This window comes from Acinonyx jubatus, chromosome A3 (genome assembly GCF_027475565.1).
Source record: "Acinonyx jubatus isolate Ajub_Pintada_27869175 chromosome A3, VMU_Ajub_asm_v1.0, whole genome shotgun sequence".
Taxonomy (NCBI): Eukaryota; Metazoa; Chordata; class Mammalia; order Carnivora; family Felidae; genus Acinonyx; species Acinonyx jubatus.
Window position 1 is genome coordinate 12,171,034 of NC_069388.1, and position 128,112 is coordinate 12,299,145.

The window sequence follows — 128,112 nt, forward strand, 5'->3', positions numbered from 1 at the left end:
AATCTCTTAAAAATTCACTGGAGGTTCTCTCTCCTTCACCATAATCTATGCACTTGTCTTAATATAATAAAGAAGAGGGGAAATGAATTAGATCTGGGAAAGATAAAAAAGAGAAGATTGGTTTTTTTCCCTCTCAAATCTTTGAGTAAACAATAATTTCTGGAGGCAAATGTCCCTCACATCGGGTTCCTCATCCTCGAGGGGGAATGGAGGCAGGCTCGGTGGGATTGAACTTGGCTCCGATAGACCTCTCAAGTAAGACAGCAACACTTTGCACATAAAATGTTTACATTCAACACAGACGTTTCTCTCCCTTGCACGCAGATATGGGACCCCAGCGGTGGAGGCGCAGCTACGCCATCACCAGGCCCTTCTGGTCACTCCGTCATCTGCGTGTGTGGGGAAGAGGGTGCCAAGTGGGGGGAGGAGGTGGGGGGCTATCCGCTTGCCCTGGGACCTCCCCGAGGACCCCAGTGTGGCCTGCGTGGCCTGGGAAAGACAAGGCAGGTGTTCCTACATTAGGCAAACCTGAGAAGGGAGCCCTTGGGGCATCTGGATCCTTGTGCAGAATGGGCTGTCTGTATGACTTTATTTCAGGGGTTCTGCGGGCTGACCACTGGTGGAGAAATACTGATGGGTTGGCCAAGGGGCAAACCCCAAATATCCCTGTGAAAGAACCCTGGTTTCCTTCACATATCAGGGAGCCATGTGCTCAGAGAAGATAGGTCCAACCTCCAAATCAAGACCTGGAGCTGCGCCAAATACAGGTATCAGGCCCCTCTAGTCAGTGATTGGGCTAGCAGTTGTCATGTGACCCAGTACAGGCCAATGAGATGATCAGGAAAGTCTGTGGAGAGCTTCAGAAGTGTGGGAGGAGTTCCTCCTTCCTCCTTCTCTCGGGGTGGTCATGCCATGGCCATGGCAGCCATTGTGTGATCACGAAGATAAGAGAATCTCGGAGAAAACCAAGAATCCTGAGGTCTCTGAGCTGCGGCTGTGACAGACCCCACATCACCTACTCCTGGACTTCGTGTTCAGTGGAATAACCAAGGTCACCATTGTTCAGGTTCTACTTAGGGACCACACACCATAGTGGTTAAGAGCACAGGCTCTGCCTGGGTGGGAATCTCTGCTGAGCCACCTCATATCAGGGTGATTTGGGTCATGTCTCTGTGGTCCAGGTTCTTCACCTGTCAAATAGGGATGAAGGACAATGACATAGGGTTTTGTGAGCATTAGATGAGGTAATATCGTCATTCACAGCCCGTGGAAGAGACAGGAGAGATGAGTATCCTAAGTTAGCCTCACAATAGAGTTTCCCAGAGGAAAGAAACTAATCCGGATCATGAGGAGGCAGGGAACGGGACACTGGATCTGGACTTTGGAAGGTGACTAGGAGCCCGCCATGTGGGAAAAACCATGGTTGGAGTTGGAGAACCATTCCAAGCAACAGAAACAGTGTAACAAAGGCCCTGTGTATATCAGTTTTCTGTTGCTGTTTAACAACCCCGAAATGTAGCGATTTAAAATGAAACTGTTGTAGGGCCACCTGGCTGGCTCAGTGGGAAGAACATGTGACTCTTGATCTCAGGGTTATGAGTTCGAGCCCCACATCTGGTGTAGAGATTACCAAAGAAATTAAATAAAACATACAAAATAAATAAACAAACTTTAAAAAAATGAAATTGTTTTATTATTTCTCATGGTTTTATGGCTGAGTGGGGCTTAGCTGGATGGTTCTTCTGCTGGTCTCACTTGGGATCTCACAGGTAACTGTAGTCAGATGCAGGTAACATCTGTAACATCTCAGATGGTGACTTGGCAGGGACACTTGACAGGCTGTGCTCAGCTGAGATGTTGAGGTAGCTGAGTCACTGTCTCTTCGCATGTAGTTTCAGGGCTTCTCGCTCTCCACGTGGCCTCTCCAGCAGGGAATCGGGGCATATGTATCAGAGCTCTCAAAGGCACAGAAGTACGTGCTGTCAGACCTTCTTTAGGGCTTAAGTTTGGAAATGGCATCACTTCTGTCATGTTCTGCTGGTAAATATGAGTCACAAGGCCAAGCCCATAGTCAACGTGGATTGGAACTGGGCAAGGTGTGCCTACCAAGAGGCAGGCTCATGGGGGGCCATCTTTGGGAAGCAGCTACTACTGGGCCAGAAGTTGGAAAGTCTTTGCCTGCAACGTGGGGATGTAGTGGTGGCTGATGAAGTTGGAAAAGCAGACAGGGCAAGGGTCAAATGCAAGTTTCCATGCCCTGCAATCCCAAGTTGGTGGGGGGGGGGGGAGAAGCACCCCATCTTTGTGAGAAAGAAATACCACAATTCTGGCAACTGTCTCCCCAAACCCAAAATGCCATCAGTTGTCTCCCCATCTCCATGGAGGGGGATGATGGTTAGGGGCCATCTAGGACCCACCGTGTGTCAGAGGGGCCAGCACTCTCCCTCCCTCTGCCACAGCAGAAATTGAGATCTCAATTTCTTTAAAAAGTCTTTAAAAAAACAGTCTTTTACATCCTAAAGGTAAAAATCAAATCAGCTACTCCCTGCTTAAAACTTTTTAACACTCGTGACATAAAATCCAAATACCTCCCCACAGCCCTCGCCTACATGATTTTTCTCATTCTGTTTTTCTCTCCTACTTCATCTTGGACCACTCTTGCCCTCACCAACTCTGCTCTGACCACATCCACCATCTCACATCTCCTTCAACCCTCCCTCCTGCCCCAGGGCCTTTGTATCTGCTCTCCCTTCTACCTTTAGCTTAGAATGCCCTTCCCCCTGCTTTTTTATGGCTTACTGATTACTCTGATTTACCACCCATCTGCAACATCACCACCCCCTCCTTCCCATTTTCATACTTTTTGCATTTCCTGCTCAGCAATTATCAGTGTTAGATTATTTTTAAATGTCTCTGTTTGTGTCTCCCATTTGAATGTGAGCTCCAGGAGGGTGGGTTGGCTTCACTGCTCCTGCATTTCCAGCATGCAACATAAGCTTAACACATAGTAGGTGCTCGGAAAATATGCACTTAGTGAACAAATGGCCTTTTCCTCATTGTGGGAGAGTTTGTCCTTTACCTTGGACGTTGAAGAGTCATGAAGGTTTATAAACAGGGGAGTGACATGGTCAGAATTCTGCCTTTAAAGGTCCACCCTGGTAGCTGGGGACAGGTTGGGTTAGAGGAAGGATGCGCCTAGGAGAGGAAAATCGGAGAGGAGGCAGACAAGACTGGGAAGGGGGGGCAAGGGCAGTGGAAAGCAGGTAAGAGACCTCAGTCCCCAAGGGCAGGGGATCTGGATGTCAAAGAAACATTATCTTACAAGAATCAGTTCATTAGCTCTTGATCTCTGTAGCTTTGATTTCCTCCTTTTGCTGACTTGCTCCTTTTCTATCACATCTTGGAATTTCCAGGCTATCTGCGGGAAAGAGATATTAGTTTACCTTTAATTGCTTTGCTGGAAGCCCGTGCCTCAGTCCATCCATGCCCTGTATTTCATCATTGTTTGGCCACAGACCCTGGGAGACTGGCTTTGGCAAAGTCCAGGCCACAAAGGGGTTCAATGGACTATGTGCAGCTTTGCCTATCTCCCTCTGTGTGGTCCTCTGGGGGTGCCCATACTTCCTCCCAGAGAGGGAGCCAGGGCTTAGCAGAGAGCATTACATGTAATAAACACTTTAAAATGTTAGGTAGTAGATGAGTGGGGATGGCCGAGTGAGTGGGTGGGTGGGTGGATGGAGGACGGATGGATATTTGGACTGGATGATCATGTTGGGGGGATGAATGAGTGAATGAGTAGGTAGATAGGTGCATGAGTGGGTGTATGGATAGGTGGATGTGTGAGTAGGTGGGTAAGTAATTGGGTATATGGGTAGATGGGTGGGTGGGTGGGTGGATGGGTAAGTAAATGAACAGTTAGATGGTTGGATAAATGGTCGGTGGGTGAATGAATGGGTGGAAAGATGGGTAGTGAATGGAACATGTGAATGAATAGAAACAAAGATGGATGTGTGAGAGTATGAGTACATGGATTGATAGATGAGTGGGTAGATAAATGGTTCAGTGTGTAGTTGGATAGTCTGGTGGCTGTATGGTTGGATAGTATATGGATGGTTGAATGAATGGTTGAGTTGATGGGTAGGTGGTAGGCAAAAGATGGAAGGAGAATGGGTAAATGTTTGGGTTGGTAAGAAATCCAGACTCGCCCATTTACCAGGAACCTGGGCCAGGAACCCCAGGGCTTGATAAAGGCTATCAGGCTAGCATAGAATGGGCACTAGAATCAGACATCTGGTCGCTCAAGGGTCATCCAACAGCTAATAGGTATTTATATTAGAATATTCAGCCAAAGGGTGAGAGAGCCAGAAAGACTCTTAAGTGAGGTTAGATACATGCAAAGCATTTAGTACAATGCCTGGTACATAGTAACAGCTCAATGTTAGCTGCTATTTTACAGTTGTTGGTACTACTGTTACATTAATGTGTACTTCTTAGTGTTAATCGTGGTGCTAAGCACTTCATATGCATTATCTCATTTGTCCCCCCAGCAACTCCGAGAGGTAGATGCTATCATTAGCCCCATTTTCCTCATGATTATGATTATTATTATTATTATTGGGTGTGACAAAAGAGAAACAGGCAAGAAGACTGGAGTTCAAGCTGGTGGAAAACTCCCTGGGGTTGCTGGGAGTTTGGGCAAGCCACAGCAAAGAGCAGTTGTCTTGAGTGACATCTACTCAGAGATGTCAATGATTTCCCTTGAGCCTTTGGGTGCCCCCATAACTACCCTCATAGAGCAATTATTCCTTCCCAGGGGTCTGTGGGGGAGAGGGGAAAGGGGATTAATTAGTCATGCTCAGTGCCCAGAAGTGCCAAGAAAATGGAGGACACTCCGTGGGGTTATAAATAAGTGATGGCTGTTATTATGGAGTTTAAGAAGGAAAAACTGGCTTCGAGTGGATAGATCACTTGCTACCACAGTTTAGAGGGGGTTCACCTGTATTTACAGTGACGAATTGGGCTGATTTGATGTCGTTCAGCCTCGGGTAAAAATCTCAACACATTTTAGCAGGAAGTCTGCCAAGAGGCCATGAGCAGAGAGGGTTTGTGCCTTGCTGCTGGTACTCAGCTGTCCACTCTCTGGTTTGACCTTTGGGATGCTGTTCCCCTTGTGGGCTTTGTCTCTTTCCCATCTGTAAAATGACATGTATCTTTCCCATCTGTAAAATGACCTGAACTCTTACAGGGGGACCCCTTCTCTATAAAACATTTTGAATTTTATTGTTCTTTTTGCCCTGGGTCCTGTGAGTTCATTTTCTTTTATCCTGTTTCTTATAAGTACATTCTAAGGAGATGGTAAACTTTGGGTTTGTGGAGAAAGAATTGTATCAGTTGGCTCTTTGGGACGTAAAGGAAAATATCATAACTTAATCTGGCTTAGGAAAAAAAGGGAGTATTTACTAGCTCACACAGCTGGAAAAATCCAGGGTATTACCTTCAGGCACATCTGGATCCAGAAGTTCTAATGCTATTGTCAGGACTAGTATCTCAATCTCTGGGTCTACTTTCCCCTGAATTGGCTTTATTTCTAGGTAGTCTCTCTTCTTATGATGGCAGAAAATTCTAGGAAATGAAGGCCAGATGTTTCCAAATAGTTACAGTCTTCATTCAGAAAATAAAAATTCTAAACTGGGTACAATGCAGAGCCTGGGGAAACAGAGAGAGACTAGACCTATTCCACTGTCTGCACTTCCAAGATCCAGGCGTGGGTCTAGATGTTCTTTATCTAAATCCGGAACCAAACTTTGCAGGAATTGGGCCACCCAGAGGGAAGAATCTGAATGACAAGGAACATCTAGAAGTAGCCTTGGGCTTGGGGAAGAATCTCCCCCGGCAGAACCCTGTGGCTGTGAAATTACTTAGCCACCTTCACCACCATCATCCCAGCCCAAGCCCATCACCTCTGGCCTGGACAATTGCAGATGTCTCACAAGGAGTCTTCCTGCTACCTTTGTCCCCCAACCCTTCATAATGCAGCTGGAAGAATCAGTTCAAAACATATATCAGCACATGGGACTTCCCTGCTTAAAACTCTTATCATGGCTTCCCATCGGGATTAGGAAAAACTCAAACTCATTCCTTGAACTTGAGAGTAAAATCCCAACAAGGCTCTGCATGACCTAGTCCTGTCCACCTCTCTAACCTCCCTTCCCAAGGTCATTTCCTCCTTAGGGCCTTTGCTCTCTTTGGCTCTCCTGCCTGTCCCCCCTTCCTCGGAACTTCACATGGTTGTCTTGTCCCTGACCTCAGGTTCTCACCTTAGGTATATCACCTCCTCTGGGAAGTCTTCCTTGACTGTCCAACCACTCTATCTAAAGTTGCTGGCACCTCTCTCAGACATGCTCTATCACTTCCACTTGTATACTTTTCTTCATGGTATTTATTACAATCCAAGTGATCTGGTTGCTTTATTTAGCTTGTTTATTAACTGTATTCCCCACCAGAATATAAGTCCATGAACACAGGGTCTGCCCATTTTATTCTTCTCACTGTATCTCCAGTGTCTCGAGTAGCGTTTGGCATATAGTAGATGCTCACTAATTATTGGTTGAGAGAATAGCGTTTCCAGACCAGCGAATACCTTTGCCTTCTGCTAAATTAATCTAGGGTTTCTCAGCCTTGCCACTATTGACATTTAGAGCTAGAAAATTATCTGTTGTGGCTGTCCGTCCATCCTATGCACCTGGAGGATGTTTCTCAGCATCCCTGGCCTCTACCCACAAAATGATGACACCTTGGACAAGGCTCATGATGATGGAGGTGATGAGAAGTAAACAAATTTTAAAAATATAGTAATATTATGCACAACACCATGGAAACGAATCCCTTCGTTTAAGAAATGAAGGGAAGAGCCAGAGAGGGGAAGTGGCCCTATGGCTTTAGTCAGTTTTTGTCTTTTAGGGAAGCTTTGCTCATCTCTTCAGGTAAATCCTTCGGTCCTACATTCATTTCTGGAGATTATTTGATGGATTCTGTCTCCTCCACTGGACGGGAGATCCAAGGGAGGATGCTTCCTTTGCTGAGCCTGGCACAGGGCCAGGCACACAGGACGTTCTCAAAAACCAGATGCCCAAGGTAACATGAATAAATGAATGAATCACCAGGCTATATAAATCAGCTGACCCCTCACTCTCTCTTCCTCTCACCCTACTTTATTTTTCACCTTAGTGATTATCACCAGCTGCCACATTGCATATTTATTTGTTGATGTATTTCATTGTCCGTCTTCCTCCACTAGAACCCAGAATTCCATTCTGGAATTAGATTTTAGCAACTAGCATGGAAGCTCATGAAAGCAAGGGCTATTTAAAATTGCAATCTGCCCCCACCCCACCCCTGCCTCTATCCCTCTCCTCTGCTTCCTTACCCTCTCAGCGCTTATCACTGCCTGACATATTACTACTTGACTTTCTTGTTTTTCATCTGTCTCCAGCCAGTTCTACCAGGGCCGAACGTTTGTGTTTGGTTCACAGCTGTTTCTCAGACGTTGATCCTAGTGCCTAGCACATAGAAGGCACGCACCCCCACGTTGTTGACCTGACAAAGGATGGAGGGATTGCGATTCAGCCAGGGAAGGCAGCCCAGGTGGGAAGGGCCGGACCGCCAGGTGCATCTCCTTCGCCCAAAGCCCCAGCCCGCCCCCAGCTTCACCTGGAGGCTGGGCCGGGCAGGCAGGAGTTAAGCGGTGCTCACGCTTCCGACCCGCAGGTGGCGCCGTCCCGCCTCTGTGCCAGACTCCGGGCGCTCCGAAGTGCGGGACAGAATCGCAGCCAGCGCGGAGCCGAAGCTCAGCCCCGACTTGTTGATTTCTCTCAAGCAGCAGCCGCCGCCGCCGCCGCGGGAGCAGAAGCAGGAGCAGGAGGAGGTGGAGCAGGAGGCGCCGCCCGACCGCGGACCTGCCACCCGCGCACCCAGCGTTCGCCCGCGCCCCCAACCTCGGAGAGGGCGCCCGGCCCCGCGGCGCCTGCAGCCCTAGCGCGTTGCCTGCCCGGCCGGCGTAGGCCGGGCCCGGCCCGGCCCCGGGTCCGCCGCTGCCCGCGGGCGGGGGCGCCCGGGCGGCCGGGGCGATGCGCGGTCCCTGGCCCCGGGAAGCGGCCGCCCTGGGGGTGAGTGTTGAGGCTCGAGGCCAGCGGCGGGGACACAGGGTGGGGGGGACACCGAAAGGGGGCTCGCCTGCCGCGGCTCGGCCTGTTGGTCTACCCGGGCTCCGCGGCTTCAGACCGGGGAGGGGGGTGGTGTGTGTGTGTGTGTGTGTGTGTGTGTGTGTGTGTGTGTGTGTCGGGGAGGGGGGGGGTCCTCGGGCAAGGGTTGGGGCCTGGGGAGACGCAAGGGGAGAGGGCGTCAGGCTCATATGCTGGGGGGCTCAGGACTGCCCCTGAAATCACTAGCGCGCGGCGGGAGGAGGGCACGTTTTGAAAAGGCCAGAAAATTCAGCTCCTTTCCCCGCCTCCCACCTCCCCCACCCCTTCCCTTCCAAGCCCCGGGAAAGGCGCAGAACCCGGAGTTATAAAAAGCCATCGCTGGAGAGGAGCGAGGAGGAGGAGGGGTGGGGGGAAGGAGGAAAGGAAGAATGGAGCAGGTGGATCCGCAGGACTCGGCGTGCCCCTCCTGCGGTGGGGTAGGGGGCACAGAGGGAGGGGCGGGACTCCTTTGCAGATCTCGGTTTGGCATCTTCAGAGCTCACTTAGTCCCCAGAGCGACCTCAAGAGACGCTCCCGCGGTTTAGGGAGCGGGGTCGCTCCGGAACAGCGACGCGGTCTTGACCACCCCATCTGTTGTGACCCCCGACAGGTGGGCACCTGGACCCCCACCAAAAAATTCCCCCAAAGCTTTCAAGGTTTAGAAAAAGCAAACCCGCTGCCCCCCCCCACCCCCATCCCAGAGCTCAAATTCTAATTATTTCGGAGCGGGGGGAAGGAATAGATGAGAAATCTAAAAAAAAAAAAAAAAAAAAAAAAAAGTTTTTCATGCAGCGCCCCTCTCTGCCCATTGCGGGGCCTGGTTCGGGACTCGACGGGGAGACCCAGAAAGAAGAGAGTTTCAGCACTCGAAGGGGAGGACAGCGCCCCGGGCGGCTGGGTCGGGCCTGGGCCGCAGAACCCCGGGGTGGGGCCTCCCGGGTCCCCTGAGCGTCTCTTGGGGGCCCTCTCCCCGCCCCGAAGAGCGGCCCCTCCCTCCACCCATGGGGGGGGGGGGCGGACTTCAGCACCGGCGGGAGGGACAGCGCCAAGCATTTCTGCACCCCCCCCCCCCCACCCCCTGAGCCGCTTAAGCACCGGGAAGGTCAAGGCCGCTTGGGGTCCCGGTGGAGGGGTGGGGAGGGGCCGCGCCCAGCTCTCTGTTTGCTGACCCGCGTCCGCTTCCTGCCTTGCAGCGGTCGGGATGGAGGTGAGAAGACGGCCGTGACGCGCGCCCGCGCGGCCCCCTGCACCCCCAGCAGCCCACAGCGCTCCCTGCCCCCCTCCCCCGCGGCGGCCGGCCTTGCCGTCCAGTGACAGCGGCCTGGGGGGGCAGGGGGGGCGGGGGCAGCCGGACCAGCGATGCCGGCGGGCATGACGAAGCATGGCTCCCGCTCCACCAGCTCGCTGCCGCCCGAGCCCATGGAGATCGTGCGCAGCAAGGCGTGCTCACGGCGCGTCCGCCTCAACGTCGGGGGTCTGGCGCACGAGGTGCTCTGGCGCACCCTGGACCGCCTGCCCCGCACGCGGCTGGGCAAGCTGCGGGACTGCAACACGCACGACTCGCTGCTCGAGGTATGCGACGACTACAGCCTCGACGACAACGAATACTTCTTCGACCGCCATCCAGGCGCCTTCACCTCCATCCTCAACTTCTACCGCACCGGGCGGCTGCACATGATGGAGGAGATGTGCGCGCTGAGCTTCAGCCAAGAACTCGACTACTGGGGCATCGATGAAATCTACCTGGAGTCCTGCTGCCAGGCCCGCTACCACCAGAAAAAGGAGCAGATGAACGAGGAGCTCAAGCGGGAGGCAGAGACCCTGAGGGAGCGAGAGGGGGAGGAGTTCGATAACACGTGCTGTGCAGAGAAGAGGAAAAAGCTCTGGGACCTCCTGGAGAAGCCCAATTCTTCCGTGGCTGCCAAGGTGAGTCTGGGATCTGCGGGAGATTGCATCGGTGGTTCTGCTTGTGTCTCCAGATCGAGGACCACGGTCTGGTGTGTGTGTTGGGGGGGGGGGGGTCCTCTGGTTTAGTTCCCAAATGAGACCAGAAAGGGGAGGGGCTATGGCCCAGGCCTCAGAGATGAGGACCAACCCCTTTGGACTGTTCCTATTTGCATTGGTGACCTCATCCCTTCATTATTCAATACCTCGACTTTGTGGGAGACAAGGATTTGTGGAGGCATAAAAAATCCACAGCAAAGGGATGGGCGCTGTAAATAAGAAAGCACAGAGCGACGCGAAAGCCTTGCTGGGATGGAGTAGAGTGTGGTCTGTATACACAGTGCTCCGTTGTGGAGTCCTAGACCCAGACTGGAGGGGGGGTGGTCACCTGCGATTCTAATACTTATCCCTGTATTCATAACCCCACTTTGCCCCAAGGAAGGAATGAAAGCAGCTTACAGACATGCGTGGAAGACACTGAAATACTGTCAGGCAGTTTTAACATAAGTAAGGAAAATGAGGCAAAGAGTCTCGGGTGGGTGTGTGCATGCATGACGAATGCAGCTGGCTGTGGATGCTTGTGGGCGAAGGGTCACCCCTGGTTTGTTCTTTCTTTATTTGTTTGGTGAGTTTATTCCAAGAATGATTTGGTGCAGCTTGTAAAGATGCTTGGGCTGTCGGAAGAGGATGTAAATTTTGAAATGAGAGAGAAAAATGAGGCAACGTGGAAAATGAAGCAGAAGGAGACAGAAAGGCTTCAGTCACACTGAGTGGACCAGTGTGCTGTTGGGTAAAGGCAGAGGCTGTAACAGACCGAGGAAGACTTGGGGTGGGGGGACAGGCCAGGGAAGGGGGTCGCTGGTTGATGAGCGGCTTCTTTGTGTTGAGCTGGCTTCTGGGAATGCCTTGGAGAGATGGGGCCTGTCTTCAGGTGGCCAACAGGCAGGGTGTCGGGAATAAATGACAACACAGTGTGCTCAGCACTCTAAAAGAGGTTGTGGGAGGCCCAGAGGGAGCCAGAAAAGAGAAGTGTTGATGTTGAAATCCAGGAAGACCACTTTGGGAAAGACATGTTGGACATAACTCACTTTCGAAGAGTGGGGCCAAGAGGAGGGTGGGGCTGGAGTGAGCAGGTAGGTAAATGTATTCGTGGCAAAAAGAAAAAGGCAGGAGGAAGCATATATATCAGCATCATGTATTTGCTCAGGTTGCCTCCTGCCCGGCCTGGCCTCTCCTTGTGGGATTCCCCTGGCTTAGGTAGCCCATTACTGAAGATCCACCTGCCAGGCTGGGTCCTTTTACTAGATCTGGCTGCCCAGGAAGAGGCCTCTGAGAAGGAATGCAAGAGGAGGTGGCTGGTAGGACGGTGGAGGGAGGCCTGAAGGTTTTCTCTCTTCCCTGGCAACCCTAAGTAGAGATTTCTAGGCCTGGTTTCTTCTTCTGTGGGCTGCCTCTGACCATAATCCTGCCCTAGGTTTCATGTCCAAAAAACCTCCCTCTTAAGACAGTCACTCACCCTTAACCGGCTTAGGATCAGCAGACTTACTTTGCTATTTCCAGGCCTGACATGGGTTCTTCCTACACACACCCTATTTAGGTCCAAACATGACTCTTCCCCCTCCCTGTCCTGTCCCTAAGACATGAGACTGAGGGGCCACAGGGGTCGAGCCGCCCTCCCACAGAAGAAGCAGGCAAAGGACCGTGTTTGGGTTGGAGTCTGGCAGCAAGATAGGGGAGCTCAGGCTTGCAAAAGACGCCGTCTGGCAATAAACAGCCTCATCTTGCCCTCGGGTTAATCCGCTCGCAGGGACGAGCTTCATGACCTCTCCGTGATCCCAGGCTCAGGCTGTCAGCTCACATTCCTGGCAGATGGACAGTCTAGGATATTCTTCAGGCAGAACTGAGATGGGGAGGCAGGCAGGCTCATTGATCCTCAGCAGAAATCCTGACCATCATTGATCAAATATTTTACCGTGTACGAAATGTAACAACACAATTAATCCTTACACCAGCTCTCTGTTGTTATCCCACCTTTCACAAATAGGTTCAGAGAGGTTGAATAACTTGCCTGAGGTCACACAGCAAGCAAACAGGAGTAGCCAGAAGTTCAAACCCAAGTGTGATTTTGAAGACCTTGTTCTTTCCATAATGATTTAATGCCACAGACTCCTCCCTAGTCTCCCCGCTTCCACTTTTGCCCCCTGCGATCCGTTGCCCACACAGCAGCCAGAGTGAGCTTTTCAACATATAAATTGGATCACATTATTCATCTGCTTAAAATCCTCCAGAGATTTCCCACAACACTCTGAATAAAATCCACTCCCTCCACCATGGCGTACCAGACGCTACTGAATCGGTCCCCACGTCCTCTCTGAATTCACCTGTTCAATCTCCTGTCATTCACTGGGCTCCAGACCCACTGGCTTCCTTGCTATTCCTGAAACAGGGCAGGCTTTAGCCTTCCTCAGGACTTTTGCATTTGCTATTCCTGCTGCCTACAGTGCTCTTCCCCAACTTGTCCCGTGGCCAGCTGCTTCTCCTCATTCCTCATTTGAGCAGGTCCCTGTCCAAATAACCCCTCCGCAGAGAGACTTTTCCTAACTCCAGTCCAAAACAGCCTCCTTCTCCTTACTCTCTGCGACCTCACTCAGGGTCTTTCCTGCATAGGCTTTAAGCACCATCTGAAATTGCATTTGCTTCCTTTCCTTTCTCCCCCTCAAGAGTGTGAGTGCCACGAGTTGTATTTGCTGCTCTGTTCCCAGCACCCATCAAGGTACCTGGTGCAGAGGAGCTCCAAATAACTACATGTGGAGTGAGTGAATGAATGGATCAAGCAATCCGTCAGTCAGGGTGTCTCAGGTGTGGGGGCTCTGTCTCTCCTTCCTCACTGCCTGCCTGCGGCCCAGCTTCCCGGGCCTCTGGCCTCCTTCAGTTGTCTGCACTTTGCCCATCCCACCCCGTCCATCCCCCCACTTGGTTGTCTTGCTTGTCAGAACAGTAGAGCCTATGGAAATTTCTTGGAGACCACAGAAGGAGATGGTCAAATGCAGGATCATTCCCAGGTGGTTGTGAGATACAGAAACAACCTTACCTCATGTGTTTAGAGCAAGGACAGACCAGGGGTCTGGGCCCAGCCGCATCACCTCCCCAGTTTCAGGCCTCACGTAGGTTCTTCGCCTCCGTAAACCCTAGCCTTCCACCTATAAATTGGAGCTAAAAGGCCCACCTTGCAGGGTCATCAAGAAATCATGTTTGTCAAGATTTAGCACAGTGCGCGTAGGAGTAGGTGGGGCTTTTTTTGCTATAAATAATGAGCGCAGTCCCTTCTCTATGACCAGGTGGGCTGAGTTGCGACAAACTATTTCCTTCTGATAGCAGTACTGGAAGACAGAGCTGACGCTGTTAATAATTGATGGGATGTTCGGCAACGGGAGGCAAGCCAAAGCACAGGCCCTAGCCTTCACCGTCAGGGGCGTGGAAATCAAAATCCATTAGCCAAAAGGCAACGTGATTGATTCTTGTTGGGAAGCTGGGGTCAGCCCCGTTGGAGCGACAGGGCTGTGGTCCTGGGCCACCACTGGGTTTCTGCTTTCTCGGAAAACTCTACAGGTTTTTCTTAGCAGGAGAGCAAGAGGGAAATAATTTCCGAGGCCAGGAGTGTCTGCCCTCCCTGGAATAGTCTCACGGCATATATCTCAGTCTGAGATAATTTCCTGATTTCCGGATTGGCTACTGTTTATGGTGCTAGGCACTGATTAGAGGTACTTTATATGTCCTATCTCATTGAAATCCCTTCAACAATCCTATCAGATAATCTGCCAATTTGGACTGCAAGTAATAAAATAGAAGACTCAAAGTGGCCTCTACAAGAGGGAAGATTCTCACATAACAGAAAGCCCCAAGGTAGCTGGTTAGTCCTCCAGCTGGCTTGGTCCTCAGGCTGGATGCCTCATGTCACAAGAGGGCTAATGTAGGCCCATGAGATCCACCCAGTGAAGAGGGACATTTCCTCCTGTGTACCACCTTTTCTCTGAGAGGCAAACCTTTCCCAGGAGGCTCTATGAGACTTCTTTTCACATCCTATTGGCCACGATCTGGTCACATGCTCATGTTCTCACTGCAAGGAAGCCTGGGGGAAGCAAGTGTGGCATTTTCAGATGCGGGGAAAGAATGGCTTTGATGAGAGGTATTAAGACTCAGGGGCACCTGGGTGGCTCAGTCAGTTGGGTGTCTGACTTCAGCTCAGATCACGTTCTTGCGGTCTGTGAGTTCGAGCCCCGTGTTGGGCTCTGTGCTGACAGCTCACAGCCTGGAGCCTGCTTCAAATTCTGTGTCTCTGGCTCTCTCTGCCCTTCTCCCACTCACGCTCTCTCTCTCTCAAAAATAAATACTAAAAAAATTTTTTTTCAACAGATTCTTTCACAGAGAGTAAATGGAGGCTCTGAGAGGTGAAGTCACTTGCTAGAACTCACATAAGCAAATGCTCAGCAAATATTTGTTGAAGGAATGAAAATGGGGTTTGGACCAGGGTTTGAACCCAGCTTGGTCTGGCTCCCAGCCTGCGTTTCTTAATCCTGGAATCTTGGGTAGACCTTTCAAGCTGTCAGAGCTTCAGTAAGCTCATCGGCCAAATGGTAGTTATTAGCCATGCCCACCTCTTGGGCTGTTTTGATGACTCAGTGAGATTTCAGATGTGAATATAATTTGCAAGTGGAAAGTACTTTATATGTGTGAATAATCATCATTATATATTATTATATTGAAAAGCAGGAATGGTCTTTATGTAATGGCAGTGATCAGTATTTTGCCCACCACAGATTTGCTTAAGAATCATCTCAGGTGAAAGGGTGGGGGCGGGACCTGGCTGGCTCTGTCCGGGGAGTGTGCAGCTCTTGATCTCAGGGTTGTAGGTTCGAGCCCCACTTTGGGTGTAGAGATTACATAAAAATAAAATCTAAAAAAAAAAAAAGAAGAAAAAGAATCATCTCTGGGGTCCAGCAGATGTGATTCTGTCTCAACTCCATGGCTTGCCAGTAATATGACCTTGGAAGTTCCTTTCCTTCTGTGACTCAGTTTCCTCATCTAGGAAATGGGAATTATAAGGGAGCCCACCTCAGAGGGCCATGAGGAGACAAGCTGCATAAAGTGCCTGGCACGTGGTCAGCATTCGATAAATGACAACAGTGATTATTAACGTTATCACGGAATTCCTCTATACCTGCTACACCCCTGGTTGGCAACCTCTCCTATTACAGTGTTGTTAATTGCCGGGTCACTGCCTGCCCCTTTGGGACTTCATGCCTCTAATGTGATGATGCTTCTGCTTCCTTGACCTGAGCCAGGGGGCTTCATGTATTATCATTAAGTCGTCCGGCTGAGGTTCTTGCCAGCCCCAGGTCAGTCATCCTAGATGTCTGTATTTATTCCTTGGAGACGAAATTGCAGAGATGCGGAATCCTGGCTGTGGGGTCACACAGTCCTGGGTTGGAATCCCAGCAACCGTAGCTTCCGTTTTCTAGCCTGTAGATGAGGATGATAATAAAACCCACCTCATGGGGTTGCCCAAGGGATTAAGTAAGATAGTGGATGTAAGGCATTGAAGTCGGGCTTCAGAAATGCCGTACCCCCTTTTGGTACAAGGAAACACGGAGGATGCTTCAACTAGCCTGGGTCCTGCATCGAGCTGGTGAAAGGTCAGGGACCGTTTCCAGGCCTTTCTGACCTCACTGGTACCCTCATCAAGGCTCAAAGATCTTTCCATTCCTTTGGAATCGATCAGGATCGCACCTTGGCAGTGGGTCTCCCGGGGGTTTTGAAAGGCTACAAGATGTGAAAATGTGAAAATGCTTAGGAAGGAAAGTGTTGGCCAAATGAACGTTTGGCCAAAGCTTCATTAACTGAAAGAGAATAATAAACACCAACTCCATATCCAGCACTTTGTGTACTTCCTAGACTTAATAGTATCATGGATGGGAGCCCTGATTTTAGAGCTGGATTGCCCAGGTTCGAAGTTTGGTTCCTTTACTCACTAACCGTGTGACTTGGGACGAAACGCTGTGCTTCTCTGTGCCCTGGGTCCTTCGCTCATAAAATGAGGGCAGTAACAGTGCCTGTCTCCTTGAATTGCTACCGAATTAAATGGGTTAATGCACGCAAAGCACTTCGAATAGGGTCTGGCACAGAGAAAGCATTCGGTAACTGTCGGGGGGTTTTGTTTTGTTTTGCTTTTAATTGTCATTGTCTCATTTCATCCTCCTGATGATCCTGCCAGATCAATAAGCTCCTTTTCAAAGAGTTGTTCTTCCTTTAAAATGGTACATGCTCATGGTAAGGTGAAGTTCTATAACTTGCTCAACAGCAAGAGGGGCCGTCGGGACTCAGCCCTGATAGAGGCCATGCAGGTCTTACCCAGATCCTTTTAGCTCTTACCATTTCGGGGCCACTAGCCCAACTCCCAGCCACCAGCACCTACTGTTCTTTGCCTTAGAGGCTCCCTCTGGCCAGTGGAGTCCAGTAAAGACAGGGACCTGATGCCCCACCCAGAGCAGCCCTCAACTGCTGCCTGACGGGGGAAGGTTGCAAACACTCCAGTTCCCTCACCCTGGAGGGGGGTATAACTCAGCACCGGATGGTCTACACTGGGCCCCAGAGTTCCTGAGAAGAATTAAGCTCCAGGTGCCTACAGTAAGTAGTTCCTTGCTTGACAATACACCCAGTTTGCTTCTTTCCCTTCCCCGTCTCACGTCCCCTCTCCCCTACCAGGGTTTTCTGGGATCCCTTCCCACATAAGCTGCTTGTGTTTGGATCCCTGACTTCGGATCTGGTCCTGGGGGAGCGAGCCAAAGATCTGTGGGAAATGTTTCTTCATCAGTGTCCTAGTATTGTCTTGCGGGCCAGGAAGGCCTCTTACGACAACACCCCCACCGGAGATGGTCTTAAAAGAAGAAAACCCAGGGCCAGCGGGCTGTGTCGGCCCCTTCCCCATCCCTCCCCGATGAAATGAGAAACAATGGCAGCCATAGCTACCACTCACGGCTTCCAGTGAGGAGAGCCAAGCACAGTGCAAGGAACATTACATGCCCACCAGATCCGATTCCCACATCACCCAGTGAGGGAGGGAAAATTACCCTCGTCTTGCCGCCATGGAAACTGAGACCCCGGGAGGCAAAGTGGCTGGCCCACGGTCACACAGGGAATAGGAGGACTCCCTGACCGGGAGCCCGTGGTCTGGCCTCTGTGCTGTGTGGCTAGCCTTCCGGAAGTAAGAAGCGAGCCCAGGGATGCCACCCCCAGCTTTGCCTTCTCACCGTAGGGAGAATGCTGTGAGGGGAGAGGTGTATTTGGTGTCTCCCACCTGACTTGGGGGTGTTCCTGGCTCCAGATCCATAAGGACCTTGCCCCCAAAGGCTTCTGGATGGGACCACTGGAGACACAGGGTTAGCATTAAGCATTATTTTCATAGGTAATTTCACCGATAAAGTCCACATCCCTTGAGCTTTGAGAAACACTTCTGCCTGGGCCCCACAGTAGGACTATAACCCCCAGATGATTTCTTGCTTTATTTATGGCAAAATACATATAACATAAAATTCACCCTCTTAACCATTTTTAGGTGTGTAGTTGAATAGGGTTGAGTGTATTCACATTGCTGTGCAGCCAGTCTCCAGAACGTTTTCATCTTGCAAACCTGAAACTCTGTATCTGTTAAATTCATTCCCTACCTCTCAGCCCCTGGCAATCATCATCCCGTCTCTATGAAGGTGATTGCTCTAAGTACTTCATATAAATGGAATCATACTATATTTGTCTTTTTATGACTGGTTTATTTCACTTAGGTCAGCGTCTTCACAGTTCATCCATGTTATAGCCTGTGTCAGGATTTCCTTCCTCTTTAGGGCCGAATAATACTCCATTGTATGTGCGGGCCATACTTTGTTTAGCCCTTCATCCATCAATGGATGGTTGGCTTGCTTCCACCTTTCAGCTACCATGAACAATGCCGCCATGAACATGGGGGTACAAATACCTCCTCAAGACCCTGCTTTTAATTCTTTTGGGTACGTAGCCGGTAGTGAAATTGCTGGATCGTGTGGTAATTCGATCACCACCATGGAACCACCATATTGTCACATCATGGTGCATTTCCACCAACAGTGCACAAGGGTTCCAATTTCTCCAGTCCTCACCAACACTTGGTATTTTCTGTTCTTTTGATAACAGCCACTCTTTTGGGTGTGACGTGGTATCTCGTTGTGGTTTTGATTTGCATTTCACTAATGATGAGTGATGTGGAGCATCTTTTCGTGTGCTTGCTGGCCATTGTACACGTTCTTTGGAGAATTGTCTATTCAAGTAATTTCCTTATTTTCTAATCAAGTGGTTTGTGTTTGGTGGTTGAGTTGTAGAGTTCTTCATATATTCTGGGTATTATAATATCCCTTATCAGATGTGTGATCTGCAAATATTTTTTTTAATTTTTTTTTAACGTTTTATTTATTTTTGAGACAGAGAGAGACAGAGCATGAACAGGGGAGGGGCAGAGAGAGGGAGACACAGAATCTGAAACAGGCTCCAGGTTCTGAGCTGTCAGCACAGAGCCCGATGCGGGGCTTGAACTCACAGACCGTGAGATCATGACCTGAGCTGAAGTCGGACGCTTAACCGACCAAGCCACCCAGGCGCCCCTACCTGCAAATATTTTTTACCATTCTGTAGGTTGCCTTTTCCCTTGAGTGATTGTGTCCTTTAATGCACCTAAGTTTTTAATTTTGATGAAGTCCTATGTGTCTATTTTTTTCTCTGGTTGTCTGTGCTTTTGGTGTCGAAGTGAAGAAGTCCTTGCCTAATCCAATGTCCTCCACCTATCTTTTCTTCTAAGAGTTTTATACTTTTAGGTCTTACGTTTAGGTCTTTGAAACACTTTGAGGTAGTTTTTGTGTGTGGTGTAAGGTAAGGGACCAACTTTATCCTTTTGCACATGAGCATCCAGTTTTCCCAGCACCATTTGTGGCTCCAGATGACTTTGACTCCTGGGAAGAGCCCTGGGGTAAGGAGAGTGAGAGGTCCTGACAGATGTAGAGTTCTGCACACCGTGCTGGGGATGTAGAGAGGTGCCGTCTGGGTAATTGTTGACAGAGATAAGGGACAGTCCCTGACACATCCAGCATAGCCCCCCCCCCATTCTCCTTTTCCACTGAAGAAAGCTTTGTGGAATGCCAGTCACACACACACACACACACACACACACACACACACACACACACACACACACGTCAGTGACACCTGTCCAGAATGTGGCCACTTCTCACTGCCCCACTGCTGTGTTCCTGACTCAGGTCCCCCTCCTCTCTTATCTGAACCACTGCAGGAGCCTCTTCCTGTCTGTGCTCCCACCTCCCCACACCCCCGCAGTCTGTCCTCCACATGGAGCCAGAGGAACTTCTGAGTCAGATCTGCTCACCCCCCTGCTCAGAATCCTCCCATGGCTCCCATCTCCCTCGGAGAAAAAGCTCAAGTCCTATCATCCAGGGCCCTTGTCTGGCATCTTTCCTCTCTCTTCCAACGTCCTTCCGGCCTCCTTCTCTACCACCTCCCTCTCTCTGTCACTGCAGTCTACCCACAGTGGCCTCTTTGCTATTCCTCAGGCATACCACTCTCCCACCTGAGGGCCTTTGCATTTGCTGTTTCTTCTGCCTGGTAGTCTTCCTGCAGATAGACTCACTGCCCACACTCTTCAGATCTCAGTTCGAATGTCGTCTTAGCGAGGCATTCCCAACCACCCTATAAAACAGTATCCCCAACACTCTCCATTCCCCTCTCCTGCTTTATGTTTCTCCACCTGACATAGCATATAATTACTTAATTATGCAATTACTTTTTCTGTTCCCCCACTTGGATACCAGCTTCAAAGGGCAGAGCTTTTGTCCGTTTTGTTCACTGTTGTGTCCCCAGTGCCTAGAACAGTGCCTGCCATAGAGCAGGCAATCAGTAAATGTTTGTCAAAGGAATGAAAGGTGTTATCCTGAAGATAACTGAGAATACACACTAATTGATGAAAAAAGCAATTTGGCGTACCAACTTTGGGACTTTCATTGCTATCACTAACACATTTTTGGAAGTCTGACTCGCATGGACTTCAGCTAAGCTCTGGATGCAGGATACTTCTGGTTTCTCAACCAGAGCGTGGTTTCTCAACCTCAGCACTTTGGACCTTTGAAGATGGGTAATTCTTTGTTGTGAGGGGCTGTCCTGTGCATCGTGGACGTCCACCCCCTGGATGTTGCCTGGAAAGTGGGCATTTTACAGAAATAAAGGGTGACCAGCTGCCAGGAGGATGTTGCAATGTTCCAAGCAAGAGAAGATGGCGGCCTGGGTGGGGGAGGGTGGGGGCAGAGGAATCTGTGAAGACTGTGTGGGATGTGGGGGCAGTTTCTGGGCAGCCATAAACCCTCAGCCTCCATCCGCATCCACGGACGCCCAGTCTGTGTCTCAGGTCTTATGCCCTGGCCATTTTCTAGCTGTGAGTCCTTGAGCCACATGGCTCAGTTTCCCCTTCTGTAAGATGGGTCCAATCATAGCCCCTGCTGCACAGAGACGTTATGAGGATTAGATAAGGTAATATGGTAAATAACGGTAAGAAACATGTAATGCCCACAGGATCAGTATCAGCTGTATGATTATGATTGGCTGTGTTCATTCAGCAAGATTTGTTGAACACCTACTGTGTGCCGGGCCCTGTGCCGGGTACTGGGGACACAGCAGAGAACAAAATAAAGATCCCGGCTCTAGTGGCACTAATATTCTAGTAGGGGAGAGAGTGAAACCATTCAAAGCATTAACAAATACGGAAACTGACCAGAGCAAAGCAACTGTGAAAAAAGAGTCATGAAATGACTGGGAAAGATGAACACTGGCTGGATATTTGGTGCTATTGAGGACTTAATGCCATTTTTTAGGTATGATCATGTTATTGTGGTTGTGTTTTAAAATACTCATCTTTTAGGGGCGCCTGGGTGGCTCAGTCAGTTAAGCGTCTGACGTCAGTTCAGGTCATGACCTCACAGTCAGTGGGTTCGAGCCCCGCATCATGCTCTGTGCTGACAGCTCAGAGCCTGGAGCCTGCTTCAGATTCTGTGCCTCCCTCTCTCCCTGCACCTCCCCTGCTTGTGCTCTGAATCTTTCTCTCTCTCTCAAAAATAAATAAACGTTAAAAAATTTTTTTAAATATTCATCTTTTAGAGATACAAACTGGAGTATTTTGCATGAGAGTACAAGATCAAATAATGTAGTATTTTGGTTGATAACAAATGCCATGAAGAAAGGTCAGCAGGAAGGAGAGAGTGTATTTGACCGGGGTGGGGGGGGGGCATAGGAAAGGGCTTACCAAGAAGATGTCAACTAAATAAAGACCATCAGAAGAGGAGAGGAGGAGGTATGTGGACTTTTGGGGAAAGAGTGTTCCTGATGGAGAAAATAGCATGTGCTAAGGCCCTGGGGCAGGAGCATGTCTGGGTCAGTCAAGGAACAGCCAGGTGGCCAGTGTGGCTGAAGCAGAGTGAGCCAGCCCGCGAGGTGGGGAGATAAGATCAGAGGGTGACCTGTCACTGTTGGAACTTGACCTTTCCACTGAACTTCCACACTGGCCTCCCTGTCTCCAGCCTTCCTCCTCCAGTTCATCCTCTGCAGAGAACCAAGAGGCATCTTTCTCAGATAGAATCTGCTCACATCCCCCCTTCCAAAAACCCCTCCATGGTTCTCACTACACCCAGGATAAAGCCCAAATTCCTTAGCCTGGCTTTCAAGGCTCCAGCCAACCGCTCCATATTCACTCTGCCCATACCCTGTCCACGACCCCTCTACTCATACCGCACTCAGCTTTTTGCATTCCCAGAATGCAAAAGTCCTGCTCCATACTTTGGGCCAGACTGATTCTTCTGCCTTGTCCCCTTTCTTCCTCTCATCTACCCACAGCTTCTCTTCCTTCACCACCCACATCCTCTTCAGGCAGCACTGGCTGCTCCCTCCTCTGTGCTCCAAAAACCTGATGTTCATACCTTCCTCGCACAAAACACTGTCAAGTGTAGCTTCTGGGTTGTTATGTGATGCCAGGCCTGGCCCACAGAGAGACAGGAATGCTTAAAAAAGCAGGCTCTGCAGCCTGACTGGCCGGACTCAAATCCCAGCTCATTGACGATTCAAGCTGTGTGTCCTTGGGAGGATGACTTAACTTTTCTGGGCTTTGACTTCCTGATCCATAATTTGAGGAGTCTCACAACAGCCAGGGTGACAGTTCTATCTAAAAAAAAAAAAAAAAAAAAAAAAAAAAAAAAATTAATGTTTATTTATTTTTGAGAGACTGAGCATGAGTGGGAGAGGGACAGAGAGAGAGAGGGAGACACAGAATCTGAAGCAGGCTCTAGGCTCTGAGCTGTCAGCACAGAGTCCGAGGCGGGGCTCGAACCCATGAACCCTAAGATCATGATCTGAGCCTAAGTCGGATGCTTAACCAACTGAGCCCCCCAGGCACCCTGACAGTTCTATCTGAAGCACTCAGAGCAGTCGTGGGCACTCAGCAGGTGTTCAGTACAAGTTAACTATTGTTGTTGTTATTATTTTTGCTTAAGTGTTGGTAAATGTTTGTTGCGTGAATGAGTGTGGAAACTTGCATGATCATGTGATGATTGGTCAGAGGGATCTCCCCTACAAACAAGGGTCTGTCAGGTGTACCTCCTCCGTATCCTCCCACCTTCCTGGTGCCTCCCACCTGCCCACTCTCAGGCCCATGTTTCCTGGGCCAGGAAGAAGTGGCCTCTGGCCTTCATTCACAACAAGGAGACACAATTAAATTAGACACTTGAGGTGTTTTCCTCATGCCCTGACTGTTCCATTTTTGCTCTGCAACAAGGCTGGTCTCCACCATAATTGCCCACTGTGGCCTGGCAGGCGGACGCCGTCTACGAGAATAATGTTACGTTTGCCAGTTCCACACCATCACTCACATCCACCAGGTAATGGACCTGGAATCAAACAGCTTCTAAAAATAGGTCATCATATTTCACTTATTGCTACCCAGGGCCCATCCTGGAGTCGTTCAAGGCCTGTGTGATCCACGGGGCCCTTCACCTTGGCCAGCTCTGCCTCGTAGAGTCCTCGTGGACCCAAGGGCCCCAGTGAGGCAGCCCACGACCTCCCTGCCAGGGGCACGTGAGGAGCAAAAAGAAGGTAGAGATGGGATGATGATATTGGCCCTGTCTTCCGTCTTCTCTTCATGCCTGGAATTCCCAGCGTCTCTTTGAAGGGATCGACTTCCCTCCATCTCCTGTGCCGTGCATATGGGTACACATCATTTATTATTGTTTCAAATGGTGACCACAATTTCAGTCATCCTCTCCCATTCCTGGATTCAAAGTTAGCTTCCATTCTGGTCTCCTCTGGTTCTTGTAACTTTATATGGATACGTGTGCTTGTTTTGAGGTCCTGCTTCAATGCCACAATGTTGTTTGTGTGACAAACATCCAAGGGCTTGTTACTATATGCTAGGCACCATGCTGGGTGCTTGGGAAGCACTTGTGTATCCGTTGGTTAGGATTCTCTTGGTTGCAAGTAACAAGTATACAGTTCAAACGGACCTAAGCAAAAAATGTAACTGAAAAGTCCTGGGTTAGGGATGGCCTCAGGCAGGGCTGGATCCAGGGGCTTAAATATGACATCAATACTTAGTCTCCGATATCTCTAAGCTCTGGCTTCTCAGCAGGCTGTAACATGGCCGGAAAGATAATCTCCAGCAACTGCAGGCTTCCATGGTGGGTGGGGAGGGGGTGGGAAGCAAGTTTCTTTCCAAGTAGATCCAGCAAAACCCCAGGGCTGTTTTCATTGGCCTGTCCCTAAGCCAATCACTTCGCCAAGTGTGGATCACATCTTAGAGCTGGGAGGGGACCCCGAGATGGAAGTAAAGGAGATGGCACCCCAAGGAGAGATTAAGTGCTGCTACCAAGACGGGAAATAAACGTAAGCTGGCAAACCTACAGCCGCCATGGACTTTACAGCCTACTGGAGAGAGAGATGCATTAAAAAAAAAGTAAATGAAAATAATCACAGAGCATAATGTGTACAACTGTGAAGGACAGAAGCAAGGTGGGTTTTTTTTTTTTTAATTTTTTTAACGTTTATTTATTTTGAGAGAGAGAGAGCGTGCGCGCTAGCAGGGGAAGGGCAGAGAGAGAGGGAGGCACAGAATCCAAAGCAGGCTCCAGGCTCTGAGCTGTCAGCACAGAGCCCAACATGAGGCTCGAACTCACAAACCGCGAGATCATGACCTGAGCCGAAACCAAGAGTCAGAGACTTAATCGACTGAGCCTCCCAGGTGCCCCTGAAGCAAGGTATTTTGACAGAGAACAAGAGGGTGTGGTCAGAGAGGGCCTCACGGGGCAGATGGTCCTTTGTGAGAACCTGTACCTGACCTCCTTCCTTCCCGAATTGCAGAAGCAATCTTTCTTTCTTCAAGTTCTTTCTCTGTTGCGCCATTTAGCATCCTTCCTCTTGGATTCTATTCTGTTTTCTTCTGACCTTGTCTTACTTATCTCCATGAGTAAGGCAGGAAGTTCTCAAAATCTAGGACTGTTTTGTATTCATTTCTGTGTTCTAAAGCCAGGTAGGTGGGTTGCTTGTTTTATTAATAAAATTCTACTGGAACGCCTGCCACATTCACTTACCTATTATCTGAACCTGCTTTTAGTTACAATAGCATTTACAGGAAAACTTGGCCGGCCTGTATTCTAAAGTCGCCTCGGGGCCTGATGCAGAGTAGGGGCTTTGTCAGGAGGGCTTTGGAGGATGGCCAGAGGGAATGAAGGTACAAACTACCTGTGTGACCTTGAGCAAATTACTTAACCTCTCTGGTCCTCTGACTCTGGATCTTGCAACACCAGCTGCCTTTTCTCATCCTTCAGATCTCGGCTCCTATGTCACCTGTTCAGAAAGGCCCTCCCTGACCTTGAATGACCAGTTTGGATCTGATGGCCCTTACACTCTTCCCGCGATAGGATGTCTCTCTGCTTTATTTTGAAGTTAGGGCCACCTGGGTGCGGACACCCTTCTCCTCACTGGTGTTTTCCCTCATCACCTGTGCCACCTCCCTGGTACCTAAGTGGAAAGAACTCTGGACGCTTGGGTTCATAATCCCAACACTGCCCCATATGAGCTACGAAAACCTGGGCAGACAGACCCTTCATCTCTGGCCTCAGCTTTCTCAGCTGGGAAATGGGTATGGCATCGTCAAGCAGGAAAGATGTGCGCGCCGGAGCGGCCAGCACTGAGCCGGGCCAAGCGCACGTGCTGTGTTCATGATGTTGTTTTTCATCTTCGCCTCCTTCTCTCAAGAGGGAGAGAAGAAAGATAGTCGACCCCAAACCTTGCCCTAACGAAGCCTCCGATGACACCTTGCCTGCCCGAATTCTTCGCACGACGCCTGTGCCAGGGGGTGGCTGGAGGGTAGGCAGCTCTATCTTACATAAAGCTCTGCGTAAATGCAACCCGAGGCAAGTCCCCTAGTCCCCCTCCCTCTCGGTCCAGGTTGCTGCCCCCACACCCCCCACCCCTACATGAAAGTCTGAGACCCTTGCCGGCCTCGTGATTAAGAGAACAGACCAATCCAAAGAGGTGGTTTTCCAGACAGATTAGAGAAGTGTGCGTGCATGCGTGCGTGCGCGCGCGCGCGTACCGGATGCCCCTAATGACTGAGTGATACGCTGACCCGGCTGGTTGCAGAATCTGAGGCTGGCGGGAGGGGTGCGCTGCAAGATGAAATGCGCCCCCCATGTGCAAAAACCCCTAAGCATTTCGAGACGGCGGCAGCGGAGCACGTAGCCGAACTCTGGAGCCCTTCTGGTCACAGGGCCCCGTGGGACCAGGCAGGCTGAACCCGCCCCCCCGCCCCGCTGTGAAGCCGGCCCTGCCTGCTAGGAAGAAAGACTCACAAGTCCTGGGTGCGAGGAGTGTGGAAAGTCCTTCAGTCCCTGTGACTCTATCAAGGAAGAAGTACCTCTCCAAGCTCCCTGCCTTGGGACACAGAGGCCAGAGCTGGGACCTCGGACTCAGATGGCCACAGGGGCCAGGTGGGTAGTGATAACAAGTGAAGCAGGTGGATGGAAGAACTGTAATAGGGCAAGTTCAATGAGCAAGACAGTTAACACTCAGCCTCGGTGTCAAGGAGGCAGCAGGGAGTGGTGGGGACTGGGGCATATGTGCCCATCAAGAGAGGCAGCTGCTGTTCAGCTCCGGGCTGGGTTCTGGGCCCACCCCGCGATTTTATTTTTCATATGAGACATCCCAAGTTACTAATGTTGGCAAGTAGTTTTTTAAAAATTAAAAGATTTGAGTGGGCCAGACAGAATGGTCTTGTGGACCACTTTCAGCCATTAGGGCTCCACGTTTGATCCTTGAAGCATTGAGCCTTCTGATGGCTAGAAGGAGAAGGAGGAATCATTTCTCGCCTCTGAGGCCCTCCCGCCTGGAAGGGAGAGGTGAGGGTGGGGCTTGGGGGACAGAAGCAACGGGTCCCCCTCCCTTTTTCTTGCTCTCTGCTGTCAAGCACAAGACAGGGTGGCAAGTGTTTGTTGAATCAAGCAAGTGTTTGGCTTCAAAACCCAAGTCACCCCCGGTGGATGTTAACCCAAGTCAGGGAAATTCACAGGTGAACCCTTAACTAATTAGCTCATAGGATCCAACAGCCCCCTACCCAACCTCCAACCAGAGCAGGAAGAAAAAGCTACTGCAGCTGCTGTAAAACGCACTGGATATTAAGTCAGCAAACTGGGTTGGATCTGAGCCTCAGTTTCCTCATCGGTAAAATGGGGTTGTCTAGAGAAGTGAATGAGAAAAATCATGGAAAGTGCTCAGCAAAGTGCCTGACGTGCAACCAACATGAGCTGGTGCTGTTTTTACTGTTATTTTCATCTTTCTTCCTTATGCAAGCATTTGGCTTATTTCTAGGGACTGTGGGCCCATGGAAGAGTTTATTGTGCAGAATTGAACTTTATATCCTTGCAAAGTGATGTCAGCTTTACAAATTCAGGCTGGGAAGCTTGAACATTCGGGAATTCTTGGTAGAGACGGGGTGCCCAGGGTTGGAATTCTGATGTTCAAGATCACAGCAGTGATGTTCGTTGTTGGAACACCGCTATTCAGGGTCGCAGTTCTGGGATTCAAGGTGGGAAGGCTGCCATCCATTGTCAGAATCCTCAATCTGTATTTGGACCCAAGGGGTACACGGCCAGGGTATCGCCACTCGTGATCGAAACTCTAGCGGGCAAGGTCGGAACGCTGATGTTCCAAGTTGGAACTGATGTTCAGAGCCTGAATTTTGAAGGTCGAGGTCAGGTCACCTCAGTGGCGCTCATGATTGGCGTTCTGGCAGGCGCACTGAGAACACTGATGTTTGGAGTCAGAACTCTTGTTCCTGACCCGTTATTTTGTGGGTTTCATCCCTTACGTGTGTCATTAATGCTTCATCATCCACCCTCCAGGGAGCAGTTCCTGAGGAAACGCAAACCACAAAAAGTCCCCAAACCTCCATCTCGCCAGTGAGATTTTGTTACTCATGCCTCTTTCTCTTCCTGTTTCTGATGCCCGTCCCCTCAGGCGGCACTGTGAGAGGTGACACGATCCCCAGGAAAGCGGCTGCACAGTGACTCCCCAGCCAGAGACCCTTGACCTGTTGTCAACTCCATTTAATCTTCTTTTTCTTGCCGGTTGACCTGGAGCGGGCCCAGGGAAGCAGCCCTACCGACCCCAAGGGAGTGGGGGATGGGGGGCAGCGGGCAACCCGGATGATCTCACTGTCCCATTATCCAGAGAAAGGCAAACGGTGTCAGGCAAGGGTCCGAAAGGATGCCAGGGGCGTGTGGCTTCCTGGCTCTTGAGAGGCGTGGCTGGCGGCAGCCTGTGGAGAAGTGGAATAGTGTGCTGGTCACTGTGGTCCCCACAAATGCACTGTGAGTGCCAGCTGGGCAGGGAGCTTCACTGACGGTGGAGTGGACAGGTGCTAGGGAATTGTCTTTACATCCTACTCACGTGCGCATGTGCACACGATGGGCACTCAGTGGCGCTTGGCAGGGACAGGTCGCTCGCTAGTCTCATCCCGTAGCAAATGCTAGACAACCCCTCCCCGACCTTCACGCGCCCTGCGCTCTGACCTTCACCTCCTCCCTCCCCGACCTTCACACTCCATTCCTTTATCATCCCTTAGTTTTTTCCAAGCCCCTCTCACCACCTGGTATATTCTAGGTTTATCTGACTCATCTCGCTACATTATAAGCTCCATCAGAGAGAGAGTCGGTCAGGTTTTGCTTGTGTCTTCTCGTCTTCTCGTCTTCTCGGTGTTAAAACTGTGCCTATAAAAGGCAACCAACGGAATGGGAAAAGATATTTGCAAATGACATATCGGACAAAGGGCTAGTATCCAAAATCTATAAAGAGCTCACCCAACTCCACACCCGAAAAACAAATAACTCAGTGAAGAAATGGGCAGAAAACATGAATAGACACTTCTCTAAAGAAGACATCCGGATGGCCAACAGGCACATGAAAAGATGCTCAACGTCGCTCCTCATCAGGGAAATGCAAATCAAAACCACACTCAGATATCACCTCACGCCAGTCAGAGTGGCCAAAATGAACAAATCAGGAGACTATAGATGCTGGAGAGGAGGTGGAGAAACGGGAACCCTCTTGCACTGTTGGTGGGAATGCAAACTGGTGCAGCCGCTCTGGAAAGCAGTGTGGAGGTTCCTCAGAAAATTAAAAATAGACCTACCCCATGACCCAGCAATAGCACTGCTAGGAATGTACCCAAGGGATACAGGAGTACTGATGCAGAGGGGCACTTGTACCCCAATGTTTATAGCAGCACTCTCAACATAGCCAAATTATGGAAAGAGCCTAATGTCCATCAACTGATGAATGGATAAAGAAATTGTGGTTTATATACACAATGGAATACTACGTGGCAACGAGAAAAAATGAAATATGGCCTTTTGTAGCAACGTGGATGGAACTGGAGAGTGTGACGCTAAGTGAAATAAGCCATACAGAGAAAGACAGATACCATATGGTTTCACTCTTATGTGAATCCTGAGAAACTTAACAGAAGTCCATGGGGGAGGGGAAGGGAAAAAAAAAAAAAGAGGTTAGAGTGGGAGAGAGCCAAAGCATAAGAGACTCTTAAAAACTGAGAACAAACTGAGGGTTGATGGGGGGTGGGAGGGAGGGGAGGGTGGGTGATGGGTATTGAGGAGGGCACCTTTTGGGATGAGCGCTGGGTGTTGTATGGAAACCAATTTGACAATAAATTTCATATATTAAAAAAAAAAAACTGCCTAGCATATAGTAGCCACTAAATAAATATTTGTTGACTGACCGAATGAACGTTGGCACTTCAGATACTTAAGAGAGTTTTTCAAGCGTCATATTATTTCATGCAGAGTCTGCCTCCTGTCTCATCCACTCTATCTGTACAGAGGTTTTGGATGGGGATGGGGGGCAGTGGCAAGAGGGAGGGGCATTCACCCCTCCATGATTTCTCATTGCTCTCAGGATAATTTCCAAAGCCCTTATTTGGCCACTAAGAGCTTATAAGAACTACCCCTACCTTCATATTATACACTTTAAATGACTCCCTATCTCTTTTCTCAGATCCTCAGGACTCCATTCTGGGTCTTACCTCAGGACCTTTGCACATGCTGTGCTAACTAGAACAATCTTGCAGCCCCCCCACCCTGGCCCCCTTGGTCTCCTTAACTCATCTTTTATGACTCCACTTAAATATCTTCCTCCTGACTTCCCAAACTGAATGTCATTTCCCTCATGATGGGCCCTGGCATTTTTTTCTAAGAATTTGCCATTAGCCCCCTCGGTCAGTGCTTTTGGATTCCAAAGTTCAACAGTGGGGGATAATCTTCCCTGAACTGGAGGTTTCTTATGAGGGAGGTGGCAAGAGCCCCTTCCTTTTTACTCAGAAAACTGTAGAACCTGGCCCTTCCCCCAGATATGAGATGCTCTCACTCAAGGGAGGAGTTCTGGTCTCCCCGGGAGATTTCTTAGCTGCCTTCCAAAGCTTGTCCCATACAGCTCATCACCATGGGCCCTCTGTCCCCTCAGCTACTTCTCCCCCTCCAGCTGTCCTGGGGACTCTGAGGAGTTTAGAGACAGACTGGGTTCTGACAAGGCCCGCATAACACCCACGTGTCACTCCTACGTCCCTCTTTACGGACAGACTGGTAAACTCGTTAATTCATCCAGCCCTCACTGCACCCTATGAGGAAAGTACTGTTATTATCTCCCATTTTACAGACGAGGAAACTGAGCCCAGGGAGGTCGAGTGACACATGCGAGAATGCAGCTAAAAGGTGCAGATTTGAGCCCGGGCACTGAGCCACTGCACGCCCTCCGCTCCCCCTGGAGCTTCCCTTCTTCATTTTACTCCTAGACTGCTTGTCTTTCTCTTTCTTCTCTTCTCCCTTTTCTCCGCAAGCAGCCCAAACTCCCTCTCGTTGTGCGTATGCTTTGCTGTACTGCTCAAGCCCAGAAATCATAAGGGCAGCGTTGTGTTTCGTTTCTTCACATCTTTATCATGTAAGGGAGGGAGGAGGGGAAAGGTGGGAGTTTTCCACTTGACTGGAAGGAAAATGGGGCGAGGAAAGGGGGCACATCTTCTCCCAGGGGTCCAAAAGGCTCCATGTGACCAGCCACTCACCCCCGACTTCATCTCCTGGCTTCCTGTGTGCAGCCACACTGATCACATACTTACTAAAGGCCTTTGTACGTTCTGTTCCCTCTGCCTGAAATGCTTTTCCTCTCTACTTCACCCAGTTATTGCCTGCTCATCCTGAAGCTTTCAGATCGAATGTGCCTTCTTCCTCCAGGAAGCCCTCTCTGATCTCTGAATAGGCCAAATCCCCAGTTATGGTTTTCAAGGTTCTACCTGTCTCCCTTGGTTTGGCCTTGTTCCCACTGTTAATGTCACATTCATGCATGCAATTATCTGATTACTGCCTTCCCTCTCCCACTTGGAGTGGACTGTGGGCTCCCTGATGGCTTGACCTGTTTATGTATTCACCTGTCTCTCCTGCACCTGGCACGGTGCCTCCCTCCTTAGGAGTATTCTGTAAAATTGTGTTGGATAGATGGATGGACAGACAGAAAAACGGAGGGAGGGATGGATGGATGGATGGATGGATGGATTCAGAGGTTATCACAGTAGGCAGAAAGCAGACATCACACTCCTTTCGGGGGGGTGTGGGTGAGATAGTCTGAAATGTCTAGCTGAGACTCCAACCAGAAGTTTCTTACCATCCAACCCTGAAAGGAACAAGGGTGCCACAATCTTTACACATAGCCACATCTTCTCTGGTGCTCAGAATGTGCTGAAGATAATGACAGTGTTTTTTATCAGCTTTTAAAGGTACCTGCTTGGGTGCTATTGAATTTTTCTTAAATGCTGCATATAAAGACTCTAAACCCAGGTAACAGAAGTTCTGAGGGATCCCAGTGAATTCCCCCAGAAATGTGGTTTATTTGGAAGTTGTACTACCTTTGGGCACATGGTTCAAATCTCAGTTCCAGCCCTAGTGCCTGTGGCCTTAGAAGGTCACTCCCCCCTCTGAAGTGGCTTTTTCTCCAGACTCCATCCTACAATCACCAAGGCCAGCAGAAAGAGAGGCCTTTTTTCCTGGCTATTCCGGCAAAAGTTCCAGAATTGGCTCTGACTGGGTACATTTTAGTCATGTGCTCACCTCTGAAACAATTCTTGTGGCCAGAGGAGAACATAAGTGAGACCAGTTTGAGTCATAGACTACTGGGTCCAAGGGAAATACCCGAAATAGAATTTGCTTAATATTCTTCTTTAAATTAATTCACTGATTTTACTGAAATCAAGTTGTTTTGCGGGGAAATTTGGTATCATGAAGAGTTGGTACCATTAGTTATAAATCATGTTGTGAAATTCTAGCCCGATGCTGGAGGCTGACACCTGCTTTCTTCGGGTTAAAAGGGGAGATGTACATGTGTTAGACAGGTGTTAAAATCCCATTAGCTTTAAAAGTGGACTTTCCCCTTAAGGGAGTCCAAAAGTTTGAAGGAGAATCGGAAAAGCTAGCACTGCTCACACTGGATCAGTGTGAGTTGATGTCTTGTCCCTGTGTGGCTAAACCAGTCTCGGCTGCACATGAGAACCATCTGAGGACCTTTGAAAGTCCCAATGCCAAGTCACCACAGAGCAATTGAATCAGAATCTCTAGGGTGGGCCCCACGGTCTGGTATTTTTCAAAGCTCCCAAGGTGATTCCACTAACAGTGAGGCTGAGAAATCCAGATCTCAGTGCCTGTAGCGCTGCTGGTATGTGTCCCACTTTGGAATGGGCAGGGTCCACCGGGCTGCAGGAAGGGGCTCACTGGGAGACTGGGCTGCCCTGGGCCAGTCAGAGTGCGACGGAGAGTAGGATCCTGTTTCTTGTCCGGTGAGGGCCATTTAACACTCTCAGATGGGAAGGAAGTGCAGGTTCCTGGGGTGAAGTTCAGCTCTCACACTGATCCCACCCCCACTATCTGGGACCCACTGCTCGGTACCTGAACCAGCTGGTAACTCTCTCCATCCGTCAACCGCCTTAGACCCAGCTCTGCTGCTCGTTAGCTGTGTGGCCTTGAACAAGTCACCCAGCTTCTCTGGTCTTCCTTCAGGTTCCCCATCTGCATCATTGGAGCACACGGCTGAGCCCTGTGATCCTTAAGTGCCTTTCCCCTTTGGGCACCTGTGAGTTTCCATCAGGGAGGCAGCCATGGGCCAACCCCACACCCAAGCCTGAGAGGTCAGGGGTTCCCAAACCCGAGCAGAATTCAGACTCCCAGGTCTCTCCCCCCAGATCACAGAATGGAGGTCTCTAGTGGAAATACATTCTCACAAGGATCTCCGTTGCTGCTGACCGAAGCGGCCCTCAAAGTGTGCTTTAAAAGCGTATTGCCTGTGCCTTAGGGTTCATCATGAGAGCCCCTTATCCAGAGGTGTAGCCCATACGAGCCCCGTCCTCCTCACAACAGCCTCCTTTTTGCAGGTGAGGAAACGGAGGCTCAGAGAGACCCAGTCATTTGCCCAAGACTCTGCCAGGGCTGGGATCTCAACACTGAACCTGCCAAACTCGAGAGCTGGTGTTCTCCCGTTTCTCACCGTCCATTGTTAAACGGCCACCTCTACCGCGGCACTCTTTCTCCCTTCCCCACTTTATTGTTACTTTTCCAGAGCAACTGTTACCGTCTTGCTCTCCACACCCCTGAACCCCTTGCATATATGCTCCACGCGAACGGGGTTTCTGTTCACTACAGTCTCCCCAGCAGTAGGTGCTTAATCAACATTTGTTAACCAAGGGGGTCACTGTGCACCTCTCTAAGCCTCAGTTTCCCCATGTGTAGCATTGAGCCCTTGACTCACCCACCTCAACATGCTAAGCTGCAGGTGTTTTGCTCACTGTAGAGCGCTGTGCCCAGGGGAGGGAGGGTTCAACTTGGCAGAGGTAAAGGTGAGGAGTGGCCCTGCCCTAGGCCCTGCTCAGGGCTGCTCAGGGCTCACAGCTGGGATGGGGGCTGCAGGCCAGGCTGTCACCTTCCCAGGGACCCTCTGCCCCCTGGCTCCTACTCCATCATGCCACCTCCCCCCAGGGTCGGGTCTGCCACCCTACCCCCACCCCCCTCCCCGCCTTGGATGGTCCCAGAGCCTCCCCTGAGGCCCAGCCAGGCCGCTTTGTCTTTCTTGACCTTGTAACTTCATCTGCCCTGCCTGGTCCTGGAGCCGGGCCCCATCCTGTCCTGGGTCAGGCCTCTGCAGCGGGCATATCAGCTCAGAGAGCCTGGAGGCCACGCTTCCAATGTGCTACCCTCGGTGCCTTGCAGACTCTGGAATCCTGTTAGCCTGGACATGTGAAGTGCTTTTATTTCTTTATTTTGGTTTGATTTTTTTTGTTGTTGTTCTTCAAACACCGGATGCAATAGCCTGCCATGGAGGGGGGCAGAAAAAAACATCATGTCTTTTCAATTTTTTCCTCCTTTCTCGTGAGGGTTGGCCCTAAGGTGGGGAGGTGTAGGTACCGATGAATTAATGCAATGAGGGGGTTAGTCATTGCAATGAGTGGTGGACGCAATGGGGCCTCACCCACATCCCCTTTCCAGGCTGGTGCGGCCCACCGACTGTTAATAGCTCATAGTACCCTCGGCCAGTGGGAGTGGCCTGCCTGGGGGTCTGCAACCCACAATAGCTCCCACCCCGCTGCGGGCGGCCTGCAGCCAGTGACTCACCGAATCAAGGGTGCGGAGGCCTTCTTACTTTAAGGTGAGACCAACTCCAGGTGCTGTCCACACTCCTGAGCTCCCCGTGGGCTCAAGGTGAGCGAGCTGCCTGTGAGACCACTTTCCAATGCAGGTCCTGCCCTGGTAGGTCCGGCTTCCCTCACTCTCCCTTCTCCCAAAGGTACTTCCTCAGTGCATCTGCTACCTAACAATCCTCGCCTCAGGCTCTGCGTCTGGAAGTACCCACCTGAATCCTGAGAGGAAGTGATCAGTGTGTTTAAAACTTCCATCCATGTGCAAGTGCTGGGGATTGACAATTAAGACTGACCCTCCGCCTAGGGCAGTCTGTCCCCTCCCCCAGCATCGCCGTCTCCCCTCGATCTTCAGGATGGGCTCTTATTGGCTCAGTCCTCACGAACACAGACCCCCCCCAGGCCGCACCCCGTGCAGTGTCCTGCAGGGCCCAAGAGTTTTGCTTCTTCTGCTGACTTGGTGGGGACCATGGCCAGAGTGGGCTGCAGTCCAAGCATGTGTTTGCAGAGTGCTTTTAAAGGCTGGCCTGGCCCTCCCTCCCCACCCTCTCTGCCAGGAACGCTCCCCCTCTCCAATGGAGAAGCTCTGGCAAGCCAGGGCCTTGTTTCCCTTTGACCGGCATTTCCTGAGTGTTAGCCTGGCAGGCTTCTGCACCGACCTTGGACAGTGTAATGAAGTTGGGGAGGCTCCATGCCAGCTTCCCATTAATGTGGGCCTTTGCGAGTGCGTCGGGGGCTCCCAAATCTTTTGGCCTGCTCAGGTCAGGAAGCAGAGAGGGTGAGCCAGGCAGGGAGAAAATGATAGATTCAGTGGCGCTAAGGCACGGTGTGACCTTGGACAAGTCACACCCCTCCCCAGGTCTTAGGTCCTCCTGCTGTAAAGAAGGGCACTGGGCTCCCTGCTGTACGCATCCATTGGAAGAACATTTATTGAGTACTGAGTATATGCCAGGCACTCTTACAGGTGCCAGGAACATAGCAGTAAACAAAACAGGCAAAATCCCTCCCTGGTGGGGAGAACATCACCACCAGTGGGGAAAATAGCAAGAATGTGGGATTCAGAATTAGAAGATCTGGAATTTTTGCAATTGACTTCTTTGAACCTCAGTTTCCTCCTCTGCAAAATGGGGTTGTTCTGAGGCATTACCGAGATGGCAGATACCGAGATGTTCTTGGTAGTAGCCACATCAGACATTGATTAAGCGCCTGCCATGTGCCGGGGCCCACGGACAAAGACGATAATACCCTGATAGTCGCCCCGTGAGCCGTGATACTGAAGTGGTGGCAAGGGGAGAATCCAGAGCCAGACTGAGTTCATGTGCAACTCTGCCACTTCCTCTGCCGTGTGGCCTCGGACAAGCTGCTGGACCTCTTTGTGCCGCGGGTCCCTTACCTATAAGAGAGGGGTCATACATAACTATATCTAGACCCTAAGGTTGCTGGAAGGATGGACTTGGGTTAGGACTGGTGCATCCCTTAAAACAATGCCTGGCAGGATAGCAAGTGGTCAGTCCGGGGAAGTTGTTTATTATGAAGTGGGTGTTAATCATCTCATTTTACAAAGGAGAAAACAGATTTTAAGTGTTTGCTTGAGGTCATCCAGTAAGAAGTTGCTGAAGGAGATGTTGGAGGAGCCTTCCCAGGGTCTGGACCCAGGGATGGGAGCCCCATTACCTCCCTGAGCCACCAGAAAGCCTGGGGGCGCCAAGCCGAGCTGCAGACTGAAGCCGAGAGATTTACAGCTTGGAAATACTGTGTGCGTGGGTGCGTCCGTGAGTTCCCGGGCACACATGTGCAGGTGTATGTGTCTGTGTGCACTGGCGTGCCCACATTTGAGCTCGCGTAATAGTTATCGTCAAGAAGAACATACAGTATGATTCCATTTATGTGGACTCCAAGAGTAGGCAAGACTAAGCTATGGTGCGAGAAATCAGACCCGTGGTTGCCTTTGGGGATATTGACTGGAAGGGGGCCCGAGGGAACTTTCTGGGTGGTGGAAATGTTCTACACTTAGTCGGGGTGGTGGTTACACAGGTGTAACCACTTATCAATGGTTAAGCGCTGAATGCTTAAAACTTGGACATTTTATGATGTGTAAATCATACCTTAACAAGAGAGTATTGGGGGAAAAATGATCCCTATGAGATCTCATTCATTGAGAGCTGACTAACCACATGCCAGGCACTGTTTCAGGCAGACATGGCTCCATCAGGCAAGCACAGTAGGGAGGTGACAGGCCTCCCAAGGATTTGTGAGCTGCTGTTGGCTACAGGTCTTGCCCTGAGAAGAGCCTATATGCTTAGCGAGTTAACAGAGTCTTCCTGCCCACACCCTTCCTGCCTCTGGGGAGGACCCGAAGGCTCAGAGGGGATGAGCAAGTTATCCAGGGTCAAACAGCCAGTAGGCCACTGACCCAGGGACTGAGCATGGGTTTCCAACCTTGCAGGCATTGAGTATCTCCCAATGACAATTCACACCCACGAGCACCTTTTGTGATTTTTCTGCCATTTCCTTTCACTAAAGGTATACTATTTTGTTAGTGTTTTTTCCCTTAGCCAGCTCTGTTTTTAAATTTAAGTAAGTTTATTGTAAAAGGAACCTGCCATTAATGGGAGCTGGGATCTGTTACCCATACATTGAAGTAGAGTGACCACCTGTCTCGGCCCCCATTTGCCTGGAAACTGAGGCGGTTCTCGGGACATGGAACTTTTCCATTTAAAAATCAGGGTTTTAAAATCCTGGCAAACCAGGTTGAGTAGGTCAACCTAAATGGAAGACGTTTAAAAATAAATACTACGATGGGTGCCTGGGTGGCTCAGTCGGTAAGTGTCAGATTTCGGCTCAGGTCATGATCTCATAGTTTATGAGCTTGAGGCCCGAGTAGGGCTCTGTCCTGACAGCTCAGAGCCTGGAGCCTGCTATGGATTGTGTGTCTCCCTTTCTCTCTCTCTCTCTGTCCCTCCCTGGCTTGTGCTTGCGCGCGCGCGCGCTCTCTCTCTCTCTCTCTCTCTCTCTCTCAAAAATAAATAAATACACATTTTTAAAAAATGAATACCGTGAAAATGAACTAGATCATCAAGCTGTAACTGGCCCCCGTGGCCTGCCACAGGTTCTGAACCTAGAGCCCATTTTCTGTGCTAAGAACAGAGCTTGGTTAGGCTGGCAGGCAGACTCACTCTGATTGGCTTGAGTCAGTGCCCAGACCCAGCCAATTGGCATCACTGGGGGAATGTGCAGTTCTGATTGGCCAGGCCTGGAGCTAGAGCCCAGGGTTAGCCTCAGGAGGGGCATGTCGCTCCAGAGTGGAGGGATGGTTTCCCAAAAGCTTGAGAGGAATTTTTTTACCACAAGGAAGCCCCCCGACAGGTGTGACACAGCCGAGGACCCCTCTGCCCTCACAGGCCCTGGCTTCCAGTCTGCCTCCTGCTCCCTGTAACACTTCCTCTCTATGGGTCTCAGTCTCCTCATCTCTGAAATGGGAATGTTGAGGATCTCTAAGCTTCTTCCAGGCTTCAACATTATGGGATTTGTCTTCCTTGGGACACTTATCACTGAAGTTTGGTAGTGTCTGTGAGTGTGTTTCTCTCTCTCTCTTGCTCAGAGGTAGATGAGAAATGGGAGGTCTTGAAAGGAGCATAAGACATTTCCAGGTTCAAATTTGGGGCAAGTCACTTCACTTCTCTGAGCCTCAGCTTCCTCATCTCTCAGCTGAGAAGAACAATAACATCTTTTCAGAAGGGTGATGATGAGGGTTAACACTGCGGGGGAAAAAAAACTTTGGTAAAGGAAATATGTCTGCAAGGGCGAATTTGGATGCAAGAAACAGAAAGTCAAATCAAGCGGACATAAACAATAAAGGGCATTTATTGGATGGAATAACTGAAAAGGCCCGGTGAGGTTTGATCCAGGTGGGGGAGGGATGTCTTCACCATGTCTCCTCTTGTCCTTCACGGGCATTTAGTGCAAGGAGGAAACTGAGGCTCAGAGAGAAGAGGCTGGTTCCAGGTGGGTGTCACCGTTAAAATGTAGATGGAGATCTGCCTTGGGCTGAGTTGCTGTAAGACCCCACTGAAATAATAACAACGCTGTGAGAAGGAGGAGGAAGAAGGAAAGACTAGAATGCATTGCACACCTTACCCCCGTGCTAGGTTTCCCCCATCTTCATGTGACTTAAACCTGTAGCCACCCTGGAGAGCAGCTTCTGTCTTCGCTCCGGGTTTACAGACTTAAGACAGGAGACCAAGCAGGCGAAAGTGGCTTACGCAGGGTCACAGACCGGGAGGCAACGCAGCAGGGGCGCGAAGCTGGCTGTGTTCGATTTCTTATCAGGACACTTGCGTTAAGTGTGCATCTACTCTGTGCTCCGTGCTCCCCGCTCCCCGACCATCTTTTTCCTTGAGTAGTCAGTGGGTCTGCCCCATTTTGCAGATGCCCCCGTGTTCTCAGGAGATAATCAGAGATCCCTTCTTGGTTCCCAGAAATGGTCTATTTTTCAAGTTGTCTTAGCCCCTCCTGGGGCTTGTGACTCCTTTTCTGCTCTTTCTTTCTGTCTCCAGCTCCCCACCCCCCCAACCTTTTTCAGCCCTGGCTGCTTGAGCTCCCCACTGGGAGCTGCTGAGCTTTCCAGGTTCCTGGTATCCAGCCCTGGGGCTGGGTGAGGAAGTTTTTCTGCAGACACCGGGCCTTTGTCTCCTGGGGCCCCTGGGGCTGAGCCCCTCCCCCTCCTGGACAGCACCCCCTACCCCCCCCCACCCCCGCCCGCACTGGTTTTGTGCCAGTGTTTGGGCTGCTATGGCCCTGGCCAGGCTCGAAAAAGGAATTATTTCTGTCTCCTTGCATAGTTCTCAGCCCAATTCCCAAAATGGGAAGAGGCCTGGGAGGGCCTCCCCACCCCCAGCTCCAGTGGAGGAGGGAGGAAGCGAGAACTTGGCAGAGCTGGGAGAAAGGAGGGGGCCCAATAAGACTCTACACACACCCCCCAACGGACACAGACACACACACACACACACACACACACACACTCACTCACTCACTCACTGCAGCCCCTTCTCCAGTCCTGTGGCCTGTAAAAATAGTAAGCCTTTGGGGTGTTCCCAGGCCCTGGCAATGTGTTCCTGTGGTTCAGAGGGAGAAGTGGTGGCTGCTGGGGGGGGGGGCATGCTGTGGATAAAGAGGTGGGGGAATGTGTGTGGACCCCATCCCCTTGGCTAAAAAAACACTGGGGTTAAGGAAAGGAGGGTACAAACGGGAAAAATGCCTCAAATCCTGGCCAGGGAACAGGCAGCTAGGCTACCCAGAATGCTTTGTTCTTGCCGGCTGATCCTGGTCCTCCTACCTCCTCTTCCAGGAAGCCTTCCTTGACTGCTTCCAGGGCTGTGTCAGAGTCTTGAGAGGCGTGTTCTGACCCCAGTCATTCTGTGAGCTCCGGACCACCTGTCGTATTTCCCAACATCCCTCACAGGGTCCAGCTACAATTCTGCTCAGCCTGAATGTCCTCGTAATAACCAGCTGGGTGACTGGCCAGGGGGCAGGCTGGGTCTGTCTGACAGTGTCTGACATCTGATTTGTCCACCACACCACTGGCTGACAGACAGAGTGTCTCAATGACTGGCTGTCCGCCTGCCTGATGATCTGTCCAACTAACAAACTGATTACATGCCTAGATCACTGTCAGTCTGTCTGGCCCCCTTCCTGGGTGTTTGGTTGGCCGGATGGTTTACTGGATGGGTGGCTGTCTGACTGTCTTTCTGTCCACATAGGTGTCTGGCTGACTGCCATGTGTCCACCTGAATGGGTGATTGGCTGTTTGTCTCCCTGTCTGACTGCGTTGTCAGAGCTCTGACCAAACGGATGGCTGGTGGACCGTCCGTCTGCCTGTCTGACTGGCTGTTGTATCTAATTAGATGCATAACAAATCTCCTCTCTGCCCATTTCCTCGTTTAAATGCCTTTCTTAATGTCTAATAGGCCACGTATCTGTCTGTCTGCCTCTGAGTGTCTGACCCAGTGACTGAGCGGCTGACAGATGATCTGCCTGTCTCCATGTCTGTCCAACTTGCTGATGGTCTGTTTGGCTGTCTGTACTTAGGTGAATGACCTGAGCCTATCTCTCCATCTCCTGGCCTGCCTGCTAGCTGTCTCCATGTCTGACTGACAGGATGCCTGCAGACAGCCTGATTGTCTGTCTGTCGGTCTGTCTGCTAGGTGTCTGTTGTATCTAACAGCTGAGGACAGAAAGTCTGTCCATCTCCTTGTCTGGCTGACTCACTGACCATTTGTCTGATCAAATGGATGAGTGATTGACCGTCACCTCTCTCCGTATCTGACTGGCTCACTGGCTATGACTCCTGACTCCCCCAGGAGGACACTACCGAGGGGGCTGCCCTAGGTAGTGGTAGGGCTTGGATGATGCACATCTGGAACACCCCCACGCTTCTCTCCTTCCTTCCGTGGCTCTCCCCACTCTCAACCCAGAGGAGCTAAAGTCTTTTCCCTTCCAGAGACGAGAGGGGAACGGGGCAGAAAGTTGAGCACCTGCTCAGTTTCCTCGATTTCAAATGCCTGCACTCTGTGTGGGTAAGGAAGGCACGATGCATGTGTGTTCCCCACCCCATTCCCCAGCCCCATTTTAAGGACACCCGGGGCCTGGAGGCAACTTCACTCCCCCAAGATGCCACAAGGACATTTTCCCGACGTCATCCTTGGAAGCACAAATCTCGACACACTTGTTGAGACACTGGGGCTGATTCCCAGCACGGGGGTGGGGGGCAGACAGCCATGCTGGGAGGACAGGCTCCCTGGGTCAGCACACCTCCAGCACCAGGAACTCCACAGTCCCTCAGAATGAACCAGGGCAGAGTGAGTAATGCTTTGCTGGGAGGGAGAAGGCACAGTCTTTTCCTGCTGGTGACACTGCCTCCTGATGATAGGATCCTGCCCAGCTGCTGGGCGGGTTGCCGTCTGACCCCCCACTTCCTTAAAGACAGAACTCCGCTGATGAATTTTATTTTGGGATAAACACAAGCATGAACGTGGCAGGAGATGGGAAGGGAGAAATTGGAGTGTGAGAGCCTCTGGACAGAATAAGGGACCTCCCAAAAACTTAGCTCTGTCTAAATCATGCCTTCCTTTAGGGCTGGCTCCCCAGGCCCCCCAGATTGGCCCTTGGAGACAGCAGGCTGGACAGTCCTTGCCCAGGTAGAGGGGATGACTGGTCCAAGTTCTGGGGGAGGTGGGAAGGGGGCATTCTGGGAGTTCTGCAGACCCCTGGACAGTGGACAGCAGCATTTGGAGACGGCTGTGTATCTGAGGTCAAAGTAAACTCAATATGTGACCAGAGTCAGGTCTCAACTAATGAGAAGGGTCAGGATTAATGTGTGACCTGGGTCATGACTCAGCCTAGGATCAGGTCTGTGACCAAAGTCAGGGCTCTGTTTTGGCCAGGGTCGGGGTTTAGGCTAGGACCAGAGTCATGAAGGAATCTGTGGCTAGAGTCCAGATTCAGTATGACCAGAGTGAAGTCTCCGGTCAGGACTCATTCAGGGGCTGGAGTTACATTCAGTCTGGATCCTTGGCTTTAAGAGTCAACCGAGATACCTTAACCCTAAAGGACAGGTGGGAAGAGGGGCCAATATGCTCCTGTGGTTCCTGTTCATCCTTACTCCCTCCGCCACCTGGGCTCTGATGACATCACTAAGATGCCTCGTGAGCCCCTGGGGCAGGTGAGAGTGTGGACGGTTGTTCAATCCTTGCATGTTCTGCCGAGGTGAGACCAGAAGGCCAGCCTCATGTCTGGGGGAAGGTGTGGAGGCAGGGGACTGCTCCTGATGAGCAGGGAAGAGAAGGAAAAGTCGAAGAGAGTCAGGAAAGAAGTGGTTACAGTGTGAATCACACAACCCAGTTTCAGTTCTGGTCTGCCACTCACTAGCTGTGTGACCCTGAGCAAGTTACTCATCCCTTCTGTGCCTTAGCTTTCTTATCTGCAGAATGGGGACAAAAATAGTGTTTACTTCATGGGGTTCTAGTAAAGATTAAATAAGCTGATACGTGCAAGGTGCCTACAGAGTGCCTGGTTGGTTGCCATTTCTCCATCAGTTTTAGCTGTCTTATTAGCTGCACAAACATACGGGCCACACCCTGTGAACAGTGCAGGGTAGAAGTCACATCGGCGAGAGAGGGCCCAAGCTCCTCCTCCCCAGATCGGTAGGCCACCCCTCTGTGAGGTTCTGACTCCTCCCTAATCGCCTCCATTGTGAGAGTACTGGTTCTTGTAAGTTGCTTCCCTAATGGCCGTGTTCCCCCACCAACTAGACTGTCCACTCCCTGAGGGCGGTGGCTTATCTTTCTTGCTTCCTGCTGTGTCCTCAGCACGGTACCTGCACATAGAAGGTGCTCAAGGAACAGTTACGGAATATGTGATCGTACTAAAAGCAACCATTTCCAATGGACCAGGGGCTGCACTAGGCCCTCCCTCTAATTGTGTTCTGATGCAGTCTTTTAAAAACTGATAATTAACGTGGGTGCATACAAGTAGTGAAGACTGGCTTAAACAATACCCAGGGGTCTGCCAGGGAGAGAGAGAAATCTCACCCCCGCTTCAACAGTTTCAAAGAGGAGCCTCGCTTGTGCGCCCTTATAACATCTTCACGTGTTGCATTTTTATAGCCACAGTCTACCACCTCCGTGGAAATAGGGGTTTGTGTGTGTTCTGTCCATGCTGTGTTCCCACTGCTTAGAACAGTGTGTGGCCAGGAGTAGTTTCCGATCAGGGTATGTTGAAAGTTCAGGGTTTTTTTTCCCTAATACCAACGGGATTGTCTCAGAGACACTGCTCCGTACCTTGCTTTGTAACTACACATAAGCTAATAAATCTTAGAGATCTTTCCACATCAGCAAAAACGCATTAGTCTCATTTGTTTTGATGGCTCCATAATCTTCCGTGTTATAGATGTACCATAATTTATGTAACTAGACCCTGCATGGAGGCAGTTTCTGGCTTTCGTTTTTCCTCGCCCGTAATGATGACACGTTACTTCAGCTTTTCACGTTTCAACTCTGCGAGCAGTTATCTCTGATTTCGGCTGAGAAGACTGTATCTCAGAGAGGTTAAGATGCTCATGTGGGTCACACAGCTGACCTCCAAAACCCACCCTACCACCTGCACGCCGGTGCCCCTCACTGAGTTTTCCCGTCATTCGTCTCAGAGAAGGCTGCCCTGTGACACTTGCATGGCCTGGCAGGGCGTGGTCCTCGGGCAAGGTCCTCGCAGCCTTTGGCCGTGCCTCCCAAGAGCCAAAGCTGGGCTCAGGAGGCTAGGAGTCCCCAAAAGGACACAGAATCCGTTCCTCCAGAGCTGTGGTTACGATAGAGGTTCTCTGCCAAGGGCGATGTGGACCTCCCCCCCCCCCCCCCCGGGGGAGACTTCGCAGTGTCGGGGACATTTTTGGTCGTGCTGCTAGACATCCTGCTCCCCACAACGAAGAAGGATCCAGCCCCAAACGTCACCAGTGCCACGGTGAAGAAATCCTGTGTTAAGGGCACCGGACTTTCTGGGGTCCAAACCCCGGCCTGCCACTTGCTGACTGAGCGAGCTTAGGCAACTTGTTTAACCTCTCTGTGCCTCTCTGGCCTTATCTGTAAAATGGGGATAAGAATGGTCCCCCTCCTCCAGGTTTGTATAGATTATATCTGTGAAGAATTTTGGCAAGGGCCTGACCAACGCGAACTCTCGGTATATGAAACATAATTGGAATCGTTGCCCTGAGAGTCTGGGAGTCAGAGAGCTGGAGGAAGATGCGATCCATGGAGAAAGCAGGGCGGCCAGGCTGTTCCCTGCTCCCGCAGCGTGGCCTCCCCCAGGGATTGTGGCCACAGTCCACAGATAGAAATAGAACCCCCTGGATGCGCCTGACCTCTGATCGGTCAGGAATGGAGGAAAAATTGCTCAGAAGACTGTTTCCATTTTCGGGGCTGAAAAGCAGCTCCCGGGAGACCCTCAGACGTGGGGATTTTCCAGAAGCTGAGCACTAAAGGGTCTTAGAGATCAACAGCTCCCAGGGGTCCGTTTCACAGATGGGGAGACTGTGGCCTAGTGAGGAGGCAGGACTTGCTCACATGGCAAGGCAGTGGCACACCTGAGCTGGAAGCCAGCCTAGGACACACGCGGATCTTGCCAATGGTCCTTCCCAGGTGAGGACCAGGACCCGGTCGTATTCACTCTTCCCGCTTTGCTGAGAAGCCCTGAAATCCACCCTACGTGGAAAGCAATGCCGTGCAAGTGTTTCTAAGCACAAATCCCACCTGTTGCCTGCAATGCCCTTGGGAAGGCCGCGGACAATTCCCCAAGCGTTACTCTATTTTGTTGCTGAAGGGGTTAGACACCGTGTGTAGGTAGGCTAACACGTAGCCGGTGGAATGCAAATCGGCCAAACCTCTTTCATTCAATAGTTCTACTCCTTTAGATAAACCCTTGCACGTGGGGAATGAAATATGTACCTGGATAATCTTTGCGAATTTGAGAACAATCCAAATGTGGCCCAAGAGCGGACTTGGTTGAAGGCTCTCTGGGGCATCTGTACAAAGCCTTTGACACGTTCGTTAAAAAGCTTGGGCAGCTCAACAGACGTCGTTAAGTGAGGAAATAAGATCCCGAAGGGGGAGCATAGGGTATGCTACCATTTTTGTGGGGAAGAAAGAATGTAGATAAATACAAATGGTTATGCATGCACAGCACACGGGGAAGGCATGCACACAGGCAAGCACACGTTAGGAAAGCATGCAGCCGCGAGGAACGGAAAATTCCACAAGTGATGGCCTGAACAAACACAACAAGAAGTCTAGAGCTGGGTGGACCGGTGCTGGCACAGCTGCTCAAGGACTGGGGCGTCCTCCTCTTTCCCACTCCACCATTCTGAGCATGAGACTTTGATCTTCATGTCCTCAAATGGCTGCTCTGGCTCCAGGCATCACGTCCACATTCCAGGCAGGAAGAAAAAGGAAGGGCAAAAGGAAAAAGAAAAAGACAAAAGTCTTCTCTTTCAGTTGCCTTGTCTTATGGGGAGGGGAGAGGGGGGTAGAAAGGAATGCCCTGCCTAGGGACTGTCACCTACATTTTATGGCACAGAGCTGGGTCACATGGCTGCTCCTAGTGGCAAGGGAGTCTAGGAACCTGAGTATTTTTAATTTTGACACATTGTCGCCTGAACAAAATCGGGGTTCTCTTAGGCGGAGGATGGATATTGGGTAGGACATCGGGTAGTCCATCACTGGGAGGATCCACAAGAAAATGGGAAGAGTCGTTGCCTGCGGTGGGGGGGAGGGAAGCTGAATGACAAAGGTTGGGGACAGAAGAGAGACACCCTTTTAACTGTATATTCCTTTCTACCTTTTTGATTTTTCCAACCGTATGCGCCTTTTCAAAAAAAAAATAACTTGTGTAAAATTAGTCTTTAAAGAGGCAGCTGGAACATAATAAGCTTTCAATAAAAGCAGCTTTCCGTCTTTGGCCACTTCGCATCAGCTGCGGATCACATTCCCAGCGCTGTCCAAGTTTTGTGGCTTCGGGCCTGTTCCCCCCTCTTTCTGTGCTTCCGTCTCCGTGAACAAGATACAGATCGATCTATCCTTTTCGCGGCTGGCAGGAGCATTTCTCCCAGGGGCCCAGTGCTGCTCTGGATGGCTTCTCAAGACCTCCTGAGATGAGTGAGCCCCTCTGGGGTGTGGATGGGTGGGGCCGGTGCTGCCCAGAAAGGGGGTGAGGTCGTGCCACAGGTGACAAAGAGAGGAATCTGTTGGTGGAACTAGGGTAATTTGCTCCGGGCGGGCGTCCTTGACAACATGACCCCCCTCGCCTGGCCACCTACCAAATACCCCTCGCCACTGATGGGAATACAGCCGCGCAATGATAATAACAGCCAACGTTTTTTGAGGGCCAGGCACTGTTCTAAGTGCTTTGATGTCCATTCATTCATTTAACCCTGGCAACAGTCACCGGAGGCATCTACTGTTATTCTCCCCATTTTATGGATCTAGAAGCTGAGTCTTTCGTTGCCAGAATGATCAAGAGTCGGGTGGGGTTAAGTGTCTCATGGAAATTGAGAGTGGGGGGCTGAACCGGGGCCCGGATGGGGTCAGGACACCTGGAGGCAGGGGCTGAAGCAGCAAGGATCTGGAGTCTACGGATCTGCGGGAGCTTTCAGAGTTCTGGGCGGGGGCGGTGCCTGTGGGATGGGCCTTGGAGAGTGGGAGGAGTTCGGACTGTTAAAGGAAGCCCTGCTCCCAGCTGACCGCTGGTTTCATGTTGAATGGCAGCCAGGGTCGCCTGCAGACATCGGGGCTGCGGGGCGGTTGGGCGAGGCCACGGGTGGGATTGTCTGCCGACCACCCCGGGCCGAGCCCCGTCGTCTCTCACCTGGTCTGTTGTGGCCTCCTCGCTGGTCTCCCGCCTCGCACCCTGCCCACCTCCTCCCCCCTGTCCGTTCTGCATTTGCAGCCAGAGGGATTCCGTGAACACTTCAGTGAGAACACACCCCTCTTCTGCTTAAAACCTCCTGTGGCTCCTACAGAATAAAACAAGGGTTCCATGATCCAGCCCCTGACAATTCTCTCATGTCATCTCCTATCACCTTCCCGCTGGCCTATTGCTCCCACCTCAGGGCCTTTGCACTTGCTGCGTCTACTGGTGCTCTTTCACCGGGTATCTGTGGCTCCCTCCATCTCTTCACTCAGATCTCTGTCCACATGTCCCCTCCACAGAGTGGCCTTCCTAGACCTTGTTTCCTCTCCTCCACCATCTAAAGTAGCTCCAAAAATTACACTTTTAGAGGTACTCTTGTCTCCTCCTTGTTAACTTCCTGACAAGGCAGGGATTTTCTTCCGTTTGGCTCCCTTGACTCAGTAGACACTTCATAAACATACTATCGCTCTGCATATATACAACAGCTTTGTTGAGATGTTACTGGGCGGGGATATATAATTCAACCATCTGAAGTATACAATTCAATGCTCTTTAGTACATAGAGACTTGTGTGCCCATCACCATAATCGACTTTAGATTTTGACCACCCCCAAGAGGAACCCCATACCTATCAGTAATTACTCCCCATTTCCCCACCACCATCCCAGGACTAGGCAACCACTAATCTGTTGTCTGTCTCTTCGATTTGCCTCTTCTGGACATTTCATATAAATGGGTCATGTAATATGCAGCCTTTGATGTCTGGCTCCTTTCACTTTGCATGATGTTTTCAAGGTTCATCCATGTAGCATAGATTGGTACTTTGCTATTTTTTATAGCTGAATAATAGTCCATTGTATGGATATCACACTTTTGGATTATCCTTCATCATTGACAGCTATTTGGATTGTTTCCACTTTTGGTTATTATAAATAATGTTTCTGCAAACATTTGTATACAAGTTTTTGTGTAGACATAGCCTTTTTTCAAACATTTTTTAATATTTATTTTTGAAAGAGAGAGAGCACGAGTAGGGGAGGGGCAGAGAGAGAGAGAGAGTGAGGGCGGGAGACACACACACACACACACACACACACACACACAGAATCCGAAGCAGGCTCCAGGCAGCACAGAGCCCGATTCAGGGCTCAAACTTACAAACTGTGAGATCATGGCCTGAGCCGAAGTTGGACACTTAACTGACTGAGCCACCCAGGTGCCCCTGTTCCTAGTGTTTTTGACTTGTGTTTCCCTGTGCATCAAATGACGTGCTGTGAGGTGAGGGTCCATACCGGGGTCTGCGTGGCCCAGCCCCCTCAGCTGCCCTCTGGGCCACGGCAGGGCTGAAGCCTGGAGCCCGGGTGACCCCCAGGATGTTGTTCGAGGCTGGACAGCCTCCCGGGTCAGGCCAGGCCGGCCCTCCGTGATGACTCAGGCAGCCGATGGCCAGCTGGGTGGGAAGAGGCTTGGTGGGCAGCAAGTCCTGACATCCTGGGCGAGTCTTGGCCGCTGACCGGCACTTATGGCCAGCTTTTCAGAGCTAAGCTCTAGGAACTGGGACATCGCTGTGGCTCCCTCACCGGCATCACAGGACCCTGCCAGGGCCTTCCCCCCTTCCTTCTGCTCCTCAGCTTTTGTGGGGGCTGCCGTACCTCCTTTGTACAGGTGAAGAACGCAAGGCTCAGGGAGCTGATTTCCTGGCCCCAGCACACCAGAGCCCTGTGCCGACTCTGGGGGTCCAAAGTGACTGCGACAAAGTGCCAGCCCAATGGAGCCCACCCTCTAGTGGGAGAGACAGGTGGCACAAAGTAGACAAGCATGTAAGATAATTTCAGGAAGGGGTGAGTGCAATGAAGAAAAACAGAGAAGGAAAGGGGAACTGAGTGACAGGTGGAGGGGCTGCAAATTTAGATGATAGAAACAGTTCTGGTCACTTCTGTGGTGTTTACTGAGTGTTGGGTGCTGTGGAAGCACTTTATGTATATAACCAGGTGAGGCAGTCAGAGAAGACCTATCACGCTCCCCCAACACACACATGCTTTGTGGCCCTTGAATTTAAACCAGAAAAGCAAGTGGCCTTGCAAATAGGTGCATGACAGTGCTCTGGAAGTGGAAGCAGCAAGTGCAAAGGTCCTGAGGTGGGAATGCCTTTGGTAGATTCTGGGAACACTAGGGAGGCCAGTGTGTTGGCATGGAGTGAGGGAAGGGAGGGTGCAGGAGGTGAAGTCAGCAAAGTCGGGAGGAGGCACAGATCAGGGTGCATGACCTTCCAGGTCGATGTACTGGTAGAACCCAGGTTTTAACATAGGGCTTACAATAGGCCTCAGGACTCAGCCTTAGCACTCAATCAGGGGCCATACTCTTCACTTCTGTCACCCACGCTCTCTACTCCATTCCCAGGACGAAGCATCCCTACGGGTCTGTGGGTCCCTGCCTCAAAGGAAGAAACAGGACCCCCCTTTCCCTTCCCTGCTCTGGTCCAACATCAGCCTTCATTAAAGCCCCGCTCTGCTGCCTCCTGACTGTGTGGCCTTAAGCAAGCGACTTCACCTCTCTAGGCCTCAGTCTCTTCCTCTGTCCAAGGGAGATAATCCTGGGCCCCACCTCAGAAGGTTGGTGTAAGCATTCAAATAGGCCAGGATATACCGAGAGCTTGAGAAATTTGGGGTTCTATTGTTTTGACTGTTCTGCTTCCATTTTATTTTTGCTCCTGGTCTGTGATGTTTGCGGTCAGCAGTGGTTCATTTTGTATGGGGCGCTGCCAATTGTGTATCCACAATACAGTCCTGGCTGACAGAAGCTGGGCAGCCCCCCTCCCTTGCCTGAGCCAGCCATAATGGGTGCTCTCTTTCTGATGGAATTTAGGGGCATTATTTGATGTATCTAGCCTAACCAAGTGCCTTGTGAGTTTTCTCAGAAGGTCAAGAAAAGCATTTACCCTTTAGAGGAAAGGAGGGTAGGGAGAGAGAGGGGAGAGGCCCCTGATGGTGCACTTGGCAGGGGGAGGTGAGGGACCACGTTACTGGAGACTCTGTCTCCCCTGAGATTTTCAAATAAATCATGCTTCTGACTCCCAGGATCCCAGAACCGTCTGGAAAGGAAGGGAAGTAATTCCTCTGAATACCACTTTGTGTCAAAAGCTTCCACTGATGTTATTTCACTCAATCGTCACTGTTATTAATTATTATTATTAGCCTGTTTTGCACAGGATGAAACGGAGACTCCATAAAGCAAGGCTGATTGCCTAAGATCCCATGGTTCGGGGAGGAGGGGGAGGAGATAGAGAAGGAGAGAAGGAATGGAGGCATGGGAGAGGAGGGGACAGCAGAAAGCAGGAGCATGTGATGAGTTTCCTGGGCCCTGGGGCCCTTGTGCCTTTTCTCCATAAAAGCTTATATTTTATAGCTGCATTGGTATAAAGGTAAATGTATTAATACTACAAATCAAAATATTTTCTGCAGTCTAAAAGTTCATTTTTCCCCTTCTAATTATAAAAGAAATGAAAACATTGGGGAGGGGCCCCAGGTGTCTGTGAGTTCTCGGCTCTGTATCTCCTGTGCCTAATGGAGACTTGGGCCCTGGCAGGGGAGAGGCGGGGAGGGACGATGAGGAGGAGGAGGGAAGAAGGGAGAGGAGCAAGGAGCTGCAAAATGAAGAATTACGGGCAGCGACTTGAACTCCCTCCCTCTGTCCTTAGCCCAAGCCTTTGCTTCCTTGGGGCTGGCTCCCTTGAGAACCCCTCTCGCTGCCCACCAGGCCTCACCCCTCCCGCTGCCCACCAGGCCTCACCCCTCCCTGGAAGCTCCTCCTCTCGAATCTCCAGACATCATTCGCCTGAAGCTTCAGCCTCGCAGATCAGATCTGCCCCCAGGGCCCCGCTTGGAGGCAGCAGACACAGAGAGGGTCCACCACGCCTCCTGCCCCCTCACCCCGCCTGCCCTAGATGCCTTGTCCCACTTCTGATTTATGCCATTGCCTCGGAGGGCCACACCTGGCTAGCGGCCAGCCGCACCGTTCCCTTGTGCTGCCATTAATGCGGCTATTGACCCCCAGTACGATGACCTTAATTTACACGGCATTATGACGAATACTAGATGATTATGGCCATTAATATTTATGGTTGACACTCTCAGAAGGGGACCTGGGTGCTAACTGGCACTCCTCTCTGTGCGCCTTTCCTCAACGAGGCTTCCAGTTTCTGCTGCCGTGCTGGGTCTCAGCCTCTCCGTTTCACAGGGAACTATTGCGTGGGGCATTTCCTTATTTCGGACGGATTCTCATGGCATTCCCTTATTTCCTCCTGATTGTGTAAGCAGCCTAGAAACATAGCGATGCGCTGGGGACGCCAGGATGCCACAAAGGCCCGGGTCACGGCTGAGGGGAAGCTGGCTGCCGTGAGCTGCAAGGAGTGTCTGCTTTTGCCCAGAGGAAGCGAAGGGGAGGGCGTGGACGGGGAATGTGTACGTTTGCCCAGAATCAGAGCCCCGGCTCAGACACCCACGCCTTCCTCTGTCTCTAATCAAACATTTTCTGGTTGTTTTACATAAGATGGAATCTCAAACAACCCCCTTCCCCCAACGCCCCGTCTCTCGTTTGGTTGAACACGTGGGGGTGTTTGGGGCATCTGCATTTGGGGGCCAGATTGGAGAAGGCAGATCACACTCCTCCCCCTTCTTGCCTTAGATTTTTGGGGTGCCAGGAGCTGCCGTTGCCTGAGCTGAGAAGGGAGATGTACTCGTCATCTGTGCATTCAGGTGGAAGGTGTGTTTACCAGTGGCAACGTGTTGCCATGGCCACCGAGGGCTTCCTTCTGAGACGGGGGGGGAGAGTGTCCTGCCTGGGGTCCCTTCGTGGCCTTGGCCCCTCACGCTGGACCCATCAGCTGAGGCTGGGTTGCCATCTCAGGATACCCCTGGGACTAGGCAGGCCTGTACATGGGCGAGGGCTAGGGGGGCCCTGGGGTGGAACGGAGCGTTGGTATCCCTACTGAAGGGGCGCCCACCATCCACCTCCAAGAAATGGCTGCCATGCAGAAAAATGGGTACAGTGCTGCCAAACCTTCTGATTGCCCAAGAGAAGTGGGAAATTTGGATTATAGGCACACTGTCCCAGTTATTTATGTTGTTGGCAAAGAAGGCAAACAATAAAATTTTTTGAACTGAGTGGGTTCATGGGCCAGTCATTTTCGCTGCCATTTTGCAACTGAGCAGAGCATCTCACTGACAAAATCGCCACCCACTCAGCGTGCTTTTGGGGTCATGAGGGAAGGGAATCTAGAAAGACAGCCTTGTAAGGAGATGGGACCCCAAAGAGACTTAGATTTATCAACCAGAAACTGATCGGCCAGATCATGTATCTCTGAGCAGTCATTCCGGATCTACGAATTAGTGTCGATCCAGGTTTAGGAAAGGGCACATAGATCCTGGCCTGCCTCTGTCCCCAACTTGCTGAGTAATCTCAGACTACGGTCTCCTCTCCTCCGGCTTGTCGCCCCACCTGTACAATGATGGAGTCTTGCTGGTGCCGACGGACCGCCCCTCCTCTGCTTGTTCCGGAATGTGTCCACAGCATCCACTCTGTGTGACACCCAGGAGCTTCCTGAGCTGAGGTTTCTCGGTCAAGAGCGGGTCTCCACCATCTGATTTGCTTATTCTTTAACAACAGTATGTTGAACAACTACTATGGCGGGTCCTGAACTGGGAATGGGGATAAACAAGCGGGCGGGACAGGAGACTCCCTGCCCATGTGGACTCACCTCCCACTGGAAGAGGCAGCAAAGACAGAGGAGGTCATCTGCGTTTCTGCTCATCCACATGGCCAGGTGGGAGGCTTGACTCATTACCTGGATCGCTTTAGCCAAAGCTCATCTTTCTAGACTCTGCTGAGCTATTGTACCCTCTAGGAAACCTTTCCCAACCAATTCTCCCACCTTCTTCCACTCGGTGCCACCGTGACTCAGGATTTGATTCTGATTGGCCCAAGGCAGGGTTTCTCAACCTTGGCGCCGTTGACATCTGGAACATTCTGTGTTGTGGGAGCTGTCTTGGGTACTGTAAGATATTTAGCAGCATCCCTGGCCTCTACCTATTAGATACCAATAGCAACCACCCCACACACATACACACATGCATGATAACTATTACAACCCAAAATGTCTCCTAATGTTCCCCGGAGGGAAAAATTACCACTGGATAAGAACTGCTTGTTTGAGACAATCGTGGTGACCCCATTCCTTTTACCAGTGATGGTTTACACCTGGATATGTGATGGGTGGCCACCCACCAAGTCTGCCGGGAAGTTTCTGAGAAGGTTGTCCTCTATCTTGGGAAATAATAGGAGAATGAGAGGATCTTTTTCCCCCGCTCTTGGGTGTGGTCGTGTCTTCATGTGATGGTTAGAGCAATGGCAGCCACATTGGGTCCATGAGGTGAGCCAGCCTGGGAATGGAACCAGTCCTTAGAGGACAGTAGAGCAGGTGGTAGAGAACTTGGATCCTTGTTTTAGGACTTTTTGAATATGTGGGATGATAAATCTCCTGGTTCCTTCAACCCCTTTTAGCCAACATTTTCTACTTCTTTAAACCAAGCACACTCCTCACTGATAAGTCATAAATCCTACTTCTCCCACATTATCAACTTCCTCAGAGAGTCCTCTCCTATTCCGCAAATGAAATTAGATCCCCCTTATTTTCTGAACTTTTCTTCAGTGACATTCATCCCAATGTATGTTAACATTTTGTGTGTCTACTGAGGCTTGTTTTCCTCCACTAGACTGTGAGCTCCATGAGGACAAAGCTTGTATTATCTTTTCTTTTACTGTACCCAGAGACTAACCCAGTGCCGGGCACATAGTAGGCCCTCAATAAATGTTGAATTAATGAAGGAATGAAGTAAATGGGGAAATGGATGGGTGGATGGATAGACGGATGGACAGACGGATGGATGGATGGATGGATGGATGGATGGATGGATGGAGACGTGAAAGGGTGTGTGTTTCCAGCTCTGCGTGTGCACTTTGGTGGCCAGCTCTCAGACCTCTAAACTCCAGAGCTGCACCTAAAGCATCAGAAGAAGGGAGAGCCTTTCATTTCATTTAGTGCTGAGAGGAGAGAACACATAAAAATTGCATCATGCAAATGCTTCACAAGGCAGCAACTTTGTCTCCTTCCTTGGACCCCACATCAGGGTTATTTGAGACGTGTTGACAGAGTCCACGGCCCACAGCAGCATGCCAGACATTAGCAGGATAGAGTCGAGAAAAACAGCACGATCAAGCCTAGAATCCGTGGCAGGTGGGGCCCTGGGAAAGATGTTTGGCTTTGTTTAAATGAAATCTGATGAAATGTGGAGCACCATTATATCAGTGGCAGATGGGGATGCTCCGACCGAATGAAGCCTCTACCCGGACGGTGAAGGTCACAGCACGTGTGACCTTGGGCAAGTCATTTCCTCTTTCTGAGCCTCTGTTTCTTTGCCTGGATAATGGGGTGATGATGCTGCCTTGCACACAGCAGGGCTGTCTGTCGCATGGCTTCCGTGACCTATCACCAACAGAGCCCCTGGACCCCGGGCAATGCCCAGTCATCATACTGGGTTCCTTTTCTTGACCCTGAGTGGGATATCTGGGAGGGCTGCCTGGAAGAGGTGCACTGCACATGCTCAATTCTCTAGGAACAAGCCCTCAGGCGAGTCCTCGGGGCCTGGGGTCGAAATCCTTCCTGAGACACCCAGGAAGACAGGACGGGACTGCCCATGCCGGGAACATTGTCTCATTTGTGTGTTCCCCCTTCTAAAACTCCCTTGTCATGGAAATGCATCTCTGGGTCTCCTTAAAAAATGGTTTGGTCGGAACATAACTCACATGGCAATTTAAAATGTATAATTCAGTAGTTTTTAGTGCAGTCACAGGGTTGTGCAGCCATCACCACGACCTAATTTGAGGACATCTTGACCACCCCAAAAAGAAGCCCTGTGCCCGTTAACAGTCGCTCCCCAATCCCACGTTCCCTCAACCCCTGGCAACCACCAGCCCACTTCCCGTCTCCGGAGATTTGCCTTTTCTGGACAATTCATATCAATGGAATCATACACTCTGTGGCCTTTTGTGTCTGGCTTCTCTGACTCAGCTTCGTGTTTTCACATCTCGTCCATGTTGTAGCAGGTGTCAGTACTCCCTCCCTCTTCGTGGCGCAATCCTGTCCCATCGTACGGATAGACCACATTGTGTTTGCTCTTCGTCGGCTGACGGGCATTTGGATTGTTTCCACTTTCCGGCTATTATGAGCGATGCTGTCGTGAACATTCATGTACAAGGTTTTGTGTGGGTAGACAATTTTGTGTGGCTATCTTGGGTAGCTACCCAGGAGTGGGTCAGAGGGCGACTCTGTTTAGCATTTTGGGAAACTGCTCTCTTAGTCTCCCTCTTCCCCTCGGAGATTGTCTAGTGGAATTCAGACCAGAGCTGTCCTCAGGGATCAGGCTTTTCACCTCATAGCTGGGGGCTCCAGGGTCTCTTTCTCTACTTGGAGATTCAAGGGATGACCAGCTTTACGGGAAGATGCTGTGGATGCAGATCCTGCCCCTGCCACTTCCAGGCTGTGTGATCTCAGGTAGGCGGCCAAACCTCTCTGAACCTGCAAAGTGAGGAGAAATGTCATTCCTGGCTGGAAAGATAATCATGGGAATGTGTGAGAGACTTATTCGTAAAGGCTGAGAGCAGCTGCAGAGATGTGATTTATTCTTCCAACATGTGTTTATCAAGCACCTGCCATTTGCCAGGTGTTATGGGGATGGAGTTGTGACCAAGGCAGACAAGGTCCAGGCCCTGTGAGACTGTATAGTCTGATCTCTTCAGTCGCAAGTTGTGGCCAACTGCTCTACAGTCTTGAGCAGCCCGTGCTTCTTTCTCAGGCCTCAGTTTACCATCTGTAAAATGAGTCAGCTGGATCCATCCAGGTACAGGTGGATCTCTGCTTCTCCTCTCAGTAAGACGGGCACGAGTGTACGACACGATACGGACTTTCCAAGCTCCAGGCAGCATCTTCGGGGCACGAGGAGAGTGGACTCGTGCTAGTTGCTCAGAACAGTCAAAGGGCGTCTGTCTAGGAGGGGCACGTGCACCGGAACGAGCTGCCTTCCCCCTCACCTCCACGTCTCGGGGACTTCATGACCACCATCGCCCCCGTGCCGCTCCCGGCCTGATTGGCATGATTCCATTACATCTGCTGGTTCTTTCCCATAACGGAACCCAGCCTGGTGGTCCAGACTTGGCTGCCGGGCCACAGCTGAGAACGGGGCCCCCCAGGAGTGCGTGTTCCTCACGAAGAACAAAGATGTGGGCAGCAGCCTAAAATAGACACGGAAAAACAGTGTTTTTTGTTTTCTCTCTAGAAGGATGTCTGAGAGATCCGCCGCAGGGGACCCAGAATGTCCAGATTGAAAACACTGTTATTATAAGACAGCCAGGAGGGAGCCGGGGGGCCGCACGCGGAGGTGGGAGACACAGCCCTCTCACCCCTGTATACGCTCCACACTGGGGTTTGGCCCCAAGAGAACCCTGAGCCAGACTCGATATCAAGGGTGATTCTCATTCCCCCTCCCCATCTTACTGCTAACTCTGATCGTGTCTCTCTTCGTGCTCCAGAATCTTCTGTGGCTCCCCATTATCCTCAGAAATTGAAGTGATTTATCAAGATACTCAAGGCCCTTCAAGGTTCTGGTCCCAAATGACTTTGCTGGCTTCTTCCCACGCCAGACTACTTATTGGCCATCCTTCTGGTTGCCCTACATTCTCACACCTCTGAGCTTTGGTTTACCCAGTGCCTTCACCTGGGATGCCTGGATGAGTCCAGAAACTCAGTTCTTCTGATGGAAGCAAAACGATTGCCATGCTGTCTACTCCTTCCATCCCAAACCAAAGACCCTTAGAGAGCTCCGACTGGAGGCCCAGATTGTAAGCACAGAGTGACAGAGGTGTCTGCGGCCACATAAATGAATGATGAGGGCCAAGTGGGGCCCCTGGCAGACCAGAGTGCTCACGCCTTGTCCAAAGGGGTGACCTCCACTCAGCCCCAGCCAGTTGCCGTTACAAACGCACGAATGTGCACCTTGATCCTCCGGGTTTTCAAGAGAAGTTGAAAAGTGGGATTTAAAAATGAAATCTCCCACATTCTATAAATGTCAGCGACTAATTCAACTTTTTTAAAACACCATTCAGACAAAACGAAACCTATCTGTGGACCATATTCCATCTGTAAGTCACTAACTTTCCACTTCCCTCTCCTTACCGTAAACAGAGGAAACCAAGTCATAATTTGTGTTATATTGTGTGTATATTTGGCCTTCTCCCTGGGGCCAGATTGGGTGCTTTCTCCTAGGGTGGACTTAATGGTATCTCTCTGAGATTTGTGCAGAGACTTAAAGGGGGTAAGGCAGTCAGGCTGTGGCTATCTGAGGGCAGAATGGTTCAGGCAGGTAGGACACGTGCAAAAGCCCTGAGGCAGGAAGTGCCTGGTATGTTCAAGGAACAGCAGCAAAGGTAGTGAGCTAGAGAGGAGTAAGGGGGTGGGGAGAGTGGAAGGAGATAGAGAGAGAGAACCAAACCCAGCTCTATGTAGGGCCCTTAGGACCCTGAATGTAATTCAGAAGGAACAATTAAGAGGATGGATGGATGGATGGATGGATGGATGGATGGATGGATGGATGGATTCCAAACTGCTTTCACTGGAATATTCATACCAGTGTGGGGGTGGCCGACGGGTCATACGTTCTCAAGTCTTCAGAAGGACCCTGGAAGACGGATCTGTGGTCAACACTCCAAGTTGCCGTCAGTCTTTAGCTGTTGTAATTGTGTTTGGTTAGAAGGCTCAGATGGAGAGGGGTCTTTGTCAGGGTGGGTGTGTATGAGAGAGACAAACCGAGAGAAACCGAGGCAAAAAGAGGTGGCACTCAGCAAAATAACCCTCAGTCAAGTACCCTCATCCCAGCCAGCCAGGGACGCTGGGCCTCCGTGGGCTGGCTCTGAGCTCACACACATGCCTACAAGACCTCCTTCGCACCGGTCCCCACGACCCCCACGGCAGCCCCTGGTGACCCCACTGCTGATGGCGTATGGCGGGCCTGCCTGCTACTGTCCTTGGCCACACTCGGCCGTGAGACTGTTTTCTGCTTCGATTCAGGCGCTGGCATCCCAGCTGCTGGCAAGCGGGGCGGGTGGGTTGCCATGGCAACCCTCAAGCATGGATTCCCAGAGATGCTCCCTGCATCCTCCAAGCCTGCCACTGCTGACTGCTGGGGGAGAGCGTGACTCACCGTTAAATATATCGCGGCCGTCCCGAATTGGCTGCTCAGCCCCAGCAGCCGGATGTGGGGACAGGCAGCATCTGGGGGTGTGTGGGGTGAGAAGGCTGAGAGGTACGACCTTCTGTGTATCTTTGGAGCTTTCAGCTCTCATCAGTATCAGCTGGCGCCTTCGCCAACCCCCCCCCCCTCCTCAGGTCTCCTGCCTTTCCCAGTCAGTCTGGGTTTCAGTCCCAGCTCCGTCACTTGCTAACTGTGTGACCTTGAGCAAGAACATTCAGTTCTCTGGGCCTCAGAGTCCTCATCTGTAGAATGGGGTGATGTGAGTGCTGACTGTCAACAAACGCAGAGGGCCTCAGGGGCATCTGGGTAGCTCAGTCGGTTAAGCATCCGACTCTGGATCTCGGTTCAGGGTCTGAGCTCAGAGTCGTGAGTTCCAGTGCGTTGGGCTCTGCACTGGATGTGAAGCCTACTTTAAAAAAAGAAAGAAAAAGAAATGCAGAGGGTCTGAGGTTTTACTTTGTTTATAAGCTAACAGGTGAGCCTGCCAGTTTCATAAGTGCTGGCAGAAAACACGAGACTCTTGGGTCAGAGACAAAGGGCTTTATTACTCACAGTCCAGCAGGTGGAATGAGTTCATGTTCACATCAGTTCTCTTTGCCCCTAAGTTCCACGGGAGCATTGCAAAGCACCCCACGTAGATCCCACACCACCTGCGTTTGCCACAACTGGGGATCCTAAAGCTTAGGAAATCCCCAGTCTTATAAGGGGGGCTCCTCCCAGCCTTTGCCCTGGAGAGAGATGTTCTTTATTATACTGGTTAGGAAATGACTCTGCCCTCTGCCCTCTACCCCAGAGGGAGATACAGTTTTTCTCTTCCAAGGCTGTTTGCTATACGGCAGTCTTGAGAAGATAGTCCAGGGCAAAGCTCTCTGTGTCTCTTGCTCAGAAAACATGCAGACTTTGAGAGGCCCGTGGAGAATTGTCTCCCAGCATCTCTGTGTAGGGCTGGTGGGGGGGAACAAAAGAGTCCATACGTATAAAATGCTTTACACAGCCTGGCATGGAATCAGAACTTAGTAAGTGTTAGCCGTTATCATCATGATTCTCAGCATTTATCCTGCTCGTGGTATAACCTCTTCCTGACTAGTAGGAAGTCAGAGGTCTTCTGCTCTGTGATTTCCCCAGCTAGTGACGAGACAATCACAGTTTCTGTCCCTTCCGAGCAGTACGTAACCACTTATCTCCTAGGTTCCGCGATGCCTTAAAAACCCCCAGCGTTCACCTCCGTCTCCTCCCTCTGACTTCCCTGGCTTCTCGTTTTTAAACCGCTTTATTGAGGACTGATTTATATACCATGAAATTCATTCATTTTAAGGGTAGAATTCAGTATATTCTTTAGCAAACCTACAGAATTGTGCAGCCATCGCTATAATCCAATCTCAGAACATTTCCAAACGACACCGTATGCTTACGTGCATTCCCTCCCCGTTCCCACGCCCCAGGCCACCACCAGTCTGTGTTCTGTCTCTGTGGATTTGCCGCTTCTGGGCATTTCGTGGAAATGGAATCCTACGACATGTGGCACTTTGGGTCTGGCTTCTCTCACTCTGCGTCGTGTTTTGGAGACTTGTCCATTACGTAGCACTTGGCAGTGTTTCCTTCCTTTTTAGTGCTGAGTAGTCTTACATTCGGATGGACCACAGTTTGTATCCAGTCACCTTCGCTTCGCTGTCTTTTCCAGCATACTGTTGATGGGAGCTTTTTGGGGCTCTGTCCGTTAGGGAGCAGGCACTGACTGCTAGCCCTCAGATCCCTGCCTTGGTGCTTCCTGGGCATTGTCCCGTAGTCATGGTCCTTTTAGGAGTTCTAGCTAACTTAAGAGAGAGGGACAGTTTGGCAGACAGAGTTTTGGAGCCTTTTTGAATCACATGACAAACCCACTTCCATGGAGCCAGGCCAAGCCCCAGAAAAAGAGGCATGCACAGTGATTTTATAGGCTGCCTTCCTCCACCTCTTCCCAGTTTTATCTCCATGGCAGCCCCACACAATCATTAAAAGAGCAGAAGGAAAGGTTTCTGGTGCTTTCCTATACAGTGGCCTTATTTCCTTTGATATTCCAAATAGGATGGTAACTACCAGGTAATTCCGTGAAAAATATCTAAAATCCTGAATTAAGGGAAATCTGCCTCTGTCACCCTAACCCCCGACCACAGAGCATCTAGGGGTGTGTTTGGTTGACCGAGGATTCTATCTGCAATAGGGAAGAGCCCAAGACTATTCTTAGCTATTCCACCCGATGAGATGAAGTTTTCCGACCTGATTTGCTAGCCTTCCTTCAAACGACCAGACCTCTCTGTTATTATTAAAGTCCTCCATCTGGATTTGGGGGTGCTGCGAGACCCAGGAATTCCTTCTAATTTGGGAAGGTGTTCTGGTTACCTATCGGGGTGTAACATGCAGCCACCCCCAAAATTTAGTGGCTTGGAACAGAATCAGTCACTTATTACGGGTCTGCAGCAGGTGCAGGGCTGTGTGGGGCCGGTTCATTTCTGCCCCACACATGGTGTCCGCGGGGGTGGCTTACCTGGGCTCGCCCACATGACATGGGGTTGTTCCTGGCTGGCATCTTCTCTCCATCGAGTGGCTTGAGCTTCCCCACAGCAGGGCGACTGGGCTCCAAGAGTGATCAGACCAAAAAACAGGAAGGGAAAGATGCCAGTTTCTCGAGGTTTGGGTTCCATGTCATTTCTGCCACAGTCTGCTGAACAAGCAATTGCAGAGCCCAAATTCAAGAGGAAGGGGCATAACCCTTGCCTTTTGATAGAGGAGTGGCGGGCAAAGTGGGGGTGATGTTTGAAGACCCACGTGGCTGGAGAGTGGTGTCAGCAGGTCGAGAGGCTTGGGAGGAAAATGCTCCACCGGACTGGTAAACCATATGGGCCCGGCTCAGAATAAGACATTCCTTACCACTTCATGTTGGCCAAAGTTGGTTTGGGCCAAATTCCATTTTGCCTTATGGGGCAAGCCTGAAGCAAGTCCCCGCCCTGTCTGTTCTATGCCCCCAGGGCAGTGCCCCACCCCCACCCCCACCCCCACCCCCACCCCCACCCCCAAGGGACTGTGTCCTTGAAAATCCAGGCTTTCTTGCCCAGCCTGAGAACTAGAAAGACCCACAGGTGATTTGGTGGGGACAAAGCACCTGTTGCTGCTCTAGGCCCCTAGCACCTGCTTTAATGGAATCCAAAGAAGGCTTCCCAAACACAATTTCCCTCACCTTTCACCAAAGCTTTTAGGAGAAAATGGCCAGAGCTCTCTGGATACCTTCTAGGAACACACAGTGAGTCATAACCCCAGCCCAAACCCAGTGCTGCATGACTGACTGGCTTTGTTGTTTGGACGACCTCGAATTTTTTTTTTTTTCAGGCCCTGGTCAGCAGGCCTGTGCTCATCTGCATGGGCTGTCTTAGCAGCAGATTGCCAGGGCCAGGGTCCTTTATGGACCTTTCCTAGGATTCAGGGTGAGAAGACCAGGGTTTGAGTGCTGACTTCTCTTCGTGGCTGTAGGACAGCCCGCAAAGCATTTCACTTCCCTGGGCCTTGGTTTCCTTTTTCTCTCAGGCAGGGATACTATTCAAAGATATCTTGAGGATTGAGTAGACAGTATACCCAAAGCAGTCCACAGTGCCTCACCCCATAATAGCTGCTCAGTTAATGGTAACAATGATTATTTTCTGCATAATAATGAGGTTTTTGGAAATGGGAGCCACCCCAAGAGAAGCCAACTTTACATAAGATCTCATTTGCTATTTTCAAAGAAATAATCCCTGGGTCCTCTTTGGTCCCTTGTAAACCACACATTTGGAACTAGATGTCACTGTACACATTTTACCTTGAGCTCCAGAAAGTTCTCATTGCATTTGTTTGACTACCTTGAGAAAACAGAGTGTGTTTTGTCTCCAATCAGAAAAACGTACTCACTGGGTGCTGTCACTGTGGTCTCAGACATGTGGCCAGCAGGTAAACTGCCCAGCCTCAGTGGGAAGGCTCAGTCAGAGCCCAGTGAAGTTCATCTGGAGACCTAGAATTCTCACGTTTGTCCTTCCAACAAATCCTTGTTATCTACTGTATACCAGCCCCTTGCCAGGCCCTGAGGTTCCAGCAGTCAAGAAAAGGACCAAGACCCCACAGTTTATTCCAGAAGGGAGAGAAGAACAATAAACAATAAGATATGATTAAATGTATCTATCCAAAGATGTAATATGTCAGAAGTAAGGGTGCAAGTATTAACTGGGGTGGGTGCCATTTGAAATACAGAGGTCAGGGAAAGCCTTTCTGGGGATGTGACACTTGGGCAGAAACATAAAAGAGGTAAAGAAAGGAGACCAACGTCCACGTGGGTGAGAGATAGCAAGTGCAAAGGCCCTGAGACAGGAGAGTGCTGGGTACGTTTCAGGAGCAGCCAGAAGGCCGGGGTGGCTAGGATGCAGTGAGAGAAAGGAGTGGCAAGGGGTGGGGCAGAGGTAAGGAGTGGCCAGGCCATACAGGGCCTTGCGGGCCATTGTTAGGACTTCGGCTTTTGCTCTGAGTGCATTGGAAGACATGGGGGTGTTTTGAACAAAGAAGAATTATGAGATGTGGGTTAGGTTCTCGCAGGACCCCAATACAGGAAAGTGCAAAACGGAGTGTGTTTTTACTGTGGGGGACAGAAGGAAGACAGGAGGTGACTGCATTCCTCCAGGAAGAAAAGGATGGTGACCTGGCCCAGGGGCCGTCCGAGGTGAGAGGTGGGCACGTATCTGTCAGATACCTTCTGGAGGCGGATCTGGCAGAGCTTGCTGAGCCTGTAGATATTCTATGATGCCCTGTTGGTGGCTCCACAGGAGTCCCTCATTACCAGGCTCAGCAGGACAGGTAGGTGGACCCATCTGGCCTCTGCGCACCTGGCGAGAAGGGGCCTCGCACATCCATGCCCTGGGACCCAGGCACCGAGCTAGACCTCCCCTGGTGTCCTCCAGGTAGTGTTTCAGAGAGAGCTCTGGACTGGAAAACCTAACCATGTGTGACATTCCCCAGCTGTGTGACCTTAGACGAGTCCCTTCCCCCTCTGAATCTCAGCTTTCCTGTCTGTACAATGGGAGCTATGAAGCCAGCCCGGCTACCTCCTAGAGGAGTCGTGACAATCCAGTGAGATGCAGGTTGGACATGAGCTTCGGAGGCAGCAAAGGATGACACTCACGAACGGGTCAAAGTCTTAGGTGTCCTTAGCAGGGCTGTTTGAGCATTTCGGGAAACTTTGACCTTGGCTCAGGTCAGGCCACAGCCATGGCTAAATCAGCATCCTTCACTTTGATGTAGTGGCTAAAAGGCCCTGGATTTGGACAGAACTGAGGAAAGCTTCTAGCTCCATACTGTGAGGGGCTGTTTCCAGAAGAGGCAGCTAAGAAACAACAGGTAGTCCCCCCAGTTTATAGCAGGACCAGCCTTCGAAGCTGGGGATTCGCTTGTGCCCACATTTATCGGGAGCCACATTCCCAGTGGCAGGGCTGGCCCTGCTTCTGGTCATTGTCCCCCAGGGGCAGCTAAATGTGGAACTGTGGATTTACTGTTCCTGTCCTCCGAGCCTCCCCGGTCTCTCCCTGAAGAGAACTGGGACAGGGTCCCCTCGGGCCAACAGAAGCCTGGGAGACTTCTAAGACTTCTATTTTTTGAGACTCCCAGAATATTAATTTATCTAAAAACAAAAAAAAAAAAAAAAAGAAGAAGAAGAAGACGACGACGACGACATCCCTAAAGTTACAGTTCACTTAAAATATTCAATTGACCAAACTCGTGCTTTTGACCCAGGTGCATGAAATTACCATGCAACATAGAAGTGTGAGGCTCACAAGATAACCGCGGGATTTGTTTTCTTTATCTATACATTTATATCTGAAATTCACGGTGTTTTCTCCGAGTGAGCCGGTGACAGAATGTAAGGGTGACGTGGCTCAATGAACCTAGCCTTTGCTCATCCCCTCTCTGTCTCTGTTTGTGTGCGTAACCCATTTAGAGATAAGGTCAAAATCCTAAAAATGTTGGAATGCCAGTTCTGTGGATAGGTAATATATTTTCTCAGTATAAAAGTCAAAGTGTTCAAAAGGGCACACGGTGAAAAGTCCTTCCCTCTGCCCCTGTCCCCAATCCCGCTGCCCACCCCCCCACCAGAGGCAGCCACTGTTACCAATTTCTTCTGATCCGTTCCAGAAATAGTGTATCCATATATAAGTAAATCCAAATCCATATGTGTACCTTCTTTTTTCTTTGCTTTTTTGAAATGGGAGCTGGTTGTACATGATGTTCTCATCTTGCTTTGTTTGTTGCTAATAGGAATTGTTTCCTATGTATACATATTGGGCCACCTCATTCTTTTATAGCTACATCGTATTTCATTGTGTGGATGGCCCACTGTTGATTAACTTTTCCCCTGTTGATGGACACTGAGGTTGTTTCCAAACTTTCTGATCTAATAAGCTATGGTGCAGTGAGTAATCTTAAGTCTCTATCATGAAAATTCTTGTTTAAGCCCTTTAGGGGTTGTGAGGTCTGGGAGGAATGGCCTCTCCTTTGCACACTCCCAACCCTTTCCTGGAAGCTGAGGTTTGAGGATAACGTCAAAAAATGGGGGAAGAATGTTCCTGACAGAGGGGACTTCAGTGCAAAGGCCCTGGGGCAGAAATGAGCTCAACACTGTAGGAGAACACTGAGAAAGCCATTGTGGCTGGAGCATGTGAGGGGGTGAGTAGCACAAGATGAGGTTAAAGAGGCCATGGGGGGCGGAGGGGCACGAGTGGGCCATGGTGAGGTGGGATTAAGTGAGTAAATGAAGCCACATCTATGACAACTGAAAAGACATTATGTTGCAAGAGACAGACATGGCCCTCTCCTGACCTCTGATTCCTGGAGAGACTGGTGGTCCCTCCCCTCTTAGAGCATTCCCCAAGGTCACCCCCAGAAAGGAAAGAGCCCAGTGCCTTGCCACAGCTCTGCAGATTTGCCTCTGGCCCATCCCAGTGCCCACACTGGCCTGGGCCAAGCACATTTTAGGAAGGATGGAAACCTGGGGGGGACTGCAGTAGGGCTGGGCATATAGCCACCCTACAACACTCTTTGTTCCATCATTTGGTGGTCAGCCCCTGTCTGTCTTAGCTCAAAGATCCCCTTCTCAGGCCCCTCTTCACCCTTACCCACCCGCCAAGAAGCCTGGTCTGAGGCCAAAGCTGGTCTGCCCCAAGGGAACTCAGTTCTGCCCCTGGTAAGCTGTGGGCAGCCCGCTTCACTGCTCGTAGGGGTGAAGGTGGTGAAGGGGCTCATGGGGTGAACAGCACCTGCCTTTTGGGGCTGGAGCAAAACGTAACAGGTAAAGCACACAACGCGTCCTGAACAAGGCCTGGCACAGAGAGCTCAGGAGGGTTAGCCACCTGCTTTTCCACGGGTGCCAATCCCTGCTCTGTCCTTTTAGTCAGTAGCTCAGGAAGAGGGTGTTGCAGCCGGGTCCAGCCCTGTGCCCCCAAGTGGTTTCTTTTTTAATGTTTATTTTTGGGAGAGTGCAAGTGGGGGAGGGGCGGGGGGGGGGGCGGACAGAGGCTCTGAAGCGGGCTCTGTGCTGACCCTGTGGAGTCTGCCTGGGAGTCTCTCTCTCCCTCCCTCTCCGCCCCTCCCCTGTTCTCGCTTGTGTTCTCTCTCGCTCGCTCTCAAAATGAACTGTAGCGAATGGATGGTATGGGTGGGGGAGGACGCAGGAACACCAGTGAGGAGGCAGGTGGAATAGTCCTCGTGGGACATGTCAGTGGCCTGGACCAGGTGACGGTGAGGTGAGAAGTGGTCAGACTCTGGGTCTGTTTTGAGGGTGGAGCCCACACAGCTTTTGCTGGCAGACAGAGAACAGTCGAGGAGGCCTCTTGGGTTTGCGGCCTAAGGATCCGGGAGGAGGGAGCTGCCGTTTGCCAAAGCAGGAAGAACCCAGCAAGGAGCAATTGGTAGGTTATCAAGAACTTCACTGACCCTGTTTTCAGTTTTCGTTTTTTTGAGTAGGCTCACACCCAATGTGGGGCTCGAACTCATGACCCCAGAATCAAGAGTCGCATGCTCTACCGACGGAGCCAGCCCAGGCACCCCCTCCACTCGACCTCGTTAAGTTTGACAAGCCCATGGGACATCCAGGTGTCCAAACACATCTCCTCCTCCCCAGCCAGGCCCCACCAGCCCAGACGGTGGGTGGAGGGGAGCCCGCCTGTGGCAGTGATTAATTCCATGACCCATTTTCGTCTGCCTCCGGATATCTGGGTCACCCGGACTGCAAGACCTCACCCCTCGGAGCCCATCCTACCCCAGCCGTCTTTTTCAGTTCTGGGAACCCCGCTGCCCTGAGAACACTGAAAGAGGGAAACCAGAACACTCCTCTTCCTCTGGCCCCTCTCTGAACCCTGAATTTCTCTGCCTCTTCGCCTTTGCTCTTACTGTGCCCTCTGCCTGGGATTCCCCTTCCCCTCTGCCACTCTCGCATGTCCAGATTCTTTCCATCCTTTTATGCGAGCCTGGAAGCCTCCAAGAAACCTTCCGGGGTATCCGCTAGCATAACAGGAACCATATTTTGAATGCCTACTATGTGCCAAGCTCTGTAGAAAGTAATTTAACTTTCTGATCTCATCTAATCTTTGTGGGTAGGGATTGTCACCTCTGGTTTACTGGTAAGAAGTTAGAGATGACAGGCGAAATCACTGCTTCGAGGCCATTTGGGAGAAGTGGCAAACCCAACACTCTGTCATGTTCTATAAGGCAACTTAGGTACTTATCCTGCATAAGGGCCTTTGGGCTCCTCGAGAGCATAGATTGAATTTATTTCGTTTCTCCATAAATGCTTCCTGGATGGATGGATGGATGGATGGATGGATGGATGGATGGAGTAGAAAAAGAAATAAGAGAGGTGTGATAGAGAATTTCCATCTGAGAAAGCTGTTCTTGCACATTAAGTCATCAGGCTCCCCTCTCACCTTGGGAAGCATGTAGTTAGGACACCATCTCTTTTCAGAGAAGACAGGGAAGGGAACCCATCGTTTACTGAGCACGTATTATGCACCAGACACTTTCCTAAGAACTTTATGTGCATTAATTCAATCAATCCTCACAAAAGCCCTATGAAAAGAGTACCGTTTATCCCATTTCTTAGCTGAGAACACTAAGGCTCAACGAAATCAAGCCACCTGCCACAGAAGTTAGAACCCCATGGATGATCATAACACAGCCTGTTGGTGGGAGGTGCCCTGGCAGCTACAGAAGCCCTGGGGAAGGGGGTCCTCCCACCCTAGGGCATTTGCACTTACCGGTCTCTGCCTGGGGTTCTCTGCCTCAGGTGCTTCTCATAAGCAGCCCCTTCACGCAGTTAGCTCTTAGCTCAAGCATCTCATCTCAGAAAGGCCATTATTGGCCACCCCACTTAGTATGACTCCCGGGCATTTTCAGAATCACTTAGGATACAGATTGGCTGTTGCGATAGAGACTCGAGTAGCAGTGGCTTGAACAATATCAGAGTTCTTTCTCAGTAAAGAGACGTCACTGGTTCTGGAAATGCGGCGTCTGCATCTGAGGCTGGTGTGGCCCCAGCAAGGTAGGAGAGCACAGTGGTGAACAGCATGGGCCCTGAATCTGTCTCCTACGACTTCAGACCCTACCACTGCTGCTCTCAACAGAGACCGAATGGACCTAGCACGCGGATCTCAGTCTCTCCGAGCCTCTGTTTCCCCCGTCTGAAACCAAGGTTGTGACCACACGCTTATCTCGTAAGGGTCCCAGGCACGAATCCCTGCAAAGCGTGTGGAACAGGGTCAGCAAACCTGGGCCCACAAGCCAAATCGAGCCCACGCCCTGTTTTTGTGTCAAGCTAACCGTGGCTTTTACATTCCCAAGGCACTGAGAAGTATCAAAAGAAGAGTTCCATTCACGACAAGTGAAAATGATACGAAATTGAAATTTCAGCGTCCGTCCCTAAAGGTGCCTCGGAATGCAGCCATGCCAGTTTGTTTCGGGTTGTCTCTGGCTGCCTTTGTGCTGCCGTGCAAAGTGCAGTCGTCGTGACAGGCACATGGCCCGCGGCCTGAGATACTCATCACCTGACCCTTTACAGGAAAAGTGTGCTGACCCCTGGGCTAGAGAGCATTGCCCGTACACAGCAAGCCTCAGTGTGCTATAGCTCTTTGTTTGTTTTTTAATTTTTTTTTAACGTTTATTTATTTTTGAGACAGAGAGAGACAGAGCATGAACGGGGGAGGGGCAGACAGAGAGGGGGACACAGAATCGGAAGCAGGCTCCGAGCCATCAGCCCAGAGCCCAACGCGGGGCTCGAACTCACGGACCGCGAGATCATGACCTGAGCTGAAGTCGGCCGCTTAACTGACTGAGCCACCCAGGCGCCCCGTGCTATAGCTCTTTGTATTCAGGTCCTTGGGAAGCAGCTGTGGGGTGGGGACCACACTGTGTTTATTAAGCCAGCCGGCCACCCCCTGGGGGAGCCGCGTCTATTTGTCATCTCCACAACACTTCGAGTTAGGTGTGACTGTCCCCATTTTATAGATGAAGAAACTGAGGCTCAGAGAGGTGACGGCACTTGCCAAAGGGCACCCAGCTGGTTATAAGGCGCAAAGCTGAGGTTTGAGCCTGCAGTCTTTTGGTTCCACTGACTACCCCGCTCCCCTCCCCTCCCCTCCCCTCTGTCTCCATACACCCCCCTCACACCCTACTGCCTGAGCTGGCTCTGGGAAAACGTCAGCACCTGGGTCTCTCCAAGGCCGTGTCATGGAGTCCCCTTGAAGAGTTTGTCTAAAATGCAGATTTCTGGGCCCTACCGCAGTCTCCTGAATCAGTCTCTCTGGGGAGAACCAGGAATCTACATTGCCAGCAAAATGATTTCAATATCAGAGAGGTGCTCAGGGGAGGAAGAAGTCGCCATGGGCCGTAGCTGTCAGAGAGGGCCTCCTCAGGAAGGGTGGGCTGAGGAGAAGTTGGACCAGTTAGGGGAAAGGAAAGGGCATTCCAGACAGAGGAACCTGCCTGAGAAAAGGTGGGAAGGCAGGAATGAGGCCAGCATGTGCAGTGAGGTATCGTACCCAGGGGCCGGCTATACACAAACCAGCCAGATTTCCAGGGGAGGGGTGACAGGTTCTCCTGTGAGCCCTGGTGCTCCCAAGAGATAAGGCAGCTCTTCCATTCAGGGCCCAGAGCCTTCTCTTCCTCTGGGTTCTTAGAATAAACTGGAAGCTCCCCCTTCCCCCCACTCTGGCCTTCAAAGCCCTGCATGATCTGGCTCCTGCCTGCCTCTCTGTCATCATCTCTGAGCCCCCTTTCTCTTGCTTCTTCCACACTGGCCTTCTTTCTGGCCCTTAAACACACCTTGTTCCTGCCTCAGGGCCTTTGCACTTGCTGTTCCGGCTATCTTACTCTATGCTCATCCTCAGACCTCAGCTTAGCAGGTGTCCTCAGGGGGCCCTTTCCTGACCAGCTGCCTACCTCCCACAGACACTTGTCCCCATCACCCATGAACTCCCTCTCTGCTGTTTGTCCATGTGTGTGTTTGTTGACTCCTTCTCTTGCTTAGGACAGTGACTGCTGCCTCATTCCCATTCTGCTCCCGGAGTCTAGCAGAGTGCCTGGCACACAGAAAGTACTCAGTATACGGTGACTGAATGAACATAAAATATAAAACATACCCGAGCCAGAGAAGGGCCGAGCCAAGCTTCTGGGGTCCCCTCTTGGTTAAACACTCAGTGCCCGGCGGGGGGGCTGCTGGTTAAGGGTTCAGCATGATGACTTTGTGGCATGAACATAGGCAAAGAGGGGTGCTGGAGAGAATTCTTAAAAGAGAAAACAAGACCATTGTTTTCCTTTTCCTTCCTCGACTCTCTGGAGGTGAGGACGCACTGCCACCTTCTAGAATTCTCCAGAGCATCCCCCTGCCTCCACAGACCCTGGAGCTAACAGCCACCCCAGCTCCCCTCATTGAACAAGCCCTGGGCCAGCCTTCCACATGAATAGTCTCATCAAATCCTCACAACTCAATGACTGACGAAGTATCACTGCTCCATTTCCCAGATGGGGAGACTAAGATTCAGGAAGCTGAAGGAATTTCTCCAGGGTCTGGGCTGGAAACCAGACACTAGACCCCAGTTTGGAGCCAGAGTCTGTTTCCTCAGCCCCCGTGTTGTGCTGCTCACGGCACACTCCTCCATTTCACTGTACGTAACGTGCCGTCATTAGGAAGACCTTCCAAGATCGGCCTCAGAGCCTCAGCCTATCACGGAGGGGGAGGGTTCAAAACCAGCTTCTGTTTGTGTTTCCACTGTAACTTAAGGGCTCATTTCTAACCAGAAGGGCATGGAAAGTGGCGAGCAGAGAGGTCACAAGAAACCTGAACCCCCGAGGAGGTCACTTCTCAAAACGCGACTTCAGAGAATGTGCTGGGGGTCACAGTGCCTGAGTTCAAATCCCAGCCCCCCGCACTTCTCTGTGTGACTTTGGTCAAGCTGGTGACTCTCTCTCTGGTTCTCTCTGCCTGTGTGCAAAAGAGGGGTCTTAACATCCAGGCACCTATGTCCAGGGCGCTTTGACGTTTGAACCAGAGAAATCAAAGTGTGAGCTGGAGAGCTGGGGGCTAGCGGGGATCCCTGGGCGTGTGGGGAGAAAGCATGGTTTCTCCAGACCAGTTCCAGACTGCGGTAGAAAGGCTGGTGATTAGTCACCAAGTAGAAAGACAGTGAGATCCGACGGGACCTTCCCAGGAGCCGATGTGGCCCAGAAGCAGGACTTGATTTTTATGCGGACATCTTCACCTCAGTACCGCTGATGTTGGGGGCAGGAAAATTCTTTGCTGTGGGGCTGTCCTGTGCACTGTAGGGTGTTTAGCAGCCTCCCTGACCTCTGCCCTCTAGATGCCACTAGGCATCACTCACCCCCACCCCACTCCAAGCCCAGCGTGACAACCCTTCTCCAGGGGACACGCTGCCTCTAGCAGAAAGGAGAATGACGAGGGAAGTAATTTATACTAAACCAGTATGCAGTTCAGTATGCAAATGCCTGATCACGACAGAGACACCAGAAGACCATGAAAGTGTCAGGTGCTTCCACTATACACAGAAGCACTGTGTATGTGTGACAGTGACAGAAACAGAGAGCTACAGGTAGGTTGGCATCTCACACACCACAAGCGGCATTGCCGTCAGCCGGCCACGTGATTTTTCCGATGGGGTGACTAACTCTTGAGAAAGTTCTGAGCAGAAAAAAGTATAGTCCTTCTGCTTTACCTAGTGGTTGCATTTCTGGAAAATTCAGGGTATATTAAAACCTTGGCAGAAGATATTCGGTGTGGGGGCGCCTGGGTGGCTCGGTCGGTTAGGCGTCCGACTTCGGCTCAGGTGATGATCTCACGGTCCGTGAGTTCGGGCCCCGCGTCGGGCTCTGTGCTGACAGCTTGGAGCCTGGAGCCTGTTTCCAATTCTGTGTCTCCCTCTCTCTGCCCCTCCCCCGCTCGCTCTCCTCCCTCTCTCCTTGCTCTCGCTCTCTCGCTAAAGATTTTTTTACCCTCGCCTGTATTTCTTCCTCTTTCCCTAACCGCTCCCCACCCCATCAGACATGTACATCCTGCCGCATGTGAAATAAAGTTCATTATGTCTCGCCTTTTGGACTTGCGAGTTCGGGTTGTCACAACTGAAAGGGATTTTCAAGAGTAAATGAAGAATGTTCCTCCTAAACGACACCCTTGGGGCAAACCCCTGGGAGACGCGCATGTCCTGGGTGTTATTTCCCATCTTCCTCACCACCTGCAGGGTCTCCCCGTTCCCATGGTGCGGACGAGGAAGCAGGAGCTCAGAGAGGGCTTGTCCCAGCAGGGCTGGGATTTGTCCCAGATCCGCTGCCCCCAGCGCCCATTCTCGTGCCGCTTGCCCTGCTGCAAAGTCACTTTCCTTCTCTCAGGGTGGAAATAGCTGTTTACCCTATTTTCTGTGAACAGGTTTCCAAAGAGGCCTCCAGAATGTGCGCGATCGAGCCAACAAATTCACAAATACAGCACTTATTACGGAACTTAGTATTAACCAGCCACCCACCCGCCTGGCTCTAATTAAAGGCCTGTCTGTCTTGGCTTTCAGGGGCCTGTAATTTAACCAGTTACAATCAAGGCCTGGCGAGTTGAGGGGGGAGGACTGGTTGCCCCGCTCCCCGGCTTATTGAGGCTAGTGACAGAGAGGCCCCAGGGTGTACCATCAGTACCTAAGGCCTTGGGTTCAAACCCTGGTTCTTGCTCAGGGTCAGGACTAGGGGGAGGTGGGTGAGGCCCTTACCCCAGGCACAAAAACCCAGGGTCCGCGTGATTGATTTGCCTTTTCTCTCAGACTCCGGGGATGGCTCGACATGGCAGAGGCTACCTTTACGTAAGATTGAGATATTGTGTTCATCTTGAACTTTTTTGACTTTCTAAAATAGTGCATGAAGGGCTTACTTATCTGGAGTCCTGAGTTTGGGGGACTCCCTTAAACTGCTTCACCCTGGTCTTGGCCCTGGGCTACTTCGTGTAACCTTTGTTCAGTCACCCCAGCCCCAAGCCGCAGTTTTTCTTTCTTTGAAGTTGGGATGCTAATTCTATCTACGTCCAGGCTACTGGATCTCAAATCTCTGGCATACAGCTGGCACTCAATAATGGCTGCCGTTGTCCAGGGAGAGCGAGAGCTGGGGGCCCTACTGGCACGGGACGGGATCAGGATGGAAGCTCAGGACGCAGGGCTGTTTGCACATCACAGGGCGTCTTCCGTCCCTGGTTCCCACCCACCGACAAGCAGCACCCCCCACCCCATCACCGCGACCTTCAGAAATGCCTGCCCACCCTCACTTTTCTAAAGTGCCTCCCAGGGGTCAGTGCCACCGCCCGCTGAGCTAGGTCTCAGTCTTGAGGTCACGCAGACCTGGGCTCAAATCCAAGTTGTCACTTACCTATGTGACCTTGGGCAGGTTCCTTAACCCCCCTGAGCCTCCTGTTTCCCTCATGGGTAAAATGGCAATAAAAGTATCTGCTAGGAGGGATTGAAGTGTTTGGATATCCAAGTCACGGTAGCTGCTACTTTTGTTATTAAGTCGTTTGTATTCAAAGCGATAAACTCTTCTTGGAGCAGAGGCTCTCTGGTGGCAATTTGTGGGGGAGGAGGGAGCGGCTCACGGACGACTTGTCAAGGGGAAAGGCGCAGATCTAGCCATTTAATGTGTATTGTTTGAACTGAACTGCATTTGCGTATTTTAATTAGTTGCCAGCGTTAACAATTTGGAAGATTTCAGCAGGAAGAACTCGATTGTTTTGTTTCTCTTGAGAAGCTGGAAAATGAGGCCACCTTTGAGCCATCTCTGTTCCCTCCTGGAGCTGGCCAGAGGTGGCCTGACATCCCTCACCCTTCCTGGCATTTTACACCCAGCCAACGTTGGTTGTTCGCACTTCCTGCCTGGCCCCTGTTGAAGGCTGCGTGTTGGACCCCAGGCTGCCTGCGAGGGCTTGGGGGGGGGGGGGGGTGGGGAGAACACCACTCAGGAAACCGGAAGGAAGGTTTTTAAAAGGAAGCACGGGATTGGGGCTGGGTTGTCAGGAAAGATAAGAAGTCCTGTGGGAATTCAGAGTGCTTCAGAAAGTGGCTCAGAGAATCAGGGTTTTTGTTTGTTTATTCAGTCTTGCTTGCTCCTGGCAAATTGCTTAGAGCTGGGAAAACGCTAACCATCTAGGAAAGGAGGCTGGGAAGAGGCGTAGCAGGAACGAAAACCTGGAGGCTGGAATAATCCTTCATCCCCCCCCCCCCATGAGACTGGGTAGGGGCTGGGAGGCAGTGAGGTGGGGGACAGAGCACCAAGTCGAGAGCCCCCGACTCCAGTCCAGGTTCTGCCACAGACCGGCCCGGTTAGTCATCCCCTCTCTGGGCCTCCTCCCGGGGAATGGGTGAAAGAAAAGGGTAGGGTTGATCTGGGAAGAGGCCTTTAGGCTCAGAAATTTTTAAGGTTGTCCTCATTACACTCCCCGTGATGCCAGTACACAGTAGGCGCTTAAGCAGTACTGCATCGTTTTTGTATGCAGCTGCACAGAGTTGTGCAGCAGTTGGACCCCGCCCAGGGCTGTGTTCTCTGAAGGCAGGGGTTAAGAACGGCTCCCTCCCCAAACAGCCAAAGAGAGTGGTTGTGTTTATAACCCCTGGCTGGTCTGCAGGCCGGAACTCTAGGGAGGATTCCAAACACAAGCAGGAAAGGAAAATGGTTGAAGAGTTTCGGTCCCTCAGAGAGCTCAGGAGACAGACTGTAGGGACGGGGTGCCGTTCAAGTATGCTTCCCCTCCCCCCCCCCCACTCCCCACCCCAGGAAGGGATCAAGTGATGGTGGGTCGCTTTGAGCTGACGCAAGACCTGACAGGCTGGAGGGATGAATAAAGAATTGATTTAAAGAATGGATTATTTAAAAGACAAATCCAGGAAGGGAACACAGAGAGGAAGGGGTGAATAAATAGATGATAGAAAACTAAAGGACGTTGGATGCTGGGGAGGTCGGTGGAAGATGGGTGAATTTAAAAATGGAGAACGAGTAGACACAGGACGGAATGAAGGCAGGGAGAGGAGCGAAGGGAAGGGGAAGAAAGGATGGGCAGGTGGAGAGGTGCGTGAGTGCGTGGGTGCATGGAAGGAAGGAGCCCTAGTTCTGTCTCTGAGAAACAATCCATTGGTAAGCATTTACTGAGTGCTTACTGTGTGCGCGGCCCCAAGCTTGGCACTGTGCAGAGACAGAGAAGTCAACTCAGTAAAGAATCCATACTCAGCCCAACACACCTACACAGGGAGCTGGAGAACAAGAATCAGAGGCTGCAGCTCAGGTAAGAGGTAAAAAAAAAAAAAAAAAAAAAAAAAAAAAAAAAAAAATCCCAGCAGCCCTTCAATTCTGCCTACAAGCTGGGCTCTTCCATCATAGTCTCAGAACCCCAAGGAGGAGCGAAGGATCCTGGCTGGGCTTCCTGTGCAGCCTGCAAGGGGGTCTCCTTGGAATGTCCTAGAGCCCACCCGACCCAGCTCAGTGAGGGCAGGAACCAGGCCTGTGTTCACCCAGGCATTCTAGCATCTAGGGGAGCCCATCTCCACGCAGAAGGCAGTCGGTGACATTTCTTTAAGAAACGAATGAGGAGATGAGTGAATGAATGAGTGAAAATCTGAGCAGCCGCGCCTGTGGCTGTAGGCAGATTCCATCCTCTTTGCAAACTTCAGTTTTCTTGCTCCTCCAATGGGACCTCAGTGGAACCTGGCTTGGGTTGTGCAAGTGTCCTGTATGCTGGGGACAGATTTACAGAGGGAGAATGTGACATTTGCAGAGGTGCCGGCATCAGGCGTAGGAGCGATCATGGCCCCGGGGGTAATTGGGTTCATGGTGACAGTGATGGTGTTATTGCTGGCGGTGGTAACACAGGTGTTAATGAAAGTAGTAAAGGTACACAGGTGACGGCAGTGCTGGTTATTTCCTGATGGTAGGAAGAAGAATACTTGGTGGCAGGGGAGAAGAGAAGGGAGGACATTCCAGGAGAAAAAAAAAATGTTCGCATTTCAGTTGCAAGTGACAGAAATCCAATTCAAATTGGCTTAAGCTAGAAAAGAAAGAGAAGGGTGAGTTATTGGCTCAAGCAACTGGCAAGTCCAGAAGGAGCTCTGGCTTCTAGCTCCAGACACACAGCTCCTCAAGCGATGTTGCCAGGACTTGTCATTGCAACTCAGTTTCTCCCTGTCTTTTCTCTCTGCCTTCCCCTGGGCCAGCTTCACTCTCAGCCAAGCTCTCTGGTTTTCCACACTTCCAGCCTCCCAGCTAGACTGTGCCCCTCAAACAAGAACTCGTCCTCCCTGGCAGTTTAGCCAAAGTCCCGGGATTTGCTCTCATTGGCCCATCTTGGTCACATGCCCATCCTTCAGCCAATCACTATGACTAGAAGGGTTGAACTATGGGGGTTGGACCAGAATGGGTTGCATGGCCACTGTTGGAGTTGGGAGTAGATACAGGTGACGACAGAGAGGAGGAAAGAGACGTACGTGGCAGGGGTGCGTGGCAGGGGACCATGGATAGTCTTCGGAGGTAAGAGCAGGTAAAGATGATAGAAGTCAAAGAGCCTGGTGCTTGGTAGGTGCTCAACAATTAATTTTTCTCCTCCCTATGCTCTGAGGATAGGGAACAACCTATATAAGCCGGAAGATAGAGCAGACCTGGGTTCAAATCCCAGCTCTGCTACTTGCTAACGGTGTGGCCTTGAACAAAGTACTTAACTTCTCTGTGAGTCAGTTTCCTCATCTGTAAAATTGGATGACAGTCATGGATTTGGGGAGTATTGAACAATGTATTGCGTGTAAAGTTCTTAGAAGAGAGCCTGGCACATAGTAAGTGCTCAATAAATGGAGGTAATAATGTCAAATGTGATTTGTGAAGATTGAAATCTCTTTCCTCTGCCCAGATGCTCCTCTCCTGGATCTTCACAGAGCTGGATCTTTCTCCTTCAGGTCTTAGCTCAGATGTCACCTCTTCAAAGAAGGCCTCCCTGACCACCATAGCTAATGATGCCCCCCCTACACACACTCACTCTCTATCCCAGTAGCCCATTTGCTTGTCTTTGTAGTGTCCAAAGTGACCTTGCTAATTCATGTTTCCTCATTTCATATCTGCTCGCCCCCACCCAAATGTCAGTTCCCTGAAGACAAGCTCTGCTTTGGCCACTGCTGTATCCTGAGAATCTAGACCAGGGTCTGGCACATAGTTTAGGCTTCGTAAATGTTTGCTAAATGAATGAACAGATTCCTCTCTTCTTCCCCGACATAAAGTCTTTGTACAGCATTTCCCCCAACAGGGCTATAGGACAGAGATACAAGAACAGGGGAGGAGTGCAGAGATGCACTTTCCAGACTTGCAGGGGTGGAGGGTGGGGGAACCCTGGGGGAGCCTGCCGCCTTCTGCGCTCCAAAAAGGCCTCCCTTTGGTCTCTGTCCTTGGCTATATAAAGGGTCTCAGCTCTGGGGAGCCCTGGGAGGCCAGGGCACCCACCTTAACTTGGGTCATCCTCAGCCAAGGTCAGGCTAAAGCCGTCTGGACAGGACGCTGAGGCCTTGGATTACACATCTTTGCACATCCGGCTGCTTAGCCGGGATTAGTCCACACACCACGCCTATCCTGTCCAGGCCCAAGACAGGGGCCCGGGAGTATGGGTCACAGGCCGCCTCTCCCTCCCACCCCTCAGGCCCGTCCTCCCCTGGAGAAGCCTCCAGACCCACCAGAGACTGGCCCAGGGCTGCAGACAGTGTGACTATTTTCTGTGCACTCTTATTTCCATTTCTTGAATGCCTAACGGATACCCGGCCCCGAGCCCAGCAAGTTATAGTATCTCAGTTGATCCTTAGGGATGGCAGACGGGGGCTTTTTCTTCTGAATTCAGTTCCTCAGTAAATGGTTATCAAGCACCAGCTGTGTGCCAGGTACAGGCCCAGGCAACGGGGGACACGGAAATCTTGAAGATGGTCCCTACCTTCACGGAGCTTTTAGAGGGGAAGACAGGCAGCCGGTAATTCAATAAAGATTTTTTGAAGGCACTTTGGCTCCTTAATGAGGAGATAGAGAAGGAAAGGGAGGGAATCCATGGGTCAGCAGGTGAGAGCCCTTGATCCACACCCTGGTTCCAGGAAGGTGGTTTGTACTCCCAAACCCATAGCTGGCTGGGGGAGCTTTGCTGTCTGCGAGAGAGCAAAAGTGGACCACCCGTCTCCATAAACGTGTGTTAAGAGACTGAATGAGGATTCTGCCATTTTTCTTTCTTTCTTTTTTTCTTGTAACACTGTTTTATTAACAGTGAACCCTTTTAGGTATTCCTAAACCATGAACGATGGGAAACCGAAGTATCAAAGGGAACATATCAGGAAGCCTTCCATAGCTCCCCATTACCTACAGGGTCTCATCCAGACCCCTCAGCCTGTGCTCACAACCTGTCCTGATCTGACCCCAGGTACCCCTCCAGCCTCTTCAGGATGTTCCGCCCCGTCCTTCTATCTCGGGAAATGCCACTCTCATCCTCCTGGTTGCTTAGAACAGCACCCAGGACTCTTCCTTGACTTTTCTTTGCCTCACCCCACACATCTGGGCCATCAGCAAATTGGTTAGGTCCACCTCCAAAATATGCCTTGAATCTGTCCTCTCTCTTCTCAACAGCCACAGTCCCTTACCTGGACACCTGCCAGTCCTCCTCACTTAGATTCCTGCATCTGTTCCAACCCACCTACAGTCTGTTACCAAACACAGCTGGAAGCTCTATAAACCCACATTTGGCCATGTCCCTGGTACACTGTTCTCCTTTCTGTTCTTATATGTCAGTCTCTTCTCTGCCTCAGGGCCTTTGCACTTGCTGCTACCTCTTCCTGGAACACCCTGTCCTCAGATCAAATCCCAGGATGAGGGGCAGCTGGGTGGTTCAGTCAGTCAGATCCCCACTCCAATGTCACCTCCTCAGAGAGGCCCTCCTGGGGCACTCTATTGTTTGTTATGTCATACCTTTGTTTTACCAGCAGAGCAGGTGGTGGAGAATGGGAAGGGGCTTCAAGAAGTCTGGAAACAGGAGAGACAGGGGAGAACATGCAGCCAAGGACTCCAAGGAAGCGGCAGCGTGGCTTCCCAGCAGACCAGGACAAGCAGGCCACAGTACAGATGGGTGAGGGGCTCCCGTCCCCACCTGCCTGATTCGGAGCACACCGTGCACCCAGCTGCAGGCCCAGCATTCTGAGGAAGCCGTGACTGTTTCCCTGGCACCGTTCGATCCTTTCCCTCATCGCTGGCCACACTTGTAATGATTTATTCCCAGGCTCACAAACCGAGATCCCTCGCAGACGCCAAGCAGGCCTCATAAACAACTCCTGCGGGCCGTGTGTAAGACTTTAAAAGCACAGGCCCGGATTAGCTGGCGCTCAGATCCTGCCCAGTTGCCACCGAGGAAGACACGTCCAGCGTAGCCAGAGCTACAGGTTTGTTATTTTCTTTTTTTGAGAAGCTGGAAATCTGGATTCATAGGGGAAGTAAGTGTTGGCAAATAATCCAGTGTGTAGGCCCAAACAACCTGCCCACAGGTAGGTGGAGCCCTCCAGCTGGCAGGGCGGCCTCGATTCCCACATGGCGTGGCCACTCACCCTTCCCTGGCACCAAGAGGCATGCCCTGGATGCATTTTCCACCCACGATTTTCACTGCTGCCTCACAAGCACCCATTTCACAAATGAGAAAACTGAGGCTCAGAGAGTCGACTTAATTACCCACGCCACGTGTGGCACTCGCTTGTGTGGCCCAAAAGCTGAAGAGGTCCCAGTGTCTGTCCTAAGAGCGTCTGTGTGCTTTGTCTTATTCTTTCTTCCTAATCTGCCCCTTCCCCATTTCAAGGGGAAACCAAGTCTCAGAGAGGTTAAGTAACATATCGGAGGTCACCAAGCTCACACGAGCCAGGATTGCCACGAGCCAATTCCAAGTCCAGCATCAGAGGGTGCAGGCTAACCCCTTACTTGCTGGTCAGCTCCAGTGTGAAGGAGCTTTGAAAAATTGGAATGACCACAGAGGCTTCGGCAGTACTGAGTCTGTTATCTGTGCGAGCTCCTACCAAGTGTCAGTCTCTAAGAAGTGCTAGGTCAGTTAAAAGGGGAAAAAAAAGAAGGAAGGTCAACTGTACTTTAAATCAGTAAGTAAGTAAGTAAGTGCCAAGACCTCAGGTCTTTCCCTGGAAACCCTGGGTTACAGCCAGGACCCTCAGAGGGCCTTTTTTGGAGGAGTGGGGACCTCAGGAACTTTGTTCACATGCAGACATCCTGGCAGCTAGTTCACTTTACTTGCCAACTCCTGCTCCTGCCAGACCCCAGTGCAGTGTAGAGGATTCCAGAAGGAACCCAGAATCTGCCCAACAGCTTGGAGCTCCGGGGTTCCACATGGTATATCTTTTCTAGTCCTTTGCTCCACCGTTTCTTGGTCAGTGGAAGAAAAGAACATGGTATTTGTTGAGGACCTATTAGATGCCAGCTACCTTCTATGTGATATCTCAGTGTGATTCAACCACTTCCTGGCTGTGGGATCTTAGGCAAGTCACTTTACTTCTATGAATATATTATCTCACCTGCTAAATGAAGATGAGAAGTTTGTTGGCCAGGTCACTTTTCATTTGCAAGGGTCAAAAACCCAACCCTAACTGGCCTAATCAAAACAGGGTGTTGATCAGTTCATGTCATTGGAAAATCCAGGGACACTGGCTTCAGGAATGGCTGTATCCAGGTGCTTAAGTAGGGTCATCAGCAACCTGCCTTTGTCCCTTAGCACAAAGTCCCTCAGCATTGGCTATATTCTTTGGAAGATTCTTTCCAGAGGGCCAATGAGGACTCTGGCCTCTGCAGGTTGACATCCTGATAAGTCAGTAGCCCTTGACGAAAGGGAGCACTTCTTCCGCAATAATTCCAGGAAAAAAATTCCAGGATGAGGGGCACCTGGGTAGCTCAGTCATTTAAACACTACCTTCGGCTCAGGTCATGATCTCTCAGTTTGTGAGTTTAAGACCCGCATCGGGCTCTGTGCTGACAGCTCAGAGCCTGGAGCCTGCTTCTGATCCTGTGTCTCCTTCTCTCTCTGCCCCTCCCCTGCTCATGCGCTCTCTTGCTCACTCACTCTCTCGCACGTGTGCTCTCTCTCCCAAAAATAAACATTAACAATTAAAAGAAAAAAAAAACCCAGGATGAAACTTGATTGGCCAGTGTGAGTCATGTCCACACTACTAAACTGTGGTTTAGGGGTATGGATTATCCTAAATTGTAAACTTGGGTCTCACTCTTACCCACTGGGACTGGGGAGTAAAGGTAACTTGTCTCAGTACATGAGAGTGGACGTGGGGTGATTCTCAAAAAATGATGCTAAGCAGCCCAAAATCATATCCACTGCAGTAATGCCTCCTGGGTACTTGTAAGGATTGAACAAGATAATATGTTGTGCTTGGTTCTTAGTATGTCCTCAGCTAAACGGTTGCCTTTGTCTTCTCCCTCTTGGACCCCTGAATACCTCTCTGACCCAGCGTGTCCACCCCAGAGTTAGGCGGCCTTGAGTTCAATCCTAATTCTGATGCGTGACTCTGGGCCAGTTATTTAGTTGCTCTAGGCCTCAGATTGCCCCTCTGAAAAATGGAAATGAAAAGAGGCCCTGCCTCCTGGGAGGGTTATGAGCAAATGCCTTGGGACATGGCATGCCGTAGGCGCTCACTAAGTGGTGGCTTCCACTCTTACCAGCCTTCTCTGTGCACACCTGTCCCAGCCGTACTGGGTTGACTGTCATTCCCCACTCCCAAGCCTTTGCACCCGTGGTTACCTCTACCTAAACTCGTCCTCCTCCCGTCCTGCCTGCTGGAATGCATCCTTCAAAGCCCAGCCCAAATGATTCCTCCTCCAGGAAGCCTCACTTCTGTGAGCCTGGGATTCTGAGAGTACCTGCCTCTTGGGGTTGACATCAGAAGAAATGAGACAAGGGGCGCCTGGGGTGGCTCAGTCGGTTGGGCATCAGACTTCTGCGTGGGTCGTGATCTCACCATTCATGAGTTCGAGCCCCGCGTCGGGCTCTGTGCTGATAGCTCGGAGCCTGGGGCCTCTTCTGGATTCTGTGTCTCCTTCTCTCTCTGCCTCTCCTCCGCTCGTGCTCTGTCTCTGTCTCTGTCTCTCTCTCAAAAATAAATAAACATTTTTTTTAAAAAATGAAGTAAATGAGACGAGTTATGTAGAGCAGTGGACACAGTGCCTGCCATGGGGAGGAACCAATACACTTTGGCTGTTATTATGTCATTGTTATTAGACATTCAGCTGCTGATTGAAGCTCGTATTTCATCATAGTGCCTCATACAGGGTGAGGACTCAATAAACATTGCATCTTGAGTGGTCCAACTTGGGCCATGCCTCCTAAACCCATCCTTCCAACCATCCATTGATCTATCCATCCACTTTTCATTTAATGTATCAGTGTTCGTTGAGTGCCAACACCGTACCAAACCTCTGTGCCGGCCAGTGGGGATCCAGCTTTGCAAGACAGATACAGTCCCTGCCGTCACAGTGCTAATCTGGGTCGGCGGGAAAGCAGAAAATAAATGAGTGAACAAATAAATAAACACAATGACTGTAAATTGTGACAAATCACCAAGGAGGTAAAACAATGTGGGAAGAATGAGTAATGGGAAGAGTTTATTTTTTTTAAGACTTTGTTTTTAAGTAATCTGTACATCCAACATGGGGTTCGAACCTATAACCCTGAGTCGCTTGCTCCCTCAACTAAGACAGCCAAGAGCCCCCGGGGGGGGGGTGTTTATTTTGAATCAGGTTGTCAGGGACAGCCCCTGTAAGGAGAGAATATGAGGGATATGAAGGAGCCAGCCTTAGAGAAATCTGGAAGGAGGGCATCACAGGCAGAGAAGATAGCAAGTGCAAAGGTCCTGAGGCAGAGATGATCTTGGCATGTTGAGGGGCAGATCGATGGCTAGTGTGGCTGGAGGAGAGTGGGAAAGAGCAAATCTAAGAGGTCAACATGGGGACCAGATCAGGCAGGGCTTTGTAAGCCCCGTAAGAGTTTGGACCCTGTTTTGAGTGCAGGAGGAAGCCACTGGAGGGTTTTAAGAAAGAGAGTGACAAGAGCTAGTTCCTCCCTTAAAGACTGCTATGACAAGGACAATGAAAGGGTTGAGTGACACATTAGAAGGGGATGTAATTCAGTCTGGGGAAAAGTTGGAAAGGCTTCTCTGAGATGACGTTTCTGCCAAGTCCTGGAATAAAGACAAAGCCAACTGGGTGTGCAAGAGGGGACAGGAAAGGGGCTCTCCAGGCCCAAAGGACAGCAAAGGCATCGTGCTGAGGGCTCTGCTGACTTCTCTTTTATAACAGGAAAATGAGAGGCTACAGAGGATCCAGAGAAGGAACGTGTTAAAGAAAAGGTACCTAATGACACTTGTTCTAGACGGTAAGGCGGACTTTATCCAGGACATCGCGCTCCGTATAGGGACCACCGCGATGGGATCTTACCGCGGGGGGAGAGGTTGGATTCGACTCCCAGTACAGCACAGGCCAGTGGGAATTTACAGCCAAGGAGCAGGGTGACTTCAGTGGCTGAAAAATCACTAAGAGAAAATAGCACATTAAGGGGGATTCTGGGGGCGCCTGGGTGGCTCAGTCAGTTAAGCATCTGACCCTGGATCTTGGCTCAGGTCATGTCATGGGATCAAGCCCCACATCAGGCTCCAGGCTGACAGCATGGAGTCTGCTTGGGGTCTGTCTTATCCTCTCTCTCTGCCCCTCCCCTGTTCACACTCTTTCAAAATAAAGTTTTTTAAAAATGGGGGAGGGGGGATTCTGGCTGAGTATCTGAACATCTGAGGGACTCTTCTTGGACACAAGAATGATTGTCCTTATTGTCCAAAGCAGGCCCTTAGTGGGGCATTAAGAAGGAGTCAGAGGAAGACTACCACTAACTATATTAATGAGAACCATACGGTGTTCTGCACTGTGCGTGGGAGGCCTGGAGACCCTTGAAGTTCTGCCCCCGTTCCCTCTCCTGCCTCATGCATCTTCTCTTCACTTGCCCTACTCGAACCACGCTGGCCCAGCATGTTCCCACCTCAGGGCCTTTGCACTTGCTGTTCCCTCCGCCTAGAATGCTTTTCCCGCTGATGGTCACATGCGCAGCTCCTCCTTATTCGAGTCTCCGCTCAAATGTCACCTCCACCGAGAGGCCCTACCTGACCACCTCAGGTAAAGTAAACACATCTCCTAGTCATTTCCCTTCCTACCAACCTGCTTAATTTTTTCGAAGCAGTTGGCATCACCCAGAATTGTCCTGTTGATCCTTTATTGTTCACCGTGTATCCTTTCCCTTTATAAGATGGTCAGCTCCACACAAGCTAGGATTTCTGCCTGCTTTGTTCGCTGCTGTATCCGGAACCTCAGGTGGTACCTGGCACATCATTGAACGAATGGATGGATGGATGGATGGATGGATGGATGGATGGATGGATGGACGGACGGACCAATGAACAAGCGAGTTTAATCCTTATGAAAATCTGACCTTGTACATATGATTATTCCCTTTTTATAGATGAGGGAATGGAAGCTCAGAGAGGTGAAGTTTCTTGTGTAAACTTAATACAGCTGTGTAAGGGGCCCATGGGGAACATTGATTGTCCAGGGGCAGGACTTGAACCCAGACCTCACCAACTCCACTCTTTTCTTCAGTAGCCCTGCCAATGAATAGTAATAATAGCTTATTGCAACAGTGCCTGCATTAGAATGGTCTTACATTGAGCTCGCGTCTTTCTTCCAGTTTAAAACAAGTAAGCAGCAAACATTCCCTGGGCCCTTACTACATGCAGGCACCACATGCATGCATCATCTCATTGAATCCTTAATGAAGTAGGAACTATGGTGATCTCCATTGCACAGATGAAGAAATTGAGGCTCAGAGAGGTTAAGTAACTTTTCCAAGGTTGCACAGCTGGAAAATTGGGAAGCTGGGATTAAAATGCAGGTCCAAGTTCTTAACGGATACATTCTGGTGCCTCCCTCCTGCTGGACTTAGTTTATTCATTCGTTTTTCTATTCATTTATCATGCCTTCTTTCTGTGTTCGATAGATGAATGAAGACAGGGTTCACTGTAAAAGACAGGATGAAACTCAGAAAGTCAGATTACAGAGTCTTCCTGGTAATTTTGACCCTTTTAGTTAACTTTTTGTCTGATCTGATGAGACCATCATTGTCTTCAACCTCATGTTGTCAGTCCCCGATGGGCTCATACCAGGAGGGGTATCAGTTTAGCTCTTATCTTGATGCTTACCTGGGCTCACATCTCTAATACCTGCTCCAAGCTGTTGTTTCTTTACAAGGATCTTTGTAAGCCATTTGTCTTTGTCTGCAAGGACTAGTTTGCTTAAAAATGGAGAACAGAATCTGCACTCCAACTCAACTAGATGAATTAGCCAGAATATGCTAGATTATGCTGCAGTGATGAAGAAACACACCATCTCATGACTTGACACTTTGAAGTTTTGTTTCTCACTTGTGTGATTGCCACTAAGGATCCGGGAACCATGCAGCACAGCTCTCTTCCAAGTGGTGACTCAGGATCCGATAGCTGTCATCTCAACATGAGACCTCCATTCTTTTTTTTAATTTTAGAGCATGCATGCACAAGCAGGGGAAAGGAACGGGGTGGGGGGGGGAGAGGAGCAGAAGACGGGGGAGAGATAGAGACAGAACAAGAGAGGGAATCTTAAGCAGGCTCCACGCTCAGCATAGAGCCCAATGTGGGGCTCCATCCGTGCCCCTGGAATCATGACCTGAGCCAAAATCAAGAGTCAGACACTCGACTGACTGAGCCATCCAGGTGCCCAAGACCTCCATTCTTGCTGAGGACAGGAAGACAACCACATTCACTCACGCTCAGCCCAGAAGCGACCTACATCATCTCTGCACACAGCCCATGGGCCACAGCCTGCCACACCTTCTGCACAGAGAAAACAGAGCCTTCCAACGTGCCCGGGAAGAAGACAAGAGCCAGATACGAGTGAGTGCTAGAAGGTTCTTCCACCCCAGGCATATATACACTGCATTGCTGCAGTCAAAGATGTGAGGGTTTCTTTGCCAACCCGCTGAGCCAAGGTCTCCCTCGCCTCCTTCAGGGCACTTCTGTTTCCCCTACTGCTGTCTCAGGTACAGAGTGAACAAAATGCCAGAGTTGATACATGGACTCTATGTCAGGAAAACTGGATTTCTTATTTTCTTTCTTTTTTTTAAATTTTTTAATGTTTTATCTATTTTTGAGAGAGAGAGTGTGAGCAGGGGAGGGGCAGAGAGAGAGAGAGTGATACACACACACACACACACACACACACACACACACACACAGAATCCGAAGCAGGCTCCAGGCTCTGAGCTGTCAGCACAGAGCCCGACGTGGGGCTTGAACTCGTTTACCGCAAGATCATGACCCCAGCTGAAGTCGAAAGCTCAACCGACTGAGCCACCCGGGCGCCCCCTTATTTTCTTTACATTAAAAAGTAGAAATGCCGGCATTTTCTCTCTTTTTCTTAAATCTGCCTCTAATGTTATCATTTTTCATTAAATCTATCCCAGTTATTTTTATTATGAGAACACTCAGTGCGATATCTGCCCTCGTTAGTGTGCTTTGCAGTGTTGTTGACTCTGGGTGCAATGCTGGCTGGCAGGCGTCTAGGACTTCCTCACCAAGTGCCAGCCACTTCATCCTGCACCTCCCCAGTGCATCACATTGCACACACCTGCATTGGAGGCCATCTCCTTAGCCTTCGTGAAGCATTTTATAGGTCTCAGAGCACTCACTTCCTCCCCATGAGGGAGGCAGGGTGTAGATCTCAGACCTCACTGTCAGGGGAGGGAATGACCTGTATCATTTCTGGCCACGGGCAAGTGTGACTTCTCCATGCTATCCCTTCCCCTGCCTTGGCAAGAATGGAGGCCACAGATTGGGAGGATAGAGCCACCGGTTCCCTGAGTCGCCACTTGGAAAGGAGCTATGCTGGAGACCCAGCAGACTCTGAGTGGCTGCTCAGTGAGAAAGACCAGAGATGCGAAGACACTTGCCTCAGGATGCCCCGCCAGAATAGGTACGCATCCATTTAACCTCAGCGTGAATCTCTAGTGAGACTAAAATACTACATGAAAGAAGCACCTGGTGGCTCAGTCAGTTATGTGTCCAACTGCGCTCAGGTCGTGATCTCACAGCTTGTGAGCACGTGCGCTCTCTCTGCTGTCAGCATGGAGCCCGCTTCTGATCCTCTGTTTCCCTCTCTCTCTCCCCCATGCTTTCTCTCTCTCTCTCTCTCTCTCTCTCTCTCTCTCTCTCTCTCTCAAAACTAAACATTAAAAAAAAATGCTACATGAGAAAGATCTCTTGTTAAGCCACCCCACTGTCTCCTTCTAAATGTAAATTGGACATTAACCAGCAAATCTGGCTATTTTTGAGAATGACCACTCATGGAACCATCATTCTGACATTAGCCAGAGTGGTGTCCAATCCCAGCATCCAGACTAATGTATTTAGCTTCCCTTAACACCCCCAGCTGCCCTGGCCAGGCTCTGAAACATTACCCGCCCCGCTCCCTATCCTGCCAGATTCAGGGGGCAAGGGGACAGCTTTGTGGCTCAGCAGGACCCGTGGACACTATCCTTACCTACCATTTCCTGTTCTCTTCGTTTTTATTCAATACACTGCTCTCTGCAGCATGGATGGACTGATACCATTCATCACTGTTGAGACCGACGGTCCCTTCCTCAGTTCCGCTCGCCTTCAGCCAATACAGGGAATTGGTGATCACTCAGGCAGGAAGGACACTGCTCTGATCACGCTTCTCACTATCACCCCCTTCCTCTGCAGGGACCAGAGTCAGGTCTCCACCGCCACCACCACCACCAGAGACATTGTCCTTCGATGGGCAGGAGGTTGTAACGTCACCAGCTCCCAGAATCCCTGCTTTGACAGGGCTCACGGGAGCTTAACTGACCGGTTAGGCGAAGGATGCCCAACCCAGAGAAGAGTCAGGTCACCTGGGGGAGATGGTTCAAGTGAGGACATGTTAAAAACTATAACCTGAACCCCAGGATTCTAGGGTAAGAAAGGTCCTCGTGTGTTAAAACAAAGAAGGGCTTTAGAGACTAGTAGATATGGTATGAAACGCTGCCTCAGCCACTTCCCTCGTTGTCACTTTGGATATTGTCTTTCCAAGCCTCAGTTTCCCCAATTATAAAATGGTGGCAAGGGCATAGCACAACCTGCAGGTAGGTTTTGGGATGAAATGCTTCTTCGTTCCGTAAATACGGATCAAGAATCTATGGTGTGCTCTGAGGATTCGAGATTCAGAAAAATCAGACAAAGCCCCTGCCCTTAAATTGTTTACGTTCTGTAGAGGTGGACATTATTGTAAAATTGCAACTTGGACAGCATTATGAAGAGAAGGACATGTACTCAGAAAGCCTGTAATCAGGGATCTGATCTGAGCAAATCAGGGTCAGGGTTGGCTTCCTGGAGGAGGTGATGCCTGCGCTAAGAAGGATGACTAGGAGCTGACCAGACAGAGCGGAGGTAAAAGCATTCCAGACAGAAGAAACAGCATGGGCAAAGGCCCTGTGGCAAGAAGGATCATGAGAACCGTGAGGGACCAAAGGAAGACTCATGCACCTGAGGTGAAAGAGCAAAGGGGAGCGTGGTACAACATGAGGCTGGAGAGTTCAGCAGAGTATAGACTAAGTGATTGTAACAGGGAGACCTCAAAATACAGTGGCTGAAACAAGATAGATACTATAAGGTAGACCAGGAGTTGGCAAACTTTTTCACTAAAGGGCCAGTCTAGGGCTGGGATTAGCTTCTGTCTCAGATCCAAGATAGTTGCTTCAACTCTGCCCATCACATCTGCCTCCCAGCCAGCAAGAAGGAGGACACAAAGACAGGCTTCATTTCTGCTCGTGTTCCATTGGCCAGACTTAGTCACATGACCACACTGAACTGCAAGGGAAGCTGGGAAATGTAGTCTTCATTCTGGGTAGCTCGTGTCTAGCTAAAACTTTATGACAATGGAAGAAGGGAAGAACAGAGATTGAGGACATCTAGTGGTCTTTGCCACAGTGAGCCAGAGTGTCTTTGGGGAAACCAGGAAGATGTCTGTTTGCAGTGGTCCAGTGGGAGGTGATGGTGGCTTGGGGCAGGGTGGTGGCTCACAGGTAGAGGGAATGGAACAGACCCAAAGATGTTTGTGAGCCAGAATTGACACAACTTGGTGGGGGATTGGATATGGGGACAAGGGGGACCCCTAGGTTCCTTTCTTGTGCAATTAGATGCAAATCTTGTCTGGAAAGTTCTTCATATACAGTAGCAAGTCATTAAGTGGTTACGATCTTCGATATTGTGTCAGTGGGTCTAGAACTGCAAGCCCAACCCCTGCAGTGACCTGACAGATAACAAAAGGAGTCAAGGGGCCTCTAGGGAAACTGGGGAGCCCATGCCCTGTCTAAAGGGGCAGCTGCTCCTTAGCTCCTGGCAGTGGTTGCTGTCGGGAATGCAGGGTGAGTGTAGGTATCATCTGATTTTCCAAGGGAATGTGAAAATCTAAATTTTTATGTGAAATCTTGCAATTTTGAAACTTATGCAAATAAGTAACAATAAATTTCTTAGCCCCAAGGCCTCTGGTTTATAATGCTTAGGATACCCCCAGCCATGCCACTGTACCTTGCCTTTTCCACCTTTGTGACTCGGTTGCCCTCTGATGGCGAAGGCCGCCGTGGCTTGGCTCACCCCAAGGCCTCTGCCTCCCTCTTTTGTTGTCCAAGCACACGATCCCTGGATTCCCGTCCCTTTGTGCCCAGGAGCGCCACCTGCAGGCTTCTGATTCCAACTTCTTACCTATCCCCCACTGCTGGCCCCCACCAGCCGGGGAGGGGGGACAGACCATCAGCCTGCTCCCAATCCCTTTAATCGGATCTGCACCAGTGACCCTTCTAATTAAAACTCCCCGGCTGTAATCCCCCTTTAAAGCTGCGGAAGCGGAAGGGCCATAAAAGGAGCGAAAGGTTTGATGGTCCGGAAGCTGCCTCCTCCTGTGTCCTTGAAAACATCTTCAGGACACCCACGGACCAGATCTACCTCTCACGTGTTGTGTGGCCCTGGAAAAGTCACTTCATTTTCTGGGCCTCCGTTTCATTCATCTGCTTGTTCATTCATTCGTCAACTATTTAGGGAGCACATACGCTGTGCCAGGCACTGTTTCAGGAACCAAGGCCACAGCAGTGGAAGACAGACTCGGCCTGGGTCCTCAGGAGCTGACATTCTTTGCAGGGCACAGAGGAGAAAATTCCAGCTCGGCAACATCAGTGCTATGTGGGGCTTTGGAGGATGGACACGCCCAACCTAGACCTGGGGGTCAGAGCAGGCTCACTAGAGCAATGGCCCCTGAGCTGGGGCCTCATGGGGCAGTAGGAATCAGGGAGAAGTGGAGGAGGAAGAGCACTGAAGGCAGAGGGAACAGCATGGTGAGAATATCAACGTATGAGCAACCAGGGTGGTACAGCAGGATTCGGTATGGAATATGCAGTGGGAAATTCAGAAAAATCTGGAGAGAGAGAAGAGAGGTAGTCAATATAAAAATCTAAATCTCTTTATCATTCTTCATCAGTTCCTCCTGCCTCTCCAACCTCATCTCCTCCAACTCTCCCTCCTACTCACTCAGTCCCACCTACACTGAGCTTCTTTCTATGGCTTGATCAGGCCAAAGTCATTCCCACCTCAGGGCCTTTGCACATGCTATGCCTTCTGCCTGGCATGCTCAGATCTTTGAACGACGCACTGATCATCCTCAAGTCTAAGCAACCAGGATACCTCCCAAAATAGGTCTGCTCTGACTACCCAACCTCACGTGGACAGCCCTCCTTGCCTCTTCACTGATTCCCCCTGGTTTGTTTTTCTCAGTAACGTGTAGTACGTAACACTATCTGACATCATCTTGTTCTTTCTGGGCCTATGGGTTATTTTGTCCACTTCTCCCTAGCGGCTCCTTGAGGCCACAGAAAATGGTCTTTCTTATCCGTGCTGCATCCCCAGCAACTAGCATAGCATTTGGTAAGTGCTCAGTAAACACATGCCAACTATATGCAGAGAATTAGAACATTATCCAAGAGCTTGGAGAGCCATTGCAGTGTTGACAGCAGGGCTATGGCTTGCTTGGATTTTTGCTTCTCTCCTATGATCTATCAATATGACTGTGAACATCAAAAGCAATGGGATAGGGTGGCTCAGGGGAGCATCTGACTTTTTTTTTTTTTTTGAGAGACAGAAGGTGCAAGTTAGCAAGGGGCAAAGAGAGAGGGAGAGAGAGAGAAGCGGGGCTCACCCGATATGGGGCTTGAGCCCACCTGATGTGGGGCTCAAGCTCATCCAAAATGGGGCTCAGACTCACAAACTGTGAGATCATGACCTGAGCCAAAGTTAGATGCTTAACCGACTGAGCCACCCAGGTGCCCTGAGCATCCAACTCTTGATCTTAGCTCAGGTCTTGATCTCAGGGTCATGAGTTCGAGCCCCACATTGGGCTCCACACTGGATGTGAAGCCTACTTTAAAAAAAAAACAAAAACAAAAACAGGGGTGCCCGGGTGGCTCAGTTGGTTAAGCGTCCAACTTCAGCTCGGGTCATGATCTCACGGTTTGTGAGTTCGAGCCCTGCATCAGGCTGTGTGCTGTCAGCTCAGAGCCTGGAACCTGCTTCAGATTCTGTGTCTCCCTCTCTCTCTCTCTGCCCCTCCCCCACTTGTGCTCTGTCTCTCAAAAATAAATAAATGTAAAAAAATTTTTTAAATAAAAAATTTTTATTTTTTATAAATATAAATTTATATTTATATTGGTGGTGTGCAGCTCAGTGATTTCTTTTTTTTTTAGTGAATTTGCCAAGTTGTGCAGCCATCGCCCTTACCTCAGTGTTAGAGCACTTTTATCACCCAGTGAGATCCCTCATGCCCATTGACAACGGTTAATCCATAGTCCCACCCTGGCAGCCACTAATTTGCTTTGTATCCCTATAGATTTGCCTTCTCTGGACACTTTATTTAAATTGTTTTTAATGTTTATTTCTGAGAGAGAGAGCATGAGGAGGGGAGGGGCAGAGAGAGGGAGACACAGAGTCCGAAGCAGGCTCCAGGCTCCGAGCTGTCAGCACAGAGCCTGATGCGGGGCCCGAACTCACGGACTGTGAGATCATGACCTGAGCCGAAGTCAGACGCTTAACCAACTGAGCCACCCAGGTGCCCCTGGATAATTTATTTAAATGGAACCAATCAGTATGTGGCCTTTTGTGTCTAGCTTCTTTCACTTAGCATCATGTTGTCAAGGTTCATCTGCCTTGTAGCAGGTGTCAGCACCTCGTCCCTTTTTCTGGATAAATACTATTCCACTGTGTGGATAGACCACGGCTTATCCAGTCATCAGGTGATGGGCATTGGGTTCACTCCACTTTTTAATTTACAGATAATGTTGCTATGAACATGCTTGTGCATGAAGAAGTTTCCGCATAAGAGTGAGCTTACCACAATGAGCACCGAGTAATGTATTAATGTATCGAATCGTTGAATCGCTGTATTGTACACTGAAACTAAGAGAACTGTTGTATGTTAGCTATATTGGAGTTAAAATTAGAAGAACTGTTTATGACATTTGTTTTTTAAAAAAGGGTGGGGCAGCTTCCAAGCCCTGAACAGCCCTCAGCTTGCAGAGCCTCTGGTCACTGTACGGATTTGACCCCAGTGGGCTGTGTGACCATGAAAGGGTCCCTTCCCTCTCTGCTTGAGTCTCCCCATCTTTCCAGACAGGAGCCTGTGCCCTTTTATGCACAGATATTCTGTGCCTTGTTCACATTCCTGGAAGAGCAGGGGAATGTGTGCAGGAAATGATAAACAGTTTGTATTTATAGCTGCTGAGCCAAAGGTGGGCATCCCCGTGATCAGCCACCAGAGCCGACAATTAGGAGGAGGGCTTGGCTCCAGCACCCCCTGGGTCCCACCCTGAGGACTCCCGCTGCTGCTCTCTTCCCCCGAGAGAGCCCAAGCCTCCTCCCCCATTTTGGTGCAGACAGGTGGGTTCCAGGATCCAGAATCTCCTCACAGGGAGGGAATTTGAGGACTGCCTCCAAGTCCCTTGTCCCGGCTTTTGCCTTTGCTCCCCGGGTTCCTGGAGTCCTGCCCAAACCTGATTGGGCTCAGATCCCAGGCAAACAGGGCTGGAGATGCAGAGGCCCAGACAGAGTTTTGAGCAAAACCGGGGAGGGCTCTGGGTGTTGGCCGGTCCCCCCATCCCTGGGGTCCATCCGGAGACTGGGTCAAAACTGTCTAGGTTTGAGAACAGAGCCCAAGCTTGTAGGATGTCTGCTGCCTTAGCCAGGCACTGGGGTCCACAGACCTAAGCAACCAGTCCAGGGGCTGGGGGTGGGGGCGATGATAAACTACCCAGATAATAACTTAGTAACATAATGTGTATTAAGTGGCTGTTATGTGGTAAGTGCTCAATTGCTTCTATCTCCATTCTAGACACAAGGAAATGGAGGTTCCGAGAAGGGAAATGATTTGTCCAACCAGCTCATAAATAAGTGTAAGGCTGGGGATAATAGCAACAAAAGCTGAGAATTCACTGAATTCTCATTGCAGCCTTGCCCTGGACACCTCCTCCCCCACCCCTCAGTCTTACAGATAAGGAAACTGAGGCACAGAAGGTTCAACACCCATTTGGAAGGTCCCCAGCCACTTCCTGGCTGGGGAAGTGTGGCCCTGACTCTAAAGGCTTCAGTGGGTTCAGGAAAGAAAACTATCTTGTGAGCAGGGCCAGGAGAGGGTGCAGAGAAAGACCCTGCATGCTGCCTTCGGAGAAGGAGGCTTGAGGTGCTCTGACCTTCCCAACACAGCCCTGAGCAGCAGGCAGCCCTCGCCCAGGACCCAGTGAGGCCTCCGCCCCCTTTTCTTCTTTTCTAGGCATCCTGAGGCTGAGAGGAGGGACGGGGAGGGCGCATCCTCAGGTACAAAGGTGGTGCCCGCCTTAAAATAACAAGCCCTAAGGACTGTACATAATATGCCGGGTGCATAATTCATGCGTCTGTCAATAGAACAGCAATTATGTGGGCCTTCCCTGGAGTTGTCTAGGGGTTAGAAACTGGCTCGGGCTTCCCTTGCCAGCCTCTGGGGGAAATGGGACCTCCCAGCTGTTAAAGGAACAGGCTCCCCAGGAATCGGGAATCAGCTCCTTTCCTGCAGGCTCCCTCCTGGCTGGGGGGTCAGCGCCTAGAACCACAGCCTGCCAGGCTCAGCCCAAGACCCTGGCTGGCCGCCCCCACAAAGTCAGGCCCACCTGTGCTGGTAACTCTACGTGCATAATCTCCTTGTCCCCCACTCTACAATTTATAAGGGGCTGGCTACCAGTATTCCCCAGGGTTTCTCAACCGTGGTACTATCGACATTTCGAGCCAGGTAATTCTTCATTGTGAGGCTGTCCCGTGCGAAGTAGGATGTTCAGTAGTAGCATCTTCCTCCCCCAAGTTGCGACAACCAAAAATTTCTGTGCAGTTTGCCAAATATCCCCTGGGAGGGGGGTCAAAATCATCCCCAGTCATGAATGACTAGAATATCCCCAGTTTACACATTTGAAAACTGAGGCAGGCAAAGTTTCAATGCCAAGGCCACCCAGTTGGGTTCTACCTCTAGGACCCACGCTCCTAACTCAGTGCAGGAGTTGCCAAAGTATGCTGCCCAAATGCTTTATTCCAATAAGCACATATTTATGTTAATGAATGTTTAACATCCCTTTCCCTGGCACCCAAACTCAGCATCTTTGCAAATGTCATTTCTCAGGACGAGACTAAAATAGAACAGAGAAGGTGAGCCGTGTTTGTTGTTGTTGTTGTTGTTGTTGTTTTACTACTGAGTAAAGAGTACAGGCAGCAAAAGGACACATACAGTAGGATGTCAGTCCTGAGCAAGACACAGTACTAATTTGTGAGGGACATCTACCTCTGCATCAAACACTACAGATGGGGCACCTGCATGGCTACAGAAGCATCTGACTCTTGGTTTCGGCTCAGGTTGTGATCTCGCGGTCCGTGGGTTTGAGCCCCGCGTCAGGCTCTGGCCTGATGGCTCAGAGCCTAGAGCCTGCTTCCGATTCTGTGTCTCCCTCTCTCTCTGCTCCTCCCCTGTTCATGCTGTGTCTCTGTCTCAAAAATAAATAAACGTTAAAAAAAATTAAAAAACTCTACAGAAAAGACAAGGGAGGAGGAAAATTTCTGGTTACCCACAGGGTGGGGAAGGACCTGTGAGAAGTGTCAACATTTCTGTTGTGTACCCTGTTTCTTCGCCTGGGTGGTGGTTCGTGGGTGTTCTTTTGATTATGGTTCGGAAATATATATAAACTTGACCTACTTTTGTGTATCGGATATTTCTTTTTATAAAGTGATTACAGAATTTTACTTTTCCAGTGAGTGCAAATCAAGGTATTAACACTCAAAAGCTTTTGTTTAAAAGACACAGGGTACTTGGGGGGGACACCTGGCGTGGCTCGGTCGGTTAAGTGTCCGACTTCGGCTCAGGTCATGATCTCACAGTTCATGAGTTCGTGCCCCGCATAGGGTTCTCTGCTGTCAGCATACAGCCTGCTTTGGATCCTCTGTCTCCTCTTTCTGCCCGTCCCATGCTCATACTCTCTCTCTCTCTCTCAAAGATTAAAAAAAAAACATTAAAAATAAATAAAATAAAAAATAAAAGACACAGAACACGTTGAACATGAGTACAGCAAAAAAAAAAAAAAAAAAAAACCAAAAAACCAGGAAGTTGATAGAGCACCTGAGGTTGGAGAAATGCATAACACATCCTTTCAGCATCTGGGCTGGTGGAGAAAGAGCTTTCTTGCTGCTAATGGTGCCCCCGGTGCCTAGCAAAGTGCTTCACATGTTGTACATGATCAATAAATAGTAGCCAGACTGACAACTGAATTCTGGTCCTGTTCCTTCCGCTTGTCACTCTGTGAACTTGGACTAGCCCCTGCCCTGGGCTAGGTGCTAGGAGTGCGAGGGGTGCAGAGACAAAGCTCTGAACCCATCCCTCGTCCCCCCGGAAGCTCACGGATTCTGGGCAGTGATGAATACACATGCCTCTGTAATGGGATGTAAAAGCACGCAAGGGAAGGCGAAGTGGTGAGGGACCCCGAAGGACGGAGCGGCCAGTCCCACCAGGAATGACCTCTACAGAGAGGGGTCACGTGGGCTGGGTTTTTTTTTTTTTAATTTTTTTTTCAACGTTTATTTATTTTTGGGACAGAGAGAGACAGAGCATGAACGGGGGAGGGGCAGAGAGACAGGGAGACACAGAATCGGAAACAGGCTCCAGGCTCTGAGCCATCAGCCCAGAGCCCGACGCGGGGCTCGAACTCACGGACCGCGAGATCGTGACCTGGCTGACGTCGGACGCTTAACCGACTGCGCCACCCAGGCGCCCCAAGGGCTGGGTTTTTAAAGATGGCACAGACATGCGGGATCGGCCAAAAATGGTGTGTGGCCAGAGAAGTGTGACGTTTGGGAACCTGTGGCAGGAGAGACCCAAAGAGAGGGGTCGAAGTAGGCTTGACCACCCTGTGTTGTGTGTGAGGACTGATTGCAAAGGATGGAAAACTCCCACGTGCAAGCAGCAGTGGCATTTGCTCACGGGATATAACAGGACACTTGGGGACAGGGCAGGAAACAAAGGCCAGCTGAGCCACGCAGAGCCTGGGTGGTCTCAGCTGACGGCATGTTGTGGGGTGAGGGCTGAGAGGCCGCCCCCACGAAGATAGCGGGTGTTTATCAGACACTCCCCGTGTGCTGCTGGAAGCTGTCCTAAGCACTTTGCACACGTTAACGCCTTGACTTTTCATAGCAGCTCTCTGAAATAGACACTGTATTTGCCCTCCCATTTTGCAGATGAAGAAACTGAGGCTTAGGATAAACACCTGGCTCCAGGCAAGGAAGTGGCAGAGCTGGGATTTAAACCCCAAACAACCTGACACCAGAGTCCAAGCTCTTAAATTGTTGCTCCTCACGCTGTCTTTCAAACCTGCTGTGTCCTCACTGCTGACCCCTCGGGCTAGAATAGTTAGCTTGAAATCATTGCGGTCTCCGGGCTTTGGTTTTGAATGGATTCACAAAAACAAAAATGGATTTGAATAAATGATCTTTTTAGCTCAAACAACCAGTCGTTAAGTGACAAGTGAGATGTGACAGTGCCCTTGAACTGTTGAGGAGCACCCCGCAGAGTCAGGGTGTTGGGATGATCATCCTACTGGAGGTCGGTAACTAAATCCCGCTCTTCTCTCCTTGCAGATCCTTGCCATCATTTCCATCATGTTCATTGTCCTCTCCACCATTGCCCTGTCGCTCAACACGCTGCCCGAGCTGCAGAGCCTTGACGAGTTCGGCCAGACCACAGACAACCCCCAGCTGGCTCACGTGGAGGCCGTGTGCATCGCGTGGTTCACCATGGAGTACCTGCTGCGGTTCCTCTCCTCACCCAAGAAGTGGAAGTTCTTCAAGGGCCCACTCAACGCCATTGACTTGTTGGCCATCTTGCCCTACTATGTCACCATCTTCCTCACCGAATCCAACAAGAGTGTGCTGCAGTTCCAGAATGTCCGCCGCGTGGTCCAGATCTTCCGCATCATGCGTATCCTCCGCATCCTCAAGCTCGCACGCCACTCCACCGGCCTCCAGTCCTTGGGCTTCACCCTGCGAAGGAGCTACAATGAGCTGGGCTTGCTCATCCTTTTCCTCGCCATGGGCATCATGATCTTCTCCAGCCTTGTCTTCTTTGCCGAGAAGGACGAGGATGACACCAAGTTCAAAAGCATCCCGGCCTCTTTCTGGTGGGCCACCATCACCATGACGACGGTTGGGTATGGAGACATCTACCCCAAGACTCTCCTGGGGAAGATTGTCGGAGGACTCTGCTGCATTGCAGGTGTCCTGGTGATTGCTCTTCCCATCCCGATCATTGTCAATAACTTCTCTGAGTTCTACAAGGAGCAGAAGAGGCAGGAGAAAGCAATCAAGCGGAGAGAGGCTCTGGAGAGAGCCAAGAGGAATGGCAGCATTGTCTCCATGAACATGAAAGATGCTTTCGCCCGGAGCATCGAGATGATGGACATTGTGGTAGAGAAAAATGGAGAAAATATGAGTAAGAAGGACAAAGTACAAGATAATCACTTGTCTCCCAACAAATGGAAATGGACAAAGAGGACACTATCTGAAACTAGCTCAAGTAAGTCCTTTGAAACCAAGGAGCAGGGATCCCCTGAGAAGGCCAGATCATCTTCCAGTCCTCAGCACCTGAACGTCCAGCAGTTGGAAGACATGTACAATAAGATGGCCAAGACCCAATCTCAACCCATCCTCAATACCAAGGAGTCAACAACACAGAGCAAACCAAAGGAAGAACTTGAAATGGAGAGTATCCCCAGCCCTGTAGCGCCTCTGCCCACTCGTACAGAAGGGGTCATCGACATGCGAAGCATGTCGAGCATCGATAGCTTCATTAGCTGTGCCACAGACTTCCCCGAAGCCACCAGATTCTCCCACAGCCCTTTGGCCTCACTCCCCAGCAAGACTGGGGGTAGCATGGCCCCAGAGGTGGGCTGGCGGGGAGCTCTGGGTGCCAGTGGTGGGAGATTTGTGGAGGCCAACCCCACCCCTGATGCCAGCCAATGCTCTTCTTTCTTCATTGAGAGCCCCAAGAGTTCTATGAAGACGAATAACCCCCTGAAGCTACGAGCACTTAAAGTCAACTTCATGGAGGGTGACCCCAGTCCACTAGTCCCCGTTCTGGGGATGTACCATGACCCTCTTAGGAACCGGGGGGGTGCAGCTGCTGTCGCTGGGCTAGAGTGTGCCACACTCTTGGACAGGCCTGTACTGAGCCCAGAGTCCTCCATCTATACCACAGCAAGTGCTAGGACACCCCCCCGGTCGCCTGAGAAACACACAGCAATAGCATTCAACTTCGAGGCAGGTATCCACCAGTACATTGATGCAGACACAGACGATGAGGGGCAGGTTCTCTACAGTGTAGATTCCAGCCCTCCCAAGAGCGTGCATGTGAGCACCAGTCCCAAGTTCAGCGTCGGGACAAGATCAGAGAAGAACCACTTTGAAAGCTCCCCCTTACCCACCTCCCCTAAGTTCTTAAGGCAGAACTGTATTTACTCGACAGAAGCATTGACTGGAAAGGGCCCCAGTGGTCAGGAAAAGTGCAAACTCGAGAACCACATCTCCCCTGACGTCTGCGTGTTGCCAGGGGGAGGAGCCCACGGAAGCACACGGGATCAGAGCCTCTGAGCTACCCTACCTGCAGCAGAGACTTGTGGCAAGACCTAAGAGGCGTGCTGTTCGGCTGACCTGCCGCAGAGCTTTTCCGCACGAACTCGGACAGACAGGCTCTGCAGAGCCCCCAGGCAGAAGAGAGACTCCAGAGGAGGCTCCCTAGGGCCTGGAGAGCCATGACAGGTACAGCAGGATGAAGTGGGCCAAGCCACAGGCTATGGCATCTCCTTGTAACAACTCTGCTGCCCTCTTTGGGAGATGACATGGGCAGAACTCATAGCCACCACTACCACATGCTAGACCTCACCAAGACTACCTAGTCCCCACTTTTCTGTCACGGCTCTCCATCGCAGCCTCAGGGGGCAACATCTCCATCCCTTGGGCTTCGGCTGGAGACGGACGCTGGACAACAACAAGTGGCCGGGTTGACCAATTTCGTTTTGGGCATTGCCCAGCCACCTCTAGGAACTCCTGTCCATCGCCTCCTGGATGGATCCCACTGTCAGAAGGCTGCAGAGGATGCTTGTGTCGTGGGGAAATTTCTGCGCCATAAACCACGGTCCCAGCGCAAAACCCTTCCTCAGATGTCTTCATCGACTTCAGTGTTCCGTAGTACCTGAGATTTTATTTTGAGATATCATCAGGGTGAGTTGCACCACTTGTTCCCGATTCTAATTGCCCCCCGGCAACGTGGGAAGGGTTCAGACGGCAGGCACTCAGCCAACAGTGTGAACTGTGAACATTGCTTTAGGGTTGTATAAGGAAAACCCTCTCTGTACATCACTAGCATAGACTCAAAAGATATGCAAGAGTCAAATATGCAAAAGAAATAGCTTATTCAAAGAGACTGTATGTTACCGAAGAACAGAATAAAATCTGATTTTTTTTTTTACCTGCAAAAATGGAAAAAAAAAATCCCCAATTGAAATGCCCAGTTCAGACTTTTGAATACTTCCTGTGGCAGCAGGGAAAGCATCTACTATGATAGAAATTCTTTTTTGTTTCCTGTGGTATTCAAGTTTAAAAAAAAAAAAAAAAGTTAAAATAAAAAGCACTTTATGTTTTTCAAAAATAGGTTCTACCAGGGACAGTGTCAACATCTTGCACTTTAAAACAAGCACTATTTCCCGTGGGCCACTTTTTGGGACTACAGTTGGGCTGTTAACTACATGCCTGTGTCGGGCCACGGTGGGTGATGTTGTGCGGGTATTGCTGTCCGCCATGTTGAAGTCTGTGGGCTCCTTCCCCGTCCCTCTGAAGCTTCCTGTTGGCCCCCTTTCGAGGAAGGGTACTTGAGCCCTGGAGTGGGGCCTCTCACAGAGTCCCGTGTGCAGGAGACATGCGCATCTCGGAAGAACACAGTAGGCGGTGGGCACTGGGTGTTTACTCTGTTCTCTTTCTCGTCAACCAGCTGTTGGTATGTTTTCAGTGTCACTGTCTGTACTAAAACTCAGCTCTCCTTTCTGCAGCCATCAATGCAGCTAGTACAGACAAAAGCAATAAGTATTTGTGTGCGTTGTGAGTGGTTCCGGTGTATTTCTTGGTGTTGGTCTCCCTGTCCTAGTTCGACGACCTGGCGTTGGCCTGCCTGATTTTGGGTTCAGTAAGGACGGTGGTGTGGGCCGTTCCTCAGTTCAGACACATTGGGTTGAGCCATCGGTTAGCATGATGCCCTGCTGTTGGCCCATCTGTCAGTCAAGATGACATATCTGCCTGTCTTTAGTACAACGGACCGATGTCGTTCCCTAAATACAACGTGGATGGACGATGTCCCAAGTACAGTAGTGTAGATCTGCCGGTCCACAGCACGGTGACAGGCACACGTCTTCCTGATGGAACAAACATGGTGTGGGTCTCCTGTTCCTCATACAATGTGTCATTGGTCTGCCTGTGAGTGTGATGGCATGAGCCACCTGTCAGTACACAAATAATCAGAGTCATTCTGCCTGCCCTCTGCACAATGGCATGCGGTTGGACCACCTGTCACAGGTGTCCACAGGAGTCATCCCACCGCCCTTAAAAACACCTGTGCTCTGCTGAATATGTACCTGGTTCCTACTGCTTCTCAGTGTCTCCGGGGACTGTGGATCCTTCCAAGAGGGTGCAGTCCTGTTCTTTGCTGTGTTAACAAAGGCTACGATGCCGATGCCGAAGTATCTTGCCACTCTGAGGTATCTTCAGAGCATCCTCGCAGCCACTGCAAAGGGACTTAAGGGGCAGGGAAAGTGTGAGGTCATCCTGTGCTGGTAGCACCAGAGAGAGAGGAAGCAGCCACGCCCCCAAGCGCTTTGCCGGGCACACAGCGCGGGCTGGGGGCCTACTGAGGAGCGGCCGACGGACAGTCCTCCCCGGCCCATCTCATCTCACCTGCCTCTTCTTTGTTTTCGTGACCATTTATGTCGGCCATCAGCACAAACGTGAAAATTCAGGGAAAACAAATGCTTTTTGATAAAAGTAAATAGTTGTGATTTCCGATTCCGATATTTTTAGAGCTGATGCTATCTGTAAAAATTAGTAACAATAGTAATATAGTCTATTTTACATATCAGGAAAGTGAACATGTTTAAATATAGCCATATACAGCGAGAAGGAACTTACCACCCCTTCTTCAAATCAAGGCATTTCATTTGTTGGTTGAAGCCGATGAGAAGTGTACAGATTGGATATGATTTTTTTTTCTTTCTTTTTCTTTTTTTTTTAACTAATAACCAATTGGTGCAACTCTCCTTGTAACCAAAGGCCCTTTCTGCCTTGTGTGGTCACACAGGACCTGGCCCTTCCTTCCCTGTGTAGTTTGTCTGACTTTAAAGTAGCATTTTATGGAGTCACTTTTGAAGGACGAATTCAGAAGTATCATTAAGAACCTACCTTTTCAGGCTTACTAGCCAGAGTCCTATAGAGTTCTTATAGAAACAGAATAATTGAAACTCAGCATATACTATGCTTAGAAAGTATTGCATTATGTTTTGGTTTTTTTTTTTTTTTCCTTTTACTTGTGTATGTATTGTGGGAATATAGCTTTTCCCCTGTGCCCAATTCAAAATAGAGTATTGTAAGTTTTCCCAGGCCCCACCTGCCAAAAAGGAGCATACCCCGATTTTTAATACGTGTACACCCTACCTGTACCTGTGTATATGCACTGGGAAATCTACCTAAGAGTCTCCACTGAGAAGCTGACCTTGACAGACAGGTCCTCACGGAAGAGAGGAAGGCATGGTCTGGAGGCAAATACCACTTTACCTTGGTGATCCATATCGCACCCATTCCTGAACCAACAAAAACGGGGCGGGGGGGGGGTGGGGAGGAAAAAAACAAGTCAACCCAAAGAAACCAAGCTAGGGGCTCGCGCGGGTGGATGCCTGGTCCCTTTGGCGAACTCCGTGAAATTCGCCGAGAACCCAGCCGGACTTGGCTTCCAACTTCCGCCATTATCAGTAAGGGCTAGGGACCAGGCGGCTGTGTGTCCCGATCACACAGGGGAGTCTGCGACCTGCAGAGGGAGGAGGGCCAGCTCTGGAGGAGTCGGTTTTTTCATTTTTTTTTTTTTTTTATCTTTGGGTAAAAAAAAAAAAAAGAAAAAAACAGGGCTATGGTGCAGTAGATTTCTCAGTGCCTTCTTTAGGAATTTTATCTTAAGCACACTTAACGGGGAAAGAAAGAAGAGGAGAGGACATTTGTTCCCGTGAAGGCCCTTTCTCTAAAAGCACTGGGGATCAAGAAGAAAGAAGAAGACAGAGAACGGCAAAATCCTGAGGAGACCACTTCCTTTCAACTCACCCGGCTTGACCCCCACCCCACCCCCCCACTCCCGCCCCCAAAGTGCTGGCGACCACAAACTTGGCCAAACTGACTCCCAGCTCTCCTCCACCGCCTCTTGGTGACTAGCTTCAGCCCTGCCCTCTCCCCTAAGAAGATCCCCTTTTCTGAGAAAAAGAAACAGTATTCTCTTCTGTAAAACTGTGACGTATTCATGTTTGTAACTATCGTACGTTTCTGTCTTGCTCCAAGTCATGGCTGGAGTGTCTAGTCCATGGACAAGGGGAAATTCAAACTTCATCGCGGACAAGGGTCACTGGAGCCAGGTCTCTCTCTCTCTCCCCGTCTCTCTCCTCCTCCCCCCCCCCACCACCACCTCCCTCGCTTCTTAGTTCTCTGCTAACTAGCCCCAAGTAACATAACCCCAGGCTTCAGCCCCCAGTTAGGTAACTTGGAATCCGAGGAGAGCCAGGCAAACCGCCTCGAGGGCATGATCCTTTTTGGGAAATGGCTCTTCCTGTGGCGAGAGGAAGAAGAGGTCACCTCCGCCACCCCCAACCGGACAGTGGAGAGCCTCCAGCCCTGAGTTACAGTTTCCCGTTTCTCACCACATACATGACCGCATCCAAATGCTTTCGCTCAGCCAGGGGGACCCAGACCAGCCTGGCTACGCCCAGAAATAAAAAAGTTACCTCTGCATTTTCTGTTGCTGCTTTTCTGGCTCTAGAAGTGTCTGACGCGGGTCTACATCGTAGGATATCCATGTGTCTCAGAGTAGCCTCTCTTTCTGTTCAGATAAAAAGTATATAGGTACATAGGTGTTTTTAGCCAATTTGTAATAGGGCCGCTTCGTCTCATGGCTACTTTTGTAATCTAGAATAACGTCTTAGGAATTTTATTGTTGGGTCATCACCATAGCTGATACTCTCTGGTCTTTTTCATTTCCTCCCATTGCCCCTTGGGCTTGCTTTCTTTTCTTCCTTTTGATTCTGACTTTCTGGGGATAGGGAAAGACTTGGGGTTCTGACCTGCTCACGCAGGCGTTTCCTGACACTTGGCCTAGAGTCTGTGGACACTGTTACTTCCCTCGTTCCGTGTGTTTCTTCTGTTCTTAACAATCCTGGGCCTGGATGCAGGAGTGAGACCAGGAGAAGCAGGGCCGTGAATGGCCCTCAAGATCGGGATAGAATGTGGGCTGGTTCAGCTCATTCTCCCCCACCCTGCTGGCACTTGGAAGAGACTGAATTTTCTCATCCCCAGAGATCTTGGAACCAAAAATCTCTTGCAAGCAAACTTCCTGCCGGGGTCCAGGATACACCTAAGCCCCTCTCAGCTGGCCTGTTGCAACACCCCTGCTCCCTTGTAACATCAGTTGTATCCGAAGGCCAGAGCATTTTCAGGTTCTTGCAAACCTCGGAGAACATGCTGGGGCCTCAGATCTCATGAACTTGTTACCAGGTCCTCATTTTAATCCATTTCCAACAGCCTCACCAAAAAGCAATAGACAAGCCTGCAGCCGAACCCTGAGAAGACGTGTCCCCCAGAACCTGCCAGCGCATCTGCCCTCCCCCTCCCAGCTGCCTGGCTCCCTAGCACCCGAGACGTGTGGCAAGGGCAGTGGTGTTTCTCCAGTTCCCACCTATCCAGGCCCCGGGGAGTTTCTGGGGTGTCCTGATGAATCCCCCCCCAAGCAGCTTCCAGCCTCAGGTGGGCAGAGGACATCTCAGGAAGCAGGATCTTCAGCAGAAAGTGATTCTCCACTCTTCAACTCCTATAGGAAATTGAAGAAAACCCAGATAATCTTCAGCTTCCATTCATTTAGGTGTTCATACCCCCACCTGCCTCACTGTTGGCTTCAGGACTGTGGCCTCTGGCCAGATCAGAGATTTGAGCCGAATCTGGACCCCCATGGCAGTGAACCATCCCTTTGGATAAACCCCAAGAGGAAACCAATCGAAGGACAAATGTATTATTCTGGACTATGACCCTAATCGGAGTTTTGCTACCCCCAAAAGTTCCTGGTAATCTGGTTTGGACCAGAGCCAAATAAAACAGACGAGATTTTTAAAAACTTTTGCACAAGAACAAAACAAAATTGTCTCCTAGTAGTTTGCTAGGTTTGATGCCCAGATAAGCAAACAGTCTAGCCTGTGGCTGTTTTCATCTAGAGGGAGATTGTGTCATTTGGGCTTCCCTCCACTGCCCCTGGTTTTGTCTTAACCTGGAATTTCTCCTGGACTTCCCCAAATGCCAACCTGACGAAATGGATTTGGAAGGGGCTCTGGTGAATCCAGCGGTCCCTCATCTTTTCCTTCCCTCCGATTCTAACTCTCCGTTCTTCTCTGCGGAGATCCCGAAAAGATCTTCTAAGGGCTGGCCAGGATGGGGAGGGAGGGGGGCAGTTCTCGTGAAGAAGACGTCATCTGCCTGCAGGCTGGCTGCGAGCGAGCCTCTGAGTGAAGCCTCTCTCTTGAGTGAGAGGAACAAGGTGGTCAGTTTCAGCTCAAGTTAAGGAAGTGCTTCCCGCAGGTGGGGCTGCCTCACCACGGAAGTCGGTGCCGTGTTGGGGGATGAGCTGATGAAAAGACGCTATGGATGTTGCAGAGAGACCCTCACTTTGCATGGCAAGTGGACTGAACAACCAGGGCAATTCTCCTTCCCTCTCTGGGGTGTGTGTGTGTGTGTGTGTGTGTGTGTGTGTGTGTGTGTGTGGTTTGGACGTCTAGGCACAGGCTCAAAGCCTTGAGGCAAAAGCAGGGATTACAGTTAGCAGGAATTCAAATTCTAGGATTTGGAATTTTCTGCAGGGGTGCCAGGGAAGGAAGTGGCAGCAAGATACCCTGCTTCCCCTGTGCTTCCTATCTTGGGTAATTTTAATGACCCAACCTGTCCCCAGTGCCCTAACAGGAGCCACACTGGCTGGGATGAGGCTTATGCTGCCCTCCCCAGACCAGCCAAGGAACAGTCCCTCTCTGGCTGACCATGTCACGGTGCTGCTCTTCTGCCCAGACCCTGTGCCCTCATGGGCCTGAGGCTTTCTGTACAAGAGATGCAATGATCTTTTATCCATTAGTCAGCACCATTCCAAAAGGGCTCCCCCCCCCAACCGGCAAATAAAACAGAAAATCCCATTTAAGATGTTTGAAAATCCCCACCCAATGAAGTAAATCCAGAAGGACCAAAAGAGAGAAGCAGATGTAATCCATTTTTACAGCAAAACTAGGCTTCAGCTGCCCGGTCGCCCACATCTCTAGCCCCTTCCCAAGCGGGTCTGGATACTGCATTCTCCAAGGAGACCATTTGACAGAAGAAGTTTTAAAGTACCCCCCCCACAACTGTGTCTGGTGGGTTTGGAGGTGGGCCTTCCTCCTCAGGAAGACCCCCAGTCCAGGCAGTGATAGGTGGTTTTATTATGAAGTGAGGCAGGACAATAGGTTTGCATGGATAGCCTGATCAGCTACTTTCCTTCAAAACAAAATGAAACAAAAACCCAGTTCCCAAGATCCCCCTTTGAGGCCCTGTCCTGCAGAAATAGCTCACGTTAATGGCTCCAAAGGCATGACGGTTCTAGAAAACGAAGGAGGCTCCCAATTCTGTTCCATTAAGATGCTCTCGAGGATCGTATGTGGATCGTCCCACGCTTCTTGCCTCCTGAGCTAATCCAGGTTTGGACAACAAGGAAGGAAGCACAAGAGAAGATGCCCAAGAGATTCAGACTTCTCTATGGCTTTGGATCGTGGCCCCCTAAGGCTTCACTAGGGTTTCGGGTTCTCTCTTTGGTAGGCTTGACATCTAAGCTCCCGGTGTCTGATGGATGGAGAAAAGGAAAATCAGCAGCTGCTGAGCTGGGGGCAAGTTGGTCTCTTTGCTCTCCAGACCTCCTGGCTTTGATCCAAAGGCAAGAGCTGGAAACACCATTTTCTGCACCAGGAACTCAGGGTTATCCCCCAGTGTATGCCCTAGGCACATAGTGGTCACCCAACCCGTGTTCCTTTGAGTGAATGAATGTGTAAATGATTGACTTCCGAATGAGCGAATGTGTGGGTGAATACAGGAGTTAATTAGTTCTTACCCAGCTTGAGGTATTGCTAACTGGGAAGGAAAGAGAAATGGCGGGGCGGGGAGAGGGGGCTCTCATTAAAACCTGTAAGCTCCACCAATGCCATCTAGCCTTTGATTCAATTAGGGGCCAAGGTGATGTCCAAATTTGACACTTGTCTGCCCTCAGGGCCCTGGTCTTCTCAGAGCAACACTTCCAGGGGCCCCATGGGGCAGCCCCAGCCTCCTATCCTGTATTTTCAGCCTCGTGTTCTAGTTTAGCTCACAAAGAAGGGATTTCTCCTGGTCTGGGACTTGCTGGGGCAGGAATTTGGGAGCTGACATCTGGAAACTGGATTGCAATCCCTGAGCCATGGGAGTCCAGCTGGAAAAGAGGGCCAGCCTGCCCTCCAACTTTGAGAGCCAACGGGTTTTCCTATTTTCTGAGCCCCAGTGTCTCCCTTGGTAGCATGTGCCCCAACTCCATTAGCTAAGACCCTCTGTCTCGCCCAGGAACTATGGTGTGAGGTTGAGGCTTTTCTGCCAGCAAAGCCATTCTGATTACCCCACCCATGATGGGGGCCAAGCCAATCACATTAGCCATAAGTGACCAATGTCCTTAGCCGCTCTTCTCTCGGGGTCGCATTTGTGGGTCCTGTTCATCTCTGGTCAGTTGATGTCTCTAGTCCTTCCTGTAAAGGTGACAATGAGCGTTGTGTGTGCGTGCTCAGGCACACACACACACACACACACACACACACACACACACACAAAGAAACCAAACAACAAAAAAACCCGTGTCTTTTTATGCATGTGATGGGATGAAATTGTGACCTCCAGCTGCTGTCCTGTCTTGTAAAATATGTCCAAATGTTTAAGAATTTCTAAGCAAATGGTCCTTTAATGAAGTATGCACAGTTCAATAAAAAGGTATGGAGAAAACAAGCTTGGTGGAGTTTGTTTTATTTTCTGGAGGGCACAGGGAGATGGGGGGCGGGTGAAGATCTGCACAAGAGGCTGAATTGGGGGATGTGGGGGGGGGCAGCACTGATTGCCTTCACCTGAAAGAGGGTACGAAAATGTAACTGGCTTGTCACCCCAGTAGGCAAGCAGCGGTAACCCACCCCATGCTGTGTTCATGGACCAAAGTCCAAATTCTGGTTATTTGGCTCTCGTGTCAGCTGTACCTGGGTATTCTTGGCCTTACTACCACTCTCTCATCAAAGTGTCTCATGGGGCCTTGGGGACACACACACACACACACACACACACACACAACTTTCACAATCTGTCCCCTTCTCTGCTTCATTGTTCTCCATAACACCACCTCTGACACACTATATTTTATTTATGTATTTTGTTTATTGTTTAACTCCCTTCAATAGAACATAAATCCCTCCCTCTGAGAGAACACAGATTCCAAACCTGGAAAGTGGAGAGAATAAAGACTGAAAAAACAAAACAGCAACAACAACAAAAACAAAACAGAACATCCAAGGACCACGTGTGTATCTGTGTGTTTTGCTTTTTTTTTCTTTTTTTGCCCCACACAAATAGTAACATACCATAAACTGTTCTGCATATTGCTTTTGTCATTTAATATATCTTGAAAATCATTCTGTATTTCTGTATTAATGCACGAAGAGCTTTCTCATTCTCCTGGGAAGCCTGTGCTGTGTGCTATTATGCACAGTAATGGCTAGTCTTCTACAGCTGACCATTAAGGTTGCTTCCAAACTTTTGTGATAACAAACAGTGCTAAAATGAATGGCCTGTCAGCGGTTCCTGTGGGCTCTGCCTCCAAAATAGATTTGGAATCTGTGCTCCTCGGCCCTGCACTGCCACAGCTCTGGGCCACACCGTCATTGTCTATTGCCTAATGATTACAGCAGCCTCCAGACCGCATTCCCCGGTTCCACCCTCAATCCCTTTCAGGCTCTTCTCCGCACAGTGGCCAGAGGGATCCTGTCAAACTGTCAGTCCGATCATGTCACTTTGTCATCAAAATGTTCCAAAGGCTTCTCGTCACATTTTGAATAAACTCCAAAGTCCTTGGCACTATCTGCAAGGCCTTACATCCCCTGGTCCCACCTGTCTCTTTGATTTCACTTCCCAATGCTGTCCCCTGAGGGTGCTGGGCTCCATTGTCGCTGGTCTCCTCACTGTTCCCCAGACATGCCCAGTGTGGACTCACCCAGTGACGCTGTCCCTTTGCAGCCTCCCTCCCAGACTCCTCAATCCTCTTTGATCCCCTAGCTTATTACTCTTCCCTTCCCTCACTCCCCTTCAGACACAGTGGCCACCATTCAATTTTCGAATATGCCAAGCACACTTCCACCCCAAGGCCTTTGCACTGGCTGTCCCCTCTACCTAGAACATCTTTTCCAAGCTAGCCACATGGTTCATTCCCTCACCAGCTTCAGGTTCACCTTCTCAGCATCCCCTTTATCTGAAAATCCTAGGTATAATGGCAACCTCCCCTGCCCCCCGCACACACACGTGCACCTGTCACCTCTATCCCCTTATGCGTTTGTTGTCTCTCCATAACACTATCTCTGACACACTATATTGTCACTTCCCTCCAATAGATCATAAATCCCTCCCTTCAGTAGAGCATAAATTCAAAAACTAAAAATCAAAGAGGATAAAGACTAAAAGAAACAGAAGATCCAAGGACTGTGGGACAGTTACCAAAGGAATAACATCTGCATAATGGGAATACCAGAAAGAGAAGAAAGAAATAGGGAAACAGAAGAAATATTTGAAATGATAATGACTGAGAATTTCCAAAAATTAAAATCAGACACGGAACCACAGATCCAGGAAGCACCAAGAAGCATTACTTTCCCAAAATAACTACAGTAGGCATGTCATTTTCAAACTACAGAAAAATCAAAGATAAGAAAAAATCCTGAAAGAATCCAAAGGAGAAAACACCACACCCTATAAAGGACCCAAGATAAGAATCACATCTGACTTCTCAGAAACCATGCAACAGGAAGTGAGTGGAATTGAAGATTTCAAGTGTTGGCGGGGGAGGGGGGGCAGGGGGTTGGGGAGGGGGCCCAACAACCTAGAATTCTATACCCTGCAAAATTACCCTTCAAACGTGCAAGAGAAATAATGACTTTCTTAGACAAAAATTGAAGGAATTTGTTGCCAGGAGACCTGCCTTGCAAGAAATGTGAAAAGAATAACAGGTCCTAGAGAGGGAGGCTGCAAAGAAGAAAAGATAAAATTCGGTAAAGAGAGAAATGGGGCAACAAAATAGCACCCACCTTATAAGGTTGGTGTAAAGATTAAACTGAATGATCTGCGTTAAGTACCTTGTATAGACACACACGCGTTGCACAAATGTTGGCTATTAATGTGGTTTCAGTGCTGGCTCAGGGACCACACACGGCTTAGACACCCCAGGGCACTGCTCCCCTGACGCTTACAGCTTAGGACAGTGTTTCATAAACCATGAGCTGGGGCCCACTCATGCAGGGGCTCTTCAACTTTGTGTGCCCTGCCCCCCCATGCAGTCTGATGAACCCCATGGTCACCTTCTCAGAAAAATAATTTTAAATGCATGAAATAAAATACACGGGTTTACAAAAGAAGCCTATTGAAATATTTTAACACTGTGATATAGTAATACATGTGCTTCCTTATTAACAAATAACAAGATCTAGCAGTGGGTCTAGTAATTACCAAAACATTAAGTTCATGCAGAGCGTAAATGCTGCTTTGAGTCATCTGCAACAGCCATAATGCAATACAGAAAAATCTATGATTTCTATTAGTGACAATGTCACAAGTACTGTTAATACTACTATGATTTGCTGCCCATATTCATGACTGAAGGAAGTGTTGCATTTCAGCCAGAGGTCAGTGAAGATAAAGATACAGAATTTTGTCCCATGCAAGTTCACAGACCCACGTTACAAACCTGGTATTAGGGAACTTTGAAATTTATTTCATGGGTCATGACTAGTACTTTTTTTTAAGTTTATTTATTTATTTTGAGAGAGAGAGAGAACAGAGAAGGAACAGAGAGAGAGAGAGGAGGGAGAGAATCCCAAGCAGGCTCCCCATGGTCAGCGCAGAGCCCAATGGAGGGCTCGAACCCACCAACTGTGAGATCATGACCTGGACCGAAATCAAGGGTTGGACACGTAACCAACTGAGCCACCCAGGTGCCCCATGACTAGTACTTTTTAAATGAAAGAATAGTATAGGCTGGAATAGAATAGAATAGAATAGAATAGAATAGAATAGAACAGAATAGAACAGAACAGAATAGAACAGAATAGAATAGAACAGAATAGAACAGAACAGAATAGAACAGAACAGAACAGAACAGAACAGAATAGAACAGAACAGAACAGAATAGAATAGAACAGAATAGAATAAAATAGAACAGAATAGAATAGAATAGAATAGAACAGAACAGAATAGAACAGAATAGAACAGAATAGACTAGAACAGAACATGCATTGCTCATAATGTGGGTACAGATTCAGGAAACTTCCCTTTCAATTGTGTGTGTTACAGGTCATGCCGAAAAAATGTACTTCTTCCTGCAATTCAGAAATAGCTGAGAAGCAGTGACATGGGAGAAAGCAGACCCAGCACAGCCACTAGCACACTGCAGGTGCAAGCACCCTTGTCCCTCCCTCGAGGCCCCATTTGCCCTCCTGCCCATACACAAATACACACACAGACTCAGAAAAGGCTGTGTTATCAGGGGTTACCCAACTGTTCCCCCTCCCTCCTCGGGGAGAGGAGCAGGTGTGGCGATGCCCATGTCCTGAGCTCATCGCCTGTCTGGGGACATGCCCCTCCTGATGGCCACATGTCCCCACAGCAAATATTAGGAGAGCTTTTGTGAGGAGCCAGCTGGCGGCGTGTCTGGAAGTGCCTGGCTGCAAAGGTTTGGGGCTAATTAAGCTGCCTCTGAGGAGACACCACAGGGAAGGAGGGCTGAGCAGGCAGTTTTGTGCTTTTCTGGATGTGTGTGTTCTTCTTGTTCCCAACCCTGGATATGGAAGGAGTGGGTCTGGGAGAGGACACTGGAATCAGAAGAAGAAAATTTCTAAGGGACCCGCTCTCTGGTCTCTGGAGGGAACGGGAGCTTGACATTTGCAGAAGGGAGACGCAGGAACAAATTATTTGCTGGTCAGATGTGTTGGCAATTTTACCGCTGTGCTGATGAACAGGAAATGGCTGAGGGAGAATAATGGGCTTTGGGGTGGGAGGCGGGGTATGTCAATCTGCAGCTTGGGCTAGTGGTGCCGAAGAGAAAACTTGGGGTCCGAAGCATCTGAGTTCAAATTCTGGCTATGGCACTTCCTTGCTGTGTGACCTAGGGCAAGTCATTTTCCCCCTCTGGACCTTGGTTTTCTAGTCTGTAAACTAGGAAAATAATAGCATCCACTTCAAGGGGCTGCTGGAGGGCTTCAATGAAAAGACGTAAATTGCTTAGCCCAAGTCTTGGAATAGAGCTGTAGCTCTCATAGCTACCACAATTTTTATTGCCACTACAACATAAAGCCTAGGTCCATTCTTTCATAGAGATCTATTGTCTAGGCTGAGCTCCTACCAATGCCAGAAATCACGGAGCACATGAAACCATACCACTTAATATTTACAGAAGGTTTACTGCATGTCAGGCACTGTTCCAAGCACTTTACATGCATTTGCTAATTCTTAGCAACAACTCTATGAAATACAACCTGTGAAATTATCATCGTGGGTATCATCATAAGATTATCATTACCAACAACCCTGTGAACTGAACATCATCCTTATTTTACAGATGAGGAAACATGTGAGTTATCTACTGCTGAGTAACAAATTATCCCAACACTTAGTGGCTCAAAGCAACAATAAGTATTTATTATCTCACACAGTGTCTGTGGCTCAGGAATTTGGGAGTGGCTTAGCTGCGTGACTCTGGAACTTATGAGGTTACAATGAAGATGTCAGCCGGATCTGAAGCCTTGACGGGTGGAGGGCGGACTTCTAAGATGGCATCTCCACATGGTTATCAGGCTGAGATGTAGAGCTGATGGCAGGAAGCCTCTGTGCTTCACCAGGTGAATTGGTCCACAGGGGTCCTGGAGCGTCCTTATGTACCAGTGGGGGCTTCCCCAGAGTGAATGATCCAAGAGAAAGACAGAAGCTACAATGTGTTTCCTCCCAATTATTTTTTTGTGACAAAATACACAACATATAAACTTTACCATCCCCAGCCATTCTTTCCCCAAAGATTATTTTTAAGCCATCTCTACACCCAACATGGGACTCAAATTCACAACCCTAAGACCAAGAGTCACATGCTCCACCGGCTGAGTCAGCCAGGAGCCCTCCCCACCATTTTTAAATGTGCAGTTTAGTGGCATTAATTATACCCACACTGTTGTGCAACCATCCCCAGCATCCATCCCCAGAGTTTTTCATCTTGCAAAACTGAACTCTGTCCCCATTAAACAAGAACTCCCCACTCTCTCCCCCCATGCAGCCCCTGGAAACCAGCCTTGACTTTCTTTTTTTTTTTTAAGTTTATTTATTTATTTTTGAGAGAGAGAGAGAGAGAGTAAGCGAGCAGGGAAGGGGCAGGGAGAGAGGGAGAGAGAATCTCAAGCAGGCTCCCCACTGACAGGACTCAAGCCCACGAACCGTGAGATCATGACCTGAGCTGAAATCAAGATTCCTATGCTTAACCGACTGAGCCACCCAGGCGCCCCAACACACCTCTACTTTCCATCTCTATGACTTTGACAGCTCTCAGTACCTCACATCAATGGAATCACGCAGTATGGGTCCTTTTGTGCCTGGCTTGTTTCACTCACCATAATGTCCTCAAGGTTCATCCATGTTGTAACCTGTGTCAAAATTCCCTTCCTTTTTAAGGCTCAATAATACTCCACTGTCTTGTCTTTTTATTATCCAGACTTGGAAGTCACACACACACTGCCCCTTCTGCAATATCCTATAGGCCACACAGGTCAGCCCTATTCACTGTGGAAGGAGATGACCCAAAGGAGTGAAAAGGAGGAGACGGGAATCATTGGACGCCATCTTGCAGGCTGGCCACTGCAGAACTGGGTCCCCAGGGGTTTGGTGATTTACCTAAGGTCCCACAACAGGCAAGTGACAGACCCTGGATTTGAACCCAGATCACGATGAGTTGAGGTATACCCATTCTACGGTATTAGCACCCCTCAATCCACACCTCAACGTGGCTTCCACTGATGAAGGAAATGGTCCCTGGTGGGGTAGAGGCAGCCTGGAGAGAAGGTCAGGAGGCCTGGGTTGGAGTGTCAAGTCAGGCACTGATTCACTTACCATGTGACCCTAGGCAAGGTCCTGCCTCCCCCCTCCAGGCCTCAATTCCCTCAGCTGTCAGGCAGGGGCAATAATTACTTCCCAGGTTGTTGAGGTGAGTAAAGAAAATGAACACACTAAATGAAGCTTAATCCACAGAGGTATGTGAAAATAATACATTCCCTTCAAGTTTTTTTTTAATGTTTACTTATTTACCAGGTAATAATTTCAAGAGATGCCAATTGGAAAGGTATGAAAGGGTACACAAGGAGAACCCGTTCACTCACCACCCAGTTTCCCTCTGCAGAACCAACTACTCTTACAAGTTCTCATTGAAATGCCACATTTCTTTATTTTCTTAAACCAACCTAATTTCCGAGGACCTGCTAAGCAGGAGAGGAGGTCAGCTCAGCCTCTCCTGGGTCTGGGGAGCCTGGCTCTCACCTGGCACCACAGCATAGACCGTGGAGGGGCAGGGGGCAGGGTCTTCTGGTTATCGATGATTGAACCACCTTAGTGACTTTGGAGACGCCCCTGGAGCCAAGGGGAGGAGCTGGGATTTGAAACCAGGTCTGGAGCCCAAGCTTTTAAGGCCTCCATTGCCTCACTAAGCTTAGGGAGTCGATCCTTGGAGCATTTGGGAGAACATCAAAATTGCAAGCACACACCTGCCCAGAATGATGAATAGCACTGTCTCTCCCCGGAATAATATGCATTACTTAAAAATTTAGCTGTGGACAGTGTGGAGATGTTAAAAATTCTTAAGCTGTAATGTAAACTTAAAAATAAATAAATTCCAGACACAGCTAAGGCACCACATCTCTTAGGGAGTTTTGTTGATCCTTCAAAGGCAGGATCAGGCGGTTTTTTCCCTGGCCTCCCACGGCCTCCTGAGCTTACACCAGTGCAGCCCTTACAGCAGGAGGCTCTAACTTCCTGCGATTTCAGTGAGCTGGTTAACCCAGCCAATGTGGGAGCAAGATGGCCTGCGTTCAAATCCTGGCTCCTCTAGTTTCTGGCTGTGTAAACTTGGGCAAGTTATGTCACCTCTCTGTGCTACCTGAACTAGTACTAGAAACAGCTAGTTCCAAGGGCTTTGGTGAGGGCTGATTGTGTTCTGTCTTGTAAAGTCCTTGTCATAGTCAGTAATGTGTGTTTGTTACTGTGGCTTGTCCCTCTCTGCACCAGATTGTAAGCTGTAAGATACAGGGTGACTGAGGACTCTAGATGGGCAATCAGAGAAGGCCTCCCAAGAGGTGGTGATCATAAGACGAGATCTGATTGGCAGAAAAGAGCCATCCACACCAAGAGCTGGCAGAATGGCATTTTAGGCAGAGGGCACAGCAAGTACAAAGGCCCTGAGGCAGGAATACTCTCAGGAGGCCATCTTGGCTGGAGAGGGATGTATGAGAAGAGGGGTAGGTAGGACATGGGAGAGGTCAGCTGGGGCCCATCACACAGCACCTTGTCAAGCAGGGTTACTTTGAGCAGTGGGCAGCCACTGGGGGAGGTAAGCCAGATAGCAACACAGTCCTTGCATCCAGGAGCCTCCCACATAATAGGAATGGTCCCAGCCTAAATCTATAGGCATCTGCTTATCCAAGGCAGCGTCTGGGCTCGGCCTGGAGCAGCTCAGCCCGGGAGTCCCTACCATCCATCCTTGTCTCAGCCTCCCTACAAGCCAGACTCGAGGCCCCATTAATATAAATGAGGTCCTTTGCAGACTCGATTTCCAAATGAGTCCAGCCGTTCAAGATCTCTATTCCAGGAAATGTGAAATTTATGTAACGAAAATTAAAAGAGGAACTGGGGAAGTGGCTCTCAAGTGCCCACTTCCTGGGTCAATGAGCCAGGTCTGCGCATCTGGCAGGAGATGGGCGAGGGCACCACCTGAGGGCTGCTGGGAGCCTGTGACCAGCAGGGAGGCAGGGAGCACGTTGGCTGTGGGCAAGGGGGGAAGCCCTCAGACCCACTTCCTTCCCTCAGAAAAAGAGCTATGGTAACAACAGCTCATGCTCACTGCTTCAAGCCCAGCCCTGTTCTAAGCACTTTACTTACATTGGTTATCACATTTAACCCTCACGACAACCTAGTGGGATAGCCACCACCACTTTCCCCATTTCACAAATGGGGAGACTGAGGCTCATATTGAAGAAATTACTTGATCAAGGTCACACAGCAAAATGGTGGCTAATTTGAGACTCAGTTCTTTTGTCTATTACCCCCACAGACCCTCTTGTCCTGAGCTCGGACAATGTGGAATGGAAGAAAGTCTCAGGAGTCAGACGTCCTGGGTTCAAGTCCAAGCTCCAGCTACTGACCTGCTGTGTGACCCTGGACAGGCCACTTACCCCCCTGAGGCTCAGTTTGTTTGTAATCCTAGCCCCTTTTTCACAGAGTTCATCTCTGAATTCAAGGAGATAATGTATAAAGATGCCAAGCACAGGATTTCAGATGCCCTCTCAAACTGGCTTAATTAAAAAAAGTTTTTTAAGTAAAGTCTTAGAACTGGAAAGTCTTAGGGTAATGGCTTCAGGTATGGCTGGATCTAGGAGCTCTAAAAATGTTATAAGGGCTCAGTTTTTTACCCCTCTCCGTGTACCGGACCTTCACTAGGAGCTCCAGGGTTATACCTTTTGTATTGCTACAAATCTTAGTTGAAAGAGAGCTCTTTTTTCCCCAAAAAGGCAGCAAAAAGAGCCAGAATTCACTCTGGAACAATGTGGGTCATATGCTCATCCCATACTCAATCTCTCCATCTCTATAGCCGGAGGGATAGACTATGCTGATTGGGCCGCCCAAGTTGCATGCCTACCTGTGGAGCTGGGGGAGGGGTACAGAAAGCCCAGGTTGAACCACTTGGACTGTGAGGGGAAGAGACTAGGTTCCCTAAAGAAAAACTGGGGTGCTGTTACCAGAAAAATAAGGCATAGATGCTGGATGAGCAGGAATACCAAATGGTACTCCCGGCACATAGTAGGCCCTAAATAAATATATGTTCAATCAAATGAACAAATATCTACACCAGAAGCTGGTTGTAAGAATAAAACGAAGTAATGTATGCAAGTCCCTGGTATGTAGTCAGCACTCAGTAGATCTTATCTTCAAGGAACAGGAAGTGCTCAGACTGGGTTTGGATTCTGGTTGAGCACAGACGCTGGAAGAAACTGGAAGGAAAGGCTTCCCTTGCCTCAGCCAGCCTCCCCCACATTCATTTTCCATCCCTGGGCCAGAGTAGGGCCAGGACTAAGGTGAGGAGAGTAAGGCACTTGCCATGGCATAAAATGTAAGAGGGCACCAAAAAAACTCAGTAATTGAGATAAATCCTATTTTTAAAAATCAACATGAATGCAAAAATGCATGATAAGCAAAATATTAACATTTTAAATAAAGATATATCCATATACACACATTTACGTATCATTTATATCCAAATGTCCAGACACATGCACTTATAGACATTTTTACAGACATGTTTTTATAATATTTACTCACAAATATGCATGGGGCCACCTCTAGGATGTCGCATTCCATTGTAATCTACATGGATGGCATCCCCTGAATTGTTCAGGCACAGCCTCCGGCTGGACACAGCAGGCCTGTGCATGAACAAACATGTACAAACATCTCCATCCAGAACCACCCACATACCACTAAATGTGTGTCACCTAACATCACATGCAGACATGCTAAGAGATATAACTACACTATACAATGCCACACATGCTCACTTTCCTGCCCCAGGGCCTTTGCACTTGCGGTTCCCTTTGCCTAGGATGCTCTTGCCCCAGTTAGCCACACAGCTCCCTCTTTCACCTCCTTTAACTTGTGCCCAAAGGTCCCTTTCTTATTGAAACTCTGGCACCCTCACATCCTGCCACTGTCTGAAACTATAACCCCTGCTTCACAGTCCACATCCCCCAACCTTGTTTTATTTTTCTTCTTAACACTTAAAATCATCTGACATAGCATGTTTCCTTTTTCTCATATTTAATGTCTATCTATCCTGCAAAAACGTCAGCTCTACGCAAGCAGAGATTTTTGTCTGCTTTGTTCCCTGCTGTGTTCCCAGCTTCTAGAACATTGCCTGGCACATAGTGGCTGCTCAATAAATATTTGTTAAATGAATGCAAAAAGCCAGGGAAGTGGAGATCCCAGAGAATGACGGAGAACACATTCCCCACTACCGCTGCAGGAAGGCCACCTGAAGTCAGATGTAAGCTGATTTCCAGAACTCAGTAACCATGCCAGGCACATTCTAAGGGCTATAAGAGTACTCTGTCATTTAATCATCCCAACGACCCTATAAGACACTACTGTTTATGCTGTCTTTACATTGAAGGGAATTTAGGCACCAGAAGGATAATTCACTTGCACAAGGTGTCACGGTGCAGAAGTGGCACAGCCAGCATTCAAATCAGGCAGCTTGGCTGCACACAGCCCAGACTCTCCCCTACACACGCGCGTGCACACACATGCACGCACACACACATGCACACGCACACAGACTTACGTAGCCTCATTAGGCCCTTCCAGCCTTTAGGCAACTCTCAGAAACAAGGCCTCCTTCCCCCATACTGGGCGTTTAGGGTCCCCATTGTCCCGACTGCATCCCAGCCAAGAGTAGACCTCCTCCCTAGGGATGCAGGAAGCTGTGGGTTGTCCAGTTGTCATGGAGATGGCCCCAGCTCCTGTAAATAGTCTTGCCTCCTGGCTGCCTGGCTGGCTCACTCTTACCACTCTCAGAGGCTGCTCCCTGGGCCTTACTCCTCGCTTGAACCCTCCAGGGAGGCAGGGTGGGCCCAAAGGTCCACATGTCTATGCTGTTCCCACCTGGGGGCCACAGGAAGCTTGGAAGCAGGGCACCTAGATCCCCATCTCCCTTCCTGCCCCTTCCCTGGGTATGTGACCCTGAGAGTCACTTCCCCTCCTGCCCCTGCTTTACAGGACAGTCATGAAGAGTTAATGAGTTCAGCCATTCATTCAACAAATAATTATTGAGCACCTACCATGTGCCAAGCAACGGTCTAGGTGCTGAGGATACAGCAGTGACCAAGACAGACCAGGTCCTCTGGGAGATGGAAAACAAGTTCTGGGGAGAAAATAACATAGGTGAATGTGTGTGACTACTTTACTAAAGGTGGTTGGGGGAGGCCTCTCTGAGAGGATGACACCTGAGCTAGACCAAAATAAGAAGACAGCCATGCAAAGATATAGGGAAAGAGTATGTCAGGAAGAAAGGGCAGCGTGTGCAAAGGCCCTGAGGCAGGGGTGACTTGGCCTATTTAAGGAACAGAAGCTCTTTCCCTCAAAATGATGTTTATAACTCTACGAGGGTAGGCCCAAAGTGTGAAGCTGGATATATTAATGCATTTAACCTGCACAGCAACACTATATTATTATTCCCATTTTCCAGATGAGGAAATCGGGGCTTAGGGAAGTGAAGTCATTTGGCTGTTGCTAATATTTGCTGGAACTGATCTGAGGTGGCAGGTGAGGGAGAACAAATGGGAGGAAGGGGAGAATAAGAGAGGAAGAGAAAGATAAGAAGAAAAGAAGCCGTCTCGGGCCTGTCCCCCCCCCCCTCCAAGCTGGTCTCTGACAAAACTGAGTGGAATCTGGGGAGGCCACCGCACCCGGGAGAAGGGCCTGTGGCATTTCTGAATCACGGTGCCATCCGCCCCGGCTTGGCTCCTCTCCGGCGATCCAATTACTAAATGCAGCCGCATTCTTTAAAAATGTCTTTCCTCTTATGTAATGCAATAGTGAGAAACGCCAAACAGATGGTGCTGTGACAAGCTTTTTCAAAGTTGATTAGGAGCCCATCTTTCAAAATTAATGTATGGGCATTTAAACGAGTTTCAGCTGGCCACAAAAGCCCATCAAGAATCCATACGAGATAAATTGCTTGATGGACTGGCCACGCTCCCCTCCTCCCTGACCAGCGGCTGACGTGACAGGCAGTCAAGTGGACTTGGGAGCAACAGTCAGAAGATACCTGGTTTAGACGGAGAGGAGAAACACCTCAGGCCTCTCAAAAGCCCAAAAAGCTGGAGGCTTCTCAATGGATTACCAAGGCATTCTTTCAGACTTTTACGTCTTCTTCGAGCGAGCAGACCATCTCTCTTTCCGGAGAGAAACGGGTTAGTCACAAATTATGTCAGATGCTGCCAGTGAGCTGTCCCCCCCGCCCCCCCAAGCCGCCCTTCTTCCTCAGTGTTCAGAGATGAGATCATTTCATTCGGAGCCAATTATAGATGGAGAACACTGGAGATGTGCAAAGAAACCTCCTTGGAGCCCTACCCTCCCACCATCACAGGCTGTACCCTGCCGGGATGGGCAGAACGGGAGGCTGGGTGTCCCGTCCCAAGTTCAACCTCAGGGTTTGTGAAGGCCATGCATTCCTAAGCCGCAGCTCGCATCTGTTAAGCTAGGAGGCAGGGCCATTGGCTAAGTGAAGCCTATTGGCCTCAGAAGCGCAGAGCTGGATGAATCCGTGGAGATGATCACTATACAGACGGGGAAACTGAGGCTCAGGGAGATGAAAGGGCTTGCTCGAGGCCACATGGCAAGTTGGTGGCAAAGCCAAACAGCTGGATAACAGCCCCTCCACTTGCCAGGAGGAAGACATCTGTGGTCTTGGGACCTGCCCAGCTCTCATTCCTGCTGTTGCTGCTACCAGCACCTTGCATTTTCCTTGAGGGTACTACCCCTTCCCCATTCTTGGTCTAAATGGTTCAAGAAGAAGTGACCCCTCCCCTATCTCCAGGGACGCATGCTTGGTGCAGTCCCAGTCAATCAGAGCAGTCCATTCCCTACTTACTGCCTGATTGGCTCAGGGATAAGCAAGTGAGATGAGCCAGACAAGCAAGTAGCGACCCCAGCACTTTAGCTAAGGATAAGGCTTTTGGGAATGAGATGCTGGACTGGGAGGAAGAAAGTCTACAGCTCCCGGCAGCCATCGATGCCACCACGAGATGTCTGCCTAAGAATAAAGCCAACACAGAGGAGAGCATGGCCAAAGGAAAAGGATACAATGAGCTTCAAACTTTAAAACGCTAGATCCAGCCAAACCTGAAGGCCGACCTATTCTGGATATTTTAGTTGAATGAGTCAGTGGTCTTCCATGTTTGCTAAAGTTGGTTGAGTTCGGTCACTCATCCCCAAAGGCCTTTGACTTGAAGTCCGTAGTGTGGGGCAAGGTTCCAGGAACACCACACTGCTCACTCCCCATCTCCGTCTTCAACACATTTCTGATCTTTTTAAAGTATTGGCTGCATGGAGATACCTCCCCCTCCCCAGCAGCTTCCCCAACTCTGCACAAGCTCCAGCAACATTCTCCAGAGGGGGTACCCAAGGAAAATGCCCCATTTCGGGATACCCGAGAGACGGCTCTGCCTTCTGGGCACCCGTTACCCAGCTGTGCATCTCTACAGCCTCTGCCTTCCTGTTCGGTCAAGAGCACAGGCTTTGGAGTCCAGTTTGAATCCCAGCTCCAGCATTTCCTCATCATGAGACCTTGTTCTGATGAGACCGTGTCACCTGACTTTCCTCAGCCTCAGTTTCCTCTTCTGAAAATGGGGAAAAGATCACCTAACTTACAGGGTCCTTGAGGGGATTAGAACAGGCATCACTCCTTGGGGGCTGTAAGAGTGGTAGCTATGAAGGGCTCCAAAAAGTACATACTTCAGAGCTTGGGCAATTCAGGCACTTATGGTTGGCTTGGGAAGACAGCAGCTAAACGCACACAAAAGGATCTACACACACACACACACACACACACACACACACACAAGCCTCCTGCAGTCAAGTGTAGGGGTCAAAGGCAGGGAAAGCCTGGCCTGGATGTGAGTCAAGCCGTGCCCTCCCTCGCCTCCTGGCCCGTGTGCACCTCTCTCCCCTCCACTGCCCCAGCTCCTGCCCCAGACTGGCACACACAGGTGTTTTGCAAAGGTTTGCCCAGTGACTCATTCGCACTCCCAGAGAGGGGAACAGACAGTGATTCCCAGGAGTGCCCAGAGTCCTGATTGAGGAAGGAGAGCTAGGTAGAAGTAACCTGCGGGCCAGTTCCTGCCCAGGCCCAAGGACAGCTGAAAGATACACCCCTCCCCCAGCTCCATGCTTGGAGCTCCTGGGTCCAAAGGCAGGGAAAGCTGGGCCAGCACCACTCTGAGCAGGGAGCAAGCCACAACTCTCCATTGCAGCAATGCCTCCCAAAGTGGTTGTTGAGATGATTTTACACAAACCCAGCATGGGGCATGAAAGAACTGATTCTTGGACAGCTACCTGCTCCAAGATGGGTGAACCTTGAAACCATGATGCTAGGTGAAAGAAACCAGGCACAAAAGACCATTTGTATGATTCTATTCATACGACATGTCCAGAACAGGCGAATTCTTTGAAACTTAAGTAGATTAGTGGTTGCTAAGGACTGGAGGGATCTGATGAGTCGGGGGTAAGGACTCTTGATAGGAGACTTCTTGTGGGGGGGGGGGAGTTTAAAAAGTGTTCTAAAATTAGACCATGGGATGTTTATACAACCCCTATGAATATACAGAATATACCTTACGAATGGACGGAATGGTCCGCTTCAAATGAGTGAATGGTATAGTACGTGAATTTTATCTCAGTAAAGGTGTTTAAAAGTATATTGATAACAGTTGACTCCCAAAGGGAGAAATCAGTCCCTCTTTCAAGTCCCTTATATAATTCTTTCCATTTGTCAAAGAACAAGTCTCCGTTAGACTCATGCTAATTTCCTGTTTGAAGGAGAAGAGAGCAGACTCCATGCTCAACTCCTTAGGCAGGTTTGTTTGGTTCCCACTGTATTTGTTTTTCTGATTGCCTTCGAGGTATGGCAACTGACCATTCATCTACTCACTCGTTCATTTATTTATTCAACAAATATGTCCTGAGCATTACTACATGTTCTAAACACAGGGGACACGGCAGGGAACAAGACAAAAACCTTGCCCTCACGGAGCTGATGCATTACTAAAGCAGGGAATCTCAGCAGGAGATGTCGCTCTTGGGTTCAGATGCCTCACTCTGCCACTAACTGTGTGACCTCGGACTAGTGGCTTCACCTCTCTGTGCCTCAAGATCCTTACATGTACAGTGGGGATAATAATTACACCTCACTCAGGATCCAGCGAGGCAACAGGTTTCAAGGGTCAGGACAGTGTTTGATGCACTGTAAGTACTTGATAAAAGTTGGCTGCCGTTGTTTGTTCTTATTTCTGAGGACAAAACACTCCCTCTTCAAACACCTGCATTTTAGTGTAAGCTTCCTTTTAAAACAAATCTATTTAAGTTAAAAAAAAAAAAAGGTAGGAGTGAGGGCACCTGGCTGGCTCATTCAGAGGCGCATGTGGCTCTTGGCCTCGGGGTCGTGAGTTTGAGCCCCATGTTGGATGTAGAGATTGCTTCAAAATAAAATCTTTTAAAAAAAGTAGGAGGGGAGAGTCAAAACATGAAAAGGTAAGTCTACAGGCAAGGAGAATAGGGTAAAAGTCACGCGAGTGTGTTTTTCAGAGATGAAATTCGGGCCGCCCTGAACTGGCAGGAGATGTCAGCAAGGCTGTGACTCAGCCAGCACGGAGGGAAGCACGAAGCTATTTTCAGTGTCAGCAGAAGGACAGGGCAGCTCCTCCAGGCCCTCACTGGCACACCTCTCCCCACTGCCTTGTCCTTGGGAGCCCAAGCCCTGGGGGATCTCCCTGCCAGCCAGGGAGGCTCGGGAAAGAGGGGCTCTAGGCAGTGAGGGGGCTCCGGGCGCTAGATGAAGACGAGGCTGTGGACCTCGGGGCAGGAACAGTCCCGGAGCTGCCCGAGCCTCTCCCAGGTCCCTCGGCACCGGGAGACACGGGACTGACTCAGTGGCCTTAGGACTCTCCTGGGCTCCAGGGACGCTTGCCTTTGTGAGCCCCTTCGGCCCGAGAAAATGTTTTACATTCATAGCGTGCGGCTGTATCGTGTAATGACAAGAATCCAAGCTGGACTTACAATTAGATCGTCATTATTATTATTCATCTTTTTTCTTCTGATTTTAAAAGAAGTTAAAATCAAAGCACTTTCGTGGGCCCTAAAAGCGTGCGGGCGCTGCGGCCTGATAGAGGAGTTAGTCCCGAGCTGACGGCACAGCATTGACCCCAGAGGCCACAAGGGAGCAATCCAGACTCAGCTCGGAGGGTCTGGTCAGGTGACACGGTCACATCCTTGCTGGGCAAACTGGGCAAGTTGCTTAACTTCCCTGTTTCCCCTCCCCCTCCTGCTGGAAGGCAACACAGTGCAGCGACGAAGAACACAGGCTCTGGAATCAATGGTGTGTGCGACCCAGCTCCTGGAAGCACCCACGCCTGTCCATAACCTTCATTCCTCTGAAGCACTGGCGGGGTTCTGAGAGATGCTTTGTGCAGAGGAAATAAAAACGATCAGGACACATCAGCTAACCATCTCGGCAACAAGAATGAACACTGTAGGGGCGCCTGGGTGGCTCAGTGGGTTAAGCATCCGACTTCGGCTCAGGTCATGATCTCACGGTTGTGAGTTCGAGCCCCACATCAGGCTCTGTGCTGACAGCTCAGAGCCTGGAGCCTGCTTCGGATTCTGTGTCTCCCTCTCTCTCTCTGCCCCTCCCCTGCTTGTTCTTTGTCTCTCAAAGATAGATAAACATTAAAAAATTAAAAAAAGAAGAAAGCTATAATAAACTTTAAAAGGGGGGGGCACCTGGGTGGCTCAGTCAGTTAAGCATCTGACTCTTGATATTGGCTCAGGTCATGAGCCCATGGGTTTGTGAGTTTGAGCCCCGATACAGTCACTATGCTGAGCCTGCTTGGGATTCTCTGTCTCCCTCTCTCTCTGCCCCTCCCTCGCTTGCACACACGCTTTCTTTCTCTCTCAAAGATAAATAAACTTAAAAAAAGAAAAGAAAACTATATAATGGATTACCATAAAAGTCGGGATGGTACTGTCCTTTATGGGGAAGGGAAGGGTTGCGGTTAGCAGGGGCGGGGGGAGGGGGTCTGCCCAGGTTCTGTTTCTTGCCTGGGTGGTGACTATCCATGCGTGTCTCCTTTCCAAACATTAGCGTTTAAAAACATTTTAAAAAAGTATTTATTTATTCTTGAGAGAGAGAGACAGAGACAGAGCGTGAACGGGGTAGGGGCAGAGAGAGAGGGAGACACAGAATCGGAAGCAGGCTCCGAGCTGTCAGCACAGAGCCCGACACGGGGCTCAAACTCACAAACTGTGAGATCATGACCTGAGCCAAAGTCAGTCGCTCAACCCACTGAGCCACCCAGGTGCCTCCAAACATGTGTTAAGCTGTTTGTATATGTTTCCACCAATTCTCTGTAGGTATAATTCAAATCTTTACAAAATGCAAAATAAGAACTAACAATGACAGCCAACACTGATTGGGTGCCTATTATATGTCGGGCACCGTCCTAAGCTTGGCACATAACAGGGACTTCACGAATGAAGTACCATTATTGTTGCCAACCTCATTACATAAATGGAGTTAATGCCCCTTGCCTCAAAAGGGCTTGTGAGCTCTGAATGAGCACTCACGTGTAAAGCACCTACTTGGCACACGGCACACAGTAGGTGCATGGCTACAGCAGGTGTTCCTCCCGCCTGTCCCCAACTCACGGACACTTCTCAGCCTAAATAAACCCTCCTGAAATCCCCAACCGACAGGCTAATCCCTCCCCAGGCCCATGCCCTTTGCATGCCCGCCCTCGCCAGCTGCCCGCGGAAAGAATCCGGCTGACAGCTTGTCTCCGTCCCCGCTTTGATCCCCCCCCTGCCCAGTCCTGCCTGGTGAGCTCATGTCCCAATCAGACCTTCCATCACCTGTTCTGGGAGCCTGGCCCCCGGTAGGGCGGGGTGGGAAGAGATGTGTCCCCAGCACGGCCCAGACTCTGCTTTCCATGCTGCCCATCCCCAGTGGGAGCAGGGCTTCCTGTGACCCCCATCTCAGCCTCACCGAAGTGCCACGTTCCTCATCCTGGAGCGTTTGCATCCAAAAGAGAAACTGAAGACTAATCAGAGTTTGGGGGCTAGAAAGGCTTATCCAAAAATGCACGGAAAGATGGAGGCTCTAAGTAACGAGCATCTAACCCAAAGAACAAATCTGTAATGGCAAAGCCTCTGGTCTAAGACAGGTAAGTGGGAGGGAAGCTGGAGGCAGGTGGGCAGACAGGGCCTCCCTAGAGGGTGATCGTAATGACTGCCACTTGTTTATTGGATACCTACTGCGCACCAGGGCCACCACGCCCACTCCATCTCATTTTCACAAAGTACATAGTATTATACCTATTTTTATAGGTTAGGTGTGATGATAGCGGCTTCCACCACTAAGCATCTCCGAGGGGCCAGGTGCTGTGCAAAGGCCTCAGGATCCTTCTACCGGTCTGAGAGGTGGAGACCGTCAGGGTCAGGAGGAAGGCTTGCTCGGAGCCACGCGGCTAGGAAGGGCCAAAGGCAGCGTTTGGAACCCAGATCTGTGCAGTGACAATGCCTCTTGTTCAGACACATCCGTCCCTGACGCGCCATCTGGCATTGGCATTCCCTGCTCCAGGGCTGCTCAATTTGGAAAGGAAGGAAATTAATACCCTTGCAAGTGTGAGAATAACTCCCCGGTCAGACCCCAGAAGAGAGGCTCTCATGTAATAGTCCCCGAATTAGGAAAGCACTGTCAGCGAGAAACAGTGTAGTCTCTAGAGCTCGGGGGTCGGATCAGTTCGGGTTCAAATCCCGTTTCTGCCACTTGCTAGGTGTGTGACCCTAGGCACCTCTCTACACCTCCATCTCCCCAGATGGAAAGAGAGAGTCCTAAAAGTGTCCACTTTGAGTTCTTGGAATGTTTCAATGGCATCATATGTGTTAATGTGTCCCCACTTCCTTCCACACTCCCCCATGTTTTCACTCCACTCTGGTCACGATGGTGGCACACTCCCACCTCAGGGCCTTTGCACTTGCTGTTCCTTCTGCCCGGAATTCCCTTTCCCCAGATAGCCACATGGCCATGTCCTCATTCCCTTCAGATTTCTGTTCAAATGTCACCTCCTTAGTATCGCTTTCCATGAAAAATAACAAAATTTCGCCTGGTTTTGCTTTCTTTCCCTAACACGCATCTCGCATCTGACAAATTACAGATTTACTTGCCTAATGTCTGTCTCCACACAGCAGAATGTTGTTTCCATAAGAGAAGGGACCACATCTGCTTTGTTCATTGCGTCTCCCCAGTGCCCAAAACATTGCCTGGCACATGCTCAATAGTAAGTGCTCAACAAATATTTACTGAATGAATGAATGAATAAAAAAAAAAAAAAGACCTTAGAATAATGCTCAGCACACAGTAAGCACTCAGTAAGTGTTAGCTACTATTATAATTAATATACTAAGTGTTTTCTGAGACATCTACCTTTCTAGGAGGCAGTGTAAGAGGCTGACAAAAGCCAAATCTGGGTCAAATCCTGCTGTGTGATCTTGACTAAGTCACACTGCCTCTCTGAGCCTTGGTTTCCCCATCTATAAAATGAGGGTAGCCAAAGCTGGCTTTTAAGGGAATTGTGAGGATTCAATAATAATACCAGCTCCCTTTCCTTGAGTGCTTTCTGGATGCCAGCAACTATACTCTCTCTTCAATTTGCAAAATTTCGTTTAACCCTTACCATTGTCCCATGAGGAGGCCCTCTCATTAGCTGCATTTTCAG

General features: G+C 50.2%; 1 protein-coding gene across 1 annotated transcript; it reads left to right on the forward strand.

Annotated features, from left to right (window-relative positions):
• The first annotated feature begins 7,497 nt into the window (after positions 1 to 7,497).
• On the forward strand, positions 7,498 to 102,583 carry KCNB1 (potassium voltage-gated channel subfamily B member 1). The gene is made up of 3 exons (XM_027046800.2): positions 7,498 to 8,165; positions 9,434 to 10,166; positions 97,292 to 102,583. Exons 2-3 carry the CDS (start codon positions 9,600 to 9,602, stop codon positions 99,296 to 99,298), a joined length of 2,574 nt encoding a protein of 857 aa, XP_026902601.2. The 5' UTR covers positions 7,498 to 8,165; positions 9,434 to 9,599; the 3' UTR covers positions 99,299 to 102,583.
• The last annotated feature ends 25,529 nt before the right edge of the window (positions 102,584 to 128,112 follow it).

Coding starts and splice junctions, on each gene's coding strand:
- KCNB1 (XM_027046800.2), top strand. CDS start 9,600: ATGCCGGCGGGCATGACGAAGCATGGCTCCCGCTCCACCAGCTCGCTG. Junction 10,167..97,291: donor ATTCTTCCGTGGCTGCCAAG/GTGAGTCTGGGA, acceptor CTCTCCTTGCAG/ATCCTTGCCATCATTTCCAT.